Here is a 144,179-nt window from a genome sequence, read left to right as displayed (position 1 = left end):
TTGGGGGTTGTTGTTGTTGTTGTTAGATTCCACAGAATGTATAACTTCTACTATCTTCAAATAAGGATGCACTGCTTGAGTTGTATGACTGACTTGCTGTGATGTCTCTGTGTTTTTGCCAGTATAGGGAGTCATAAGAAACAGGGGAGCGACAGCAGGGAGAGAGGTTCCTTTGTGAACTGGAAAAGCAGGGGTTGCTTGTGGCTTGACTCTTGATTGAGCCCTTCCTAACACCTCCCTGCAGGACAAGTGCATGGTACATTTTGGTCTGCATAGTGTAGGTGGCACCTGAGAAGAGCCTGCTTTTCTGGCTGATAGGGGCGGTTGGTGTGCATTAGCCAAGCACTTAAAACAACACAGTACCGGAGATGGGAAGAGGACGCCTTTGCCCCGCGGCAGGCACGATGCGACTCGATTAAATGTTCTTTTTTTGTGCACATTCAAGAGCATCAGGGAAAATGTCATATTTACATAAAAATGATATAGCCTCATTGGGAGAACGTAGGCAATTACTGGCCCATTCCATCTCCGGCACTTGCAGACAGTGGGCAAACGTGCCTAACCATGCCACCAGACATTGGCCAGTGAAGCCTAGTAAATATGTGCCAACTTATTTCATTGGTGCTCACAAGTGTAAACAACCTGGGATAAACTCTGCTCTGTCATGGTATTCACTACTGTCCCTTCACATGCATCGCTATGTCCAGGTGTATAAGTGAACTGAGGTATTGTGATCTGTTCAGAATTACAACGTGACTTAAGTCTTTGAAGGTGCACCTTTATGGTAAACACACAATGAGATCATTCACACAATCAAAAATTGTGTTCTACCTGGGTTTGGGAGCTGTGTGTGCTCCCAGTTTTCGTTGTGCGGAAGCAAGGTAAGAGGAAAACATGGGAAGAAGTGTGGAAGCAAGAGGGAAAGCTACCCAGTTTTTGATTGTGTGAATGACCTCAGTGTGTAAACGGCAGACACATGCTCATGCCAGGGCATTTCTAATGTTAATGCTGTTTGTATTAGTAGGGCTGGTTCTCACAATCCTTTTGTCAGGTTCATGCACTCCTGACACTCCTTTTGAAGAGGTTCATGCACTCCTGATACTCGATTGTGTGGGTAGCCAAAAAGCTGGTCAGAGGATTGGGAAGTGATCTTGTGTGAGGTGCAGTCATCGTATGTCAGTAACAGAGTGGACCTCCTCTTTCTTAGATTAAATCTAAAGTTACCAGTGTCAGCTGCCTGTGCTGACAAACTACGATTGCGCCTCACACACAATCACTTTCTGGTCCTCCAATTGACTTTTCAGCCACCCACACAATTGAGTATCGGGAGCGTGCACATCTCCTCCTTCCATCTTTTGGTGGCAGCTGGATCGTGAGAACCGGCTTGTAAACTTCCTCAAAAGCCTAGTTCAGGGTGAAAAGTAGTCTAAAAAATTTAACATTATTATTAAATGGGGAACCTGCAACAAAGTACTCTTATTGACTGTGGCTCCTAGTACATATAAACTTTGTGTTTAGCAATACTCTGTGCATACTTTACATGTTCACCACAGCAAAAACTGCACCACAGCAAAAGCTCTGTGGTAAAGCACTTGTGCATGGAGAGTGTTAACGATTCAATCCCTGGCAACTCTAGGTAGGAATGGGAAAGATCCTTGGCTAAAACTCTGGAGAGCTGCTGCCTGTCAGTGTAGTTAGTTGAACCAAGGGCCCGACTCAGTAGAAGGCTGCTTCCTGTGTTCATAAAGCAATATAATTTCCACCCATCTCACCGTGTGAGCTGTTAGGCTCCAGGTCTTCAGAAGTCCAAGCACAGGCTTCTCAAGGCTTGCCAGCATTCTCTTACTTTGGGAGAACACTCAGCATATTCCTTTGGATAACTCTCTCAGTGTTGCACTCACTTCTTCCTCTGTTGGACCCCAGCTTTTCAAAATCATGGCAGCTAAAAGAAGCCGCTAAGGTTCAGTAGGAAGAGGCCTTCTTGTCTGCATATTTTGTGTTAAAAGAGCAGGAGTCATCCTGAAAAGTGATGAGATCGGGAACTGAAATGCTTCCATGCCCTGCTTTCCCAGCACGAGTCCCGTGTGAAGCTCTGGGACTCAGAGGCGGGAGGATGCCAGCTTGCCCGCTTGCTGTCTAATGACCCTTGCACATTCAGCAACGCATGTACCCAAGGGGAGTACTTGTCCTAACTCAGCTCCCTTCAGAAGCGGTAAGGGGTAACATTTGAGTTTCTCTGTTCAGAGAGCCCCTGAAGCCAAGCAGGCAGCCGGGGCAGACGAGGCCACAGCACATAGTTGCTGATGAGAGGGGAACAGCAAAGCCCTGTTGCAACGGCTGGATGACATCCAGCTGAGGCATCAAGCTGGGGGGAAACTTCTGTGTTTGGGGAACATTGTCTGGCATTCAGTGTCTGCTCAATGGATTGGGATTTTTTTCCAAAATAAAATTGCAGAAGTCAGATATTTTAGCAGGAGGATCTGGGGGATAATTGTATCCCTGCATGTGGGATTGGCATGATGACTCTAGGTGCTATACCACAAGTCTGGGACCACAATTGCATAGCAACATTCAAATGTGGCAGAACCTTTAGAGAGCGACAGGGAATAGCCTGGACTTGTAAGGATTAGAATGACTGAGAGAGCAAAGTGAATAATAAATTAAGAAGACACTAAAGGAACCAACATCTTCCTAGGCAGAGATTATGGCCCAGTTTATATTTCTAGCAAAATCATGAAGTAAAGCTTTTTTTGAACTGTGCCAGTTCAGCCTGAAGATGAGGGGGTTGTATGTTTGTTTTATCCCGTGTGAACAAAATGGCTTAGGGTGAATGGCAGGGGGATCTCTCCTACACGTTGTATGTGCAGAAATTTGTTTTTAGAATGGGAGAGCATCCAAACATGATTCTCCACCTGCAGCCTATAGAGGTACAGTCCAGGAAATGCTATACCACTTGATTCTGCTGAATGTATAAACTGGTCTTATTAGGTATCAGTGCACACTTTGGTTAAATAGCAGGAGGAGAGAAATTTGAAGCTGGGAGTTCATACTAGGCAGATTCCTCTGAGAAATCCCCATCCGAAACCAGACCTCTGAGCCAGTTCAGACCTCCAAAAAAATAATTTTAGTATCTCAGGATGTAGTGCAGCCAGCTGGTAAGAGGGTCTGGAAGAAGAACCCTGTGCTATGCAAGGAAACCAGAAATGTGGAATACAGTTTCTTAGTCAATAGCAGTTTGGTCAGTAATTCCACAGGTATTGTCTCCCCCCCACCCTTGTCACAAGAACTGTGGGATAGTTTGTGATATGAAAGGGAACAAATCTGGAGCAGACTCTCAGTTGTGGCTCTGTCACTTACTGCCACAGGACTGGGTGAAAGCCAAAAATCTTCCTGTCAGAGTTGAGATAGGTCTCTTAATGATAATGTAGAAGTTATTTAGAGAAGAACTTTAGAGAAGAAATATTCCCCTTAGCTGCTAAATACGGAAGTCCTACCTCTTCCCTTGGGATCTTGGATGCTGCCACATTTGGAAGCAGGCAGAGACCAGGGCCAGGTGGGTAGGCACAAAGAGGGCTCTGTAGCGCTTAGCTGTGGACATGTGGGCAGTCTGTTTTGTGGAGCGCTCCCTGACAGAGTTAGGAGATGGTTATTGCGTGGATCTAGGGAGAGAGAAGGGTGGTCTGTATTCTGTTTTGCAGATGTACATCTACCTGGACTTGCAACCCTCTGATTAGAGTCAGGGTGAGAATTCTTCTGTGAGGCTCTATGGACTTGAAAGGGTCTCTTTTTGGTGAAGTTTACACAGTTGCGGAGCTATCATTATGGATCTGTGAAAGTAGCTTTCTACTGAACTCTGTGGAGCAGCAAGGTTTATGATCTCAGGCCCTTTGATATTAAAATGTCCCAGAATAAGGGATGTTCTCTCAAAAGGGCTCCTTCTCTTTCCCCAGCTCCCCCCCCACACACTCACACATTTCTAGGCCAATGGTATGGAGAAGAGCAGGTTGTGGAGGGAGTCCCTCATCTCGCTCCTCTCCTGCTGCCCAGGATTTATCTCCTGCCCTGCAGCTCCTTCCCTGCAGCGTTTATGGTTACATTTCTATCCGTGCATCACCCGCGATTGATGTCCCCCTGTACGCAGGCAGCAGCCGTAACTCACACCCGTGACTCGGGCTCCCGGCTCGTTACTCACAGGTTGGTGTCAGCCCCATGAGTTACAGCCTCACTGTGCTGAGAAAGGCACATGGAGCAGGCCAGCGTCTGGCCAGGGCAACAATACAAACCAGGCCTGGACAGAGGAGAGGGGAATCCTTCCCACCTTTGCCCCCACCCTCATCTTTTTAGCTCATCATCTGGATATCAAGAGAGGCTGTAAAAAATTATGCACGTTTCTCTGCCCACCGGGGCCTTGTAGGTAGCTTTGTAGAGTTGTAAGTTATCCCTGTTTTAAATAAAGTCTTCTATTACTGATGATGAGTGGCTAAAGATAGGTTTTTCTCCCTCTTTCACAACATTAGAATCAGGGGTCATCCAATGAAACTGAATGGCAGGAGATTTAAGATGGACAAAAGAAGGCACTTCTGCACAACAAAGTGCACAATTAACCTACGGAATTCACTGCCACAAGATGTACTAGCTTAGATGGCTTTAAAAAGAGATTAGACAAGTTCATGGAGGACGAACCTGCTGGTCTTGATGGCTGTATGTTATTTCCAGTTTCAGAGGCAACGTGCCTTTGAATATTAGTTGCAGGGGAGCAGTGGTGGTCATCTCCTGCTGGTGGGCTGCCCAGAGGCATCTGGCTGGCCAGTGTGGAAAATAGGATGCTAGGCTAAATAGACTTTGGCCTGATCCAACAGGGCTAATATATGTTCTTGTGCTAATTTGTAGCTGTCTCTTTCTTTCAGAATACGATGTCTTTATAGAGTTCCATGAACCCCACAGCCACTTCTTTTTAGAATTTCAAAATCTCACAACCTTAGGGAGGTGCTGCAGCCAAAGAAGTTCCTTGTGAAGGGATTGCCCAGGTAAGCCAGCCCAGGTAAGCCAGCTACCTTAGCAGTTAGCAGCACTTAGTCTCAAGGCCAAGGGCTCCCCACTCTCCCAGGAGCTTGTTTCGTAGTAGACATAATAACCAAACCAAGGGTGTGGATTCTAATCAGGGCAGTGGAACCTGTGCATCAGGCTGCAGGTTGCCAGGTCAGGACCAGGGCTGGAGAAACTGGAGTGCAGTGCCAGAGTGGGGTAGGCTGAGCAGGATTGGTGCCAGGGCTCACGCCAGCTGACATCTGTACACCCCAAACGGTCAATTGAAACAGGTCCCCCTGCGACCGCCTTGTTTGTTTGTTTTTATTTAATGTTTTAAAACATTTTATAACAATTTATATTTTGCAACAACATGCCCAAAATTGCCCCCCACCCTGCCCCCATTCTGCCCCACCCAAGAAAGAAGAGGAAGGGGAAAGAAAGAAAGAAAGAAAGAAAGAAAGAAAGAAAGAAAGAAAGAAAGAAAGAAAGAAAGAAAGAAAGAAAGAAACAGAAGAGGAAAAAAGGAAGAGAAGAAGGGAGAGTCACCATTGCACTAGAAGATGTGTGACCACCTTGTTTTAAAATCCCTGCTCCTGTGTGATTCACCACTGTCTGACCATGCTGAAAATGAAACCAAGAACTTGAGGAGTTGTGAAGAAAGTAGATATTAGGTGTTATATTTATATTCAAAATCTCTCTATATATATTTCTCTTAAGCGTACCCGTCGCTAATCCCATGCGTGGCAGCTCTCACGAAAGTTCACGAGCAAGCTTCTGGCAGTGGGAGAGGAAAGTGGCACTGGCGGAGGCGAGGTGGGAAACAAAATGGCGGCGGGGGGGAGAAATGACGGGGAGAGAAAATGGTGGCAGGGCAGGCAGGGGAGAAAATGGCGGGGGTGGGATGGGTGGGGGGAGAAAGGGACGGGGTAGGCAGAGGAGAAAATGGCGGGGGTTGAGTGGGCGGGGGGAGAAAACAGTGGGGGCGGGTCAGGCAGGGGATAAAAGGGTGGGAGTGGGGTGGGCAGGGGAGAAAACGGCAGCAGCAGGCGGTGCAAAAAACCCGGCGGCCAGCAGGCAGGGAAAGAAATCAGTGGCGGTGGGCAGGCAGGGGAAACTAGAGGTGCAGATGCTCTGTGCCCAGCCCAGCTAGTACAAAATAATACTATTAAGACATTCTGTATTGGCCACTGAAGGCTGAGCAGTGGACTCAGTGTATTTTGTTCTTTCCAGCTTGTAGCTAATAATATTATTATTAAATAACTTACAGCTGATCACCTATAAATCTTGGTTATCATAATTTAACTTGCAAAGGAACTGAGCTCTTGTGAGGAGTTCTGCTTTGATTGTGCAGTTATTTATTGATTTGATTTGATTTGATTTGATTTGATTTGATTTATATACCGCCCTTCCAAAATGGCTCAGGGCGGTTTACAATGTGTGCTCAGTTCTGCTCTTGCAAAGCACATGTTGCTTACATTACTGGCAAATCCTGAAGTAAATGCTCAGAAACATGCTGGTAGAATATATTAGAGATAAATCAAGTGCAAGGTAAAATCTAAAAGTGGGTTGGGATGTAGATCAGCCCTTCTCATGGGAGTCTACCCTTCTCATGGGAGTCTACCCTGCACCCTACATGAATGTGTAGGTGGGTAGGTAGGTAAAATACTTACATTCTGCCATTTCATCCCATTGACAGGACTAACAAGGTGGCTAACAATATAGAATGAACACAGTGTTTATAATGGAACAGCAATTCAAGCAATTCAAAATGGAGGTGGGGTAGACAAAAACACAGAGCCCGAAGAGGAAAACATTGGTTTATTAGAGAGCCAAAATACGGCAAGAAGGCATAGGGGCCAGTGAACCAATAAAATCAGCAAATCTGTAAACTGGAGTGGGAGATAGAGAGAGAGGATAGGCTGCAGCTGTGCAGGAGGAACTGGGTGCTAGATGGGACTAGCTGATGGAGTTTTAGTACAAGACTGCAGGAAGGGCAAGAGAAGCCTCAGGTGATGGGAGAGGGACAAGGAGCAGCTTCAGCATTTGCCTTCTAGAGATCCACACTTTCCCCACTGAGTGTTCACTGTGAACTGGGCCAGGCTTTGCTCCTGACTTATCTGGTGACCACCCCCCCCCCCAATCACAGGACAAGCCGTCTGAGCAAGCAGCTGTGCTGTGTGGCTGGGATCCCCAGTGTATCTATCACCTGGAGGGGCTTGCTACTACCAGCACAGCGGAAGCCGGCGGGGGTGTGGGGGAGATGCTGGCAGGCTGTTAATTACAGGTGCTGCTTGGCTGGCGCGGCAGTGTCCCGTTGCTCTGCTGGCAGAGCTGTGTGGCGGGTGACAGACTCTGTGATAAATTGATATCCCGTTTAGCATCAATTTTCCCTCCTCTGGTGGCAGACAGCTGCACTAATGGGAAGGGACAAGCGCGAATGAAATAACGGGGGCTGCTGGAGCAGGTGCCCCTCTTGCGAGACGGACACGGGGTGTGTGTGTGTTGGGCTCAGAGTAACTAACAGGAGGTGTGGTGGGGGGAGAGGATGGGTTTGGCTTCCGCTGCCCCTACATTTCCCATATCATTGGCTTGTAGGGAGAATGCAGCTTCGTGAGATTTTGGAAGGAGAGCCAAAATTCAGTGGCCTGAATATAGAATTGCTAGGCCATACCCCTCACCCATGCTGGCCAGAGAGTGGTGGAGAGGGGCTTCCCTGTTCCCTATTTAACTTAGAGCTTCCCTGTTCTCTTTCCCCAGCCTTGGGCCCTCTCATTTTGAGAAAATCACATGCAGACTGAAAAGCTACTGCCAGCCTCTTAACCCCACCCGCACATCCACCCCCTTTTCAGTTATGGGTCTCAGTTTGCTAGTCCCTTTGGTTTATCCTTGCATCTTGATTCTGGGGGCTGAGTGACTACCCATTTCCCCCAACTGCTGATCACCGTATATACAGTGGCAGGGTATGTGTATTTAAGGCTGCCTCCTGTCCCATTTGAATAAACTACTGTGTTTTTTTTTAAAGCTAAGAAATGACCAGTTTTAAATGGGAACATATTTAAATTAATTTAGCATGTACAAATGAGCAGTGGGAGAGGTGAATCCAGAAGCAATCGAGCAGAGAAGGAAATTACTTTTGAGAAGGGGGCAGTTCAGAACCCATTAACACTCTCACCCGTCCTATGTGACAGTAGAGCAAAACAGCAGAGGATTATAAGATGGTGAAGAGACATTGTTGGAAACGCCAGTTGTTGAGCTAGTAAGGTCGTACAAGCCCGCTAAGGACCTTTGCCTATCTTGTCTTCCAGGATGAAACTGCCGCCAGTTGGATCCTAAACAAGAGGATGTCAGGTTTAGGTCCCTCACTGGGTGTGTGCTTAGGGGGTGCACCAAGTGAGCAGTCTCTTGCCTAACTTTGCAAGGGGATACCAGAGCGGTGGCTGAAGACTGATACCAAGTAGCTAAAGGAGGAATCGCTAGGCCGACCCACAGAGAGCATCTGCAGGAAGGAGGACTTATTGCCAAAGAGAACAAATGGAAGAGCCGTCCACACGACCATAAACTGAGTAGGAGACGAGTCCTATCCAGTTTCAGAAGCTGGGCATGCTCCTGTTTTGCAATAATGTGTTAGATAAAAACAAGGTCCAAAATGTATTCTCTCTAAAAATAATATAATAATAAGTGTTTCTGTGTGCGGAATGAACATTGTTCTGGGCACAGTATCAAGGCAGTGTGTGCACACATGCATCCAGAGTGGGGCCCTCCTGATTCAGCGTGAGTGGGATTTTAAATTAACTGAGTGGAAATCCAAAAACATGTGAGCGCACGCGCACGTACGTGCACAGCTTACAGGGAACCTTCAGTCTGAGGTGGGGAGCTTGCTTGTCTGTCAAGCCCCAGCTGGGTAGGATGATTTCCCTGCCTACCTTGTTCAGAAGTTGGGGACAGAATCTGGATAGATGCACTCATTCTACCCAGTTGAAGCTTGACAGACAATCAAGCTCCTTGCCTCCTACCTTGTTCTTATCTAACACACAATTGCAAAACGAGAGTATGCCCAGCTCCTGAAATTGGGTAGGACTCATCTCCTACCAGTTTGTGCTTGTGTGAACTGCCCTATAGTTTTCTGCAGTTGCCTGTTTCTTATATTACAAATGTATTGCCTATTTGTGAGTGACCCACGAGGAAGGATAGCAGTAGTAAGGCAGGCATATCTCTTCTAATGGTCGCAGAGAGTCGCTCAGGCACAAACCCCTAAATTCTGCTCTTGCCCAAGTTGGCTTCAACCTTTTTGAGGCTTAAACATTTAACTCATTAGTCATTTGGAAGAGAGGTGACCAGTTGTAAGCCCTGGTGCTGGCCTGTTGCGTAGTGGCAAACAGTGAGCTATTAGTCACAAAATCCTCTGCTCTAATCTCAGCTTGGCTGTGAATTCATTGGTTGGCCATCCGCAAGCCCTTGTCTCCAACTTCTCATAGTTCAGTAACTGGCATCACCAGCTGAAAGGATCTTGGGTATTAGGGCCAGGAGAGACCTCTGCCCAAAGCCTCAAAGAGCCACTGCCAGTTATGGCAGATGGTACTTGAGTTAGTTGGGTCGATGGTCTGACTCAGTATAAGGCAGCTCTGTATGTTCATATCTGTAAAAGAGGGATTATAATATCCGCCTACCTTATGGGTTGATCGTAAGGCTCATCGAGCGAATGCATGCAAAGTGCTCTGAGTGCACAGAGCAGTTGTTATATTATTATTGTTATTATTTTATTTTACATTTATATCCCGCTCTTCCTCCAAGAAGCCCAGAGTGGTATACTACATACTTACGTTTCTCTTCACAACAACCCTGTGAAGTAGGTTAGGCTGAGAGAGAAGTGACTGGCCCAGAGTCACCCAGCAAGTATCATGGCTGAATGGGGATTTGAACTCTGGTCTCCCAGGTCCTAGTCCAGCACTCTAACTGCTACACCAAGCTGGCTCTCTATGGAATTGGTGAACTTTGTTTTTTTCTTGTGATATTGAGGCAAGATATTGTAATATTGGCAAGACGCATGTGGTGAGAAGAGGATGCCAGTAGCAACCTTCCCTCCTCTTCTGCCACCTTTCTGCCACTTTTGAAGCTTGCACGGGTTGCTTTTGAAAGGGGGTTGGCCCCCACCAGGGGCATGAGATAAAGCAGCATTTTGCACCTTGCCTCAGGCACTGCAATCCCTTGGGCCACCCATGTGTTCACCCCTAAGCAATGCAACCTAGAAGTAGGTGAGGTGAATGTAGCTTGGATAGTGGGTTTCCCACACAGCAGTTACCCACTGTTGGTCTTTCTCTAAAGCCCAGCTTCTAATGGAGAAGGGTGCTAAAAAATAGCAGTAAAGCAGTAATAATAATAAAAATAATAAAATAATTATTTTATCATTACTAATAAATGGCACCCTCAAAAACAACATAGAGCCAAAAATGTCTATTTACCAGCCACAAACTTTTAAGAGGGAGGTTTTGTATACTTTCCAAAAATCAGAGCATCTTAGAGAGGGGAGCTGGTCTTGTGGTAGCAAGCATAACTTGCCCCCTTAGCCCTGGTTGCATCTGAATGGGAGACTTGATGTGTGAGCACTGCAAGATATTCCCCTGAGGGAATGGAGCTGCTCTGGGAAGAGCAGAAGGTTTCAAGTTCCCTCCCTGGCAGCTTCTCCAAGATAGGGCTGAGAGAGATTCCTGCCTGCAACCTTGAAGAAGCCGCTGCCAGTCTGGGTAGACAATACCGAGCTAGATGGACCAATGGTCTGACTCAGTATATGGCAGCATCCTATGTTCCTAACCTTGTCTCTCCAACAGCCCCAATATCAGCATTCTCAGCTCAACTGTTGGTTTGTTGTTGTTGTTTTTAAGCCTTACATTCAGTCTAGTTCTCTGTGTTTCCCCTGTAATATGCTCCACTCTGCCCCTTCCCTATATTCTCTCCCCTCTCCTCACACACATTGAGGTCGTTCTCACGCTGCCCCTGGGGAGGTTTGTGGGGGAAGGCAGGAGCTTGCCTGCCTTTCCCCACAGACAAACATCGTTGCCTTTGCCTTCACTGTGTTGCACGCCCACACAAGCAGCAGCGTAAGGAAGGCAAAAGCTGAGAGCGGAAGGATTCCCGTTCCCCCCTCCCAAATCCCAGAGTGCCACACGCTATGAGCATGGTGACTGCTAGGGATGTGTGTGCATGGAACTGGCTGGCCTGGTTTGGTTTGAGTGCAGACCAGACACGAACCCAACTGGGCCAGTTCGGTCTGGCTCCCTCTGGTCCAGGGGGCCGAGTGTTCGTGAGTGTTTTTGGTTTCATTTTTTAAATTATTTTTTTATTTTTACCTTACTCCCTTTGGGGGGATTGCCGGAGGCGGTGTGGTGTGTGTGTCCGTGGAGATTCCCCCTCCCCCTGCCAGCTTTCTTTATGCCCCTTCGGCCACTCTTTGGCCGGTTTTCGGCCTTCCCTGCTCGGCCCGCCAGCCATTTTGGAGGCCGCGTGTCTGTGTGATTGGCCTCTGCGTGCTGAGCAGGGAAGGCTGAAAACCGGCCGAAGAGGAGGGGGGCATAATGAAAGCCGGCAGGGGGAGGGGGGACCTCCACGGGGACACAAACCCCCACTGCCTCCATCAACTCTCCTGAAGGGAGTAAGGTTAAATTTAACAAACAAACAAACCCGAAAACGTTTGCGAATCCCCCAAACAGTTGGCAGGTGTTCGGTCTTGGGTTGGACCGAAAAGGGAATGGTTCGGTTTGACCCTGGACCATTGAACCGAACAAGTTTGACGTCGGACTTATCGAACGTCGAACCTATTCGCACATCCCTAGTGACTGCTCTCATTAGCAGCAAGTGGCAGCTGCTCTTCCCCTCTGGTCACTGCCAGAAATGATGGCAAGTCGGCTGAAAGCCTTTTTACCCAGGGGCGATGGTTCACCCAATCACCTACCGAGCGAACCACAGATTCGTTTTATGTTGGTAAAATGCCAGGCTAAAAAGTTGAGCTACCCTCTTCTGGAGCAGCCTGGAGTCCTTCACTCTCTGCGCTCCAGATGACATGAGCTGCCTGGGGTAACTCAGGCAGCTCATGTCATGAGAAGAGCATCATTGTGTGTTTCATTTTTTAAACATAAGAGTGGGAGAATTCCAGGATTGCATCATGTATTAGTTAGCCCCATCATATGATTTTGGCTTCTTAATTGCTGTGAATGGCTCTATCACCAAGCACCTAGGAGGTGGTCAGGGACTTTAACAAAAGCTCATTAATGTTCCTGGATAACTGGAAATCTGTCTTCCCTGCCTTTTGGAAGGCAACACCCTTCATATGGTGAGAGGCAGAGAAACAATGTTTCAGTTTTGAATTTGGGCACTGGGTGGAGGGTGGGGTGGAGAGAGAATTGTGAGTTGACGGAAGGTGAAGGACCTTGGAGTGCAATGACTCTCTGGGAATCTGATGCAGAGTCGTTAGTTATGGTTTCCCTTTTAGGAATCTGCTTACTTCCAGTATTTTCTGTTTATATATTTTGTAAACAAATGTATAAAAACACCAGAAGTCTCCAGTGCATTTTCATCCAAAGGAAATTATGCACTGTAATGCTATCCAGGGAGTTAGGATATAAGCTTGTCTACTCACAATCAGGCTAAACTAACATATAGTTTAAGAATGAATTTTTGCTTGGCACAGTTATTGCAATCCTCTTTCATAATTATGAGTAGTAGTTTGGAAGGGAGTAGTAATTATTTTGGATTATGTCAAAAGAAGGGTATGTTCACATATGACCACAAAATGCCTTTGAGTATCCCTTGCACTGTTAGGAAACACACATGTGAATGTTGTAAATGAGGGATAGAAAGTAGAAAAGGTCCATTTTTAAATGAAATGTGCATGCTAGACAGCATAGGTCTCGTATTTGCATTACAGATATGTGGAATGCAAAACTGTGTTGAATGTCATCTGTGAAAATGCCTGAAAATGATGCAATGATTTTATGTTTGCATCCTGTGTGTTCTTTTCTGCTGTAGGATTTCAGCCCTTCCTGAATGAGGCTGCACTCCCCTTTGACCAGGCAGCTTTGCAGTTTGGGAGTGCTTCTTGACCGACTTTGCTACTGGGTGCCCAAATGACAGCAGTGGCAAGAAATGCTTTTGCCCCGTTTAGACTGGTGTGCCAGCTGTGTCTGTTCCTCGAGAATGCTGTTCTGGCCACAGTAGCACATGCTCTTGTCACCTCAAGACTGAACTGTAATGTGCTTTACTCGGCTGCCCCGAAAAGCATGCAGTGGCCTGAAATGCTGTAGTGGAGCTGCTGAGTTGTGTGGCTGGTCTTTTTTGGCCATGTGATACCTTGGTGGACCCGGTTGCACCTGCTTCCCATCTATGCCCAAACTTCAGTGCTGTCCTGGAGTGGGGGAACCATTGAGGCAAGGAAGGCTCTGAGCGACACGCCCTCCCCAGATTCCTGCCCGGGATCTCCCTTTCGGCTGCCGGCCCCAGACTGTGCAACTCCTGCTCAGGCCAGCAGCTGCCTTCCAACCCCGCCCTGCCCCACAGCGCACTCTGCTTGGCTGCACACTGGGATCGCTCCAGCTGGGCTGGGTTGCTTTCCTCTCTGGGCAAACCAGCTGAAGCCGCCACTATGCACAGCCAAGCGGTGTGTGCCTCGGGCTCAGCAGGGTCAGAGAGCAGCGAATGGCCTGCTGCGGCAAGCAGGAGCTGTGCTCTGGGGCCAGTGGTGGTGGGGAAAAGGAGATCCCAGGTAGGATATGCCCGCTTTGCCAGGGCCCTGCACCATGGTCCTGAGCCTTGGAGCCTGCAGGGGGTGGCCCTGCCAGGCTCAATTCAAGGGGCTGGTTATCATCTTGAAAGCCCTAAACAGTTTAGAGCCAGAATACCTACAGGACTGCCTCCCCCTCCCATGAGCCTGTTCAGCCTCTGAGGTCACCCAGAGAGGCCCTCCTGCTCGTCCCACCTTTGTACGTTTGGTGGGAGCGTGGCAGAGGGCTTTCTGGGTGGCAGTGTCTACACTGTGGAACTCCCTGCTGCAGAAGATCTGATTGGCCCTCCCTGCTCTGTATTTATACCCCCCTTTGAAAGCATCTTTGCTGAGGCGGGCATTTAATCTCAACTAGCCCGTTGTGTGTGTGTTGTGGATTGTTTACTGCCACATTTTCGCTCTGTCCTTGATTAATTTTGATTTTGATTAATTTTAATGGAGTGTTTTTATTGAGAGAGTTTGACTTTAATTGCTTGTTAGCCACCTTGAATGCTTGAGCAGAAAGGCGGGATATAAATCTTGCTATTAATAGGCAAACGCTGAACACTCTGCCCTGCCAAGCATCCCTGCCACGCAACGGGAATTGGCAGACACTGGATAGCAGGGCGTGTGTCTGGGCTCACCGTGCACAGTCACTGATCGTTGCTGAGCTCCCCAGCAAGGAGGGAGCAGAGTGGTGTGGCGTGACGGCAGCCCCGGCCCCTCCAGCTTTGTTAACCCGAGCGCCTGAGATTACCGTGACAGGCACCAAACCTCTGTGGCTGCTGCAGAAGATTGAGGCTTTAATCATTGACACGCCAAGTGACTCAAAGCGATGGTTCCCGTGGCGATGCTAACTCTGCCCCGCGAGTGTCTGGGTGCCTCGATTGGGCTCCGCGTGCCACTGAGCGATGGCTGCTCTGGGAGCCATATCTTTGAATTTCCCAGCGTGGGCACGTTCAGAATCCTGGCTGTAAATGCTGCATTAATGGAGCTTTATAGCTTTGTTTTGTTTTGGGGACAGGAAGGAGTGAGTGGTGGTGCTGGTGTTGGTGGTGTTGGTGTGTGCATGCGTATGCAGCGTGGAGCAGCAAATATAAAATTGGCAGCGGGCACTGTTTGTGCCAGACGGAGCGTGTATCCTGAGCACAAGAGTCTCTGTGCCTCCTTCTTCCACCCAGGGAAGCCAAGGAGCTTCCCTGTGGTCAGCCTGACCTGCTGCTCACAGCTTCTGCCACGTAGTCCCCATGTGGAGGCTGATGCGCCGCCCGGAGCCCCCAGCTCCACGGAAGAGCAGCTGAGTCGTTCTCCCGCCACGTGCACTGCCTCAGACTCTCGCGCTCCGTTGACTCTGCTCCATCCCGTTCCGTTCTGTCTTTTCTCCCCCTGCCCTTTTGAAAGAAAGAAAGAAAGAAAGAAAGAAAGAAAGAAAGAAAGAAAGAAAGAAAGAAAGAAAGAACAGTCCCTGGGTGGGCCTGGAGGTGGCTACAGGGCAGCTTGATGACAGGGAAGGATGTCTGTTGCACACCAAGGCACGGCTGCCTGCACCTGCTGTTATGTTACAGCCAGTTAATCATGCAGCACAGGTGTTTGCGTGGGGTGGGGGGTGGGTTTGCAGGCGGGGACTCCAAGAGGACCAGGGAGACTCTGTCGATAACCTGAACAAGTTTATACTGAGCCCATCAGCTTGCTCTTCTGCTGAGTCAGCAACACGGACGCTGCAAAAGGAGAGAAGCACAGAAAGACTTGGACACCTGCGATATACCACTAGGAGATGGCTGACTCTCTTGGTCCAGGGGATCACTTCTATCTAAAGTGGAATCCAAATGTGAAAGCTCAGAGCATCCTCCCGCCTTGCTGATGTTGTCACTTTCTGGCACTGTGGTAGTAGGTGTGGGGAAGGGAGGGGAGGAACTGGAGGTAAATCAAGCCGGAAATGACTTCCTATCTGAACCTCTCCATGCTGACCCTATTCATTCCTCCCCCTGCCACTCACTGGTATTACGCAGAGAAGAGGGGAGAGCTCACCCTTTCCTCCTCCGCACACATTCACACTGCCATCTCCCTGATGGAGTGTCCTGCTCTCTTGCCAGCCCTCCCCTCCCTTGCTGGTGACTCAGCAGGTGCATAAAAGATTCATGTTCTACGTCGGTCGATTCCCTTCCTCCTCCGGGGTCTCCCTGGTCAGGCCCAACATCCTTTGCTTTATGAGTTCTGACAGGAGAGCAGCCGGAGGTGGCGGCTGCAGGCAGATGACCTTTGGAGGCTGAGGAGGGGACTGTTTTTGTTCAAGCGTCAAATCCCTCTACACCAGTACATTTTCGCTCCCCCTCTCAAAAAGAAAGAAAGAAAGAAAGAAAAGCCTCCAGGAACGAGGAGGGATGCAGGACTGACGGACTAGCATTGCAGGGGCAAACCAGGTCACTGCTCCGGCCTTCACTGCAGCCCCTTATCATGTATGCATCTTGGCCCGCTTCATGCCGCTGCAGTATCATTATGGGCGTTTATGGTGCTATTTGCTTTAAAGTTTTATAAAGCACTGCGCAGGTGACAAGTTGAAAAATAGACATCACAGAAGGAGGGTTCTCGCTGGGGGAGCGGGGAGTGTCCTGCAGAGAGGAGCAGGAGTGCTCCGGCATCAGGGAGTGACACATGAGTGGTCCCTGACTGACTTGGTGCAGAAGGATGTATAGGGCTACAGAAGGTGCTTTGTGCTGAGGCCCACTTTACACACTGGCTGACATGCAGCGCAGCCTTACAAGGGCAGGGCGAGAGCTCCGTCCTTGCAGGGAGCCAATAAACTAGCTGCACATGAGATTTGGCCAGCAGCCTATTGTGGGAAGAGGGGACGCAGCATTCACCTCTCTTCCCTCCCCACAAAAACCCTATTCTCTGCTAGGAATGTGACCGTGAGGGTTGCACAGCCTTCCGTTCTTTGTTCACTTGCTACTGTTTCAGACAATTGTTATAGCATTGTTGCCTGGGTTTAGTGGCATGCAATCTCACTGCAGATTTTAAGAAGTTGCACAATCTGCACATTTTAAAGGTCCATACATTCTGGAAAGTGAATTCTTTTTTGTTAGCGCTCCTTTCATTTTTCCAAGTGGCCAGTGGTGTGCATAGCATGACATGCAAGTATGATGAGAACCTGGATCTTATTGATATACAGGGTGAAGAGCGAGTTCAGAGTGAACCGAACCAAAAGCATAGTAACATTAATGTTTTGCAGAAAGTTAACAACCAAATGGCCCAGCAAGGTCGCAAGTGCACAGCGCTGGAGTGTCATACCAAATACAAGGCCCTGAAATACAGCTACAGAAACATCAAGAAGCATAATGAGAAATCCAGTAATGGTCAAATGGGCATCTTATAAGACCAGCATTGGCTTTGATTGCATTTTTGCAGCAGACACAACTCTAATTGCACTGTGGACCCTTGAGAATTTAGCACTAGAAGATCAAGCCTCCCTTGGAATACAAGGTTCCCAGGAACTTTTGGACTAAGACATTTTCGTTGGACATGTGCAGTTCCAGCTTCTTTCTGGAACTATGCCATTAACCCTTCCATCTTGGTGTCATAGAGAGACTCCACTTACTCTGTAGGTAAACAACTTTACCTACTTCTTAAACATGTGTGAATGGAGGTTTGTGGTCTATTTCTGCCTGTGTATCTATTTCCTCCCATCTCCCTTTCCTTCAGCATCATGGACTTTGCTGCTTTGTCTTAGGTATTCCATTCACCCCTTCACACCTCTTCTCAAAGAACTTGACAGTCACCAAATGTACCACAAACTACTGCTAAGCCCATCCCCAAAATATATACTGCACAACAAGACCAGTAAGAGTATACCATGCCAGCACTCTCTATTCCTTGCAAGTCAGTCTCTTGTTTCTTGATTCTTGCCTTGCCATAGAAGCAGAAGCACGTGAACAACATCTCAGTGCAGTGCTGGGCACACGATTTCCCCTCTCTGATCCAGCAGCAGCTCCAGTCCCAACAGCCAGATGTTCAGGAGGAAGAATGCGCGGCTGATTCAGTCTCCTTTCCCCGCCAAGCAACTGATCAGTAGCATTTTAGTTTTCAATAAGAAGCCTCCATGCATGCCACCCTCCATCCCTTTCTTTGGAGCAAGCTACTGCTATGAATGGCTTGCATAATACAGGGGGGGACAATACAGATTCTCCCCCACCACCATCCTGGCCGTGGCACTCACCCTCCTGTCTACTACAATCCCCCAAGCAATGGCAATTGTGCTTGTCCAGTCCCATGGAAAAGGCCGGAAAAGGTTTATACACAGCTTTGTATAAACACTCATGCTTGGGTAACTTCGAAGCTATGTCTTTAAAGCCATCCTATCCAGAAGTTGCTTTTCTGTGCTTTGCTGCAGCCTCTTCTTCAGTTAGGTTCCTACAGTAGGAAGCCTCACCTGGAGTAGTTCTGTGGCCAGTGATAAGCACAGAAAAGCTCATACTGAACGGGGCAGTTTTGAAACCTGAAGAACTAACTCTGTGGATGTGGTTGTTTGAGGACTGCCCAGTGTTCAGTGCACTGGCAACACTGAATGGACTGGTAACAGTGCAATTGGCTTCCTGCATACTGGGCAAGGCAGAGAACCTATCGGAAGGATTCACCTGGAGCTGGCAAAGGCAGCCTGAATCACAGGGCTGAAGCAGAGACACACCAAACGCTGTGGCTGTGACAATATGGCAGCTTGAACTGCAAAGAAGAACTGCAGGCTTGCAAAGCTTGCCTGTCACAACTAGCAGGAACGGGCCCAGGCTAGCAAGCAGGCCGATGCTCTCACAGTAGCAGATCTCCTCTGTAGCCACACTAACATGTGGAATGAAGGCTGGTACCCAACCCACACAGTTCCTAATAATTGTGCTTCCCAGGATACAAGCTCAGGAGGAGAAGGAGGGGAGAGGTCTGTTCAGCTAGCAAGGAAAACATTCCATCCCCATCCCCTAACACAGGGATTCTCAACGTTGGGTCCCCAGATGTTATTGGACTTCAACTCCCATAATCCCCAGCCCCAGTAATCTTTGGTTGGGGATTATGGGAGTTGAAGTCCAATAACATCTGGGGACCCAACGTTGAGAATCCCTGCCCTAACACTACCAGCTAAAATCCCCACCCAGGGCATCCACACCTTCAGCCCCAGCTCACAGAAGACATTCCCATCCCAAGAAGAGCGGGGGGGGGGGACAGCCCTTCAGTTCCTCTGTAGGCCTATGTTTATACAAATGAATATTCTTGCCTTTGTTACTGTCTCTGGCACCCTTTTCCTTTTGTCTGCCTTCTGGCGGGGAAGAATTAATTGTTGGGTTCTATTTATGTGCTTCTGTTTGTTTGTTTTTAACAATATGTTTTTGATGTGCAACATTTATGAAGAGATGGCTGCACAACGTTAATAAATAAATTCTAAGGGGAGAATAAAGAAAAGTATAAAACCTGTTTATTGAACAGTTGTTTTTTCAGTGCACACTGTAATAAACTGCACAGAGTCTGTTTGAGGTCCAATAATAAGCAGCGCATACATGATGCATTACAGTCACAGTGGCCATGTTCTAGCTTAGGTTTAGCACCTGAAGTTCCACTGATGACAGTGGGAGAAATGTCAAGATACTCATAACTCCTTCCATTGCAACCAATGAATGTTGGATTGTGCTCAATATTTTGTATTTCCTTTTAAAATTATTGCTAAAACCTACCTATACATGTGTTACATGTACATGAGTTAGCTTCGCTTGCTATTTTAAAAGTGCTGGGGGATTTTAAAAAAGGAAAAGTGTGTGTGTGTGTGTGTGTGTGTGTGTGTGTGTGTGTGTGTGTAAAAGTGCAGAAAATGCTATGGTGAGCAAATTTTCTCTATCCACTGTAAAAAACCTTTGTAAAAGTTTTTTTTTTAAAGGAAGTATTATTGCTTCCACAAAAAACAAATCAACATTCATTTCTCTGAATCTTCTGTCATTTGTGGGTTGATTCAGTCTTCACTGGCCATAAGACAGCAGTTCACTTTTTTTGTCCAGATCGTCTCAGAGGCCCATTCTGGAAGGGGATGGGCAGTAGAGGACAGGAATGAGCAATGTTACCAGTAGCAAAGTGCAGCTTATGAAATGCACTCCACACTTCTCCAAGGGACCTGTAAAGATGAGTTTTTCTGTTTCATGGTTGCTACTAATGCCCTCAGTTCCACAGAGCATGTGTTAAATGCTTTCCCCTTCCATCTAGGCATTTTTGTTTTAAAAAATTGCCCTCTCATCATGACCAGAATAGTGTCCTTTCAGTGGCTGTTGCTACTGTCTGCTTAGTACATGGGGAGAGGCTGCGTTTTGTTGTCGTTGTTTTAAGTATGTGGATTATGAACCCTTGCCGGTCTGGTGGGGGGGCAGAGAACCATTTTCCTGGAGAAGACTGCCTGGAGTGGTGCAATCTTCAGTCGGGGAAACACAAACCGCTCTGATGGGCAGTCTCCCAAGCATGCATGGGGAAGATATGCCTGGAAGCTTGCTCTTATTAGCATTTGGAGCCCATACATGCTGATCCTTTGGCTACAGTAGATATTGGGGCTATTAGCTGGGCATGAGAGGCCTGGCTTAGACTGAAACAGTGGGGATAACTGGATTATTTTGAGTTGCCCATAGCCAGCCAGCAAGCCACCCACCACACACACCAAAGTTTATTAACTAAATAAACTAAATTCCTTTCTGGTTCCTCTTTCACAGGTTCGGAGCCATCTTTTTTTATTCTGGAGACTTAGGAAAGGGAGACCAAACACTTTTGATATTGAAAGGCCAGCCAAAACTATTTTTTAAAATGTTGCCCAGAAGTGGACTGGCCCACTTAGCTCAACATTTGCGAGATTTATCTGTGTGTCTGTGGTTTCTTCAGCTGACTTTCCCTGTGGCACTCCATAGCTGACAGGTATCACGGTAATATTTTGGGGCATACTTTCCTTAGAAGTGTGAGTTGCTTCCTCCCTCCCTCCACATAGTTGAAGACATGAGCCATATTTTCAGTGTCAGCATTCACAGCCACAAGCGGGAAATTTCAATCCTTTTCAAGTGCCCTCTATTAATGCTGTGATTGCCCTGAATATAGACACCTCTGTCCACTGCAACATACAAAGCTGAGTCGTACATTATCAAAGCATCATGTGATATACGTGTCCCTCCAAGAACTGTCTTCATGAAATGATCAGTAGGCTCACATGCAGCTTGCACATGCATTCAGTGCAGTACATTTCAGGGAACCCTTTCCTACTGAAGTACTGTATTATGGGAACTCCATATTGGAAAATCCTGCCGAAAATGCAGTAAAAAAGAGTTATAATCATTAAACTCTGCAAAGCAAATAAAAGATGCATATTCGTTTAATTCTGTAATCAGTTAAACATGCACATTTATTTGTTCAAACATGGTTATTATCCATGCTCTCATACTGCTTGTGCACATTTGTACATTCTGGATAATATGAACAAGTGATCGCACACCATCCATCACCACCGCACAAGGGAAAACATTATAAAGATTACAAGGCAAGTATTGAAATGAAATTATTGGAATGAAAGTGTACATGGCCATTTTGAATATCCAAATTCCCCCAGAGTCGCAATGCACCTGAAAATCAACTTCTCTCTCGGTAGGCAAACATCAGTGAAGACCTCTTGAGCCATAGGGTGCCTCATCTCCAACTGATGGGCAACAGATTGGCTGGTCTCACTTTGTGTGAGCTTCCAAATAGCTGTCACTTCTCATTTCTCAACTGCAATAGCTTCTTGTATTATGGTGCTTTGCCAGGGATTCGCAAATTTGGGTCCCTGGATGTTGTTGAACTACAACTGCCATCATCCCCTGCCACATAATGAGGCTGTTCTCACACACAGCCTAACCTAGGCTAGGGAAACCCAGCCTGGGTTAGTTTCCACGTGAGAACTGCCATGATGTGGCCCAATCCTGGTGGAGCAGTGCCGCCTAGCCTGGCTTTTAGTCGGAGTTAAGGGTGCCAGCATGCCATTAAACCCTGCTCCTTGCTCGTGTATGAGCTTGCACTGCTTCCAGCCCAGCCGCACACAGAGATGGGTGCCTAGAGTGTCCATCTCCTGGGGGAATCCCCCAATGCACTGTGCTTAGTGTGAGGTGTATTGTGGGATACCTGGAGGCACTGACGTGTCATCCCAGCCTCCAGAGCTGCATACTGCTCATCTTGGAGCGCTGCCTGTGCTCTCAGCAACATATGTGTGATCATCTGGGGGGAAGGTAAGACTTGCATAGCCTTCCCTCTGTCCGCCCACTCCCCCACCCCCCAGTCGTGTAAATAGCCCCATTGCCATGCCTTTGGCTATTGTGGCAGGGGATTTGGGGAATTGTAGTCTGGGGACCCAAGGTTGAGAACCCCTGGCCTAACTGGTTCTTGTTGCAGAATGTTAGTGACGCAGAAAAGGACCCCTTGGTCATTGGTCAATTCTTGTCATTAACCAGAAAGATTCAGAATCTGTGGCCTGATTTATTTATTTTTTAAAGTGGTATAGCAGACTCAGCTCCTCCTTAGTCACAGTTCTGCATAAAGAAATATGTTCACTCTCAAAGGGAACATATTTGCATTTGCCGTCTGTGGCAAAGAGGGAGATGGCGTTTCCTCCTCCTACGGCAGCTAGAAAGAAGACGGTCCTGAATGTTCGTAATTAGACATACAATATTGTGGGATGAGCACATCAGCTGTAGCAGGAATCGAATAGTGGCCGTTGTCATAATCCAGAAGAGCAGCTCAGTTATTAACGACAAAGGATAACAGACGGTACATACAAAATATGGATGAATATGCAGATAAATGTACAATCCATAAGAATTCAGAAGAACTGCCTCCCTCCCTCTGAAAGATGGGACAAATACAGAAAGAGGCACTTCCTAGAGATAGTAAGAATTTCATTAATAATCAGCTTTTTGGGAAAGCACATCTCTATGAATGTAAAGCATGCTTCTTTGGGATGAGGGAAGCATGTGACTCTAATGTTTGACCTGGTACATGTGTTGTCCAGGCCGTGAAATGGAACATTTTTCCTAGGGTTGGAAAAACCAAAATGTACATCTGTTCTCATCTTTACACAGGTACATAACTAAGCAATGGGATGCGATACAGCTGCCTTCAGCATATGTTTGTAACTGCATAACATATAAAGCAAGACAATTATTTGTTTTAATCCTGTAGCCAAATAGTCTTTCTTGTGCTAGCAACACTTCAGGGTCTCAGAGAGGGCCGTTCCTGCTCCCGGGAATGAGACCAGGGCTTGTATCTGAGACCTTTGGTACCCAGAGCATGAGCTCTTCCACTGAGCTATGCTCTCTCTCTGTTCTGAATGAGAGATGGGAATGCCCTTGCTGTGGGAACTAAGAGGGTACAGTTTGGAACTGTGCAAAGTGATGAAGGTTATGCAAAAGTGCCGGATTTATCTAAATTCTTCTGATTGAAGAATGCAGGGCTGTGCAGAAACTGAGACACCTTTGGTATATGCCTGCACAATTGTGCCTGTTGAAGTTCTGGAACCACCTCCTGAGGGCATTTGTAAGAAAATATTTGAATAAACATCTAGTAGGATAATTAATAAACATCTAGTGGGGCAGTTTTCTATGGAGTCATATATTTGTACAGGATATGTTAATTATCTTTAAAGCTGTGTGTAAGTAAAGAGCTACTACTGAGAACTCATATGAACTTTAGCACTGGCACAATGTAACTGCTACTGCCATTTTCCTTTGCTGTAAGGGTGTAGAGACGGGATAGGCCGTAGTTGCTCAATGATGAGGAAAATGCTCTCTACATATGCTCAGAGGTATATATCTACAAATATTCCAGGAGTCAATCCTAGTACTGAAAACAAATTCTTGGGTTGTGTCATGCCACAAATGGAGCCCTGGGCAGGACACAGTTTTCTCTGGCGTGTGCTAAATTTGTGTTGGTTGTATGAAGTGGACAAGGTTAAAGAAGGGTAGGGCTACAAGACCAGCCCTGCAGCACCTTCAAGGTTTCTCCCCCGCCCCCTGCTTACACTAACGTTTTACAATCCCTTCCTGTCTTATGGTTCTATCTTCCTAGGGAGAGGCTATTAAGAACCAAAGCATTATTTAAACAGAGGAAAACAAAGCATTTCATAGCATTTATTGTTAACCGTCAGTTATGCTTCCACGTGAAATGAAAACAAGGAGGAATTAATCACGGGTTGAAGCTGCCCAGGAAGGTGTGCGTAGGGCTGCAACATTTGCAAATTCCTTATCAAGTTGGGAGACATTTTGCAAATATTTATTTGCTTATATGAGGCTTACAACGGAAAATTATCAGATACTTAGTGTGTGTATATATAGGACTTTTTGAATGTTCAGAGCACTTCAGATGTAGTACCTCAGTGACCCTTACAATAACTCTGTAAGGTAGGTCAAATGCTTTGACCAATATATTCTAGGGTTGGGAACTGGGCAGAGACCATTCCAGCCTTTTAATTTATATAGATCTATAAGCCTTCTGAATGTGAACTATCTCACTTAGAGTGCTGTATGAAAAGATGTTAAGTATTTGAAGTAGCTGGAAAGGAAAGGTTGTGCCGTCAAGTCGGTGTTGATTCCTGGCAATCACAGAGCCATGTGGTTTTCTTGGTAGAATACAGGAGGGGTTTACCATTGCCATCTCCCACACAGTATGAGATGATGCCTTTCAGCACCTTCCTATATCACTGCTGCCCGATACAGGAGTTTCCCATATTCTGGGAAACACACCAGCAGGGATTCAAACCAGAGTAACCTGCTCTCTAGGCAGGTTACTTCCCCGCTGTGCCATTAGGTGGTTTATTTGAAGTAGTAAAGTAAAGTTGTGCCGTCGAGTCAGTGTCGACTCCTGGTGCCCACAGAGCCCTGTGGTTTTCTTTGGTAGGATACAGGAGGGGGTTACCATTGCCTCCTCCTCCGCAGTATGAGATGATGCCTTTCAGCACCTTGCTGTATTGCTGCTGCCCAATATAGGTGTTTCCCATAGTAAAGAGTCCTGCACATAACCTTTCCTTTAGAATTTTGTCTGCCATTACATAGCACATCTCCAGCCTTGCCTTGCCCCTGATTAATCACTAGTTCCTTCTCTTGAGAATTTTATCCCCTTTCTGCTTGCCTTTCCCAAGTGACACAAAAAGCAAACAAACTGAAATGAAATCTGGACAAGACATAGATGCTGTTGGTCAGTAAGAAAGCTTATCCAGCTTTAAGTGAGCTGCTGGCTCTGGAAAAGGTAATATTCCCCCTGAAGAACCAGCTTGGGAGTGATCCTGGAGCGTAAGGTGGCAGCAGCCATGGCCAGGAGGTTTCCCACACCTGGCTTTTAGTTTGCATCTTCTCTGGAAAGGAGCAGGGTGCATTCACATATCAGCCAGATTTACCCCAAAGTCCCTGCGAGCTGTTGGGGAGCACTTCACACACGATTTGGGCTTTTCATTGCACATTAGACTGTAGCCCGATTTATATCTGGGCTTTTTGCGGCGGTCCTTTTGAGCAACTTTGAAAGCCATAAAGCCTCTCCGTAAACCCACAGTAGAGCCTGCTGTCTGGGAAAGCTCCAGGAGTGGCCCATGCACAGCTTCAGCTAGTGTGCCAGTTGCACCCTGACCTAGAAGCAGCAGATCTGGCCATTATCACCCATGGCTTGCTCACATTGAAGTTTGGCTGCTGTAACACACTGTAGGTGGGGCTGCCCCCGAAAAGTGTCTGGAAACTGCAGACACTGCAGCCCGTCCAAAAGGCAGTGCTGAGAGCTCAGTGGGGCGGGGATCAAGTGACTCCCTCGCTGTATCCTCTTCAGTGGCGCCCAGTCCGTTTCCAGGCACAATTCAAAATGCTGGTTATTAGGTCTAAAGTCCTAAACAGTTTGGAGCAAGGTACTAGAAGAAGCACCTGACCTTCCTGCCTGAGATCAGTGGAGCGATAGTCTCTGCTCCAGGTCCCACTGCCATTAGAAGTACGGTAGGCGATGATCTAGGACAGGGCCTTTTCAGAGGTATCCTCTAGGTTATGGATCCCCCTCCCCACTGATACCCAGCAGCAGGCCTCTTCCTTGGCGGCTTTTCCTCAAGCAGTGCAAACCTTTCTTTTTGGACAGATGTTTGCCCGTGGATGAGTAGCCCGCTGTAGTTTTATTTCTCTGTACTTGCTACTGGTCATTTCACTTTTTTTTAAAAAAATGAGCTTTTAAAAATTGTGTTTTTAATTGCTTCCATCTGTTCTATTTTGTCAGTGTATACTGCTTTGTGTACCTAAGATAAGCAAAGTGAAATAAAAACATTATTGATAGAATAAATAGTCAATCAAAGCACATGTCTCATATGAAAACGGACAGCTACTGCATGCTTATTTCCAGTGGTTTCCATGTCTGCCATTTTTTCAAATTGCAAATCTTGTTTCTTTCATTGTGATGCCTTTCAGGATTCCCATGCTGGCTTGGTCCTTTGCTGTGCCGGGGGTGGGGGCAGATTTGTTTCCCTGTACCAGCAGATGGACAGATATTCCCACTTAAAAGCAACGGAGCAGGAACATCGCCATGCGCAGCCACTTGCAACCACACAGACTGAACCAGAATAGATACAGCAATACAAAGTTGCCAGCCAGGGTATCACATCACCACTGCCTTGCCGTTCTGCCTTGCCCCGAAGCAACTCCCAAACTACAGTGACACAGAGCCATTGAAAGAGAGGGTCATACCCTTACTAGGGTTGCCAATCCTCTAGAAATGGCCTGAAGTCTCTCGGAGTTGGCATCAATCTCTAGATGACTGTTTAATGGCTTGATATTGTGAACCATATTGGGGGGAAATATTGAGGGGAAGAAGTATCCAGGAATAGCTTCAGTCACAGTTGGCAACCCAAACCACTGTTATCCCCACAACATTCCCACACACCACATCCAGATGCACCCCACCAGCATGGTGCTAGCTCTCAAAACACAGTGGCTCTGGTACAGAAACTACTCAAACAGCAGTGTCAAAGAGAGATGCACACAACACACATGAACACGCACACACACACACACACACCACAGTGAGGAAGTGCAAAGTCTCTTTGGCTCTTTGCTTTCTGGCAGCCCCATCCATCCATAAGTTTGAATATATTGCCAGAAGAATTGCCTATTGACTAGAATTGTCTCGTAATGTGGGTTTTTAAAAAATCCACTGCCTAGCTGGTGCTGTATGGGGCCTGAACGTATCTGGTGTTCTTTCTTCACTGCTCCCCCTTGAAATCCCATGCTCCGTCCTCTTAGCCTTCTCTGCACTAGGAGCTGGAATGCTTGCAGAAGAACCAGCCATGATGGCTGCACCAGCCCCTTTGGCGGCACATGTATAATTGGACTGGACATCTTGTCATCCCGGATCTCCCCAAAGCAGTGCTGCCTGCCGCCCTCGTCGAGAGCCTGACCTGCCTGCGATAACAAGCATTGCAGGAGGGGCGCCAGCCCTCTCTCTGCCGCAGGTTCAGGAGGCTCTGCTTGGCACAAGACAGAGAGAGAGAGAGAGAGATATGTTGCGACCAGCTGGGCTCTGCAGCCACGTTCCCTTCAATTAGATCAAAATTAATGATAGCCCCTGATTCAGTCCCCTTTAGGCATGGGGCTGGGCAGGCAGCTGGCAGGGTCTGGATCAGGGCAGAGGGACCTAGAAAGCAGAGGTGGTGCCAGATCCAGCCGGCACAGAGCCAGGAACCAGGGCTGAGCCAGCTCCCAGCTGGCTGTAATTCATGACAGCCACTAGCCAAGGCCTTGAAGGCAGGGGCAGGGATGCCGTCCAGGGGAGCAGTTTCTGCCTGAGTCAGCATAAGGAGTTGTTCAGAGCAGGAGGGGGAACAGGGTTGCTACCTGGCCGTGATTAAAGCCCTGTGACTGATACTTAAAATATAATTATTTATCTGCTACCTGCAGGCCTTTTCACCTTCTGCTGGCATACCTACTCCATCACTCTCGTAAACAAACTCACTCTGGGAAAAAGTAAGACACACTTGCTGTGGGAATTGTGGGGGTTTATTTGGGGAAACCTAAAGCACAATTAGTGATGCACACTGATGGTTTGCAGTTGTAGATACCACCTCCTATTACTGTGGGGTGCTCTGCCACCAGGGAGCATCTGATCCTTTTGCTGGTAAATCCAGGGCTGCTTAGCACATTATATCTTTAGGCATATCATCCAGGTACACTCCTTAGAGAGCTAGGATCAGCTGCAGCTCTTTCTCAGGTGCACATTTGGTGGTCAAACTTGTTTGCTATACAAAATGTGCAAAGTGGTCCTCAGTCCTTTTAGTTGCAGCAATTCAGACACCATGTGACTCCATTTCCTCAGCTGCCTGAGATCTGTGTCCGAAGTATGCTTCCACTTCACATTGTCGTCGTCCTCCTCCTCCTCCTCCAAACTTCCTGCATAGCCCTGATGTGCAATATTTTCTTCCGTAGCCGTCATAGCTCAAGGATCTGTAATGTATAGAAGAGACCTTGTTCTATGTCCCTCCACTGCTTTGGGTGTGTTGAGCAGGGTTTTTTGAGTTGTGGTGCTGAGACTTTGGAACATCTTCCCAAGGGAGATGATCTTCCATCTTAACAGCCTAAACATCTTCCATCTCTACTGCCTTTAAATGTGCAGTGAAAATGCTTTTATTTCAATGAGTTGTTATTGAAGTCTTTTAATTTTTTCCCTACACTTTTTCTGTTTTGTCTATAATGTTGTTTTCTGTTATGTTGTATTTTACATTTTGTAAGCTACTCTAATACCTCTTGAAAGGAAATTGGGGTAAAAATACTTAGAAATACAAATATAGATAAAAACCTAGCAGGATAACCTCTTCAGTAAATGCTGGGGACTATACTCTTAGAAAAAAGCATATGGATCAAATAAGGCTCTTGTGAGAGTTTCTCCTGCTCACTTAGCTCATGCAGATGTTCAGAAAACAGGGCATATGCATCGCTGATGGATCATAGTAAGAGATGTATGGGAGTGGCTTCATTTTGGAGGCAGCTCTGTGTACATGGCATAGTTGTTTTACTGTGGATGAAGTGCAAGGAAGCTTGCTCTTGGGTGGTAGCATGAGAATGGGCTTTAACTCTTCTGAATAGTATAATCGATTGTGGGTGTGGGTGCTCAAGTGATGTTCAATGGGCTATTATCTATTCTATTGTTGTTCATGCTAAAGTGGCTCTAAAATGGAGCTCTGGATTCCATTTGGACTGTGTGATTTGTGGCAGGTATGGCTCAGAAAAGGTCTGAGTGAGTGATTCTGTGGAAGTCGGAGATAGGTGAGACTCATCCAAGTTCACATTTGAAATTGGCTGCTGTTTTGCAAGGGCAGGTCATGGCTGTGCAAGGCATGTTAAAGGGCAAGTCTCTGGGATCTTCCCTGGAAGGGGTGTGGGCCACACCGTGTGGCTTTGTGTTGTCTCCTAATAATTAAGCTTGGGTCTTTTGCACAGCTAGGGGTATACTAGTAGGATTCGTGGCAGCCTGTGATACAAGAAAGAGAATAGAAACCATTTTAAAAAACAACAAAAACCTAGTATGAATGGGGCCTCATCTCTTTCCCAGCCACATCTTGGGATTCAAGTTTGGGAAGTGAAGAAAAACAGTATGTCACTAAAACCTAAGATAAGAATGTCTCTGGGGTCTGCATGCAACCTGGAGGAGCAGGTCATGGGTGTCATCAATCCAACCCAATCTTAGTTATGGTCAAAGGCCAGCAAACATATGTGAAATTGTAAGGGGAAGACATTTCAGGCATAGGGTAGGGACAGTTCTTGGATATATTCAAGTTTAATTTGCAAAAACAAACAAAACAGCACATTATAAGAAACTTGTTTATTTTAAACCTGCATAACAATCTGCAAGATATTGTGCTCTTGAGGAGAAGTTGCATGTGGTCTGAAACATGGAGGGATGGGCAGGTTTGGGGTAGGAAGGAGAAAGGGAGATGTGACAGCAGTTGATTAATAAGGTCTGGGACCACCAAATTTTCCAGGAGCACAACACAACTCATATTGGCATACATACAAATACTTGGTACAAATCTTTATTTGTTGCCCTTGCAAAGAATCAGAAATACTTCAGTGGTCTGCTAAAGAAATCTAGTAGCATGCACACTCTGTACATCATCATCATCATCATCATCATCCAGTGAACATGACAAAATGACCCAAAGAGGTTCTTGAGCGTATTGTTATATTTTCTTCATTGCTGAAATTTATCACCCCCTTGGAGACTTGCCAAAGTCCAAACCTTACCATTTTACAGAAGGGTTGTAAGACTTGCTAGTTTGGGCTGATTTGGGGGTGTCAGCAACCAATCTGCACTGGTGGATGTGAGATGGGGGTGGGGTCTTTAGGCTCCAGTAATAGCTAGGAAGGGAGGGAAGGAAAATGGAGAGGACCGTTGAGTGGCAACTGTGAAGAGAAGGTTTTAGGAAGGGAGAAGCAAACTGCCACTAAAAGGGCTGTATGTTGTGCAATGCATTGTCAAGTCAAGATTCTGGTTTGTGACCTGGACCCCTCTTGCTTCCAATGAGAGTCAGCACCCCTCACCCCCCACATTGTCTTCCAGCCAGAGCCAGCAGGTCATGTAGCTCTGCACCACTTTACCATCCTCTCCCTGGCATAAATGAGTGTGTTATATGTGCATTGACTGGGCACAATCAGTATAATTAACTCGAGCAAAGTTTGTGTGGTCTTCAGCAAGCATTTACAACCTAAGGGATGAGTGACATCTGGCAGTACTGTGGTGAGCGACATCTGGCAATGGTCATACTGAAATTGACAATAGTTTCTAGAATAATTGAAGATGGTTTGACATGTCTGTCTTCTCCCACTCTGTCTTCATACACACTGACCCCTCTGCTCAAACAGGTTTGGGGGGGGGGTTTAGCTGATACAAACCCTGCACAACCTGACTAGCATGTACAAACTATGAGCAGCAACCCCTTTATCAAAGTGTCTTCTGTTCTGGGCAGTGGGAATCATTTCTCTCCAGCACGCAAGGTGCATGGAACATATGTAAAAAGTTGCCTTTTCAGTAGGGTCAAACCCGTTTGGCCCATCTCCTTGTAGCAGTGGCAGCAGCTCTCCAGGGTTTTTGGGAGGGGTCTTTCCCATTCCAGCCCTACCTGGAAATGTCCGGGATTGAACCTGGGACTTGTGTTCAGCCCCTGAATGCTGACCTCCTTGGGCTGTCCATGAGTGTGTCCACACAGCTCTTCCTTGCATTCCAGTCTGGGAAGTGGATTAATGTTGCCATGGAATGATTGGAAGATCTGGAGATGGTGATGCGCAGTCACTGTGAAAATGTGGATGCTCAGAGGGGACCACCGAGGGAGAACTTTTTTGAAAGGGGGAAACTGCATCCTGCTAAGGAGGACAGGCAAGACTGCTTTGGGAGTTCTGAGGAGGGGGTGGGCAGCCAAGGCCCTCCGTGGCTCAACATCTCGAGAACCCTTGTTCTCTCTGGATTAGCCAGTCCAGGGCTAAGCATGGCGTCCTGCTGCTCCCCCCTATTTGCACTCTCTAGCTAGGATTTCTGCTTCCCCTACAAGCATGTGGTCGAAAGGACTGGCTAGAAGTAATACATTGTTTAACCACTCACTGCAAGACAAGTATGGCAGGGCGATTAAAGAGCTTTAAGGGTTAACTAGTTGGCATTAGGCGGTTTGAAGGCTGCCCAGACGCCTCTCGCTCCCTATGTTTGGACCAGCATCTTCTTCCCCAGTGTGTGACTGACTGTAGTAGTCCCGGAATGGCGCTTCCCGGAGTTGGCACCGAATATGTACATGGGGCTCCCGAGTCCCCGCGGCCGCCATGCGTTGGTGCAGGGCCACTCCCCTGCTATTTAAATGGGCCCCCCATTGCAGCCCCTCCCCTGCCCCAGTCGTTTCCTGCCCATTTAATGTCCATCTCTCTCCCCACTGGCACTGAGCCATCTTGGCCTTCCGCTCTCTGAGCATCGATCATTGCTCACCGCTCAGGAGGGACCTTTCCTTCGCTATTGACCCACAGGGATGTGTATCCCGTGCGAGTCGATGGCAGGCAGGGATCGAAGACCTGGGAGCGCGCCCCTCGGGCGGATTTGCCGCTGGCATCGGCAGCCCCGAGTGAAGGTCGCGCTGTGACTGCTGGCCGAGACTGCCGTCCTCCATCCCCACCATAGTGCAGCTTCTGGTGGCGATGGGGCACGGTGGCGGCGGGGTGAGAGGGGTGCCTCTTACCCTTTCTCTCCCAACCCCAACCCCCCCCAGCTTTTCAGTAGTCAGAAACTGCCATTGCCCCAGACGTGGAGAGGGGGCTGGCAATTCACCTCTCCCGAAAGGGGGCTTGCAATGCTCGGTGGTGGTAGCAGAGCATTAATGCTTGGCAGAGAGAGACCCAGGTTCGGTCCCTGGCAGCGCTAGTTAGAAGCAGCAGCAGCAGCATTGGGGGCAGTTGGGTCCTGAAGAAGGCCCCTCTGCCTGGAGAGCCCCGGCCAGTCGGAGTAGGCAGTCCTGGGCTAGCTGGGCCAAGGGACGCTCGGAGAAACATCCCAGGTTCAGGGCTGTGTGTTTTGGACCAGGACAGCAGCCGGAGCCTCCTCTGGGCTTGGCAGAACTAAATTGGGCGTCAGGCTGCCGCTCCCCTTGTGGCCCGGCACCTTCAGTTGCACGTCTGTATGGCAGACCCCGCCTCCTGCCCCCGCCTTCGCGCAGTGCCTGCTGCACCCCGCCAGTGGATGCCCTCCTCCAAGCATCCGGCCCCTTTCGCCGGGGCTGGGGCACTCCGAGCTCCTGCTTGGGCCGGCGCCAGCTGCCGTTGCCTGTGGGTTTCCCCGGCTGGCCCTCCTTCCCCTCGCCACCAGGCAGGCAATTAAACTGCCTCCTAAGCAACCGGAGCAAAGGGATCAATGGTGCAGGGAAGGAGGGAGGCTGTGCTGCAGGCCAGTGCCGCGGTCCCGGCTGTGCAGCGCTCACCCCCCTCCCGAAAAGCACACACATGCCTCCCCCCCCCCGCCCCGCACTCCTGCTCCTGCCCTAATCCCCGGCAGCTGCGCTCCTCCCTCCCGCCGATCAATAAGCCTTTCACTTTTTGCCTCTTGTTTGTTCCGTGGGGAGCGGGATCGATCGGAGGAGGGGGCGTCTCCTTCTCGTTTCCGCTCCCCCTCGCTGGCCGCTCCTTCTCCAATTAGTCAGTCCTGGAGCCTCCGGGCGGAGGAGGAGGAGGGAGGAGGAGTGGGGGGTGCAGGGTGGCTTCGCTGTCCATTGGACCCCAGCAGCACCAGCCGAGTCCAGGCTCTCTCGTCTTCCGTCCCAACTTTTCTCCCCCTCCCCGTCTCATCTGTGGCAAGGAGGCGCTTTCCAGAGGCGCGGAGACGGAAGGTAGGGTGGAAGGGGGAGCAGCTGCCTTGGGCATCGGGGAAGGGACTCCCGCGAAGGAAGTGGCTGGCCGAGCCCGGCCCGAGGAGCTTCCCCAGCCCGGAGCAGCAGTAGCAGCCGTGGCGGCGGCGGCGGCAGCAAGCAGAGTTGAGGCAGCAGGCTCTGCGCGTGGATCTCCTCGCCTTGGCACGGACTTTGCCAGCTTGTGAGCGATTCAAACAAGTGGCTCCAGCATCACTTTGGAGTGGTGGCGGCGGCGGCGGCTCCTGAGAGCGAAGCCCCGCTGCTGCCCAGCTCTTCCTCCTCGCCTCCTCTCGCTTCCCCCGACACACGCCCGCTCTCTCTCTCTCTCTTTTTTTTTTAATTTGAGGATGAAATAATGTTGACATGCCTTGAATTATTAAGTATCCCCTGGATTTTATTAGCACACGATGCCTAAATGCTGCCTGTATCTGGTGGGGTCTTAACCGGGCGTGCGGAGGAGCGGCACACACAGCGGCACAGGGAGCGGCGGGCAGCTCTGACAGCTGGGCTTGTGCAGATAAACGAAAGGAAGCACCCGCCGGAGGAGGAGATCCCGAGTGAGACAAGAGCCAAGCGGCGCTCGCAGCTCCTGAGCGACGGGGGCCAGGCTCCCCAGTCCTCCTCCTCCTCCTCCTCCTCCTCCTCCCCCCCTTCAGCTGGGCTGACTAATTTAGGGGCGTCCTGCAGCATCCCGGGGAGAGCGGCCGGTGCCGGGCACCCCAGGCCCCCGCTGCCTCCCCTCACTGGGGGGGTAGTGTGCTGCCTGGTGCCTCGGCACAGATGCCGATTGAGATTGTCTGCAAAATCAAATTTGCAGAGGAGGATGAGAAGCAGGCGGCGAAAGAGGAAGGGGACAAGGAGAGCTTGCTAGAGGAGCCCCGCCGGCCTCGCCACCGTGACCTGGCTGCCTTTGCTGGCACCAGCACCCTGCACGGCCTGGGCCACATTTGCCACTCGGGGCAGCTGGGTGTCCGGCAGGCCCTCTGGGCACTTGCGTTTGTGGCCTCTCTGGCCTTTTTCCTGTACCAGGCGGCCCGGTCGGCACTCTTCTACCTGGAGCACCCACATGTCACCACCCTAGATGAGGAGGCCACCCAAAAGATGATCTTCCCAGCTGTGACCATCTGCAACATCAATCGCTTCCGCCACTCGGCACTTACCGATGCCGACATCTTCCACTTGGCCAACATGACCGGACTTCCGCCCAAGGACCGGGATGGGCACAAGGCCTCTGACCTGCTCTACCCTGACCCAGACATGGCTGACATTGTCAATCGCACTGGACACCAGCTTGATGACATGCTCAAGAACTGCAGCTTCAGGGGTGAGAACTGCTCGGCAGAGAACTTCACTGTGGTAAGTACTTGCTATGCCCGCCCCATGTGCTTCCTGCCCTTCCATAAAACACTGGTTGGACCGAAGGCGTTGGGGCTACCCAAGGGCTGAGTGCCAGGGCTGAGTTTGCATCTCGGATTCCACTCTAAGAGAGAGTCGGGTTTGTGGTGAATGAGTTTCTCTGGAGTATAGGTGATAAGTAAGCTGCTGCAGGCAGTAGGTACCACAGCATGAAAGACACGAGAGAGAGGAGGGAAACATTGGTGTAAATGGACCGGGCACTAAAAGTACTGTCCACTTTGCAGTCTGGACAGCTCTTCTTATCTTGCTAGGGTGGACTGCCACAGATAGCATGAGGATCGAGGCGGCAGAGATGACCCTCTGAGTTATAGAGGGAGGCCACCCATACACGTTTCCAGGATACTTGCAGAAGATGGGAGGTGCCTGAGTGGGTCCTGAATACGCTTGGAGGTCCCAGCCTTTTGCCCTGTGTACCTTCAGTGAGCTGGAGATGAGGTGCTACTCCCAGCTCCAAGTAGGCTATGTGCTCTGCTTGGTGCCCACAGCAGCAGCACCGCTGCCTTGGGCAGAGTGGCATAGCAGCCACTCTGCCATCCTCTTGGCACTTTCTGGCATAGCTCTGCCTGCACTATCAGGGAGGTTTCCCACTGGGTGGAATGAGCCAGCCTTGCACTCACTCTAATACTGAGTCTGAAAATCACAAATCCCCGCTGTGGTTTGGGGAAATAAATGTGCTGAGCGGGCGGAATACCTGATGGGACCCTTTTCAGACCATAATGACTCTGGAAATGAGCTGCTTCTCTCCTGCGGACACTGGAGGCTGCTTCGCCTTCTGATCACTGTGTGTGGAAGGGCGGGTGGGAGGCGGGGCGGGGGGAGAGAAGGTGCAGGGCAGGAAGAAACCTAAAGGGTAAAGCTGAGGGGATAAGTTGTGCACACACATGTAAACACATGCACCAAGTGGGTTAGAGATCAGCTTCCTAGCCAGCGCTGCCACACATGCTCTCTCCTGTCCCCAAGACTCTGCTATATCTTATATACAGAGCCAGAGGAAGCACACAGCTGAGGATTCAGGAGCTCACATCTCCAGGCCCTATAAGAGCTGTGTCCCATAGTTGGCAAGGGTTGGTTGAAGTCCTCGGCTGTATGAATTCCTTGCAGGCTATGTCAGAATGCCAGGCTGGAGAGGGGAGGGAAAGGCAACACGGGGACATAATGTATCTGTGAATGCGTGCATGCAAACCCATAACCAAAATTCTACAATTCAACATTTCAACATAAAATTCAACATTTGGAAAGTTCTGCAATCTGCATTTGGTATGCAAATTGAGCCCTGCTCTCTGGCCATTCAAAATCCTGCTCAAAGCACCACCACTCCCTAAGCTTTTAAGGGCCAAATCTCGATCTCCTGATTTGTTGTTATTTAAATGTATGTAACTGTAGGGGGATGCCACTACATGGGGAGGAAGGGAGTGGGGTGTTTATCACTTCCCCCATGTTGCTTTTCCAATCAAAATTTGCCCCTCAGCAAAATGGGGGGGGGGCAGCAGCCAAGAGTAGCACAAATGTTATTGGTAAATGGCCAAAGGGAAAGGGTTAAGGCATCTCCCCCCCACCCCCACTGCTGCTCTGAATAAATTTTCAGCCTCTAAAAAAGCAAACAAATCATTGGTAGAGTCAATCATGTATATCCAGCTCTGAGACTTAATCAGGGACTGCCTGCACACACTCTCTGCCTCCTGAAGGGCTAGAAACTTGCTTGTGTTAATTAAATATATATATATATATAAGAGTTGATTTTCAGGATGCTGAATTCTGATCTGTTACCAAATTCTGTGCTTGTGGAACAGAGGAGTACAGGCAATCATGTCCGTAGTAAAAGGAAGCAGATGTTTTGGAGGATGACATGTCATGGGGAGAATTTATGGATGGGGATGCCCCTTTAGCAGAAGTCCCATGCCAAAGGCATTCATTTGATGTGTAGCTTTAGGGGAGTGTGCCCCAAGATAGCTCCTGGGGGCATCACAGCTTGAAGTAAGCAGGGGAGAGGATCTTACCTTCACCTTTGGGGCATTCCAATAGCAGTGTGGGATAGTATTTGGTCTGCTTTGACTATGTTAGGGAACTGCAACTCGAGATACTGCAGCATCACAGAAATGAAAGGAAATGGGCATGGGGGGGGCTCAGGGTAGTTTGGAGGACCCACTGCGGAGGTTTGAGGTTTGTAGGGCTCAGATTTCCCCTTGGAAAGCGCTGCCGCTGCTGTGACTGCTCTGGCTGTTTGCTTGCCGCTGAGCTGCCTGCCGCTTGCATCGTTGCATCGCATGATGAATCCCCTTTAAAGATCCTGTAAGTAAGAGCGGTGCTCGGTAAATGATCTCCCTCTATTTAGCGTCACAAATCCACATTCTTTATGGGACGGCAAATTAAGGGGCCGCCGGGAAAATTCCCCGGCGTAAGCATCTTGTGTGCACTAAAGCCCGGCCAGCGTAGTAAATCTTGATGGGCCATTGCTGAGCTGCGGCGAGCCTCTGGGTGCCAGCCTCACTGCTGTGTGTACCCCTTGCTCTGTTGGGGGAGCTGGGGTCCGGAGGGAGAAGGAACAAAGTGGGCTGCAGACAGGAGACCTCCTGCTCCGCCATGTCCTCTGTGACGGACACGGAATGCATCTGTGTGTGTAGACCCTGCCTGTGCCTTGGACTCCCAGATGGAGCAGATTCCCCCTTCTTCCACTGCTTGAATTGTGTGTAGGGGGGAAATCAATCATCTCTTTGTACTTCACTGGACAGGAGATTCCCTGGCAGCCATGCCCTCCCCCTCACCAGCTGGGGAAGTCACGACTAGAGGACTAGCATGTTCTGCTTCAGCCCCTCTATTTTCCCAGTGTCCTCTAGGGGCATGGAGGGGTCCTCTAGGCAGGGGGCCAAGATGGGTTGGAGTGTTTGGTACCTTCAGTCCTAGCCGGAGCAGCCTCTGGCCAGCTGCTTTGGCTCGATGTTCTCCTTTGTGGCTATATCAGGCAGCAGCGACATAGGAAGATGCTGAAAGGAATCATCTCCTCCTGCGCGGGAGATGGCAATGGTAAACCCCTCCTGTATTTTACCAAAGACAACCACAGGGCTCTGTGGTCCAACTGGACAGCACACTTTACCTTTACCTTTTTGCCTTCCTTTCATTGCTTTCTTTGAGATGTCCACATTAGGAGTGGACCTGTCTTCACAAGCAGCGGCTTCCCCCAGTGTAGCCCTCCTCCTTCTCCCCCCCACTCGACTCCTCCCACCATTAGCCAAGGTTTTCAGGCTGCCAGTGACAGTCCCGATCACAGGACAGGTGATCTGCTGTCCGTCATAGCTTGGCCTTTTCTCCTGCCTGGAGTGCTAGCATACAAAGAGCTTCTCTGGGAGGAGACAAGGTGCAGTAGATGGAGAAGCGACTAAGGCAGGACAGGAAGAAGATGGTAGAGGGGGCTGGGCCCCCTCTGTGGTGTTCTGTGGTGATGGTGGTGGGGCAACAGGCGTTTGTGCAGATTTCCAGGAGGGGACGGTGCTCCGGCATACCAACATGCACACTCAAAAGAAGAATGACCCAGCTGGCACCTGCTCTCCAGGGGTTCCACTTCCCACACTTGTGGTGGTGGGGAGGCGAATATGTTTCTAAAAATTGGAATCTATGTCAAAGGGTGTTTTTCTTCTTCTTTTTAACAATCCCTTGCTGCCAACGTCCTCTCCCTGTTACGGAGGCAATGTCAGAGAGGTTTCCAAGTATTGGCAGTTGCCATATTTCCCACCAGACCTAGGCCTAAGGAATTTGGGGGGGTCAGGTTAGGGGGCAGTAGACAGGCTACCCCACTGAGAAAAAACTGATATCTTGAGCTGTGCAAGCACACGGCAGGGGTAGTGGCGGTGGTGGAGGATACTGGGGTTCAGCCAATCCAAATGCTGCGTCAGCCTTGCAAGGACCTTTTTTGTTTGGGTTTCTCATGAGCAATGTCTAGGCTGGGACTTGCTGACAGAAGCATATAGAGGTGAGAATAGGTCAGGGTCAGAAAGCATAGGCAGATGTTGATCCTGAGGTATCCCAGGCGGTAAGCAGCAGGGATCCCTGCCTGGTGCATTGTGGGCTTGAAGCACAAAAGAGCACACATTTCCCCCCCTCACTCTCTCTCACCACCACCCTCCCCTAAATTGCTGTTGCTCGGTCTGGCTTTGCCGCCTCGTTCCCCAGCTGTATAATCAGCGGCACCCCATCTCGGTGCTGGGGCTGGCGATGACCTTTCCTCCACAATCGTACTTAATAAATGTCACATTTTCCAGCCTATTTTTACTCTGGGTAAATGAGTTTCCTGCGCTGCCTCCCCCTCCACTTGCCGCCTCCTGCCTGTCCATTGGTGCAGCTCCTTGGCCACCACTGTTTGGAGGCAGCAATGGCAGTCTGTTTCCCCAACCCGCACAATGAAGAGAAAGGGGTGGGGGGAGGAAGGAGACTGTCGGCATTCCTGTCGGTGGCTAGGGAGAGGAGTGGGGCGGGGGAGTGATTCCTTCATGTCAGGAGAAGTTGGCCCCAAGAGGGAGGAAAGAAGGAAATAATCCTAAAAGAATCTGGGATAAGCAGTGGCATGTTTGTTTTAAAAGCTACTTTCTGTGGCCCATGGCGTCATTTCAAAAGATGCTTAGGAGATGGGGCCGAAGCTCAGTGGTAGAGCATCTGCTGTGCATGCAGAAGGTCCCTGGTTCAATCCCTGACATCCCTCTCCACCTAGGGCTAGGAAAGACCCCTGCCTGAAACCTTGGAGAGCTATTCCCAGTCAGAGCAGACAATACTGAACTTGTTGGACTAAGGGTCTGACTCAGTATACGGCAGCATCCTATGTTCCTATGTACCTGTTGCCCACCTGTGCATTTTGATATCTTACAGAGGGAGAGTGTGGAGGTGGGAGCTGTCATCACACAAAGGGCCCCATCTCCCTTACTTGGATCCTCTCTCTTCCTTTCCCCATTATTGCCCTAAGTCTGGTAGCAGCAGGATGCCAACTCTGCCATCTCTCTCTTTTCTCCTAAGCACAGATTTCCTCCTCAGTAATGTATGGTCCTCTGATCATTTAAGGAGCGATCATTGCCATGCTGTGCTTTGTCATGCTGACTGCACTGTCTCTCCTTTCTAAATTTGGAATGAGTTCTTTCTAGCCCCAAACTGGCACAGAGTGGAGTTGATGCCTTGTGCTCCTAATTTCTGTGTCCCATCCCTGGGTGACAGTTCTCTGTCCTATGAAAATTCCAGAAAGCGGTTGTGTTGGCCCTGAAGCACATTAAAGACTAATGCATGTGTTGCAGCATGGAGTCCACTTCAGCTTCATGCATTCAGTAAAGTGGAGTTTAGGCAACCCACAGAAACTTATATTCTGCAATATACTAGTCTTTAGCAATGCCACAGGACTTTTTGTGGGTGCTTATCATGGGATCCTCATATGTTGTCCAGAGAGCCAACCGCTGACAAATCCAAGAATTTGTGAGTCACTCTAGAACAATAGAATCATAGGATTTTAGAGTTGGAAGGGACCTTGGAAGTCTTCTAGTCCAACCCGTTGCTCAGTGTAGGAAACTGCTACAGTATCCTTGACAGATGGTCATCCAACTTATGTCTGAAAACTTCAAATGAAGGAGAGACCACCACTGCATGAGGCAGACTGTTCCACTATTGAACAGCTCTTACAGGCAGGAAAGCCTTCCTAATATCTAGCCTAAATCTGCTTCCTTGTAATTTCAGTGCATTGGTTCTAGTCCTGCCCCCAGGAGCAACAGAGAACAAAGTCTGCATCTACCTGAGAGCCCTTCAGGTATTTGAAGATGGCTGTCATATCCCCTTTTAGCCTCCTCCAAGCTAAACATCCAGCTCCTTCAACCATTCCTTATAGGACTTGGTTTCCCGACTTCTCACCATCTATGTTGCCTTCCTTTGAACCCTTTTCATTTTATCAATGTCCTTCTTAAAATATGGGCCCTAGAATATAACATAGTATTCCCAGTGAGGTTTGACCAGTGCAGAATAGAGTACAATAACTATTTCTTATGATCTGGACATTTTGCCTCTGTTAATGCAACCTAAGATTGTATTAGGTTTTTTAGAAGCAGCATCACCCTGCTTGCTCATGTTCAAGTTATTGTCTGCTAAGGCACCTTGATCTCTTTCACATGTTCTGCTACCAAGCCAGGTCTATCCCATCCTATTCTTGTGCATTTTATTTTTCTTCCCCAAATGCAGGATTTTGCATTTGTCATTGCTGAATTTCATCTTGCTGGTATTTGGCCAATCTTTGAACCTATCCAAATCAGACTGAATCTTGATTCTGTATTCTAAGATGCCAGCCATCCTGCCCTACAACTTCATGTCATCTGCAAATCTGATAAGCATTCCCCTACTCCCTCCTCTTTTACAAAAATGATGAACAACACAGGGCCATGCACAGAGCCTTCTGGCAAGTAAGGACAGAAACATGCCCCCCTTTAAAATAGTATTCTCTTCAACACCTCTAAGCTCTGGTAGCTGTCTGACAGTGTTCTCTCTAATTTTTTTCATCTGTGTGTGTAATAAGTTTTGTTCTGGGTGGCAGTATCAAGGCAGTGTGCGCGCACATGCATTCAGAGTGGGACCTTCCTGATTCAACCAGAGCGGGATCTAAAATTATCTGAGTGGACATCAAAAAACGTGTGAGCGTGCGCACACGCGTACGCCTTAGAGGGAACACTGGTGTCTGATACATCTCTTCTTCACAGCACACCTATCTGGGCCAGTTCACAGGTACGTTTCCATAACTGGATTATTCAGTATTTGGTATTTCTCACTCTGAATATGTAAACTCTCTTCCTTGGAAATAATTGAATCGGCACTGGATGATATGAACATTCTCTCTGTGGTGATAAATCTGTGATGCTTCATTCACATAAGTAAATCATCCCTTGATCCTGCAGTCAATGAATGATGAACATGCCATGTGGAAACTGAGAATGACATAGAGGCAAGTGTACAAGTGGCTATGATTTCTGTGTGCTTTTCCCCCACAGCCTATACTCACTCTAATTTTACCTCCTACTTGGCCAGTTCCTTCTTCCAACTCTGAGGACTTTCCAAGGCCAGACCAGTTCTGTTAAGCTCACATGTTCTAACTTCCCAGCACACCAAAAGGAGGAGAAGCTGCCACCCATTTCTGGTGTCTGGAGACTATGCCTTTGTCTACTCCAAGCCCATTACTCTGGTATGGAGAAGAAAGGGGCAGCAGAAGGGATTGGAGAATCACTGTCACTGCAGAATTACAAATATGATGAATATTTATATATCACTTTTCAACAAAAGTTCCCATAGATAGAAATAAATACTAGTTGTTCTAGTAAGAATTAATCCTCCTTCTTTCCTTTCACTATCCCTACAATGGGACTAAATTTGGTCCACATCTCTTAGGCAGTCCACAGGTTAGCCCACTTGTACCTCAAATGTTCATGCATCTGCCATCTTGAACTGGGGTGGATGACATCATCACAAACTATGCCTTTAAGGTGTCCCTGTGTCTCCCTACAATTGTACCAAATTTGGTCCAAATCAGTTCCCAAATGTTCATGTGTCCGCCATCTTGAATCAGGGTGGATTATGTCATTACAAACTATGCCCTTGACCTATCCCTATGTGTCCCTACACCTGTAGCAAATTTGGTTCAAATCAGTTATTTAGCCCTCTTGCGCCTCAAACGTGCACACACCCGCCATCTTGGATTGGGGTGGATGACATCAACACATACTATACTGTTGAGGTGTCTCTATGTATCTCTACCTGTACCCAATTTGGTTCATATTGGCCCAGGCATTGCAAAGTTGATAGGGGGACACACAGACAGACAGACAGACGGACACACTCAGAATGCCAAGGATGATCTCATGTTACTGGAAAGTAGGCTAAAAATGGCTCCCTGTACCCAAAAGGCTCACAATCTAAAAAAGAAGTGTCAGATAGACACCACACCAGTAACAGCCACCAGAGGGATGCTGTGCTGGGGATGGTCAGGGCCAGTTGCTCTCTCCCTGCTAAATGAAGAGCATCCCCACTTTTAAAAGGTGCCTCTGCTCATTTAGCAGGGGACAGAGGGAATCTCGGCCTTGGTTCTGCAGTGAGAGAAGGCCAGTGCTGTGTTCCATCCTGCAGCTGCCTGCAGGCTGGATAACGCTAATAAGCAACCAGCAAGGAGAAGGAATCTGCATCCAAAGCATCAGAATATGTAACCAGTCCCAGGAGCTGATGCAGCCTCCAGTCTTCTTCACCCCTTCCTCCTGCTCAACCAATCAATTCTGGTTCTGTGCAAAAATACTTCCTTGGCAGAAGTATTTGCTCACTGCTCTGCACCCTGCATGGTATACCTCCCCTCCCTGTTGTGACTCCCCAAAGTTAAGAAGAAAGCACATATTCTGCAGATTCAGGGTCTCATAGGAAAATGTTGGCACGGTGACTTCTCCCCCCCCCCATTGCCCCACAAGATGTTTTGTTATATACCCCTAACGTAACAAATACGTGCAGGCACTTAGTGAAGGTTTTTTTGAGTTCCTGGTGCAGACCCAAAGGCCCAAACACTTTGTCTTGTAGCAAGACCAGTCATCACAATGTCCTCAAACCCCTGCCTGCCTTGTTCAGAAGTTGTACAAAATGAGAACACTGTACTCAAATACTCGCTGGCGACCCAGCACTCCACATCTTGTAGAGGATCTCTCCTCACATACACCATTTGTCTACTCAGACTTACATTGTTAGTGTGGAGAGCAGGGCGAGTACAGCATCGCCACTTCGTATAACGTCTACACAGGGCTCCCATCTATGGCTGTTGTGGCCCAGTTCAACATGTGGGGGGAAGAGCATGGACACACCGATCTCCCACCCCCTGCAGAGCAGCAGGGCTTATTTGCTACTTAATGTTAAAGCTGTGCATTGAGGAGTGGTTCAGATGAACCACTCCCACACACGTGTACAATTGGATGATGGCCCTTGGACAAGCAAGCTGTGCTGCACTCTAACTATGCCAGCATCATGTGGTAGTTATGGACTGGACAAGGACTGGAGAGATCCAGTCCAGTTATGTACTGGACAAGGACTGGAGAGATCCAGCTTCAAATCCTACTCAGACACAAAGTTGAAAAAGTAACTTGGGTCAGTGACTCTCTCTCTCAGCTTAGCCTATCTCATTTTATTTATGTTATTTTTAATTTATTGTTAAATTTTTATACCGCCTTTCATTAAAACAATCGCAAGGCAGTTTACAATGAGGCTGTTGTGAAGATAAAAGCCATCCTGAGCTTACTGAAGGAAGGGCGGGATAAGAATGTACTGAATAATACTTGTTTATGGTCCTTTGGTGGTGGTCCATGGGCAGGAATAGACAAACCCACCCTAACAAAGTAGAGCATAGCAACTCCTCTTTAGTTTGCTGACTAAGCCTCGGTCTGGCCACCATACTAGCAGCTTTCTGCATTATCTTTGGTTAGATAGATTTGAGGGAGGGGAGGCCACAGAGTGACTGAGTAGAATTTCCCACATGCTGGTTTACTTCATAGACTTCTCTAATATCTTCCCTCACAGTCTTCCCTCCCATCAACATATCATAAGACAAAAGGCAACCAAGCCATGGTTGGGTTTGCTGCTGCCATAGTTGGCCCAAGAGCCTGTGCTTCTTTCCGGGCTGCATGGGAACTGGTTGCCATGGGCAACAGGCAGAGTCTGGGTGTCACAACCTCTTCAAGTCTCTGCTGGGCATGCTCTGAGATATGCAGTATCCCTGGCCACTAGGGCTGTGACTGCGGCCACTTGCCCAATTCAGGCATGCCCTGTACAGGGCTGGGAGCTTTCTGGAGTCTGACCTTGGAGTTAAAAGGGACTGCTTGGGCTCTCCCTTTCCATCCCCCTTATCTCTGCTGAGCAAAAACTTGGCAGAGTGGCTGGCATGGGCCCTGCATCTTCTGACAGATATTAATTGTTCCCCAGGAGCAGTTAATTAACTGGGGCAAGAGCACAAGCAGCCTTGGGAGAGCGAAAGCCTCATTAACTCCTGGGGGGAGGGGGGAGGGGTAATTTTTCTTCAGGGTATGTGTATGCTGGGTCAGAGTATGCCCCGTTGGGCTGGTATCCAAGTCTTTACCCTCAGCAGAGAGAACAGAGAAGGCAGATAAAAGATACCATTTTAATTTGCTTTAAGTTACTGTAAACTGCCCAGATATGGATGTTTGGGGCAGTGTACAAATATAAGAAGTAAATAAATAAATAAATAAATAGTCTATCATCCCATTTCCCTCTCCAGATTTTATCCAAAGTTGAGCAGAAATGGAGGGAAATCATCTAGGCGTGGGCTAGCAACGGAGGAGTTTCAGGTGCACCGAGGGACATTAGCCAGAAGCTAGTGGATATTAAGGGATGCTGAGGGCAGCTTGGGCTCAGTGAGGAGGGCCAGTGGGTCAGGAGATGGTGTTCATGAGCCACAGTGTCAGCAACAGTGCTGGGAGCCGGTGAAGAGTGTTCCCCATGCCTGAGAGCAGTGGCACAGCTTTGGAACAAGCACAGTAGGGAGGCGCTGAGATGCTGTGGGGGCTGCAGGCTCAGCACTGTCGCTGTGATTGAGATCAGATTGCTGCCACGCATAAAAAAGCTATCTTCATAATTATATTTAATGAATTGACTTTAAAAGCTCTTACACTCTTATCTGGGTTAATTTAATATTACACACTTAATAAGCCTGTCTGTAATACTGTCAGGGAGCGTGTGAGTACTGGGCCCAAGGAGCCTCCTCCAGCCACTATTCCCACTCGGCGCATGAGGGCAGCAGGTGTATGCAGCTGTGTGCGCCTGTCTGTTGATGCCAAGGAGCAACCTAACCCGCCTGCCGGGTGCTTCAACTCCCATGTGTGTCTCTGACTCAGCCCTCCTTGCTCAACCTGGAGTATAGGTTTTTCTTGGAAGAGAGACACACACTCTCATGGGTGTGGGGCACAAAGGGTGAAAAGGCAGGATAGTTTTGTCAACAAGAACAGGTGACCAGAAAGATGCTGAGCCCAAGATCCCTTTAAGAAGTTCCCTTCTTTGATTCCCACTAATCTCTTAAAGGGATCATCTGATGAAAAATCTACTTTGGGACTTGCCCCTTGCAGGGGAGATAACTTGCTCAGAATCTTTTAGAGGTTTTTCTGTGTTGAAGTCTTCACTGTTCTTGCGTATGGATTTTCTGTTGCCTATATATCTACAGGGATGTCACCAGATTCCCTTCTCTAGCCCTATGATGTGCCCCAGAGAGTCTGATTGATTTTGGACTCCTGGGAAGGAAATCTGCTTCCTTGTGGTCAATTCTGAATGTTCTTCCACCTTCTTTGCCTCTCATCCTTTCCTGTACCTTAAGTCTCAGAGATAGTCAGCCACAAGTATCTTACTTCCCTGCTTTGACAACTCATTCCACATACTCTGCTATTTTCACAAGACAAGAATCCAGGCAAGTCCAAAGAATCTCTCCAGGGACCATCCTCCATATGCACCCCATGGGGTGTTTCTGATGTACCCTTTCATCTCAGAAAGAAACTTTGTGGAATGTGAGTGTCAAAAGTGACCATAGCATTATATAAATAGCCACATATCCTTTTCTGGATCACTTTCTAGCCTGGTCTTTTCTGCAGCTGAGCAGCTTGTTTGCCACTGACAGTAGTTTCTCACATAGACAAAGTCCCTTTCCAACTGCCAGAAGAGTGCATAGCTGCCCTGTTTTCATAAAGCTGGGTGTCTTCTGAGGTCAAAGCCACAGGCTCTAGTATACAGAGACTCTGTCCTTGCATGTCCTCTTGTGTCACTTAGCACATGGCAAATGCCAGAAAAGCTTTTTTGGATGGATAGTTGTTGCTGTTTTGGCCTCAGAGAATAAGAAATAAAAATTAATTGCCAGTACTACTACTACTACTACAGCTTTTGTTGATAAAGGAATAGGCAAGCTTTCAAGTTGCATAGAATTCTTCATCAGGTAAAATGATGGTGTGAAGGTTAAATGTTGAACTGGGATGCCTGTTCCAGGTAAAATGGAACATGGCAGCCTATTCACAAAACTTTAGGAATTAGAGAGTGAAGAAAATGCATTGATCAGAGGGATGGAGGGCAGTTGCAAAACATAGGAGGGGGAAGCCAGACTCCGCTAAACTAAATAAGATGGCTATAAAAGCTCTACAGCTTCTCTGTATACTTTCTTCTTCCTTCCTTCTGCTCTGCATGTCACAATGAAAGGTGCCCAGAGCATGCCCGAGGATCCTGGCTCTGCCATATGGGGATGAGTCGCTCTAGGGACTGCAGAGTTGATTGAAGGATGTTTTTTGTGCACAGTTGTTAGCCTGACCAGGCCTGGAAGGGATTGGAACAGAGACGAAGGCCCTAGCCATATAGCTCCTCTAGCTTCAAATCTCCCCATTTCACACATCATCAACTGATTTGCATGTGCTGGTACATGTGACTTGCAGCTGTATGTAAGCGCTATCTTCACTGAAGACGATTGTGTTTGAGGCAGTATATACGGAGGTTCTGTCTGTGATACTGGCTGCTTCAAACCTGCTAGATGTCACTTGATGTTGTAGTTACTGAGGGATTTGCATGGAGGGAAGTATTGAGGAGCATTCAGCATCCCTGTGGCTGTATTTTCCTGTAAGGCAGGGGTTCCCAATATTTCTTAACAGGTGTACCACTTCTGTTGCAAACCTGCAGCTCAGGTACTTCATAGGGATGTTTAGTGTGTTTCTTTCTGCGCATACAAATGTAAATGTTACAGCTATGGTGGGCTACTGGCTTACATATAGACTAAGTTACTAATGAGTGCTTCCATTGAAATTAATAGGTACTTGTCCCATGTCACTAACACTGCTTATGAGTAATGTGGGTGTGAGACAGTGGCTGGAGTAGCTAGTCACATAACTGTGATATATAATGTGTGTATGTGTATCTATGCATGGGTATACATAAAAACACAAATTTAGGTGTTACCATTAGGGATGCGGGTTACTACAGTCTGTGGCCCACATCCACACTAAGTTACTCATGAACAGTCTTTGTGAAATTGATAGGACAAGCTCACGTCCTATTTCAGGGGGAGTACTCAGTGCTATTGCTGGTTCGAATCCCTGCTGGTATAAACCTATATCGGGCAGTAGCTATATAGGAAGATACTGAAAGGCATAATCTCATACTGCGTGGGAGATGGCATTGGTAAACCCCTCTTGTATTCTACCAAAGAAAACCACATGGCTCTGTGGTTGCCAGCAGTCAACACCAACTCGATGGCACAACTTTACCTTTACTCAGTGCTAATTTTCTGAAGCCTGCCAGGCAGGCTGAGGGTAGTGGTATTCTGAGCTTCAGTCATACCTGCCAATATTTCAGAATGAGAAATAGGGACAAAGTGCCCCCTAACTGCTGGGTAGGCATTCTGTGCATAGCTAGTAGATGGCAACAAGCCCAAGCAACCATCTGATCTCAGAAGGTCTCAGAAAAGCAAAGTCCGTGTTCTGTCAAATAATCTGACCCTTTTCTGCAGGGTTATATTATATAAACTGAAGAAATTAATATTCTGAAAAGCAAAGAAGTCAGGGCTCTGTCAAATAATACTACCCTTTCTACAGGGATATGAATGAAGCAAGTGCTCTCTTAAATGAATCAGACCCTGCTTTTCTGCAAGGAAATCCATGTGCTCTGAGAGAGAGACCTTGTGCCCAGGCTCCCTTCAGAGAGACAACTTCTCTCCGCCAGTCTCTCCTCCCTCAAAGCTGTGTCTCAGATGCAGATGACTCGCTGAAGTGAGGGGGGAGGCAGTGGAAATTGGGGTTTTCCACTGTGTGGTTGTGAGCCTGGAAACATGATGGGAATTCATGGCTGTCCTGGGTAAATAGGGGCAGTTGGCAGGTATGGCTTCAGCATGTAGCTGGCTGCCGCATGGAGAGGCAAGAGGTCTCTGAGCACCCCCTGGGAGCCCTTCAAGAATCCCTAGGGGTACTAGTACCTCTTGTGGGGAATCCCTGCTGTATGGCATAAAGTAGAAGGGATCTGGGTTTCCAGCAGGGTGTAGCTATCATTGAGCAAATGGATTCAAAGAACCCAGGGCCCCCAGCTCTTGAGGGCCCCCCAGTTCCACCCCTCCCTATTTTCTTCACTCTGAGGGGGCCACTGGAGAGAGGGGTGAACACAGCCTCCCTCTCCCCTAGCTACACCCCTGGTTTCCAGAGGTGGTTTAGTTAGTAGATTTCTGCCAGTCGTGTAAAGTTCTAGGTTTCAATAGACTAAGATGAAGCTGTATCCCTGCACGTTGGAGTGTTATTTAGCCACCCTTTCCATATTACAGCAGTAGCAAGGGAGCTGGGTTTCACCCCATGATGCTCAACATCAGATGGGTTGGGCACATCACATGGGTCCTTTCTACCTGATTGTCACCTGGCCAGAATCAAAAGGCAAATACTATGTAAGAAGGACTGTGATTGGCCCCACACATGTGGTGCTGGGCCTTTAAAACATTACAGCAGGGTTGTGGAATAAAGCCTCCTACGTGCTTGCTGCCATATATAAAGAGTCCCTTATTATTGGCTGTAATTTCTTTTCTTTTCCGTGTCCTGATAAAAATCATTCTATAAAACAAAACAAAATAGGGTGGTTGTTTTTTTTTTAAATGAGGCCCCGTGCTATGCTGAGGTAAGTGCCCAGATTTGTGGGAGTGAGTTTTCAGGATGTGCACGAAGCTGTTTGGAGGCTCTTTTATGGGCCTCCGAACAGGTTTGAACACCGGGGGGGGGGGTGTTTCAAAGTTTGATGCTGGGGGTGGGGGTGCCGCTTTAAGGATGGGGGAGGGTGCACTTACCCTTCCCACCACTCCCCCCCCCGCCAGCGCTTGTTGCCGTTAAAAGCCTTCGAGGAGGCAGCGTACCTCCTTGCTGCCCCTTCCCCCTCCTCAGCTGGAAATGGCTGGTTGCCCGTGGTGTATCTGAAGTGGCACCCCTGCTGCCTTCGAACCATCCTGCTGACATTGGTTCCATGCACATTCCTAGTGAGTTTGCAACTCCAAGGTGATGTTAGCTTGAATATATATCATGTGAGGTGTTTTTGGAGAGCTGTTGACCTGGTGCTCACAAGTCTTACGTGCCAGAGAGTGATTTATTATTTTGTGTGGTGTCCTTAATATTGTTTCTAAATCTAAAACTGGAGAGCCCATCTTGGTTCAACAGCTAAGATATTAATGATTGGTGTCAATTAATTGAATTTGTCCCTGTTTTTGTTTTGTTTTGTTTTGTTTTGTTTTAAAGCAATTGATTGCATTAGGAGGCAGTGGTCACACCCTATTGGTGACTAGGAACCAGACAGAAAGCCAGCTCATAGATTACTTTGGTGGTGGAAAACTCACCACAAAGTTACCATTTCTCTCTCAAGTTTCCAACTGGAGAGAAGTGATTTTGTGAAAATACCCTGATGAGGTCCAAGTGCATATTATCACACTTCAAAGGTCAGATTGTAATGGCAATTCCACCTCAAAAACAGTTGTATGAATTGGCCCAGTCTGAACTATATAAACAGCCATCTTTCCTTTCACTAAGGCACACAGCTCTTTCATTCACCCCCAATTTCATCACAGCTCTTTTCAACTACACTGTGGCAATAAAATGTGTCAGTCTTTAGCAGACTCTTGACAATGAGATGAAATTGGGGGTGGGGGCACAAAGCTCTTTCCAGATTCAGAAAAGGAGTGAGGAGCCTCTGTGTCGTTTGGGAATGGGGAAGAGAGACATGGGCACCGAGAGACATTCTGTGCAAGTGTATCTGTATTATATTGAATTAGAGCCAGATGTTCCCAGTTGTAACTGCAGGCTAAAACTTTATGCTTGGGGGTTCCTGCCTGGGACTAGATTCAGGGTGTATTTTGGCACCAGGTGTCACCACTTGTAAATGTGGGGGAGGCAACCACCGTTCCGCACCGGGGGTTCCCGAGCTCACTGGCACAGACCGTGTGCCGGTGTCTCTGCCATTAGGCACTCCACACGGCATAGCGTGAGGAACAGAAGGTTTACAGAGCTGCGCTAAATGACGCAAATGGTTTGAGGGCCGTAAAGAGGGACGGTTTTATGTCAGACGACTCTATAAAGCACGGCTGTTCTGCCATTGATGAGATATTGGGCTTTATTTATAGAAGGCTGTGATTGCGCTAGAGGCCGGCATACTCTGAACGCCAGCCAGGGCCTGGGGATAGGAGGGCGACTCATTTCCATGCAGCTGCCGTCTCTGCTTTCACACATTAAAGGGGAAAAATTAACAAGTTTGCAGCCAGTCAGGTGGAAAAAACAATGATTGTTTAAACCCATGTGTGTCCCCCCCAGCCGCCTTTAAACCGCAGACCGTCTGAGACTCCTAACGTGTGCAGCACCAAGATAACACAAGGCCAAAAGGTCAAGCCAGATCTAGAAAATCAGAGAGTGGGTTGCCCTTTCTCCCCCTTTTCTCCTGTACAGTGAGTGTGTGTGTGGGGGGGGGGGATGCAAGTCTCTGCCTCTTTGGTAACCTGTGAGCAGTAATGAATGTGCAGAGTAGGGCAACCTGACTTCTTCTCCCTTCTCCCATCTGCTCTGTTTGTTTGTTTATTGCAGTTATATACTGCTCCATATAAACATTTCAGGGCGGTTTACATTCCAATCAAACAACCAAAACCTAAAAATTAGATTAAAATTACCATAAATAAAACTTGAAAACATAAACTAAAAGCCTGATAATATTTATTTATTGTGGCCAGGAGTCCCCAATGACAAGCAACAACATTAAGCCCTGTGATATAGCATCAGGAGAGCTTGGTTGTACAAGGGAAAGGAAGGTCTAGCAACAATCCCTTTAACACATTGTCCCTGTATTGCTGAGTAAAGAAACAATGCAGAGAGTTCCAAGAATAAGAGAAATGGCTTCTGTCTCCATGACATTGACAGTCAGCTAATGGAAGCCTTCTGTTGCTTCCCCCATGGAGCAGATATGAAGGAGAGGGCATGGAAGAAGCATTGCCATGATCAGAACTCTCCAGTTCTGGAATTCCTCTTGAAGTCCAAGTGGGATTTTGGCCTGTGGCATTTGATCTGGATATGTTAGTTTTTGACTGGAATAATTATGTATGAATTATCTTCCCTTCCCTCCGATGACAACTGTACCCTGGGCACCCAAGGAACAGGGAAGTTTATATAAATGCCAAGAGTTTATATGGCCTTACCAGCATTGTCCATGTTTGCTCATTGCTAGGGAATGCATATTGCAAATGCATCCTTGGTCTGGTTCATACATTCATTGACTGGGGGATCATGTGTGCTCTACCCCCATGACTATCAGTTAATATGAGAAAGTTTTGTGTCTTATTTACTTCATGTATATCCCCTCTTTCTTACATCATGGAATTCAAGGCTTACATAGGGTTTATTTGTTTGTTACATTCATAAACTGCCTACAATCTGAATCTGAAGACAGTGTACATAACTTCAAATCCTAAATATAACTTGATAAAAACAAAACAATTTTAAAATCGTAACTTTAAAAAATAGTTTTAACAAAGCATTAAAAAAATTAATTTAGCAAAAGGCCTGAGAAAACAAGTGTGTCTTAAGTGCTTTTTTGAAGCCAGCCAGAGATGGAGAAGTTCTTACATTGACAGGAAGCACATTCCAAAGCCCTGGGGCAGCCACTGAGAAGGCCCAGTCCTGCATCGCCACCAAATGAGCTGGTGGCAGCTGAACTGACACTCATGAAATTGCAGCAAGCAGCAGGGTTCATGACAAAGAAGGCACCAAAACCATTAGGGCAGGGGTGGGGAACCTTGGCCCTCCAGCTGTTTTTGAACTACAATAATTGTGGCTGGGGATGGTGGGAGTTGTAGTTCAAAAACAGCTGGAGGGCCAAGGTTCCCCACCCCTGCATTAGGGCTTTATAGGTAATAACCAGCATTTTGTATTTTGCTCATAAACATATTGGCAGCCAGTGCAGTTCTTTTAAAATTGGTGTTATATGGTCTCTTCGGGACACCCCAGAGACTAATCTGGCTGCTGCAGTCTACACCAACTGCAGTTTCCTAAGGCAGCCCCACGTACATTGCATTACAGAAGTCTAGCCTGGAAGCTACCAGCACACTGTTATGAGGTTATTTACTACCAGATATGTACCAGGTACTACCAGGTACTACCATTGTTATGAGGTTATTTACCTCCAGATATGGGTGTAGTTGGCATATCAGCTGAAGCTGGTAGAAAGCACTCCTGGCCACTCCTTCAGTCTGAGGAACCAGAGAGAGCTTTGGGTCCAGGAGTACTCCCAAACTACATATCTGTTCTTTCTAAGGGAATGTAACCCCATGAAGAACAGCAAATCTAAACCATCTCCTGAGTCCCAACCGCACGCCCCTCCCTCCCGCCCCACACACAGTCAGTACCTCCGTCTTTCAGTATCTCCAGGTTCCCAGGCAGTTTGTCATTCCAGGCATTGAGAAGACCCAGACCTGCTTAGTTTCAGCAAGGTGGATACATCATGTGCTTTTGGATCATATTTTGACAAAGGTAGTAGGTGCATACATTTTAAGCACATATGCCCAAATCATGTGATCCTTCCTGCTCAGAATGGGTGGGGGGATGCAGGTCAGATTTATGTTGATTTATTTATGTATTTGTGTGTACACTTGTTTCCACATTGGTATATCGCCTTTTGTCCAGGGACCAAAACCATGAAAACGGTGTTAAAAATATTGGCTGACATCCAGACTGACGTTGTGCTGATGCTACAGGAGAGGGGCATGGAGTTTGGGGGAGTTTTATCAACTCCGCTTCCCTCTGAAGTCCACTGTGCCTCAGGGACATATTTTCAGGAGGCACAGAGGACTTCAGAGGGAAGGAGAGGTTGGTGAATATCACCTCTTTCCTTCAGAGCCAGTGTAGAGTTAGTCTGGATGTCAGCCATTACATCCACAATAAAACAGAACACACTTAAACAGCAATTAAAGACAAGAATTGCAATGGACTGTAAAAAAAAAAATTTACCATCCCCCAAATAATTCAGGAAAATGGAAAGAGTTTCAAGTTTCCTAAGTCACCTGACCTAGTCACTCACCAAAAACCCAGGTAAACAAGACTGACGCTGCTGTCAAAAAGATAAAAAGGAAGGGGCCATTTGAATCTGTTGGGAAAGTTTTCCATAATTTGGGGCAGTAAGCAAGAGAGTCATGTTTTGCATGCATGACAATCATGCCTCAGAAGGCATCAGCACTTGGAGCAGAGTCCCTCCGGAAGATCTGGACATTTAGGCACATTTTGCCCATGTCCCACAGTACCTTCAGTGGGCAGTGAAGGATTCACATGTGTGCCTGCCCACCCCTACCCATGCTTGCAGAAGCCTCAGCTGGAGAGTGTGTAACCCAACCTGCTAAATCAAATAGGACCTTCACTAATATAGCTACTGTTGGCTCAGAGGAAACTGTGCAGGAGCACAAAGCATTTTATTTTGATTTCCTTTGCTTTTTATTTTAAGAAATCAGTTATATGGATTCAAGGGGATTTACTTTTCTCTGTTGCATAATGTTGGTTCTGGAATATAGTAAAAAGTTACAATTTTCATAAGAAATTTTAGTAGTGATCCATCTTCTATTGCTTGCCACCAGCTCCATCAATCTTTGATTTAATTTAAAAACACCCTGGATGTAAAGTTGCCTCTCCTACTCCTTCCAGCTCACGGCGCTTGGATTTCTTCTTGCTGTCCTGTGCTCCCTAGGGTGTCCCCAGTCCTCACTAGCATATCAAATCCATCAGTTTAGAGAGTCCACTTGCTCCCTCTCTTTGTCTGGGTACTGAAGCCAGAGAGTTAGCACATAATGGACTCCAAACGGGACAGACTCCTGATTACTCCTCTGGACACTTCAACCCAGCCTATTACTGTATTCAAGTCTCTCTTTCCTGTCCTTCAGTTTCATAGGTTGACTTCTGGTTCTAGTGTTGTAAGAGAAGGAGATTTGTATAAGGGAATTATAATATTAATTAATGATTTTATTTTCAATCCCCTTCCTATTGATCCCTAGTATGGGACTTTGCTTTTGCTTTCTATAGGACAGGAATGTATGCCTGTGTGGTAAGAAAAGCCATTCCCGTTGCTTTCTTGTTTTCTCCTCTGTTAGGAGTTTCCCCAGAACTTCAGGGAAGAACAGAGCCTCCCTGTGAAAGCAGTTAGAACCTCTATATTAAATGTTAAGTCTTTTGAGGAATGAATTGGGAGATTGGAAGGATGAGAGATCTCATAAAGATTTGGTGAAGGGGCAGGGAAGGTACTGTAGCCCCACATGGGTGCTGCCACTGGTATAGAATGTGTTTAATGTTTGAACTCTGGCATTGACAAGTGCAGTTTTACCTCTGCCGGCATCTGTTAAGGAAGGGAAGGAGGTTACTTGAGCACACCAGCTGTAGGCTGGGATTCCCCATCTGATGCTCAAATGCAACTCAGCAGCTCAGTGGCCCATCCAGCATATGAGTGGCTTGGCTTTCATCATGGCTGAAGAGGTACAAAACACTGATAGGCTTGGCGGGTGGGAGCATCAGCCCACCTTGCAGCCCCCACTCCTCAAAAATTCAGTAGCAGAAACATAGTTACTTTTAGACCAGAGTCTGCTCAAACCAGTGTCTCATCATCAACAGTGTTCAGGCTGGCCCCACAGATGCTAAGGAGGAAAGTGCAGGGAGAAGAATGTTGAATTTATGTGTTGTAATTTTTCTTTACCCACCTTGAGGCTATCATGAAAGTTGTGGTATATAAGTATAAATACATAAAAGATCCAGTCCTCCTATCAGGTGCTCCAGGCTCACTCGTCAAATCTTCCTGAGCAAATGACTGCACTCTCCCCACCACCCTCACAAGTGCAATCTAGGCAATTTATCAATGGGAGTCATTGCCTTCTATGAACGTGTGAACATTTAAAAACCATTCATATTACTGGCTTTTATTATTTCCTGTGGAAATGAATTTCATGGATTAATTGTTTGACATAATTTCTAGAAAACCATTCATGGAATGGTAGTGGGTTGTGGGTTTTTTGTTTGGTTTTTTTTTTTTTTTTTAAGTTAAATGTGTGACCAATTCCTGCCTTTGGTTTCCTTTAAGATTTACTGGCTGACATCCTGACTAATGTAGCGCTGATGCTCTAATGCCTGCAGAACTGGATATGGCAACCCAAGATAGGAAGAAATGAGGCCCTGCCAGTGTGGACATCACTCTCACTGCCATTTTCAACTCTGCTCAAAAAAACTGATTTATGTTGCTTCTGTGTATTTATCATTGTTTTAGATGTGCAACTGTGTTTGCTGCTCCGAGAAGTTTTCTCCATAAGCGTAGAAGTGTGACGAGAAGGAGAGGGAGAGAATGAACAACCTACACGTCTAAAACCAAAAAGTCCTGAAGGTTCCAAGTAACCATGCACAAAAAGATAATTATGGCTAAAAACAGCCTTTTTGCCCCTTATTGGGCTGACCAAACTCTCCTCCCTGCAGCCAAACTACTAATTTCTTGCTTAAGTTCCTTATTGGCGCTTTGGTAGCAGAGGATGGAATGCCTTGATTCTAAAAGAGAAGCCTGCCTGCTAAACTTCAGAACTTTGCTGGATTCTGAAAGAAAGGTCGAATTGCATGGAAACTTTGGCTTCAGGGGTCACTGGGACAAGTGATGCCATCATCAGCCTGTCTCTGTTGACTTATCTCTATTGTTGCCATTTGTTTGATGTGTTAAGGGCTTAGCTGCTCCTTCTTCATTGTGGCGGAAAGATCAAAGGCTTGCCAAAGTTGTTCCAATTCAAAGTATTGCTTCTCCTACTTTGTCTACTTCGTTAATTACCTTGTAGCAGTTTTATCCTCTGTCTTTGTCTCTTTTATAAATTGATTGCCTAATATTATTCTTACATCTTTCACAGTACGCAATCCTGCATCCCCTGATTGCCTGAGTATGGTTTCTTATCCAGTTCTGCTATATCTTTTTTTTTTTTTTAAAGGGAGGGTTACCAGAGTTGTGCACTGGTACTCCAGCTGTGGGCATGCCATTGGCTTATATAGAAGGATGCTGATGTTATTTTCTGTGTTTATTTATTTTTATCCCTTTCATAATTGCTTCTAACATCTTAGCTGCTTTTGACAGCTGCAGTCCATTGATCTGATGTTTTCAGGGAACTAGCCACAAGGACTCCCTTAAATCTCTTTCCTGAGTGGGAGCAGCCTTCTGTACAACCCATCATAACTCTTCACCCCAAAGAAGGATTGCTTTTCCCAGTGTGCTTCACTTTGCACTTACTGGCATTAAATTTAATCCGCCATTTCATTGTCCCCTTTCCGAATTTTATGGGATCCTTTGGGAAATCCTCCCAATAGTCTGTTTTAGACTTGAATGGTCTTGAGTAAATGTGTATCATCTGCAGATTTTCCCACCCCCTCCTATTTCTGTTCTTTACTGCCCATCTTCTTTTCTAGGTTATTATTGAGCACGCTAAGTTAAGCAGACCCTCAGAGCATCACATTGTTTACCTCTTGCCAAGATGAAAATGGGCCATAGATCCCTGCCCTTTGTATCTTATCTTGTAATCAGTTGCTCATCTATGAAAAGGAGCTCTGATCTTATCTCACAGCTGCTTAATTTTCTTGAGAGCCTTCCATTTCAGGACTTGTCAGGAGAATTTTTGAGCAAATTACTTTCCCCATGCCCACCCTGCTGTTTGTTTTTCTCTTTCCCCCTCCCTCCAGTCTGAAGCAGGTTCTTCCTTATTCCCCATTTCCCTCTTAACTTGTGTCACTTTTGCACATGCCAGGAGCAACAAATGCTGGTGCCACAATGCAGGGGAATTCCTTTCTTCCCTTGGGCTAGTTGCATTAACTGGCTAGCATGGGTGGCAGAAGCCTATGTTACTTGAGTAACATCCTTGCAATGTGTCACGATGCTCACTGAGTGCACCTAAATTCATCACCAGTTGACACTGAGGAAGAGCCAATATAAATGTCCTGTCTAGCCACACAGGGTGTGCAGAGAATTGTGGGCTCTGTAGGCTGCGTTGTTTCTCTAATATACACTGTATATTGTACTTGAAACTACACTTACAAGAAGAGGCTCTGGAATCCCCAAAATATTACCAAATTTTGCCGTGGTAATGAAACCCTCATTCTTAAAACTGGGATGAATTATGCAAGTTTGAAACATTGGCCCACATGTTTTTCCCCCCTCTTGTCTTTTGATTTGGCTTCTAGAGGTTTTCTTGCAAAATTTGGAAACTTCAGTTCAGCTTTTATTCTGAGGGAAGGAGAAATCAAGGAACATTAGGGATGGGTAGTGGAATGAGGGGAAGCAGAGGTGATCCACCCAGGGTTGCCAGAACCTAAGGGGTATACTCGTGGGTAAAATGGGACGTAAGCCAGAATTTGGCTTTTTAAAAGCCAAATCTGGCCACCTAGGATAGTTGTAGGAAGGAACTGAGAATATGTCATGCTAAATCTATCTTACCATTGGAATCTCCACCAAGATTATCTTAGCAAAAACTGTCAATGCATTACTGACAACCATGGGGACTAGAAACCTGGGTTCTTTGAAGAAAGATTCTTCGGATTCTGTTCATTCTGTAAAAGATGCATATTTGGCACCCTGGAATCCTATCCATGTGGGTTTCCTGAGTCCCACTTAAAATATAGCAGTCAGTTGCTCAAGTATATATTTAGCAGCTGTATCATTCCTACAGTCTGGTCACAAAATGACCTTGTAAAAATGGGTCTTCCGGACATGAACAAATACACAGTATGATAGTTACTTTGATGTTCTGTCCTCATTGTGCATTATTCTTCCTCCTGGCAGGGATGAGTGCATGTTGTCTCCTGCACATCTTGGGTTCCTGTGGTCTAGCTTTGCTGATTCCCACATCCAGGGCAGGGCATAGTTGTAGTAAAGGGAGATGTTACTGCCTGGCATTTCACAGTAAGTCCATTGTACTGTGGTCTGAGATGGGAGACCACAATGCATTGTACTATCATTTGTCAGGGTATTTCCACTAATCCTATTAACCTTTAAGGGTGGGGCCGTAGCTCAGTTGCAGAGCATCTGCTTTGCATGCAGAAAGTCAGGGGTTCAATTCTGGCATCTCCAGGTAGAGTTGGGAAAGAGTCCCAGCCTGAAACTTTGGAGATCCGCTGCTGGCCAGTGTAGACAATATTGAGCCAGGTGGACCAGTGGTCTGAGTCAGTATAAAGTCGCTTCCTGTGTTCCTAACAGAACTAGGTGTGAGAGAGAAGCTTTGGTTTATAATTCTTACCCGTTTCTTAGGCTAGGTCTGTGTCTTCTGGCAATGGCAGCTGGAGGGATCGGCACTGCCTTCCCATCCAGTTGGAAGTGGGTGATTTTCTGACACAGGGACTGGGAAGAGGCATATAGGAAGAGTATGTACAGGCCACCTACTGAGCGAGGCCGGTGACCCTGTGATCAGAGATAGGCCCATCTCAGCAGCTGCCACTGCCACTGGGATCAGCAGCAGGGAACAAGGGGTGGCAGCAGAATTGCAGCATGGTGATGCAAATGGGGGCCTGATTGATGCAACTACTAATTATCCCCTCTCCATCCCAGGCTCTCCAGGCTGCAGAGGCTGTCACAGTAGACCCTGCAGGAGAAGGGTCCCTGCTGTGACAGCAGCTTTGCTGTGGTTGTGCCCCATCATGGCCCCTGACTTCCTGATCTCCCTCCCTCTCTCCCCATTTGTCCACAGCCTGGGAGCTACTAATAGCCAGCTCTGTTGTGCAGGGAGCACAAAGGTGATAAATAATCTCCAAACAGAACAATTAAGGCTGCATGTGGCGGCCTCTTGCTCTCCCCTCCCCCACTCCCATCCCCACCCGCTCTTGTCCGGGACTCCTAAGGCTGCGAGAATCCCTCTTCATTAATCAAAGATCAGCTACAATTACACTCACTAATTATTTGCAAAGACTCTTTTGTATTTTCTGTCTCTCCAGCAAAATGCTGATTGGACCCTGCAGAGGTTCCACTGCCCTTGGAGATTGAGGCTGGAGGAATGAGGATGAGGGGTGGAGGAGCACTCCAAAAGAGCCCAATCCTTGGCCTTAGCTATCCACCCATCTGGGTAACGCGGCTAGGCAGGCAGGCCTGCCTGCAGTGCATGGGGAGATCATAGGGAGCTGCCATATACTGAGTCAGACCATTGGTCCATCTATCTCAGTATTATCTGCACAGACTGGCAGCAGCTTCTCCAAGGTTGCAGGCAGGAATCTCTCTCAGCCCTATCTTGGAGATGCCAGGGAGGGAACTTGGAACTTAGATGCTCTTCCTAAAGCGGCTCCTTCCCCTAAGGGGAATCTCTTACAGTGCTCACATGTAGTCTCCCATTCATATGCAACCAGGGTGGATCCTGCTTAGCTAAAGGGACAATTTATGCTTGTTACCACAAGACCAGCTCTCCTCATGAATGCACACACCATCAAAGCCTTGAAGGAGCATCAGGTCAGGGTGAGACCATGCCCCAGATGGGGTGGGGTTTGGGGCAGGGTTGCTTGTTTAAGAGTATCTGAATTCTGTGTCAAGAAACAATATTCTGCAGACTGCATTAATTATACACATTCAGGCAATCAATGTATACCTGTTCATTTTGCATAATTCTGTTTTCTGCTCGCTGTACAGAGGGGCAAGGAGTTTGACAGATCCCAACTCTTGAGGGACCCCCCCAGATCCTCCCCTCCCTATTTTCTTCATTATCTCCCTCACTCCAAGGGACTGCCGCACAGAGAGGCAAACATGGGCCCCCTCTCCCCTAGCTATGCCTCTCCTCTCTTTCCATTCCCACACACAGTGGGCTGGTTCTCACAATCCTAATTAGGGTAGGATGCTTGACCTACCCTAATTAGAATCATGAGAACCAGCCTACTGTGTGTGGGGGGGGAAGGTGTATGCAGAACCTTCTCTTTCCTCTTTCTCCATTCAGGTTCAGGAGCTGTGCGCGCTCTCGTCCTGTACTTGCGTGCTCATAAAAAGCAAGGTAGGAGGCAAGAGAAGTGATCGTCTGTGAGGCTACCACTGAGTAGGAGGGCTCTGTCCTACTCAGCAACTGTGCCCAGCTGTTGAATGTGGTAGGAGGGAAAACCCTCCTACCCAGTAGGAGCCTCACAACTGATCACTTCCCCTAACTCCTACTTTGCTTTTTACAAGCACATGATCAAAAAATGGGAGCATGTAAAGTTGCCGAACCCAGGTAGGGCACCTGTCCTACCCTACCCTAATTAGGATCATGAGAACCATCTCCTTAGTATGGGGTGACCTCAGTTTCACATGAGAGAGGCTCGGTTGCTCCTGGTAATGCTTAAAATAGGAACAAAATTGCATATGGAGCTGCATTTCTGTTTTCTAAGTCGAAAATTAGTCCTCCCCGGGGGGACAGGAGTAAACATCCTGGCTTCCAAGACCTTCTTCTCCCCCATTATAATTTGGTAGTTTCAGGCTAGTCCCTGTTCCTTCATGATGTACAATGTGCTCCACTATGATCCTGACAACAGCAAGGCCATGCACTTGCTACACTGTCTGGGAGACCCTCTATCACCCCGACTCTAATGGCGCCGATCGTATCAGCACGGAGCTTTGCCAAGATGCTTCCCTACGAGAGTTCATTTTGGCACTGCTGCCTCCTCCGCCCATACCCTGACATCCCCCTCTTCCCCCACTGCTCGCCTGGCTTCTGCTCCGACATCCTGTTCTCTTATCGCCTGACATGGCCTTAATTAACTCCGGCCTGATAACAGGCCCAGCTGCTTCTGCACAAGCACTGTCCTACCATATTCACGCACACACAAACACACACACACACTCTACTCGGGTCTGTCCTGTGCTTCTACTTGGAGAGGTGGGTGAGTACCCTCATCGTTGAGCGGAAGGGAGTGGTGTATAGATAGTGGAAATCTCCTCCTGGAGTCATCTGTGTGTAAATGCAGATAGCATACATTTGTGGGGAGACAGAGGGAGGGGGAGGGGGAAGGGGAGGGAGGGAGGAACCCACACCTCCACATTTCACAAATACAGTAATGTGTAAAATAGAAAATGGGTGTGAATAGACACCCTCATAGCTGCCGTTGTTTTTTAATTGGAGTCCTAAAGCTGGCGGATACAAAGGCAGTTCTACACTTGGGTGGACGCCTCAGCCACAGAAAGACACAGGGCAAATACTGGCTTTGGGTTGGGGGATTCTTCTTGGGAATGGGGGGAACCCTCCCCCGCAGTCCAATCCTCATGACTGCTATTTAAGAACAAAAGCATGCAACTACAATAGCATGCTTTTGTATGCTGTTACAAAAATAGCATACTGCCTGTGCTAACTATGTGTCGTGTTGTCTGACCCTCAAAACCGAAGGTTTACCCTGGAGACCAGGGCACCTGAAGTGCAGCACTTCCGCCTGCATTAGCCTTGCAATGGGCAAGAAAGAATTAAGCCACACCTGGCATCTCAAAGCCAAGGGTCCTAGGGTGGCTGCATGCTACGTGCTAAACACCATTGCTGCTGGTTGTTTTCCCTAAGTGGATCACTTAGATGTTTATACTCATGTCTGGGTACTGTGGCTCAGTCATGGTTTAAACTCTGGGCATGCACATGCATGTCATCCACACTGCTGAGAGAAACCTCATTGTAACACCAGATGTGTTTGTCACACAGTGAGGTGATTCTCACGATCGCCCAAAAGCAGGCTAAGGAAGCCTAGCCCACTTTTGGGCAATCGTGTGCTGCAACAGGACCTGCGTGGCTCCCGGCAGCTAACCCTCATAAATTCCCCTCCCCTAAGACGAGGTTAACGGAGTGAGTGCTCTGGCTCGGAGCACTCGTGATGGAGCCGGCAGTCGTGTGGGCGGCTTCCAATAGTCTGCGGGGAGAGTAGGCTAAGCCCGCTCTCCCTGCAAGCCCCCTACAGCTCTTCTCACTGATCGTGAGAATCGCCTCATTGTGTTTTGCTGCCCTAACTTCAGAGCGGTTCAAGGTCAGCGTCAGGGGCGTGCAAGGGTGAGGACCACCGTTTACAGTCCTTTCAATGTAGAAGCCTTCTGGGATGTTCTTCAAGCCTGGCCCTACCATGACATCAGTGACACTGTAGGACAGCACTTAATGGGAGAAACACCATTTCTTTATAACATCAAAGTTCCTTGCCCTATGTTGACTAGATCCCGTGGGTGACTAGAAGGCAAAGGGCCAGGCCATAGGCCAAGAGAAGGGTATAAAAGAGGAGCCCAGGGCATGAGCGGATAAATAATAGCTCATTAGAAGCAGTGTTACCAGATGTTGTTGCCTACAACTCCCATAATCCCCAGCCAGAGGCCATTGCAGCTGGAATGTTGGGAGTCATAGTTGGGAGCATCTGGGAATCCCTATTACAGGGAACATGGGTTGGGAGCCAGGGGCCAATATCATTCCGAGGGGATGGGTGAGCCAGGGCCCCTATAGGAAAGCAGCTATGAGAGTATGGGTGGGCATACTTAGGTAGTGTGGCTGATGCCTGCTTTCTGAGTTCAAGAACTTTAGCATCCAGAAGAGAGGGACACCATCTTAATATTCCAATCTGTCCTCATGCTCCAAATCATAAAGCAAGTGATGAGATGGGCTGGGACTGCCGTCTTGGTAATCCATTCTGGGCTTAATGTGAGGGAGCAGTGATAAAAGAAGAGGACCCTGGTGAGCTCTGCCCTCTCCCCCCCCCCCCCGCTCCCAAGTACTGTACATGGACAATCTCCACTGCAAGGAATTTCATCAGCAAACAGCTGAGTCCCAAGGGGAAATCCTGTCCCATGGTCCATGTCCAGAGACTCTGCACTCTGAGGGTAGAAATTTGATTTGCCTCTGAGTCTTGCCTCCACAGCGCTGGCAGCAGAAGCGTCCAGCTTCATTGTACACTTTACCAATTTGCAGGGCAAAAGGTGGTTGGGTACGGACATCTTGGGTGGACCTGGAGGGCGTCTGCAGCCCCAGAAGCTCTTAGACGGATCTCCCCAGCCTTCATTTTCTGCGCCTTTACCCCGCACAGTCAATTACTATGTCACTGGTAGCAATTGGATACATTTCTGGCACTCCGTCTGCGGCGTTTGGCAAATATTAGCCAAAGGGAGATTATTCCAGAGCAAAGTTTGCTGATGGGAATCTCTGTATGGTTGATCACCTCGGGCTTTGCTGGGGAACTCTGCCTGCTCTCCTTGCTTCCTCTGCTCAATACCAGCAGCTTTAGTGCAATTTATGGTTCCCTTCCCTTCATTATGGGGCACCTACAGACCAGTCCCCACCCCACCCCAGAATGCATAAATCTCCCCACTTGCTCCTCCTGGTTTCAAAACAGCAGCCTTTTCATCAGTGTATAAAGGCATGCCAGCCAGCTGGTGCATTCAAATGACCAATCAAGGGTATCATTCCCACTACAAGAGGTTGGGTATGGAGAGTGTTTCTTGTTAGTAATGTCAGGGGCCTGAGGGGCTTTTAAAGTGGAACAGGGAGGGAGATCTATGTTGGCATAACCATGGTGGATTTCTTTTATGAGAAGGTGTCTTTATATCAGGGTAACTATAGGGAGGGGGGGATCTCTGGGGCTAGATGGGCATTTCTGAAGAGAGAGCAGGGCCTGTGGTGTGGGTATCTGATTTTATTGCTGCTTTTTATTGCTAGGGAATGGCCTGTAGCATTGCTGGTGAATGGTCTGTAGCATTGGGCCTGATTTGTGCTTGCATGGGAGGCTGCTGGAAGCCCCATGCTGAGCTTTCTAAAGGAAGAGCAGGGTAAAAGTAGAATGAATGAATGAATAAGTAGAAAATAAGTAGGGAAAGTATTTTGGGCGGTGAGGGGGAGGGGAGGCCAAGGAAGCACAAAGTGAGGTCGTTCTCACAACCAGCCCTACCAGGTAGGACAGTGCTAGCCCAGGTAGGGCTGGTTGTGAGAACTGCCAGGTAGTCCGGGTTGTAAACCCAGGCTAAAATGAGGTAGGAGGATACATGCGCACCTCCTAACCCACTCCCTGGTTGTGTGGGCAAGCGGGCTGCTGGCAGCTCCTCCCAGGCTGCTGGGAGCCATCTTGCCCATAGAGGCTGGAGGAAGGAGTGGCCCGGCAGCTGGGAGATATCCCACTGCACTGCACACTGCACATAGTGCATTGTGGGATATCTGACGGCCCAGCTGTCTTTCTCCCACTCACCACACCTGTCACCACCATGCCGCTCATCTGGGCAAGCACATGAGCAAGAACGCTGACTTCACATGGAGCCCTCAGTGGACTCCTGACTCCCCACAGCCCTCCCCAGCCTCAGTGCAAGTGTTTGTGTGAAGGACCTTAGTAAGTTCCTGTGTGGGATGCTTCTGGCTTGTGTTCACAAGCTGTTAAGGTGGTGATGCTCTGCCGTGCAGTAGTAGGGTGGGCTCAGTAGTCTTTCAGGTGGCACTTGCCCTTTCTTGTCCCTCTAGAGTTGCCTGTCCTACCGTGTTTCCCCGAAAATAAGACATACCCATAAAATGAGCTGTAGCAGGATTTCTAAGCAGTTGTGCAATATAAGCCATACCCCGAAAATAAGACATAGTGGTGATCTCTCCTGGCTCAGTAGCAGGCTGCTTGCTGAAGCTTTTCCCCTATCCCCCTGGTGTTTGTGTGGGGTGAGAGAGACCCACAGACAGGGGCATAATGATACCGGTAGGGGTGGCAGGCTGCAAGCTGAGGCATACGGTAGAGGGAAGTACGGTAAAAAATCTCCTCAGAAAATCTCTTCCTCAATCTCCCCTCCTCCTGGTGGTGGCGGGCAGCGGCGAGAGTAAGCGCGGCGGTGGCGGGAGGCGGCGAGAGTACGCCGGGAAGCGACGCCGGGCCAGACGGCAGGCCTCGGCGTCGCTTCCCGGCGTACTCTCGCCGCCTCCCGCCACCGCTGCGCTTACTCTCGCCGCTGCCCGCCACCGCCAGGAGGAGGGGAGATTTTTGAGGAGGAGATTTTCTGAGGAGATTTTTTACCGTACTTCCCTCTACCGTATGCCTCAGCTTGCAGCCTGCCACCCCTACCGGTATCGTTACGCCCCTGTCTATGGGTCTCTCTCACCCCACACACACACCAGTAAAGCTGTTGCTCCCCAACACTGACCAGCAACAGTCTGTTGGTCTCATATGGATCATATGAGAGTTATGACGATGTTCCAGAAGAAGATGACTTAACTATAATTGAATAAATGTAGATTGTTGTACCACACTTAATAAAAATAAGACATCCCCTGAAAATAAGCCATAGTGTGTCTCCTTGAGGAAAAATAAATATAAGACAGTGTCTTATTTTCGGGGAAACACAGTATTTTAAAGAGAGGGCCACAACACTTCGGAATGGATTTTAAAAAGAGTAAAGCATACAAAGCTAAAGTAGTTCCTTCCATGTAATAGTTTCCAATATTTTAAACGTATTCCTGATTTGTGAGGATTGTTTCACTTTCAGAAAATGCTCAGGCGGGGACTTTGTAGAACTTTCAGCAAAAGGAAGTTCTGCAAGTGCGGATGAGCCACCAAGAATCTGGCAGGAACCTGGTGTCTAAAGTGTGGCCCTGCCTAGCTAGAGATGAGCAATGCCTATTGCAGTGACGTTTCATGCACTATGATCCATTCCAGCAGAAAACCTGTCCTTCCTCTAACAGGGCTGGTTTGGATAGGAGAGCTTGCTACAGTCATGGGAGTTGGACTAGATGACCCTCTAGGGGCCCCTCAAGCTCCACACTGGGTTGGCATATTGGTCTTCTTTTGGCACAGCAGCATAGCACCACCTTCGTATTGCGCACTCGTGGTTGACCTGCAAAGCTCTTTTGGCACGGTGAGGCGTGGGGGTGACAGGCTGTGTGGGGCGCCAAAGTGGCATTTTAATTGCTTCACTGCATGCCCAGACGGTTCACAACCCCACGTTAGAGCTTCCCAAGGTAGGTTGTTTGGTGTGGCCAGCCTCCATCTGGGCAAATGGCAGCAGCTGCCTGCCATAGATCTGACCCTGCAACTTGCATCACTAAGCTACGAGGGACTCTGGAATCCACACTCTCTTGGTGGTGGGGCAGATGCTGCATGGGGTGGCAGCTTCTCCAGAGCTTGCCCAAGCTCGACTGCAGGCGCTTCTGTGGGAGGCACAGTGGCCTTGGAATGCTCGGTCCTATCATGTCTGTTCCATTGATTTAAGCACTGCCGAAAGGGTTTTAATCAGCCTTTAGCTGCCTGCTTAGGCATCAAGAGCAAACCCATCAGCCAAGAGAGAACCACAAAGGGCCAGGCCCAGGGCTGGAGCGGTCCCAACTCTTTAAAGATGCAAATTGGCAATCAAAGATCAAAGCCGTGAAGTTGGCATAATCTCCCTTAAAAGGGTTCCATTATTAACGAGCTGGGCTTGTAGCTCACCCTACTTCACTTGCAGCTCCTGATGAGGCTGCCAGGCTGTGCCCTCCCTGCCTCCCCCCCTCCCTCTGCCACCCCTCCTTTCGGCTGCGGGTGGGGGGGAGTGGGGGGAGATGAGAGGCAAAGGAGTGGGAAGGGCTCACCCTGTTTGTTTTTCTCTCCTCTCTAATGTGTCGGTGTCAAATTCTCTTTGGCAGAAATGTCAAACCCCTGAATCGAATCACAGGCAGGATGGGTGCAGGGAGAGAAGAATGGGGAAGATTCCTGCACAGCTATGCACAATACCCTCAGTCCCAGGACCCTAGATACCCCTCCTCCCTTTAAACGTCCTTCTGCCCCCTGACAGCCCCCATCCCCAATTCAAGTTCTTCCTATGTCCCCAAGACCCCTTTCCGGCTTTAGCTGTGGAATGAAGGGAATTGTGTGTTCAGTCCTTGGATTCTAAAATAAGGCACTAGAGCCATCTAAGGCTGTGCGCTGAAGCTCATTTGGCAAGAACCATTGACCCCTTAGCACCGATTAACTCTCCCATTGTAGCCGCCATCCTCCACAGTGAGTCCTCACCTCTACCCCACCCTTTCAGTGCACGCATCTGGGTGAACCAGGGATTCTTATCTATGGCAATAATGTGTATGGAACCAAGAGGTGATAGATAATTCCATGTTAATTATTCTGGAATGCAACAGAGTGGTTTTGTTTCTGTGACACAAATGAGCCATAATTGGAGACAAAACACCTGAAATGAGGGGCACAATGAGAAGCACCTGACTGCCTGTAAACAAAAAACAGGGAAGGCTTTCATTTATGGAGAGCTGCGTGACTGACTGTGTGGTGTGGGCCTGGTCTTACTATTGGGGTCCAAGTACCGGGAGAAGATGGGGCTGATGGCTACATATGGATGTGAGGGGCCAGTCCCCAGCCTTGTCTGGGATTTGTGTACTGAGGCTGTCATTTTTTTTTGCTGCTGCTGCTGCTGCTGCTGCTTTCCCCCCTGTAGGTGAGATAAGCAGAATCCCCCATCACTGGTCATGACCATTGAGTTACACACCAGATTAGGGATGTGCACGGAATGCTCCATGCTTATCCCAGGGGGTGGAGAGGGCTACCTTAAAAAGGAGGCAGGCAGGTCGTACCTGCTCCGGTGACACACACACACACACACACACACACACACACACACACACACACACACACACCGCGTGCACTGCCCCATCGTGGCACTGGCATGCTTCAAATCTGTGCTGCTGTCCCCTTTAAACTGCCAGGCCAGGCCAAGGGGATGGGATGCTGCTCCCAACAGCCCTCCCGCGGCGCCAGCACTCAAATGGCATAGACGCATGCGCCGACGCCCGCTCATGTGGTCAGCATGCTGTTGCTGATGACACAAGTGCGCCGATGCCATGTGAGGGCTGCTGGGAGCAGCAACCCATCGGTGCAGCGTGATAGTTGGTTTTCACGTTAGATTTGAAACTCGACAGCACCGCAATGGGTGGCGGCTCACTGGAGGCGCAGGTATGACCGGCCGGCCTCCTTTGAAAGGTGTCCTTTGCCCAAATGTTTTGGCTGCAGGAGGCCATATCATTTTGGTGCCTCTCCAAAGAGGCGCCGAAATGATTCGAGCACATCCCTGCACCAGAGAAATGACTATCAGACACAGTGGGGCTGTTCACATGACCCTAAACAGGACCAGACAAGTGCCCAGATGTGGTAGGAGAGCCGTGCATGATCCCGATCGATGGCCATGTGAATGCAAAGATCAAGGGGGGAGTAGTTATCAAGTGGGAGCTGGATAGCACAAGTGCACCAACCCACATTCTGTCCCCAGCATTTTATTGTGGGTGGATGAAAAGCCATCCTCCCCAGCTCCTGGCCCTCACACAGGGGCGTAGCTAAACAGCGCCCCAATAGCCCCGCCCCCTACGCCTGACATCAGACGCGCAGGGGGCGTGGTCTGGCTCCCGAATGGAGCCTTGAGGCTCCGTTCAGGAGAAGCAGCTTAACTTCTGAAGGGGCCATGTGGCCCCTTCGGCAGTCAGATGGAGGCTGGTGCTGCGTTCTCAGCACAGCCCAGGAGCGGCTCTTCCCTGCAGGGAAGAGCCGCTTCTGGGCTGCATTGTGAATGCAGCACCAGTCTTAGATCCTGAAGGGGCTGCGCGGCCCCTTCAGGAGCTAGTTAGGCTGGTGCTGCGTTCACAGCGCCAGCCAGGAGCGACTCTTCCCTGCCTTTGCAGGGAAGAGCCGCTCCTGGCTGGTGCTGCAAACGCAGCACCAGCCTTTGTTTAGCTCCCGAAGGGGCCGCGCAGCCCCCGCTTGGGAGCTAAACTATCGCCCCCGCATCTGACGTCAGACGCGGGGGGCGTGTCAGGGCCGCGAATGGCGGCTCCTGTTTGGGCACGGCCCGGGTTCTTTGAACCCGTTCGCCCAATGATAGCTCTGCCCCTGCCCTCACACAGTCACTCTCCACTCCTCCTACCTTGGCCTTTGCAAACGCATGATCGCTGATCAGCAGTGTGCATGGCTCACTGACCCTGGCTGGGTGCTCCTGCTCCATCCCTGTTTAGGGTCACGTGAACAGCCCCAGTCACAAGCAAGCACAGAAGAACAGGACACATTGTGAGAACCAGGGACATCCGAAGGAAAGGCTGAAACTAGAAAGGCAGAAATCAGGGCTTTCCTAATGCTGAGGAGCAAACTGTGGGAGGCACTCAGTTAGGGGGCCCTGCTGCTCCTTATATGGCTTTCCCTTGCCCCTTTCCACCACCCATCACTCCCAAACATCCTTAGTGTCATTGACCTCCAACATGCTGCAGACTACATCTCCCCTGTGCTATCCCTGGTTAATTGCCTGTGTGCTGGTTGTGTAGCCACACTCTTGACAGTCGGACACATCCCCAGATACCCACTGGACAAGGGAGGGAAGCGGCTTGGCCAAATGGAGTTGTTCACAGTGCGTACAGGATGTTGCTGTCCCTGTTCCAGGTCTGCTGGTGCTTTTCTAGCTACAACTACAGCTTCTCTTGGCTGCTGTTCATCCCCACTGTGCCCCTCACCGCAAACATGCTGTATGTCACCTTTTAGTGTGTGATGGGATACATCATGGTCAAGGAACAAAAGGCAAGTGTGTGTGTGTGTGTGTGTGTGTGTGTTTGAAAGGAACAACAACAGAGTCTACCCAAGAGGGGAGGGGTTGTGAAATAAAAACTGGAGGCATAGGTAAACTCTTCGTCATTCACCTGGGATTTTGATGATCTCATCCCCAACCCAGAGGTTTACACTGGTCACAGTATGGAGGCCAAAGCCCTTCCGATTCTATTGGGAGAGAATGAATAGGCATCCTCCAGCACCTGCAGAGAAAATCCCTCTAGTGACAGGTAGGGTTGGCACAGTGATGCCTGCTGAGCTGCATGGGAAGTCACCAGGTGTTTTTTTTTGGGGGGGGGGGGTTAAAAAAAACTTCTGGGAGAAAGAAAGGTAGCAAGAAGGTGCTGGGGGCGGGATATGTCTGAGAAGGCAGAAAAGTAGCTAGCTGGAGATCATATGTCTCTTGTGTTTGGTTAATGTACCAATTTGCTCCCTCCTCCATGATGAGGGAGAATGACCCAGCGATGGAGAGCTGAGATCTTGCTTCAGCCATGAAATTTTTAGCCTGCCATCCTCAGTTTTCCATCTGTAAATTGGAGCTAACTGTGGCCTTGTGAGGACAAGCTAGTTAAAGCTTTCTCAGTACTGGGTATGGAAGCTGGGTAGGACAGCACTGTCTTGCCCAGCTCTGGCCTCACACACTGTCACCCCCGCTTCCTCCTGCCTAGTTGTTTGCTCACACACAAGCAAAAATCAGGTGCGCTCACTGCTCCCAAACCTGAGTAGGACACTTGTTGCCTGTTCTATTTTGATTGTGTGCCCAGCCTTGTTGTGTGTTACAGCTGCGAAGTCAATGATCTATTGAGGTTGTTCTCACGACCGGCCAAAGCTGGGTAGGAGCAGAAAAACCAGGGTACAGAGGCTCATGGGGAGCCACAGCACCCGCTCCGACCCAGCACCTGCCAAGCTGGGTAGCCCAGCTTTGGAGCTCAGGCTTTAACTGAGGCAGGACAGAAACCTCCCCTAGTCCTGCCTTGGCAGGCAATTGTGTGTGTGATCGTTCTGCGCTCCGGAGCTCCTGAATGGCTGGCTGCCATTTTGAGTGCAAGTTGACGGGGGAAAGAGGTTGGGCAGAGCTGAGTGGCAACAATGCTGAAAGCAGCCTCTCCGCTGCTCACACATTGCATTGTGGGCTGTGGGAGGACTTCCTCCTCCCAACCCCACTTCGGGAGTTGGCCACCACGCCGGTTGTGTGGTGCACAAGTCGCGGAGCCCTGAAGAGGCACTGATTGGGTGGGGGGAGGCACGTAGTCTTGTGCCTTTCCTCCAGCCCTCCTCAGCCCCAGCGATTTTTTGTCATGATTGAGAACGACCTCATTAGGTTATAAAATCTTGGCTTGGAAGCTTTGGGTGATGACAGATCAGTTCCCTGGGCAGGTTGTATGAAATGTTAATCCCCTTCCTTACCAGCCATTGCTCCTTAGATAAATTGTCCCGTGCAGTTCCCAGACACTGAGGCCTGCTCTCTGCTTCTCAACTGATCATAAGCTGGTCTTGTGGTAGCAGGCATGACTTGTCCCCATAGCTAAGCAGGGTCTGCCCTGGTTGCATCTGAATGGGAGACTTGATGTGTGAGTACTGCAAGATATTCCCCTCAGGGGATGAAGCCGCTCTGGGAAGAGCAGAAGGTTTCAAGTTCCCTCCCGGGCTTCTCCAAGATAGGGCTGAGAGAGATTCCTGCCTGCAACCTTGGAGAAGCCGCTGCCAGTCTGTGAAGACAATACTGAGCTAGATAGACCAATGGTCTGACTCAGTATATGGCAGTTTCCTATGACCTTCTGTTTATCAGATGCTGAACATGTGACATTGCTTTATGTTGAGTTGGATCATTGATGCACCTAGCACAGTACTATATTTGATGGGCTGCAGTGGCCTTTTCCAGCCCTGCTCTCTGTGACCCTTTGAGCAGAGATGCTGATGGTGGGACTAGGACTTCCTACATGTACAGAATATCCTCTACCACGGAACTGTGACACCATCCCCAAGGCACTTCTTGCTGTTCATTCTGAAATGCCTGAGGTCAGGTTTGTACATTACGGGAGACAGGCATGTATGCACAGCAGAGAACCCAGGCCAATTGCCAGCTCTCTAGGACACATACACATCTTGCAAAAGACATGTTGCCCTCTTGTGTTAACACCATGTTAAAGCCGTCATATGTGAAGCAGTCCTGCGAAGCTGACCTCCTCGTATGCAAGATTGCATCCATTTCTTAAACCCTTCCCATGGCTCTTCTATGCATCTGCCCTGCTCCAGGCTCCAAGCCCTGGGATCTAGGACAAACCCTTGGGTCCCTGGGGGAAGCCTGTATCTCTGATGTTGCCTGCCAAGCTGATTCCGAGGGCTGCCTCTGCTGTTAACCAGGCATGGAAATTCTGGCACCATCATCTGGGAGCTGGTGTGACAATAAATCTTATCAGCAGAAGCACATCCTCTCCTGGAGAGATAGGCCCTGCTCCACACGCCCTGGAACACAAGTCTTGCATCTGCACAATGTCACTGTGAAGGATTTTGCAGATAACACCATGGCTGGGTAGGAGATGGATTCTCTACCAGCGCCCAGAAGTGCGATAGGAGCGGAGGCCTTTTGTCTGGGTCTACCTTCTTCCTTAAATCTGAACATTTGCTGTGATACAGTCAGGCTATTAGCAGGGGGGATGGGATAGCAGAAAAATTAGTTTAGAAGAACCACAAAGACACACAAAAGGAGAAGCCAAGCCCCACCTCCACAGCAAGTCCCCAGAGAGCCCTAGCTCCAAATGCATAAGGAATGAGGCTGTTATAGGTTACTGCTTGGGATCTTACGATGATGCCTGACTCTCTAACAAAGGGTAGCAAGGGAACAGGCTTTTTTGTGATGGCAGCAGGCAGCTAGTGGGCAAACCCAGGGAGTGACTGGATTGCCAGCTTCTGTGTGGGGCAGCCAAGAGGAGAGGAGTGCAGGATTCCCCAAATACAGGAGAGTGATTTGTCATGCGGGGCAGAGAACAAGGCAGTTCTCAAGTCAGATCAGGCTTATGTCATAAAATACGCGTTGTGTGTTTGTTAGATGGGAGAGACTCAGAGAATATAAGAATACTAGCCGACCCTGCACAGAGCATCTGTGCGGTGCTTTGGGGCTGGCTGTTTCCCCCTCCCTCTTCCTCCTGCCCCGGTCTCTCTTCTCTTCCCCTTCCCTCCGGCCCCATGCTCTCCAGACCTCCTCCCCTCCCGTTCCTCCCCACACACACAGAGCCACAGCAGGCGGCCAAGAAGGGCCCCACTGCCGCCATTTTTTCTCCCTCCCATCCGCCTGCCGCCGCTGCTGCTTTTCTTTCCCCCCCCGCCCTCCCGCCACCGCCTCTTCCCCCCACCTGCTGCCCGCCGCTGCCTTTCTCTCTCCCCGCCTGCTGCCTGCCGCCGCTTTTCTCTTCCTCCTCCTCCACCCGCCAGCTCCTCCCCCTCTCCTCCTCAGTCCTCACTTTGGAACTCTCGCAGCGTGTCGCAAGAGTTCTGCCGCCAAATCCTGGGCACACATGTTCCAAGAGACTTAAATATATAGATGGTCTGAATGCTTTTGAATGTGTGATAGAACCATGTGCATTCCCTGCTTCCATAATTTTTCCCTGCTTCCATAATTTAAAAAAGTGCATAAAGACTTATCTTTTCACCCAAGCTTTTTCATTTGACTGTGGTTTTGAATTACTTAAAGGGCAGTTTACACAGAGAAATAACAAATAAATAAGATGGAACCCTGTCCCCAAAGGGCTCACAATTGTTGTAAGGTTTTTATTTTCTGTGTTTTAACTTGTTTTATATTGTTGTAAACTACCCAGAGATGGAAGTCTGGGGCAGTGGACAATTTTTATAAATAAACTAGCTGGGCCGGGCGGAGAGCATCTGCGCCTCTAGCTCTCCCCCTCCTTCCCCCTTCCCTCTCGGTTTTCCCTCTGTTCTCTATTCCCCACCGCTGCTGTTTTCATTCCCTGCCCGCCCGCTGGCAACGCTGCCATTTTCTTCCTCCTCCACCCGCCCACCACCGCTGTTTTCTCCCCCCCCCCCCTCGCCTGCCAGCCTGTCTGCCGGTGCTTTCCTCTCCCCCTGCTGGCAGCTCGCTTGCGAACTCTCATGAGAGCTGCCACACATGGGATTAGCGATGGGTATGCCTTAGAGCAATAGATAGATGGATAGATGTATGGGTAGATAATCACTTGGTGCAAGAGTGGAGGTTAGTATCAGATACAGAATAGCATTCTGAGAATCTTCATTTTTTAAAGCAAGTTTCTAGCCCTTAAGATTTTGAAAATAGGCTTGAAAGTACATGGACAATGCCTGGTGAAATTTCAGAAGCTGATTAAGAGGGGGGCTGAGCAGGACTTCTTGTTATCAAGTAAAGTAAAGTTGTACCTTCAAATCGTGTGGTTGTCTTTGGTAGAATACAGGAGGGGTTTACCATTGCCTCCTCCCATGTAGTATGAGATGATGCATCTTCCTATATTGCTGCTGTCCTATATAGTCCCAGTGGGGATTTGAACTGGCAGCCTCTTGCTCCCTAAGCAAGTTACTTCCCCACTGTGCCATTAGGTGGCATATTGTTATCAGGTAGCAAAACACAATATCTGAGAAAACCTATATGAAGCTGCCTTACACCAGATCAGATCACTGGGCCATCTAAGTCAGTATGATCTACACTGACTGGCAGCAGCTCTCCAGGATTGCAGATAGGTCTTTCCCAGACCTACCTGGGGATGCTGCCAGGGACTGATCCTGGGACAGCCCCTCCTGAAACAAATGGCCTCCTCTTCCCATGACTAGCAGAAGCAGAATGGATTGTCCAAAATATAGGTATAGAGGCCATTGAGCTTCGAATCCTGAATTTGGATGATTTTGGCAGAGTTGCCCTGCCTGCAAAAGTAGTGTGTGCCCAGCTCTGGTGATAGTGATATATTGAGTACCAGAAAATCAAGAAAGACAAGAGCATAAAGACCTAAGTATTAGCATTCATTGGGATGGAGGACTGTCTGTGTGTTTGCATCTGCCTCCCCTAGAACCTCTTCATGCAACCATTTTTAAGATGGTGAAATGAGAGTTATGTGGATGCCATTTGATTTCTCCTCCTGTGTGCATGGTTGATTTTTTGGTTCCAGTGCATGCCTGAATCCAGATGTTTCATCACAGAACCACATTGCTCCATGCAGTGCCCAACCCACTTTCCAAAACTCTGTTGTGGCATAATAAACTGTGGCTTGGGTTCCTGACTGTTGGAGTAATTGCTCAATGGGCCCTTCCTCACCATTAGGAACCTGGGCGGGAGGGTGTGTGGGGAGGAAGCCTACAGAAGCTTAGCTCCCACACAGAAGAGCGGGTCCCAGTTGTTTGGCATGTGGAGTGCGTGCTCAGATGATCTGCTGCTGCCCCAGGCAGCGTGGAGTTGTAGAGGCTGGGATGTGTTGTCCTGGCCCCTGAAAATCCCAATGCACAGTGCATTGTGGGTATATCCCCTCTCTGCCCTACGATGGGAGAGCCCTCTCAGTGTGGACTGAAAGCAGCCGGCGCTGACACATGGTCAGTTAAACAAAGTTAAGGGAGCACTCGCTCATTTAACCTTATTTAACAGCCAGGTTTTACAGCTGGGCCTGCCGCCAAGGAGCCAGCAGCTCCTGGCGGTTCTCATGGGCAGCCAAGCCCCCGGGGTGGGCAGCTTGTGAGAACAGCCTCAACCATTTGAGTATTTGAGGGTGTGATAGAGCAGCCACGTGCATTCCCTGACTCCATAGTCAGTGCAAAAGTAGGAAAGGATGTCCGATAGGAGTCAGCATTCTGACACTTAATTTAGAAAAGGGGGGGAAAGCAAGCTACTAGTCCTTAAGTGTGTGAAAGCAAGCCTGAAAGAGTATATTGCCTGTAGGAGAACTCCATCCCAACTGCATTCCCACACAATCCCGGCGGCTACCTGTGTGTTTCGGCTGCGCCACCAAGCAGCCCAAGGAGAGTGCCTTTGTGCTTTTCCTTCTGACAAAAGTGTCTGGCTCTCTCGGCTAGAGGGCAGCGCGTGAGAGTGCCTGCCCCTCCCCAGCAGGAAGCGGGAGGGGGGGAAGGAGTGAGTTCGGAGTGCCTGTGCCAGTGATAAGCGTGCCGAGGGCGCCGCTTTGGCCTGGCAGGCGTCCGCTGCCCCAGGCAGGTCTTAGCCGAGTTTAGTTTTATACACTTGCTCGCGCGCGCGGCCGGCACGGTCCTGGGAGCGGTAATGAGATGGAGGCAGCAGAAGGACGGTGCGATAAGGCAGCCAGCTCTGCCCCAGCAGATTAAATGCTGGGATTAAGCAGGCGGTGCCAGCGCGGCTGGCGTTTTATCTCCGCGGCGCTCTCCCCTCTCATTCTCCCGCTTGATAGCGAACATTTTCAGAGCTGTCAAGAGAAGAAATTGCTTGTTAACCCTTTGAGGGCCGATCTTCGCCCCGGCGCAGGAGAGATGGGATTCCTGCATTCACTCCCAGGGGAGGAGGCTGCTGGAGCCCTGAAGGCTGCGAGGGGGCGGGGCAGACCTCCCCGAGGCATTTAGGGAGCATCACTTGACTGGACCACACCCCCAACTCGAGTCCTCTCCTCTCCACCCACACCAGGGCCCCTGCAGCAGTACCAGTGGGTAGGGCGGGGAAGGCCCATGTTCCTACAGGTGACCATCTCCGGGAGCCCAAACACGGGTATCAACTAGGGATACTTCTCTCAGCATATTTCTTATGTTTTTACTCTCAGACCAGCCAGGCACTCATAATGTTGCCACAGTCTCCCTAGATTAGAAAGCCAGGAGGAGGCACAGTAAATCCTTTTGTGGATCAATGCATTCGATGCATGTTATCCTGGTTTGGCAGAGAGCTCTATATTTGTGGGTAAAGGTAAAGTGTGCTGTCAAGTTGATTTCGACTCCTGCCACTCACAGAGCCCTGTGGTGTTCTTTGGTAGAATACTGCAGGGGGTTACCATTGCCTCCTCCTGCGCAGTATGAGATGATGCCTTTCAGCATCTTCCTATATCACTGCTGCCTGATATAATACCGGTGGGGATTTGAACTGGCAACCTTCTGCTTGTTACTCAGGCATTTTCCTGCTGTGCCACTTAAGGTGGGCATATATGTGAGTAGTTAACATGTGGTTAGTGAACATTAAAAATGTGAGCAGTGGGGCCAAAAGGCCATAAAATACAAGAGGTGTCGTTTGTGGTGTTTGGATTATATTTGGACTCAAATATAAGCTAAAACTCAAAATCGAAAGACTTCTGGGTTTCAGCCCGTTCCATTGTCTGTATGACTAGGCACCTAGTCTTGATTTCAGTTTTGTGAAGGAAGGGAAATGTTGCCCCTTCTCTGAGTAGATAATCAAACAGCAAATCTCACATCTCTTCCCCCAGAAAGTGGTTCAGAGATGGCATCATTCAAAGCCCCTCATTTTTATCTATCAGTGTGTACAAAGCTGGCACTTCTTTAGGCACCAAGCAATCAAAGTATATCAGTGGGAGGAGAGCTGGTCTTGTGGTGGCAAACATGACTTGTCCCCTTTGCTAAGCAGGGTCTGCCCTGGTGTCATATGAATAGGAGACTATATGTGTGAGCAGTGGGCACTGTAAAATATTCCCTTCACGGGATGGAGCTGCTCTGGGAAGAGCAGGAGGTTCCAAGTTCCCGCCCTGACATCTCCAAGATAGGACTGAGAGAGATTCCTGCCTGCAACCTTGGAGAAGCTGCTGCCAGTCTGTGTAGGCAATACTGAGCTAGATGGACCAAGGGTCTCACTCAGCATAAGGCAGCTTCCTTTGTTCCTATGTTTCTAAGCTAGTTTCCAGTCTGTGGATCATTCTTATCACTTTTGCTTGCCTCTTGCTCTCTAATTGTTTCTCCTCTGCTGCCCTTTGATTTTTCATCTGCTGTTTCTCCTTCAGGGCAGGATCAGCTGCCTTGTCCACTGAGATGCCCAAAGCCCTTTTTCTGAGGGTTGGCCAACTAATCCAGTTCTTGCCACAGATATCTTTTCTTTCTGGGTCTCCTGAATTTCCTTGTTTGGTTTTCTCCTCCTCTTATCATTTGATCCCACATATAAACATACTCCCACCACCACCTTTCTTGCTGCGCTTTCTCCCTTTCAGCTAATGGAGCAGCCCCAGTTTAGCGTGGGCTCTGCTGGCATCCTTCTGCCAGGCTGAAAATGGACCATTTATCCCTCTGTTTATCCCTCCTCACTTTGCTTCCTCGGTGCCAGTTTGTGATCCATGACAAGACTTTGCTTCTCATCTCTAGATGGCTCCATTCTCTTCACAGCCTTTGCTGGGGAAAGACGTTTGTCAAAGGCTTTGTTGAAAGTCCCAATAAATTCCTGTCCCCTTCTGTGCAGAAATCATTCTCCTCAGCTAAGGAGGGCATTGCTCTTCTCTTATTGGGAACAGAAGACTCCTGCAATGTGCCAGCCTCAGATGCTGCTCCTGATCTTGGGGAGGAAAGTCTCTGTGCCTGGCATGTGCTGCTGCTGCTTCTTCTTCTTCTCTCCCTCCCTCCCTCCCTCCCTCCCTCCCTCTCCATCTGAACTTGCCTGGGGGAGTGGGATGGGGGAAGATGGCATCACTAAATAGGGAACTTCTCTGCAGGGGCAGAGCCCAATAGCAGCTGACTACAGCCCCAAGTATCAAAGTCCCATGTGGAATAAGTACTCTGGAACACTCTTTGGTCTCTACCTCCTTTGCAAATATACGTGCTCTGTGTACAAAACTGATTCAAGTCTGCTTTGCTTTATCAGTATCTAGCACCTTTTGGCCACCACTACATTGGTTGTTCCCCTTGCCTGTCTTCAAATGAGATCTCTTTAGCATTGGAATCCTGGATGTTTTCTACCTGACTCTCCACCATCAGTCTAAATTTCTGCAAATCCTGGCATGGGTGTACCACTCTCCATCACAGTGGGAGTCCTGCAGTATCCTTTTCAAGGGAGTTCCCTTTGCTGCTCCTGCTCCCCACGTGATGGTCACCACTTATGACTCCCTCATGCACTGGGATGCTCACTGCAAGAGATACACAGCCAATGCATTCTGGACACAGGCCGAATCACATCGCTACATCAATTATCTGGAGCTCTTGGCAGTGTACACAAACCTCAGGGCATTTTGTCTCCAGTCAAGGGCAGGGTAATGCAAATAGTCATGGGCAATGCAGCAACAAAATGTTGCAGCAACAAATAAGGTGTCTCGAGATTCTGCTTACTACTCCTCTTCTCCTCTAGGACTGGTGAGGAGTCTTGCTTACAATGTCCTCTCCTCAATTATACCCATCCAAGGCTGCCAGAAGGGTCTTGCAGATGCTCTCAGCAGGTGCATCTGAGAAGCACCTGTCTCACATGAGGTTGTACTGATGCTGGGTTCCATCCCATCTTTACCCTCTTGTTCCTCCTTTTTCTGAAGGATTTGGACCTCATGCCCCTCCTCTCTTAAGAGTCCATTTGGTGGCAACCTCCACTTTCCACTTTCTTTTGCCATCCAGATTACTCTTTAGGGACTCATTCATTAAACATTTCTTCAGAAGAACTGTCTCATCTATACACTCCAAGACAATAAGGCAGTTCACACATTCATTAATTAGGTAGGACAAGTGTCCTACCCAGCTTCAAGAGTGGTACACACTCCCAATTTTCAATTGTGTGATAGTAAAAAATCTAGGTAGGAGGAGCGGGGAGTGATCATCTGCAAGAGAGGAGCTCGAGAGAATGGCTTTCCCTTCTACCTTGTTAAAATGCTGGATACAAGTGCTGATAGAACAGCTCCATCCTGCTCAGCAAATCTCTTGTAGATGATCACTCCTTCCTAGGTTTTTGCTAACATAGCATTGAAAATTGGGGGCACACACAGCTCCCTAAGCTGAGTCGGACATTTGTCATACCCCAAACAATCACGTGAGCTGCCTTTATTAATGGTGCCAGTTAGGGACCTACTTGCAAAGCTTGTGACTAAACCCTTTGAACCTCTGACTTTGTATGACCTCTGTCCATTATTTTTCAAGGACTCCTTCTTGGTCTCCCTTGATCACTCCTTCTTGATGAGTTAGAGAGCTGGGAGCCTTCTGGGCCAACTCATGTGTTTTGACATTGTATTATAACAAAGCTGGGCTCTGGCCGAATGTCTTATTCCTGTTCAAGTTTGTTTCAGTGATTTAGGAAATACCACGATGTCCCGTGTCATAGGTCACAATGTCCTCACCGACCTCTGATGGAGAACATTTGCTAGATGTCTATTGGTCCCTTTCCTTTTATGTTCTTTGGACTCGTTCATTCTGAGGAGCTCTACACTTTTTGATATGCTACCCCAGCCTTTGCAAGGATGTGCAGGTATCTTCTCACTGCCTTTAGGACTGAATGACCTCCTCTATCAAATGAGTGTACCAACTGGGTTGTTGTCCTGTCCCTGAAAATGTCAGGGGTCATTCCACGAGGGTCATGGTGTGCCTGTAACTTTTGAGAGAGCTATCACAATTCCTGATCTCTGCTTGGCAGCCACATGAGCCCTATTCAAACATTATGCTGTATGTGCGTACATGTATCTGTACACACATACATGTTTTCGTTTGGATGACTATACACACATTCACTTTAAAAGTGAACCTGGCAACAATCAAATGCATCATACAGAGAGGAAGTGTACTACTGTACATGTGTTGAACATAATGTGTGAATAACTGTACATGTGTACAGGTCTATATGTATGTACATTGTACACAGGTTGTACATGCAGTCAGTATAACAAATGAATAGATCTGTGGTCTCAACCATCTACTTTCATGGAACACTACACTCTCTGTGTTCATTCCCACACTGATGTGGGACTAGTTCTATTGCCTTCATTCAACTGAGAATGCTATCTCCTCTTTCCAAGTAAGGTAGCTTGCAGGTCTCCCATAGGTGTGCCTGCACAGAGACCACAAAGAAGGAGAACAGCTTGCTTACCTGGCACTGATGTTCGTCAGGTGATCATTTGTGCAGTCACACAATCCTCCTTTTGAATTGTTTACCTTTGGTATTCTGCTGTGGCAGTCCAGAGAGAACTGAGAGAGGATATGTGAGCCATACCCATTTAGGTATGAGTAGCTGATGTAGATAGATGAGGTTCACAACAAAATTCTTGAGCATTCTGAATAAGGCTCTGCACAGGCACAGATCCCATAGGTGTGACCGCACAGGTGACCTCTCAAAGAAGATCAGTTATAGTAAGCAACCTGTTCTTCTTCATTGGATAACTACAGTACGGTAGGGATCCTTACTCTTTGTTCAGGACAACTCTGCCTCCTAAAGCCAGATATGCAAGTGAGCTAACTTGTAAGTTACTTAGGAATTTGGGGGAAGCATTCTACCCATGTTTCCAGATGCTCTTTTTGTTGTTATGTTGTGGAGTATACATACAACTCAGTGGCAACGGCAAAGGCATAATCTCATACTGCACGAGAGGAAAGCAATGGTAAACCACTCCTGTATTCTACCAAGAAAACCACATGGCTCTGTCATAGCTAGGAGTCTACGCCGACTCAAATGCACAATACATACTCCAGGGCTGCAGCATTCAAAACAATTAAACAAGTTGAGCCCTGGCTCAAATCACCTTGCTTCCTACATGTGTTGCTTCCCAAATTTTCCAATTGGTCAATTTGCCAATAAGATATAAAACTGAATTACTTGTGTGAAGCACAGCGGGGAGGGAGGATTAATTAACACCTCGAATTTCTTGGGAGTAAGTGACAATTGCCCCAGGCCTTCATTGAAGGCTAAGCAGTGGCCCTGTTGCTCAGAAGTAAAAGACAGTGAGAATTCTTAACAAACCCTCAAAGAAATGTCAAGCAAACATTCTGTAAAAGCATGTTGCTTGGGCTCTAGAGACACAGATCTAGGAAAATTTCTTGAAATAGTCCAACTGAAATTGGACAAAATTATGCACGTTGTCCTTTTAATTTCAGTGGGAGTACTCTGAGTAATTTTCCTCATCGTATAAACCATAATGTGTGTTAGATGTGTTTTAAACAAAACTTGGGAGACAAATTCTATATAAATGTCAAGCATCATCATTATTAGGCCTCACCAGCTTTGCTGTCCAAAAGTCCAGAATGACAGCTGATGGTGCTGTGTATGGAAGGACAGTAACTTCAGACATCTCTATAATTAAATTAGTGTTATAACCCCCTCTATTACTAAGTGTTAAGTGATGTTTGAAAGCAAAATAGAGGGCACCCAAAGATGTTTCTGCATATGCAGAGGACTCCTCAGGTACACAGAAGAAAAAGAAACATGCTTCTTCCACTTTACAAACTTGTTTACAAATTTATATACAAGTTTGTAAGTTGGAAGAAGACCTTAAAAAACACAACCCCCAAATGATCCTTTGAGCTTCCAGGACCTACAAAATACAGACGGGGAGCAAAATGGAGGAGGACAGAGAATGAGAGAGAGTGTGAACAGATCAGCTTGAGTCCCTAAGAGTTTATAGTATCCTGAGGCTAGCATTAGGATAAGGTGGTGGGTATGTGCTCTATGAGATTAAAGAACCTCCTCTGTTCCTGACCAGCTATATAACAAGGCAGTAGTTTAGGGCTGGCAGCCATTCCTCAGCCTTTTAGCATATAGCACAGTGGTGGTGGGACGTTTCAGGAGGGTAGAAAAGAAAAAAGATGTCCTTTCAAGCCCTAAACAGCACTACATGACTGCTGTTTCAGACTGGCTGGTGTTTTGAACAGGAACATTCTTCCTAGGAACTGGTGAGACCACATTTTGTTATAGGTCCCACTCTTTCACTCTGAGTTGTGCATGGTGGCAGGCTAGGGCCAAGAGAGAATGGCTTGCCTGAAGTCACCCACTCAATTAATGGCAGAGGTGAAATTTGAATCAAGAACTTCCCGGCTAAGGCCTAATTCTCTCAGTCACTACACTACTCTAGCTCTCAGCAATTGCTTCTGCAGAATCAACCCGCTTCCATTATCTCTCCCACTCCCAATTTTTCCATATGGTCTCAATCTATTTCATTCTACACTTCATGCACTAAGAGTTTTCCTAACTGCTAGCATTTCTGGTTCATAGATCTCAATGGGGTGTCTTCTAGTGGCAGGATGACAGATGTGGAGAAGGCTCCTGGCTCAGAGCGTTCCCAGGATGGGAGGGGGATTTACCAGGAAGCAATGGGAGCCTTACTGAAGGATTCTCTGGCTGCCAGCAACAGATACTGGGATAAAGCAATAGTGAGGTCTGTATCTGGGGGAAATTGGTGGGAACGGTGGGCATATGGAGAAGTCACTTTCTGTTTTTAAAAGGCACATTGGTGAGGCTTTTAGAAAAGATTTAGGAGCCACCGTCTTAAAGGCTAGCTGTGCTCCTGTGTGGTATAATGGTTAAGAGTGTTGGACCAAGATTGGGGAGATCACAGTTCAAATCCCAATTTAGCTATGTAACTCGGTGGATGACCTTAGGCAAATATCTCTCTCTCTCTCTCTCCCTCTCCCTCTCCCTCTCTCCCTCTCCCCAGCCTACCTCACAGGGTTGTTATAAGATGCCCTGAGATAATTGGAGGAAGGATGGGATAAATCTGTAACAGGAACAAGTGGAAACCATCTATCTATCTATCTATCTATCTATCTATCTATCTATCTATCTATCTATCTATCTATCTAATTTGCTAAGACGAAGGGAGGAACGTGTAACCAGCGAGCGGGGGGAGGAAAGAATGAGCGACTGGTGAGCGGGAGAAGGGAAGAATAGATGTCCAGTTAATGAGCAGGTGCGGGGGGCATGGGCATCTGGCGAACAGTGTGGGGGGCGGAAGAACAGGTGACGGAGGAAGAATGGGCTGAGTGCACTAGCACTCAGATGCTCTGTGTGGCTTCAGCTAGTTTGTTATATTGATGAGGAAGAGACAGAATAGAATGTTTAGAAGCAGCAAGGAGGAGTAATGTTGGGTTGGGAGGGTCTTGTCAGAACTGAATTGTGCTCTGTTGATTGACAGCAGGACAAGAACCTTCTTTTGGAACCTTCCTTTGAGCATTCTGTGGCTGCAAGGTGAATGTGCATTCTGCTTCTTTGGGGGTGGTTTTTGGTTCTGTGGGGAGGTCCAGGCTTCTCCCCCCCAAATGAACATATTTGGGCATGCCTTGTGGTCCCTCCCAACCACCCCAAACATGCCCCCTACCCTTAACTGAAGCTTGCAGAATCTCTATGTCTATCCACATCTTCTGTTGTTGTTGTTGTTGTTGTTGTGTTTGTTGTTTGTTTGTTGTTGTTAATTCGATTTCTATACCGCCTTTACAAAATGGCTCAGGGCGGTTAGCAGTCAACAATATATTAATAAGTGATCAGCAGTTCGGAATGGTTTTTATCCCTTCCCAAACAAGAGGGTAATGAGCCATTGGTGATGCTCTTGCCCCTAATCAGATTTGATGCATTAACAGTGCAGGGAGCCCAGGTTAGCCTTCAAGTTATGTACACCCTTGGGCTGTCAAAGCCAAGCAGTGCCAAGCAGCATGCCCTGTCTTAGGAGATGTGTGGGATCTGTCTAGCAGGGATTCACCCATGTGAAGTGCTCCACATTAAGCAGTGGGGAAGCACCCTGCCCTGCAATAGCCCTTCATGTCAGACACTCCTACTGCCTGATTGAAGCAATTTGCACAGCAGCAATCCCACTGGTGTGAGCTGTCTGGCAGCTGGGAACAGGCTGCTGGGGAGAATATCCTGTGTGCTGTAGACAGACAACTGGGGTGGCATTTGCAGGAAACCATCTAGGTAGGAGGGCAAATTGAGGGGAACAAGGATGGGGTAGTTCAGCTTGGCAGAGAGGATAGGAGACCTGGAGATTTCAGCAAGGACAGGAGCTGGGGAGATGCCCGCTGAGGGGTCTGAAGGAGGTTGTTTAGTCTGATGACTGATTGAAAGCAGCAGGAGCCCTGGAGATAAGAGGGTTTTGTGCCATGGATGTAAGATGCATGCAGGAAGCAGGGGCAAGATGAAATTTAAGGTATCTGGGAAGGGCCTGAGGAGAAGTGATGGAAAGGGGAAGGCAAGTGAGAGGGAGGGAGAAGAGACGAGAAGCAAAATCCTATCCCACTGGGTCAGAAAATTGCTGCAAAATCAGGCTTGAAATGAATTGAAATTGCTGAATCCAGACGGATCTAATATCCCAAGCAAGAGCAGTGGAATGCTGGTGTCTGAGCTGTGTTTCCCTCACAGAGCAAACAGGAGAAGAATGTCAGAATGCATGCTGGAGAAGAGGAGGGAAAGTGCCGGTGATATTGGAGGCATGCAGGCGAGGGGGAGCGGGTGGGATAGGAAGGCTTGGTGAAAGGGGCTTCAGCAACTGGGGAGCCACAGTACTGGGCTGTCGCTCGGAAACAAAGGGCATGGGAGGAGTCTGAGTTCAGTGACAGGGAGATGCATGCCTGTGGCTCTCAGGGAGGGCTTCTCAGTCAGGAGCCCCCTCTCTGCTGGACACTGTCTTTGCCGAGGGAACTGATGTCCAGCCCGTGCCCCTGCTCTGACTTTGCCACTTACAGAAGTTGCTGTTTCTGCTAGTGTCCCCGGCTCCCCAGGCCGTCTCCCTTGGCAACGGGCACTTGTGTGACTCCAACTCAGCACTCTCACTTAGCAGGCACTGCTTTTAATTTCCATGGCCTGCTTTCATGGCTGCTGCGTGCACTTCCTCTACAGCCCCCAATCTCAGTGCAGTGCCCACTGATAGGAAACCACATGTTCCTGGTGCCAGGAGAAGCTTTTGGGTACCAGAATAGCCAGGTGATCCCTGGCCTTCATGGTGGGCTCCATGGGAATAGGAGGCAACGAGGCCTTGAATGAGGCCTACCCAGCGACTGCAGGCTGCTCTTACTATGGCAGTGCCATTTGCCTGCTGTGAGTGGTAGAAGCAGATGTGAAGGAAGACCGGTGAAGATGACTTAGAGGGGAAACCCAGTGGTGAGGATCGGCAGTGTGGCAAGGAGAATATTGGCTCAGAGGTGGAAAGGTCCTTTTCTGAACAACTTGGAGATGGAGAAGCAAAAGCCCAGGAAAAAATATCAGTGAGCTCCACTCCTAAGAGCTGTCAGAGGAACCTGTGTCCACATGGGCCAATAGGTGCAAGCTACCAAGAACCAGAGACATAGGAACATAGGAAGCTGCCACATACTGAATCAGACCACTGGTCTATCTAGCTCAGTATTGTCTTCACAGACATCTGGGCCCCTCACACCTCTTCTCTCACCACTCTCCATTCCTCCCTGTAAGGTGCTGAATGTGTGACACCATCTCCCTCGCACACATACACGCAGACGTAAAACGCTTCCGTGCGAAACTGACACCAAATCTGCACATATCAGCCTTTCTGTCAATCTTGGGAACAACAGCCAATCTTGGAGCTGGTGCATAAATACTGGCGGATTAGTTACACTATTCAGTAACATGCTCCATGATGTGTCACAGGGGATTATTTTGATGTGTTTGGGGGAGTTCTGTGTCCTTGGCGCTGCCTATTCCCTAGCTGCTCCCCGCCCCCTCCGCCCCCAACAACAGCTTTTCTCATCCATGGCAAAACGGTTTTGTGTCCCACATACTCTCCACTTGGATGTCATTTGGGCACCCTTCCACCTCAGGGAGGGGTCCTTGTTCAGCGGTGGACCTCATATGCTTTGAGTATGGAAAGTCCCAGGTTTAATGGTTGTAACTGGCAGTTTTGAAAGCATCCCAAGAAGCAGGGCAGAGCAAGAGCCCGAGGCCCTGGAGAGCCATTGCCACTTGGTAGAGATTAGGGTGCCCAACCCGAGTGCTCAAGAAATTGCAGCTGGGCCTGATGGGAGTTGTAGTCCAACACCTGCTGGAGAGCCACAGGCTGGCCAACCCGGCCATAGACAGTCTTGGGTGAGGTGGATCAAAAGTTTGCCTCATGGGAAAAGATGACAGATGTAGTTCCTGTTCTAAGGGAGCCAAATGTTGGAGATTTGCGGAGGTGAATTCCCACTAGGATCTGTGCAACTAAATAAATGCCTACTTGACTTATATTAGGCTGAGCAGATGCCTCTGGGTTTTGCAGGGGCTGAGCTCTGGGAAAACAACCCCTGAGGCGAGGCTAGCTGGAGGTTGCAGGCAGCTGGGTAATGTATAGCAAAGGAACCTCACATGGATATATTTGCAGCTGTCCCAGAAGAAGAAAAATCTTAGCTGTTCCACACTGCCATACATTAGTTCGCTGAAGTGCATGCAAATTTTAAATTGCCCATTAATTATTATTTAGGCTGAGCTTTTTAAAAAGTGCCTTTTGACAGGCCAATAGCAATACTGTAGGAAGATGGGAGACAACAAGAAAGCCACTATATTCACACTATCATCAATGGGCCATGTCCAGTCTACGGGCTGGGATAGGGGAGCATCTGCCATGTTTCATCCAGAAAGCTTATTCACACAACCCGTAACAAGGTCAGAGGAGCCAGCAGCCAGAGGGAAGAACTGTGTGTGCTCCTGACTGGTGGTCATGTGAACTAAACCAAAAAAAGGAGGAGGAGGGTGGGAGAGAGTGATTGTGTGGGAGACACGAGCTCTGTAGGTTGAGCAGACCCTACTCACATTCCATCCCCAACATTTTGCCAAGGGTGGATCATCCTACGAAACCCCTGTCTCCCACACAATCATTCTCCCCTCCTACCTTGCTTTTTGAGTTCACACAACTGCAGATCAAGAGTATGCACAGCTCTCCTACCCTGGCTGCTGGCTCCTCCAACCCTGTTTCAGGTCGTGTGAATGAGCCGAGAGAGTTGGAGGACACAGAAATAGTTGTAGCTGGAGAGGGGAAGCATCTACTGATGCTGAGCACTCACAGGATAACTTGAATGGCCTTAAAAAAAGCCTTGGAGGCTGCAGAATTATCTAGGCTCGGTGCTTCTATGCTGTGCTTCCAAGATCCTAACAGGACATCCAAGGTTGATGCCACTTCCCATCTTTTCCCAAACCTGTGGACAGCATTTGGGGTTGGGGCTTCCAGTTGCCCAGCTGGGCTCCCACTGCAGCAATGAAAGATGCAAGATGAGCTGTTCCTCCACTCCCAGTACAAAGCAAGGCCCCATTTCTCCCATCAGACCCCCATTCCTTTCCATTTTCTGTGGGTACCGGCAGAGTGGGATTAGCAGCTCTGGAGGAAAGTGTTATGATGTCTGGTGATATAGAAGTGAAGCTATTTTCGTCAAGGTCAGAGCATAGAGGAGGTGGTGGCGGCGGCAGCGGCAGCAGCGGCAGCTTCGAAGAGCAAGGAAATGAGGAATCTTGTCAGGAAATTACCCTGCTAATGGGGTCTCCCTGGCGTATAGCAGGTGGGAATCCCAGGCACTCTAGAGCTCAGATGGAGACAAGGGAGGGAGACTCGCACAGGTTCACTGAAAGACAAAGGACTGGCCATGAACCGGAGAGGGAGCACCAACTAACGGAGGCAAAGGGGCAGAGAAAAAGGCCCCAGGAGTAATGTTAGATCTAGCTGGGGTTTGTTTTGGGGGGTGAGGGGGGGTGGGATCTGGTGGAGCAGAGCAGCGCAGCCTCTCCTACCAAGCTTTTCTGCCTTTTCCCTTCCTCTGCCATATCTTACCCTTACATTTTCAAAAACCGTCATTTCTATATATGTCCCTGCCTGTGTTGTTAAGTCTTATAAGGCATACAGAATACAGCGCTGCAGAGGGCACAGCAGCCCCTGTCTGGCCCACAGGGTCTCTAGGCATCCAATCCCACCAGTCAGATCCTAGCAGGCCCTTTATCACAAGGTGGATCGTTCCTCTGCACAGCCGTAGATTTTTCCTAAGTAACGCATCAGGATGGAGAAACTTCAGTTCGCTGATCTTGGCTGTAGCCCAGACAGGTAAATTAGGTGGGGAGGGGTGGATGAGAGAGGGCCTGCAGAGAGGCATGCCCTCTGGAAGATCAGGCATGAAGCCCCTCTCCAAGAGTTAGGGTGTCATTGCTGGTCTATGGCCAGTTCCCTTCTTCCCTGGCTTTGATCCTGGGTTGGGGCATGTCCTGGGTCTGCCTCGCCCCAGCACCCTTACATCACTTCTCGCTATGCCTTATTCAGGCATGGCTATTGTTAATTAAGGCCTTTGGATGGAGAGGGCAGTATAGAAATTTAATAAATACATAAAATAAATACATAAAATAGAAATTTAATAAATAGATAAAATAAATACATAAAATTGTGCCATGGACATGCCAGCTAGCCAAGCCCTGAGCAGTGTGGTCCTTTATGCTCCTCCTCTGCATGTTGGAGAGCCCTTCTTCACCACTGCCCTTTAGACTCTGTAATGGCAGAGAGGCCATAACAGATAGAAGGGAGTGAGTCAGATGCCTATGGACGTAGGGAGGTAGTTCTGGGTTTCTACAATGGCACTTCGGTCACCTCCCAAAGCCGTCTTACAAAGCTACAAGCTTGATAAGTTGGCTTAGGGAGGGTGCCTAATTACTGAGACTCCAAGAGTTTGTAAGAGGATGCCTCACAGAAGTGGACCAGGCCCTGCTGTTCTTCCATGCATTCAAGTCATCGTTTTTAAACTCTTCTCTCACACTCAGAGCCTTCAGGCCATTATTTCCATATATATCGGGCTTCCTTTGACCCAGTTTTCTGTCACATTCTTCTTCTCAGGCCCTGTCCTCTCTCACACTCAGCTGCCCTCATTTCTATTGTTGTCCCTCACATTTATCTTGGCTCCCCTGGGTCTCTCTCTAGTCCCAGGTGCCCACAGCCAGGCAGTTTTAAGCCCTCCCTGCCACCCACTCCTCCAGAGTCTAGCAAGGGAAGGCTTTCCCCTAATGTCTAGGCCGCTCATCTCCACCACCTACAGCAGTGCCCAGTTTCTTCCTCCACAGTCTTTCCCTTGCCTCCACTCCCCCCCCACCCGAGCCCCCTCCCCCTCATCTGCCAAGCTCCCTAGATCTATGGGCTGCCCTTGTCTGACATAAATCTCCCTTGGCCATTCCCGGTCCATAAATCTTGCTGCTGCAGCTCCCCGAGCACCACGCTTCCTGACACCTGCCCTGCCCTGGGCCATCCACGCCCCCTGATTTAATGCCAAGCAGATTTCATTACCACTGCTTGCTCTCCTCCCTGGGTCCTTAATGAAGATGTTAAACGAGAGAAGCCCTGCCCCCGACCCTGTGCCCCCTCTCCGTTCCTGCTCTCAAGTGCATCCACTGCAACCCATCAATCTCTGTCAGCACCCGAGCAGCTCACAATGGGTTTCACCACAAGATGGAGTGTCCTGCTCCCTCCCTCTCCTCCGCCAGGTTCAGGTCTCTCAGGCTGGGTTTTTCCCTCAGCTCCCCACTCCTGGGCTGCCTGGAGCCGATGGTCCTAACCCCACAGGTTCTGCCTCATGTGGCCAGCACCACACTCTGCTTTCTCTGGCTGGGTGGGTGCCATGGTTGCTGCTAGCTCCCAGCCAGCTTTTCAGCAGGACATGTTGACATGCTGTATTTGCCTCAGAGCAGGCTGCTCTTCACTTTAGAGCAAAGCCCATGCAAACATGGCGCCTGTTGGTGAGCTTGGAGTAGCCATCATGATAGCAATAGCACTAGCACTTACATTTATATACCGCTCTATAGCCGGAGCTCTCTAAGCAGTTTACAAATGATTTAGCATATTGCCCCCAACATTCTGGGTACTGATAGAGAGAGAGAGATTCAGGGACACCCAATTTATCTACAGGCTTAGTTCCTCAGACTCCTGGAACTGTTGGCAGTGGCCAACTGATCACTCTGCAGCTATCCAGTGGCTCCCTGCAGTACGTCCAAGTGGCCTCCAGTCCCATGTTTTGGGGAGTGACTCCCTGTCTCTGTTGTTCTGATCTCAGTTTGTTCTGCCTTGGTGATTGGCGTGACTGCATGCCATAAAGCCTGTGGCAGTCTCCATCCCCAACACACACACACACACACACACACACACACACACACACACACACCATGAAGACTGGTCCAGTCCCTGGGTGTTCAAGGAAGGATAAATCCACCATCTTCAGGAAAGAGCTTGTATCACTGTATTAATATTCACATTGCTACAACATTCAGCACCAGGGCGCTTTCCAGATTAGCCGCCAACAGCAGAAAAATGCTTCCATTCAGGCAAATTGCATTCAAAACGTAAACTGCAGGGGGAGCAGTCTCATGAAAACTAACAACCCGAAAAAACCAGCAACTTCTTTACACCAGATATACGACATCATAGCACTATATCACAGTGATTAAATTCGAAACCAGGCCTTGGAAATATGAACGGCACCCTGCTGTCCATGTAGGGACTGCAGTGTCACAACACAGGAAGTGTGGAAGCACACTTCAGAGGTACGTTCTGACCCCATTGCAGGGTCTAATCTGGAACGTGCCCAGCAGGCGAGAACAAAAAAGGTATACTTGAACCTCAGCATATACCATGTCAACATCAAGCCATCGCCTTGTAGGTGAGGGTGGGGTGGAGACAGTGCATCTTCTCCAGACAAGGGATGTTATCAAGAATTTTCAGGGTTCTCTGGCTCGTTCTAAGCATTGTGCAGGCACAGAGAAGTGGGTGGTGGTGGATTGCAGTGTGATTGTGTGTGCCTATGTGAAAGAGAGGTGCCAGGGACAAGGTATGTCGACTGTTTCGTTCCATACACACCTGATGCAACTGATCCCTCCTGCACTCCCCACTAGGCAACTGGCCCTGCTTCCACTCAGCTAAGAGGCCCTGTTGGGGTAGGTACGGCAGCCACAGACACCGCACAGAGGCAGGGTTAAATCAACCTATTAGGTAGAAGCTCCCAGCAAAATGACATTTCCTCTCGCCCAGCGGAGCCAGGAACCACCGTCTTCAGCTCTGAGAAAAACTAATATAAAGCTGCCCTTGTGTGAAGGGCCCGATGGTATCAGGATGGCGCAATAAATCTCAGGGAGGAGAACGTTCACTGAGACGGGCACACACCGCCTCAGCCACACGTGTGGCTACTCCTCACCCTCAGGGACCCACATGCGGCTATCTCCTTAGCAGATCGCTGAATCTTGTACACAAACACACCCCACCTCACACAGCTACTAACTACTGCTCCCAGAACAGACACATCGCTTGTTTCTCACTCAGTGCTGCTGCTTGTGACACACAAACATCCCTAACCTGCAAACCAGATAGGGACTTAATCCTATATGGCTGTCAACCGTTTTTATGGACAGAAGGTCTGTGTCTTCAGCAGATGTTTCTGGTGCACAACAGCCAGAAATTCAACTAGTTCCAGCACGATGATGCAGTGAAAGGGAAAGATCCACCTGTTGATTTCCTGGCTGCTCTGCAGCTGTTACAGAGTCTGCCCAGTCAAAAGACGATGGACCCTGCTTAACTCTCATGCCTGAGGCATACAATTAAGAGTGGACAGGTATGCCACTGTTGTCTTGCACCAGGTTTCCCTCTCTTGGGAGAACTCCATTTCACACTTCTGTCCAGAAACAAAGCAAACATGCATGTCCCACTAGCATGGACACAATACACATAACTGCTCAATGCCCCAGAGACACAAATGCACATACACAGAAAACCTTTTTCTCTGGGCACACACACAAACACACACACACTTCCAAGTTCCCTCCCTGGCATCATCTCCAAGATAGGGCTGAGAGAGACTCCTGCCTGCAACCTTGCAGAAGCTGCTGCCAGTCTGTGTAGACCAGGGCTGCTCAACTTTCGCCCTTCTTCAAATGTTGGCCTACAACTCCCATAATCCCTGGCTACTGGCCACTGTGGCTGGGGATTATGGGAGTTGTAGTCCAAAAACAGCTGGGGGGGGCAAAGTTGAGCAGGCCTGGTGTAGACAATACTGAGCTAGATGGACCAACGGTTTGACTCGGTCAGTATAGGGCAGCTTCCTATGTCCCAGAAACCCACAGACAGTGCTCCTGAAATGGACACACAGTGCCCTGCCAATGTAACTGTATTGGCCTCCCTTCTTACATACAGATGCTCACATACCCCTTGCAGAGCCCTCCCATGCAGGCACATGCTCACTCATTTCCCCTCCTGCATTGTGCTCTTGCCCCGTCCTCCTCGGACGTAGACATTCTCTCCCTGCACATACACAACCCACCCCCAGAAATGCATTAAAACATCCTCAAAAGCAAGGATCATCCTAGAGAGCTAAAGGATATGGGAAGACAAAGCTGCCTAAAATATCTCACATCAGGCAGCCCCAAAGAACACATCTCCATCCATGCCCTTTTCTTGAGGAAGCCAGAAGAAAGGGGCCAACAGACAACACTAGAAGTGACTGTGTCAAAAATCCTGCTCCCCACCCTGTGCCTTTCTTCCCTGTCCTGGGCCCCGAGGGCTTGACTATGTAGTGGCCGCTGTTAATTGAGGGATACGGTTCTTTTTTTAACTTAAACTTGTCTAACGCTGCCTGTAGGATTAGGAGGCTATGGATTTGAGGGTCATTCCCCATACTGCAGTTTAAGAATGAGCCACATGAATCCGTATGGTAATAGACACCATCATGTCTGAAGTGTGTGTGCTTATGGTAAGCAGCCAGGAGGGGAAGCAGCTTCCTGACATGAGTGTTTGTGTACACAGACTGAAATAAATGTGTGCAGTCACTGCAAATGTGACAGCGTACACTGCTCTTGCACACAGTGTGCAGTCTTAACCCCTAGGAGGTCCCAGTCTGTAGGGCCTGGAAAGCGGGTGGTGCTGTGGGATCTTTTATGATCTTCGCCCATATGCAAGTGGGACAGTTCCATCTCCTTGCAAGTGCTGCCACCTGCTGGCTGGCAAGTTGGGGTTGCGAGGAATTTTGCTGGATTTTGGAAGTTAGAAAGTAGAGAATGGCCTGAAAAACGGCTTCTGAGGCTGGATCCATCTAAAGATGCACCCATACCAACAGTTTGTTTGTTTTTACGTATCATGATTACACATGGCAGTAGCAGCCTGTTCTGCCTTCTGTGACCCATAAGCGTTTGGTTTTCTCTCATGAATGTTTGTAACTCTTTGTCACAAATCCAGATGTTCCTCTTGAGGAATTAAGTGTCTCCCCAGATTCAACAGAAAAAAAATATAGAGTGCACAGAAAGCATTTGCCCTGGGTGATTTGCAGTAGATGGGCAAGAGTTTCTGACTTCTAATAGTTTAACAATACAATGGTAGGTAACATTGCAAGAGGGGGGGTGGGGGGGACCCTGCTGTGTCTGGCCTTCTGCTAATCATTTATCTCTCAGCTTCAGTGCTCAACACCTGTAAAATTAACTGGCTGCCTTTAATCAGGTCTTTGTGTTGTTCTGCCAGTTTTAAATGTTTGTGATCTGTAGTGACTCGGATATAGATGTGTACTTGTATATGCAAGTTATCTCAGTGTGCCACTCATAGGACATACCCCCTGACCTACCATGTTGCACCGGGCTCCAGCTGGTGGACTTTGGGGTTCCCGTTTTAAAAAAAAAAAAAAGATGTAGAACCTGAGAGCTTGAAGTTTCCCTACCCCTGGCCTAGAAGATGCAGGGCATATTTAGAAAACTCAGGAAAACGAGCAACCATACTTTTAAGTAAACGATCTCGTTTAATGCAGAAACCTGAAATAAGCAGGCACAGGATTAAAGCAGTTTGAAGAATAAAAAGCCTAAGCTGGCTGGCTGGCTAGCAAATACTGGCAAGCATTGCCAAGGCAGTCAGTCTCCATTGCATTGGAGCAAGAGGTTACATTTTCAGAACTCCTGATCAAAAGCAGCTGCTTCCCACTTGTAGTTCCAAGTCACATCATGGGTACTTTCCAGATTACAGGTGACCACAACCGTAAAATGCTTTGGCTTGGCGGGATTGAATTGAAAATGTAATTAAAGGGTTTGCAGAAAGCCACCAGTAGGGGGAGCAGTCTTTTCTAGTTGCGCAAATCTCTACAACGGGAAAATACGGTTATTTATTTGTGTTGCATATGCAACATTATAGGACTGTAAAAGAGCAATAAAATCCAAAAGAAGGCATCAGAAGTATGAACGGCACCTTGGTGACAGTGCAGGGACTGTGATGTCAAAACACAGGTAGTTTGGAAGCACACTTAACAGACACGTAGTGACATTGTTGTCGCGTGTAATCTGGAAATTGCCATGGATGCAAACTGATGAATCTCTTCCAGCAGAAATCCAGAGAGCCACCTTTCTGAATAAAACAGTTTCCTCTCTCTTTCTGAAGTCCTCAAAACCAAGCATGAGAGATAATGAAGTTGTTCTCATGACCAGAGGTGCACCTTGGTAATTTTGGAGCCTGGACCTAAAGGCCTTTGGAGGGGCCCCCGCTGCAAGCTAAGCATCATCTCCCCCCCCGCCCCATGCGGTGACGCATGCAGTATTTTTAACACGTGGGTTTTTGAGGGCACAAACAGCAACTGAAAGTGAGAATATAAAACAGGTATATTTTCGCAAACATGCATTAGCAGAAACATTTCAACATGCAACTTAACATATTCCCACCCCACATAGTTCTTTTCCCACTCCCCGCACTGTCTCTAAAGCGGAGGTCACGCCCGGCTGCCTGGCACAGGCCACAGTCACGCTTGGCTGCCCAGTGTGGCGTGGCGACTACACCACCCGAGACAGACTAAAGAGGATTTGGGGGGCCCAAGGGGGTGTGGAGGCCCTGGACTTTGGGCCCAGAGTCCAGGGGTAAGAGCACCTCTGCTCATGACCAGCCCTACCTGGGTAGGACAGGGCTAGCCCAGGTAGGGCTGGTCGTGTGAAGCCTCCCAATCCCGCCACTCTTCCCCTGGGTAGCCCTGGTTGCAAACCCAGGCTTACAAGTGCATGCCTCCTACCTCACTCACTCACCCATCTTAATCATAAAGCCAGGGGGAAAGAGCGGCCAGGCAGCACTGTTCTTTCCCAGTTGTGGGATACCTGGCAACCTTCTCCCCTCCTCCCAATCACCACTTGTCTCACCACCATGCACTCATGTGGGCAGCGGGTTCCTGCCTTCTCTCAAGCTCCCCCTCCATTGGGTCATTTATATATTCATTTAAAATATTTCTACCCCACCCCTCCAGTGCACTACTGCTCGGGGCGGCTCACAACAATAAGATAGATACAAGATACAATAAAAGTAATAAAATTAACTAAATTAAATGAAAAAGTTGTCAGATTAAAAACCACAATCATCATTCGGTAACAAATTAAAGGTTATTTAAACAGCTAAAAACTGAAAATTATAAAAAGCTACAGGACCTACCTGATATAACAAAAAAGTGGAGCATTAAAAAGCCTCCTTAAAAAGGTGTGTTTTAAGATGTATTTTAAAACACTGAGGGAGGGAGCATGGCGAAGCTCTTCAGGAATGGCATTCCAAAGCTGAGGGGCCACAACCGAAAAGGCCCTGTCTCTAGTCCCCGCCAACCAGGTCTCTGTTAGTGGCAGGGCCATGAGCAGGGCCCGAGATGATGAGCAGCAGAGGACCCTGGCAGCTTCATATTGGCAAATGTGGTCCGAAAGGTACCCTGGCCCCAAGCCGTGTAGGGCTTTAAAGGTCAATACCAGCACCTTGAATCTAGCCCGGAAGTGGACCGGTAGCCAATGAAGCTGACGCAGGATGGGTGTAATACTCGTGAAGCAACTTGCACCCACGAGCATCCTTGCGCTGAAGCTTCCGGACAGTCTTCAAGGGCAGCCCTACGTAGCACTCATTGCAGTAGTCCAATCTGGATGTTACCAACACATGAGTGACTGAAGTCAGGTCCAACTTCTCCAAGTAGGGTCGCAGCTGGCATACCAGCCATAGTTGGTAAAAGGCGCTTCTGCACACCACCACCACCTGTGCCTCCAAGGACAGCGTTGGGTCATGTGAATCACCGTAATGTCTAGTGGATCACAGCCACTCATTCTCAAGGTAACCAATGTAAATTAGCTATTTCAGTGTTCAGAATGTAAAACATATCTTCATTCTCTACTGAAGCTCCTCGTCCAACAAGATTAGAATTTTGAACACAAAATATCCGGTTACCCATGTCAAAAGAGATTCCCAAATACTCTGGACAGTTAATGAAGCAAACGGGCATCCTCTGCCTAGAGCTATCAAGGAAACAATCTGAAGTTGATAGTGGAGCCATTAAGGTAAATAAGTGGATTGTGCAGCCAGTATATAGGCATTCACATTTGGCAAAGATAAGACATCAAAAAGGAAATTCTACATAAAAGAAAAGAGCTATCTATATTAATTAATTTCAGACTAGCATTTAGCACTGCTGGGCCTTTCCTTCTCACCTACAGAACTAGGTGACTTAAAACGTGGCTGTTCTATTGTGCTGAGCTGATAAGGCATAACTACTTCTAAAAAATAATAATAATAATTTAATAGGCATGAATTTGGGTTATATTACACTTCTGAAAGAAGCACAAATTTCCCCGTGATTGGTCAGGCCAGAAGTTGTGCTCCCTCCCTCTGCCTTTGTTGTTGTTTACCATGAATCTGTGCCACGGCATAAATGCAGGGCATCTAGGCTGTGCCTTGCTAATTTTTGTGATAATGTACCAAAGGCTACATCTAACTGATGAATCTGGAACCCAAAGCCACTTTATGATTCTGGCACCCATTTCACAATGCTGTCTTAAGGCCTCCACACCTTTTCAGCACAAATGGCATCATGGCATCAAATTTATTGTGTGTGTGTATGCGCATGAGTGCATGGTGCTTTGGTACAAATGCACAAATTCGTGGTTTATTAAGGAACAAATGGAAAACCCAAGTCTGCAATTCCAGGAGGAAGACACACAGGTGTAAATGGGACACACAGAAAGATTAGTACTTGGACAGCTAGAAACAATGAAATGGAAATGAAACTCGATGTGCCATAAAAATACTGCCATTTGGCACGAAGTGGACAACACACACCATAAGCTCAGAGGTACTCTCTTCTTACTCTCCATATAGCACTGCTGAGCCTTGGGAGGCTCATACTAGATGGGCTGCATCTCGGGGCCAGTTCCTACATTGCACAAAGGAAAACTGTATACAGGGAGTCAACTCCCTGTTGAATCCCTATATGCAGTCAATAGGGAGCTACATCCAGTAATGGCTTAATGGTGAGAATACCTGTACAATAGATGTATTTGTTGCACTCGTACTTTGCATTTGTTTAAGGTGTACACTGAACACATCTTAAATATACATCTGAACAATGTAATGTATGAAAGGGTCCCCATCTTTTAATAGTGCACCATCTCTCCAAAATTTCCTGTGCTCCCCATTTGTTGAGGTATCACAATCCCTTTTAAGATTCTGTCGGTTGAAAGTAGGACTGCTAACTTTTCTTTCTGGCAGGGCTCTTGTGCCTTTAATAGCTGCACAGGAAGTTTGGCAGGTGTAGAACTGAGGACACAAGAGCTCTGCTAGAGAGAAAAGTTGGCAACTCCAGCTGAATGGCTTGAATGGCTGGCACTTTGTCAGGCCGAGGTTAGTTTTTCCAAGCAGGCTCATGTTAGTTTTTCCAGGTTAGTTTTTCCAAGCTCAAATCATCTGCAGATTTCATGTACTCCTTGTTAGTGGATGAACGGATCACATAGTATGGTTTGTACCCCTAGCACCCCTAGCCCTCAGGACTTGGGGGAAGAGACTGCTGTCTCCCACAGCCTGAAGGGGAAAGGAAGGTCAGAAATGGAAGAGGCTGGTGCCTCCGCAATGCTTAATTACCAAGGGAGATCAGCTCCAATTGTTGGCTGTAATCAATATTTATTAATTACCACAATTAATTGTGATGCAGAATTAGGGCGGTAATGAGTGGAGTGTGTAATCAGGAAGGCCTCGTTAGGCAACCTGCAAGCTAGACAGGGGGCAAGCTGGCAGGCAGCCACTTCAGAGCCTCCGGGAGTGACAGGAACAACAGAAACAGACAGGAAGGGCTTGGAGAGGGGAGGGAAGAGGGCAGCACCGAGAGACAGGTGTGTAAAGAGACCGTGACAAGTGATGTTGTAGACTCTGACTCCATGGTGCTTTATGATAAGCAGGGATCCGCAAATTTCAGCTTAGCACACCAGCCAGCAATCACTGGTGGTCTCCACCAATCCTCTATCGCCCCTCAGATCCCTTTCTGGCAAACAGGCAGAGGGCTTAGGAGAGAAGAGGGTCTCCTGTCATTTGCACTGGGATCTGGAGATGGTAAGAAATAATAGAAGCCCTTGCCTCCTGCTCAGAAAGGATTCTTGCTGTTTCTTACCTTCTCAAAAATGGCTGTGGAAATCAGGTGAGGAGATCTGTGTGGTGCTGTCCTGCTTGCCGGAAGGCTGGGGTGATGTGCCACTGGCGAGTAGATTGGTAGATGCCTGAAGACAAGCCCAAATTTGCCGCCTCCTCTGGCATACCTCTTTGTTGCCCCTCCCTCCATAAACACCCTCTTTGTTGCCCCTCCTCAAGCCTGATTACATAAGAACTGCTCTGCTGGATCAGGTCCAAGGCCCATTCAGTCCAGCGTCCTGTTTCACACAGTGGCCCACCAGATGCTTCTGAGAAGCCCACAGGCAAGAGCTGAGGGCCTGCCCTCTCTCCTGATGTTGCTCCCCTGGAGGTAGCCCATAGCCACCAGATTAGTAGCCATTGATAGACCTGTCCTCCATGAATTTGTCTAAGCCCCTTTTAAAGCCATACAAGCTAGTGGCCATCACCACATCCCATGGTAGAGAATTCCATAGATTAATTATGTGCTGTGTGAAAAAGTACTTCATTTTGTTGCAGGGGGTCCTAAAATTCCTGGCCTTCAGTTTCATGGGATGACCCCTGGTTCTAGTGTGGTGAGAGGGAGAAAAATCTCTCTCTGTGCACTCTCTATACTCCATGCATAATTTTATACATCTCTATCATGTCTCCCCATAGTTGCCTCTTTTCCAAACTAAAAAGCATTGCCTCATAAGGAAGGTGCTCCAGGCCCCCAATCATCTCGGTCACCTGACAGCTCAGATCCCATCAGCATATATATGAAGTTGGGGGGAGGGGGTGGGTTGCCCCAATATGCATCATTTTATCCTTGCTTACATTGAACTGCATTTGCCATTTTGTCACCCACTCCCCCAGCTGGGAGAGATCCTTTGGGAGCTCCTCACAGTCTGTTTTAGATTTCACTACCCTAAATAGTTCTAAATACCCTAAATAGTAAATGGCCCAAATTTGGCCACTTCACTGCTTATCCCAATTTCTAGATCATTTATGAACAAGTTAAAGAGCACTGGTCCCAGTACAGATCCTTGGGGGACCCCAATTCTACTTCCCTCCATTGTGGTGAGAACCAGCCATGCTAGTTCTCCTCCAGCAAGGCCTGTTTCTTCTCTATGTTTAACAATTTTGTCCTTCAGAATGCTTTCCAGCAATTTACCCAGCACAGAGGTTAATCTAAACGGTCTGTAATTTTCCGGATCTCCCCTGGATCCCTTTTTGAAAATGGGGGTTACATTAGCTACTTTCCAGTCCGCTGGTCCCCTCACTCTGATAGCTTTCATCATTCCTGTGTCGCAGACAGGAGATACGAAATACTCATGTGAAGGACTTTAAACAAGCCAGGGGGAAGGCTGTCTCATTGCCATATTGCGCATAGACCTTCTCTCCCTCCTTCTTGGTGAGATTGTTGGGTAATCCTTGAGTCCTCAGAGCCATTGACCTTTCCCTGAGAGAGTGAGAAATGCCTCATTGGTGGAGAAGGGGAGGCTAGAAGGGTTAGAAGGGACAGTGTGGCCAAGCTTGACAGGAAGCAGCAGAGCAAGGCTTCCATTGCTTCACCCTCACCTCCACCCCAGGACCTTACAATGAACTGAGTTGCTGTGGAGTCATTCAAAAGTGTTAAGGGTGTCATGGGGCCTCACAGTATAAAAATGTCAAGCTGGGAACTAAGTATGGTGGCTTGAGATGGGGGAGAGAAGGACAATAAACCTCAACTCCCCGCCCCCACACTCTACAATGCTCTCATGCCTTTCCTCATTTCCTCTTCAGCTTCTCCCCCATCTTATCAGCCCATCAGCAAGCAAGGGAAGGGTACGGGCAGCAGAGGCGCTCTTACCCCTGGACCTCCAGGCCAGACACCAGGGCCTCCAAACCCCCTGGGGGCCTCCAAATCCTTTTTAGTCTGTCTTGGGTGGTGTGGTTGCCTTAATGTGTTAAAAATACGGTGGCCGGGGGGGGGGGGGGGGGGGCTTTAGGTCCAGGCTCCAAAATTACCTCGGTGCACCTCTGAGGAGAGTAAAGAGGACAGGCAGGAGGAGAGGAGCAGCTCTTTGTCGAGCAATGACTGTGCCACGACTCAATGAAGACCTGATTGTATGGTGAAAGGGTGGCAGGGGGCAATAATTTGCCACTTGAAACATTCACCTCACCTTGCCTCATGGGAGGACTGCTGTGGGGTGAATGGCAGGCTGCCCCTGCTGAATGGGCAACGAGGCCCTATTTAAGTGGCGGTTTCCTTATATTTTCAGTAGCAGGGGAAGAGCAGCGGTCCCTATTCTTCGCAGCATAGCATTTTTTCCCCAGTGGGCTGTTGCTGTGGGCCCTCCCCTCCCTAATGATTGTGACCCCCTTTGGGGCATTCTCCCCCACCACCACCACCCATTTCTCTGTTATGTGAACCAGTTTGTGAACTTTTTGTTGAAAGTTATTCAGCATATTATTCATATTATTATTTGTGTTACTGCCAGGTGGGTGATAGAGTAAACAATCTCTGCCCAAACTCATCCTATCTGAGTCCCCCCTGAAAGCAATTTCACCACACAGCTCCCACCCAGGGAGGAGAGGCGACTGGACCATGAATGACCTGAGAAGGGTTCAGCTTAATAGTTGGAGAGGTCTGAGGATTCTGTGCTTGGCCAGCTGAAGGGACAGCAAAACATGAGCGGATGGCTCCCAAACTCTACAGGGGCATGTGGCATGAGTGGAAGAAGAGAAGGAAAGAGAGCATGGGAGGGAAACTGCATTAAAGGGGTTCCGGATGCAAACTGTGCTGGGTTAATGTGGTAGGGTGGCGGAGAGCATAAGAGGCATGCAACCATGGCAGGATAGCCTCAGGCTGTGCCACTTGTATGTTGCTTAGCAGGGGTGGCCAAGGCAGTATACTGTGGAACTGGGTCATGCTTGGTGCGAGGTAACTTCAGCTGGCCCAGAAAGAAGAGATGGTAGTAGGGATTTATTGTGTGGATTAGATGGTTCACAAGATGCTCGGTGGCTGCTCTGTGAGATCAAAACAGTGGAGAGGGGAGGGGGTATGTGTGAAAATGTAGCTACTGTCATCCCTCAGTATGATGGTGCAGCCCATAAACCAACATTCAAATGCTTCACCCTGGACAATAGAGGCAGCAAGCCATGCAACACGCCGCTGTGGGCCAGGGGAGCGGGCTGGAAACATAGCCCAAAATAAATTTCAGAGTGCAAACATTGATCCTGGATATTAGAAACAGCAATCCCAATATTTAACACCACACTTAAGAACTCACAGTGAATAAATCCATTATGCAGCCATCCTCCTTGTCTGTGTGCTATGCAATCCCAACAAGTAATGCTCCACTCGGGACCACGGAGACGGTAGCACTATTCACACATTTCCTGATTGCACGGAAAGGGCCCTTTGTAGGTACAGGTGTGTGCAGATACGATCTCTGTACACATATTAAACTGAACATGTGCAGGCCAGAAGCAGAGGCAGTGCATACAGGCCCGCTCCCACCTCCCCACACATTCAACAATGTAATGTGAATAATACACTAATATGTATGCAAAACAATGGAGATGGCAGCTCCAGGATTCAGTGTTCTATTGCAGAACATAATAGCATAGAGAAGCTACAGAGAGAGAGCAGTCCCAGAATGCAACGTTCCATCCCAAACTATGCAGACAACCATCACGGAGTGTAGCACTCCATACCAATAAGTACAGGAGTTCTATATTCCTATAAACTGCATTGCACACAGCTTGGGCCGTTCAACTGAGTGGCTAGCCATAGTTTCAAACTCTTGATATTTCCAAGGGAGCTGAGAATTCAGCATTTTGCTGTGACTGATGCTGGGGAGGAGATCCGATAAGACTGCTGCCACTGCATAACACTAGCAAATGAAGCTTCAGTGCTGTCACAGTCTCTGCAGTGAACTGACAGTGGTTCCCTTTGAACACTGGAGACAGCAATGCCATCTGCAAGTTGGAGGCGGTATTGATTAAAGGGTCCTGTGTTGGCAGTTATGCTGGTGCGTAGGACCCAGGGAGGGAGGGAGACTCTCGAATTTGAGGGGTGGGTACTTTGGAGCCAGCAAGCAGTGGATCTGGTACTCACACCAAGCAATTTAGTCACAGCCTATAGGGCAGGGTACCCTAGTAATGCCTAGGGCACAGGTGTTCTCTTTGCTCTGCTTACGGAGATCCCAAGGAACAGATATTTGTGGAACCCAGACATGAGGTCAGTGTAACCAATTAAATGTGTAAAGAGAATGGGATGATGCAGGCACTCCCCTCCCCAGGGGGTAGGGCACCCTCGGTGAGTACCTTCAGCCCTCTCTCCGGTGGGACCGATAAGGCTGTTTTGAGGAATTAAGGGCAAAGAAGGGAAGGTGTTTGATGTTGGGATCTGCCCCTCCCCTCGCACATCAAAGAGCAGCTAGAGGCATCTCTGACACAATTGGCACACGGTGGAGGTGGGAAGGACTGTGGGCTCCCTGCAGAAAGCAAAACACTACCGAGGAGAATGTTGGCTGCCCTTGGTTAGAGCCCAGGGGAAGAGCTAGGATACTCTGCCCTGTGATATCTGTTGAGCTTGGAGGCTCCCAGCTGCTGAAGATGCCCCTGTCCTGCTGCCCAGATGGGCCCCCTTCTGTACCCAACTTGGATGGCTCCCTGGCTCGAATCACTGCCCGCTTCCTGCGTGTGACCCATCTGCATGGGCTGCACTACATGGGCTCACGGCAGCAGTCCTGGACCCAGCGGCTGTTCTGGAGTGGGGCCTTCTTGGCCTCACTGGGGCTGCTGTGCACGTGGTCAGCCAACCGAATGCAATACCTGCACTCCAAGCCAGTGCACACTCGGGCACACATGCGCTGGGCCCCATGGATGCACTTCCCTGCAGTGACCTTCTGCAACCACAACCCGACACGCTTCCTGCAGCTCACGAGGCCTGATCTATATTCAGTGGGGTACTGGCTGGGATTGACCTATAAGAACCACTCACTGCTGCCCACTGTCTTGGAGGAGCTGCCTGAAGAGCAACGCCCTTGGCTTAGCCACCTGGCCAACTACTCGCGATTCCTGCCACCACGCCTCTCGCCACACACAATGGAGAGCTTCTTCCATCGCTTGGGTCATCAGATTGAGGACATGCTCCTGGAGTGTCACTTCCGGGGCAAGCCTTGTGGGCCCCAAGACTTCACCCCTGTGAGTGGCTTCCGTGTTATACCCAGTCCCAGGGAGGAGGGGTAAAGAGCTGTAAGGATACAGAGGGTCATTTAAAACAACACAGCTCACCCTTAAAAGTCTTGAGTTCCCTGTTGTTGTTTGTTTGTTTGTTTGTTTGTTTGTTTGTTTGTTGAAGAAGAATAATGATGCAGCAGAGGAGGTAAAGAATTATACAAGGGAGGATTTCCATACTTTTTCAATGCATGCTAGAAACGTGGTGCTGGGATTCTCATTGCCATTAGCAGCTTGAACTGGATGGTTGTCATTATTCTAGTATGATTCATTAATCCTCGATAAAAGGGTGTGCTTTTGTTATATGCCCCCATGGGGGTGGGGGCAGGGGAACAGAACTTCAACCAGGGAGGCGAGTGGTCCATTTGTATCACTGGCTGGCATACAGAGCAAGAATGCCTCTGGTGCAGTGAGAGAGCAGTGTAGCAGAACTTAATGGAAAGAAATAAACAAACTTCCCAAGTAACTAACTGCACCAGGCGAGTGGTGGTTCCCCCCCCCCTTCCCCAGAAAGCCCTCTGTGCACCCAGAAATATGTCCCTGAGGGTCCCACAACCTTTGGGTACATATTTTTGGGTGGCACAGAGAGCTTTCTGGGGAAGGGGAGGGCATCAGAAATCACCCCTTCCCCATTGCACCGATGCAGTTATTCTGGAAGTCCTGTTGGGCTACTCTCTTGCTGCATTGGTGTGTCCTTGCTCTGTATGTCACCTACAGACTGCAGCTGTGACCCTACCAGAGGTCTTTGGGTCTAGTACTCGCCTGCCTTGTGGAAGGACAACATTCCTCAATGTGGCAGAGAAACTGCCTAACTTGGGATCCAGGCCATGGCTACCCCTTCTCAATCGTCCCACAAGAGTTGTATAGCTGAACTGCAGAACAATCATGGAGCTGCTGCAAGGACCTTTACTGCCCTAATCCACTTAGTCCCATGCAGCCTAGCAGCTGGTCCAAAGTGATTGTGTTTGTGACAGCTTCCAGCTGTTGAAATGTGGCTTCCCACAGTCCTCATCCTCCACCAAAACATGAATAAGCCAGGAAGCCATCTCTAGTTGTATAGGGTTAGACAAAGCTCATTTCCCCTATATCTGGAAGATTTCCCCTACCAGACATGTTGCACCAGAAGTCAGTTGCAATAGTACAACAGCCTAGTAACACTGCATGTACACAAGTTGCCCAAATGCAAAATGTGTGCAAATAACATTACTCAAGAGTAAGGCCATTGGAAATAATAGGCTTGCCCTTGAGTAACACCTGTGCAAATTTTGCATGCGTGCAGTTGGCAAAGCATATGCAATTGGCATGTATGCAGCATTACTAGGCTGACATACCATTGCACAGTATGTCAGCCAGTATAAGAAAAGTAGCGTAACCATTGTCCCTCTAAACCAGGAGTTTTCAGGCTGTATTTCAGGGAACCTTAGGGTTTTTCATTATGGGAGTAATTGGAGCTCCTCATTGTTGCATAGCAGAGATGGCAGGGAGAGTTGATGAAGCAACCTACAAGGGAGAGGGGGAATGACAAGGTTGAAGCTGCGGAAGCTAAATGCTTGCAGGAAAGAGAGGTTTTGTCACTCGGAAGAGATGAGCACCAGTGGATTGGGATTCTATGAAACCTGAACCCAAAACATGGATCTTAGTGTACTGGTAAAACGCTGGGGTTTGAGAAACATCATCAAATACTAGCTAAGCTTCAATTTAAGTTTTGCTTTCTTGGCGATCAATATTGCTTCTCTCTAGTGTCTCAGCAGCATTCTTATTGTACCTATTATCTGCCTTAATAAACTACTTGCTTGTTTTGTCATAAACTGCAAGTTCTGTGTGGTTGAAGGTGCTGAACTGGGATAGTCAAGAGGTATTGTGTGTATCTAGACTCTACAAAATCAACACATCCTACAAGGTTTTTGATGAACCCCAAAGGGCTAAGGGGTTCAATGTGTGTTCATTGCTTGAGCCAAGGACAATTAGGTCAGCTAATGGCCAAAGAAAGAGCTATTTGCTGTGTAGAATTAACAGAGTCGGAATCCTGAGACAAGACAACCTGATGACGGAAGGAGCACTTAGGATTGGGGCAGGGCGGGGGGAGGGCAGCTGGCTTCCTGAGGAGCCTGGATGTGGCTCCTGAGGGTCCTAGATCACACCTTGGGTGGCAGCAGAGCTTGGTTTTGGGGTTTGTTGCCCTCTAGTTATGGTTCATCCCAGTCTCTCCCTGCAGAATGATCCTGCAGAGTGATGTCTCTTTTGCACCTCTCTCTGTCTCCCAGCCCACCCCCAACCCCACACAGTGTCCAAGGACCTAGTGTGGTTTCTTAACATATTTCGTAGGTTGGGTTGCCAATCCTCTAGGTTTGGCCCGGAGTCTCCAGAAATCTGCATTAATCCCCAGGTAACAATTAATGGCTTGATATTGTGAACAATACTGGGGAGAAAAAGTCTCCAGAGATGGCTTCAGTTGGAACTGGCTGCCTATTCATGAGACACAGTGTATGTCAGGAGAGCACTGCTGGGTAGCATCCTGTTTCCCACAGTGATCAGACCGATGTGTCTGGGAAGCCCCCAAATGCAGCTGATTCACCTGATTCTCTTAAGAATGGGAACCTCTCTTAATTGTAACCCACCCAGAGATGCAAGTTTGAAGCAATATATAAATATGTTAAATAAATAATAAAATAAAAATAAACTCTTTCTCAGTCATGTATGTGTCCTTCATAAGAACATAAGAACAGCCCTGCTGGATCAGGCCCAAGGCCCATCTAGTCCAGCATCCTGTTTTACACAGTGGCCCACCAGATGCCACTGGAAGCCTACAGGCAGGAGTTGAGGGCATGCCCTCTCTCCTGCTGTTACTCCCCTGCAACTGGTACTCAGGCATCCTGCCTTTGAGCCTGGAGGTGGCCTATAGCCCTCCGACTAGTAGCCAGTGATAGACCTCTCCTCCATGAAGTTATCCAAGCTCCTCTTAAAGCCATCCAGGTTGTTGGCTGTCACCACATCCTGTGACAGAAAATTCCACAAGTTGATTATGCGTTGTGTGAAAAAGTACTTCCATTTGTTAGTCCTAGATTTCCTGGCAATCAATTTCATGGGATGACCCCTGGTACTAGTGTTATGTGAGAAGGAGAAGACTTTCTCTCTATCCACTTTCTCCACTCTATGCATGATTTTATAGACCTCTATCATGTCTCCCCGCAGTTGTCTTTTTTCTAAACTAAATAGCCCCAGGTGTTGTAGCCTTGCCTCATAAGAAAGGTGCTCTAGGCCCCTGATCATCTTGGTTGCCCTCTTCTGCACCTTTTCCAGTTCCACAATGTCCTTTTTTTAGATGTGGTGACTAGAATTGTACGCAGTACTCCAGGTGTGGCCGCACCATAGTTTTGTATAAGGGCATTATAGTATTAGCAGTTTTATTTTCAATCTCCTTCCTAATGATCCCTGGCATGGAATTGGCCTTTTCCACAGCTGCCGCGCATTGAGTCAACACGGAAGTTGATCACCACGACCACCAAGATCCCTCTCTTGGTTAGTCACCAACAGCTCAGATCCCATCAACGTATACTTGAAGTTGGGGTTTTTCGTCCCAATGTGCATCACTTTACACTTGCCAACATTGAACCACATTTGCTACTTTGTTGCCCACTCATCTAGTTCGGAGGGATCCTTTTGGAGCTCCTCACAATCCATTTTGGATTTCACTACCTGAAAGAGTTTGGTATCCTCTGCAAATTTGGCCACCTCACTGCTTACCCCTCCTTCTATCCTACTTCGCTCCTACAGTACATGCTCTTGATATGATCACAGTAGCCAGGTAGCTGAAGAAACCAGCTTTCAGGCAGATAGACCTATGCTAGATCTAGCATGAAACTGGGATACGACAGAGTGAAGAATGAGTCCAGACCAGGAATCACAAAGGGATAATTTCAGTAGTTTCCTGCACCTTCTGGCTGGACATGCTGAATTTGTTGAAGTTCTAGGCATAATGGTGCTCTCTCATCCCTTCCTCCACAGGTCTACACACGCTATGGGAAATGCTACACATTCAATGGTGACCGGAACAAACCATGGGTGACTCGCCAGAGTGGGATGGGCAACGGGTTGGAGATCATGTTGGACATCCAGCAGGAGGAGTACCTGCCCATTTGGAGAGAAACCAGTAAGAGTTGGGGCGCTGATGGGTGGAGGCCAAAGAGAGAAAAATAGTCATTATGCCAACAGCACTAACCCCATGCCCCCCTAGTATCTTTCTCTCTGCTTGCCCAGTACTTTGATATGTATCATGGCTGGCACTGACCAGCCCAAAGGCCAGTCAGGGCTCAGCCAGTAGAACAGGGCTGCTTAACTTCAGCACTTCTGCAGATGTTGACCTACAACTTCCATAACCCCTTGGCAAAGAGGCACCTTTTAACATGGTGATTCTCTTTGTTTAGCAGGGGGAGAGTAACTGGCCCTATCCACCCCCAGCACAGTATCTCCAGTGACTGTTGCTGGTGTCTATCATGTGTTTCTTTTAAAATTGTGAGCCCTTTGGGGACAGGGATCTATCTTATTTATTTGTTGCTTCTCTGTATAAACTGCCCTGAGCCATTTTTGGAAGGGTGGTATAGAAATTGAATTGTAATAATAATAACAACAACAACAATAACAGGCCTCGGATACCAAACATCTAAAACATCAAGTAAAATCAACCATCTGCTGTACATGGACGATCTGAAGTTGTATGGAAAGTCCCAGTCAGAAATCGAATCACTGCTAAACACTGTCCGTATATTCAGTAGCGATATAGCAATGGAGTTTGGACTAGACAAGTGTGCTGCATTAATAATGAACAGAGGGAAAATAACAAAAACAGAAGGAATAGAACTGCCCAATGGAAGCAACATCAAGAACCTGGAAGAGAAAAAACATTACAAATACTTGGGCATTCTCCAGGCTGATAACATAGCACACACTGAAGTTAAAAGAAAAATTGGAAGTGAATAAATCAGGAGAGTTAGAAAAATCCTAAAGTCCAAACTCAATGGCGGGAACACCATACAAGCCATAAACACCTGGGCTATACCTGTTATCGGATACACTGCAGGAATAATAGACTGGACCCAGGCAGAGCTAGAGACACTAGATCGTAAGACCAGGAAAATAATGACCATCAATCATGCTCTACACCGCCGCAGTGATGTAGATAGGCTATACCTCCCTCACAGCTCAGGTGGAAGAGGAATGCTGCAAGTCCATCAAACAGTAGAGGAGGAGAAACGAGGACTTGAGGAATATATAAAGGATAGTGAAGAAGATGCACTTCAGATGGTCAATAATGCGAAACTATTCAACACCAATGAAACAAAGCAGGCCTACAAGAAAGAACAAGTCAAGAATCAAGCAGAAAAATGGAGAAATAAGCCACTGCATGGTCAATATTTGTACAATATAAATGGAAAATCAGACATCACCAAGACCTGGCAATGGCTTAAGAATGGCAACTTGAAGAAAGAAACAGAGGGTTTAATACTGGCTGCACAAGAACAGGCACTAAGAACAAATGCAATACGAGCCAAAGTCGAAAAATCAACCACAAACAGCAAGTTCCGCCTTTGTAAAGAAGCAGATGAAACAGTGGACCACCTAATCAGCTGTTGTAAAAAGATCGCACAGACTGACTACAAACAAAGGCATGACAAGGTAGCAGGGATGATAACACTGGACCATCTGCAAAAAATACAAGCTACCTGTAGCCACAAATTGGTGGGACCATAAAATTGAAAAAGTTGAAGAAAATGAAGATGTAAAAATATTATGGGACTTCCGACTACAAACAGACAAACACCTGCCACACAATACACCAGATATAACTGTAGTCGAGAAGAAAGAAAAACAAGTCAAAATAATTGGCATAGCAATACCAGGGGATAGCAGAATAGAAGCAAAAGAAATAGAAAAAAAAATCACAAAATACAAAGATCTACAAATTGAAATTGAAAGGCGGTGGCAGAAGAAGACCCAAATAATCCCAGTGGTCATTGGCGCCCTGGGTGCAGTTCCAAAAGACCTTGAAGAGCACCTCAACACCATAGGGGTCACAGATATCACCATCAGCCAATTACAAAAAGCAACATTACTGGGGGGCTCCTGGCTGACCCAGCCTTAGTTTAGCTCCCAAAGGGGCTGCGCAGCCCCTTCAGGAGTTAAAAGGTTGCCGTTGCGTTCACAGCACAGCCAGGAGTGGCTCTTCCCGGCAGAGACTAGCACCCCCACAGTCGGTCGCGGGGGGCGTGTCGGGGCTGTGAAGCGCGGCCCCTGATTGGGCGCAGCCCGGGTTCTTTGAACCCGTTTGCCCAATGATAGCTCCGCCCCTGGAGTGGGTCTTCCTCTCCCCCATTTTATCCTCCCATCAACCCTGTGAGATAAGTGAGGTCAAGAGAGGATGATTGTCCCACGGTCACCCACTGAGGTTCGCAGCTGAGTAGGGATTGGAAGCTGGATGTCTCCAGTCCTAGTCGGTTACACGGACCACCACACCACACTTTAAAATAGCTGTCAGTTCTTTTCCAGCTGAAGTCTGCCAAATCATAACTGTGGCTCTGTTCCTTCCTCTTGCAGATGAGACATCATTTGAAGCTGGAATTCGGGTACAGATCCACAGCCAGGATGAGCCACCCTACATCCACCAGTTGGGATTTGGAGTCTCCCCTGGTTTCCAGACCTTTGTGTCCTGCCAGGAGCAGCGGGTAAGAGGCCTGAGACCTGGGCTCCAGCTGAAGGAGAAGTGGATCTGGAGATTGTGGTGTGTGGGGTGTGTGTCTAAGAATGGTAAGGGGCATAGGCAGCTGTGCCTGTGGCAATGGCAGGATAAGTAACAGGCAGTCCTTGCCACACTGAACAGAATGACAAAGATGAAGCATCTGCTAACTTAAACAAGGAATTTTTAATATAGAAACTCCCCTTGTGAGCTGTCAGAGATGCAACGTTAGTGGTTTCTTTGCTACTATGTTAGTCAAACATCCCACAAGGGATATGCACTGAATCCGGTCCTGAAATTCATTGCAATAGAAATCTGGTGTCTTGCAAATTCACAGGTTTCTTTCCTGGCCTGTTTTAACCAGCCAAGCCGCCAAGGGAGAGGAAGGTTTGCCACCAAAGAACATTGGCAGTGGGACTGAAGTAAGGCATCTCTCTCTCCCTCCTCCAGCCCACATACAGAAACAGGAAGTGTGCTACTGCAGTGGATTTTAGTTATAGCTGGCTGCACAACTTCGGCCCTCCTGCAGATGTTCTACTACAACTTCCATCGTCCTTGACTATTGGCCACTGTGGCTGGGAATGTTGGGAGCTGTAGTTCAAAAACTGCTGGAGGGCCAAAGTCGTGCAGCCCTAAGTTAGAGGATCATACTGTGGTGGGTCAGATAGAATTTTAATCAGGTCATTGCTTATGGAGGAATTAAACAAAGGAATAGTTTCATTTGCTGATCAATGAATAAATAGCAACATGACACATTTCAGTGCTATTCAATAAACTCTATAGCTTTTCAGTCAGCCCTAATGCAGTTTGAGTAAAGATCCTGAAATGTTTGCCAATGATTTGAGGCTTTTGCTTTTCCTTTCCAACCCCACCCCCTGTAATTGGCATGTCTGCACTACAGATCTAACCTTGTTTAACAGTTATTGCATCTTTCCAGGGATCCCTGGGAGTTGTAGTTTAGTGAGCATTCTGATCTCTAAAAGAGAAAGCTCATCACCTCAAAAAACTAGAATTCCCTGGATTCTGTGAGGGCACTCATGATGTTAAAGTGGTATTTTTAAAAACCCTTATTTTATTTTATTTTATTTTATTTTATTTTATTTTATTTTATTTTATTCATTCATTAAATTTTTTGCTACAGATGGCTCTAAATGAATACAGAAATAAAAACAGATAAAGACAAAGTAAATAATCAATTAAAACAATTAAAAGCCATTTAAATTGTATAATGTTGTATAGACAGGGCCACAGAAAGGCCAAATATAGTCATGGAGCCCTCCTTCTGCAGTCTCCCTCTGTCTGAAGAGAACAGTTATTGGGGGTCCTTTGCCCCCCACCTCTGTGGATACATATGCCCGAAAAAGAAAATGAAGGCATACTTTATCATGTTATTATTAATGGCCCTGGAGGAGGTACCTAAATTACAGCTCTTTTGTAAGCATTATAGTCAGAGGGAAAGCTTGAGATGCAAAAGTACAGTTCCTGTAATCAGATTTGAACTATGCAGAGCTGGTTCAAGATGAGAAAGATACAAAAATCCAAGAATCCTTTGAGAAGTGTTCCTTTATCAGGGATTCCGTTAACTGCAGTGAACTGTGTCAATGTAATGCCTCCTCTCCTTCCCTTACCACATTAAAATTAAACTCCATGGATGCCACCTTGCTTTGTTTTAATTTTAGCTCAGTTTTAGTGCTAGGCAGTGGGCAGTTTTATATTTTTTCATACATATCCATGAATTGGCATATACAGATGAACAACCATCTTTCCCTCCAGCCTAATGGCAACTCTGAGTATTCATCAAAAGGTTCATTTCTGGGCTCAGAGTGTTCCACAGCATCACAATGAAAGAAATGTTCGGAGTAAAAAGTGTTAAGTCAACATATTTGTCATATGAAGGTTCATTTCTTTGCCATCTGGCATTCTGTCAGCATCTGTTGGAAGGAGGTTGATTGGTCACATTAGGTATGCTTTCTCATTAGATATTGATCTTGGAGAAGACAAACACACACTCAGACCCTCTGCCTTTTAGTACTAATACTTAGGTCGCATACAGCTTCAGGTACTCAGAGTGCTTCACATATGTACATTATTTCAGTAAACCTTACACCAACCTTGTAAAGTAGGCCCGCATTATCCTGACAATGCACACTGGAAGGGAAGGGGCTTGGAAGCTGTGAAGACAGGGCCTTCCTTAAAGCAACCGAGTGTTCTCAGATGAGATTTGAACAGGGGACTTACTCAACTTACACTCTGAGGGCCGAAGTACACATTATGTTAAGCCCTTCGTTAGGACTGGAGGTGCTTCTTTTTTCAGAAGGAGAATCAGGGGGGATGCAGATCAGGTGCACAGGGAGGAGAGTTAATCCTGCCCCCTCTCTGCATCTTACACCGTCCTCTTGCTCCTAAAGTGGCTATTTGCTGCCAAAAGACAATGGCTCACATTCCGCACAAAGTTCTGTGCATGTTATAACACGACATGCACACACTGGTGTGCCAGCACGAAAATTATGCTGTGTTCTGCGATGGATATATAGGGTATACAATGGGCTCACTGTCATGCAACTCCATTTGCACAATTTTTGCTCTTGCACAACCGCACTCTTGCACAACGGCATGCAAGTTGCATTACAACATGCAACTTGGACAGAACTTTGCATAGTATGAGAGTCACCTTGGTGGGGAAACAGCAGAGGGGGAAAGAGTTAAATCTTCCCTCCCCATACACTGGAGTCCTACTCTACATCCCCTGCCCCCCACTTACTGCCAGCAGCTGTTTTTTGTGTAGGGGGAAATCAAGCACTTTTCATTTTAAGCCTGTCTCTTAATGACAGGCTTAACATAACACACAGCTTGGTCCTCAGTTGCTGCACAGTGCCAGCTCTTCATGAAGATCTACCCTCTTTCAGGGCTGGAACCACAATGGTGTGAGATTGATTCCACCACTCTGAAGTGAGGGTATGGAACATGGCATACTTGATTCTGAACTGTCAACTAGATCAGTAAAATCAGATTTAAGTGCAATGCCAGCCTAGGTTTAGAATTCACTGCCTCAGGCACGGAACTGAATTTTCATGCTAATGGGACAAGGAACACGAAGGTTGTTTACAGCAGAGCTTGTGGGATTCGGGGTGGGGTGGGGTGGCGTGGGTGCTGGGGAGCTTTGCTGGGAAATAGTTGTCAATGGGAGCTGCATTACACTAGCTGACCCCCCCCCCAAGCGGCTTTGGGAGAGGCTCCTTGGCTCCCACTTGGCAAGAGCATTGCTTGCTATCCGCACTGAGCCTTCGCCCCTTCTTCTCCTCCTGCAGCTGACCTACCTGCCCCAGCCCTGGGGGAGCTGCCGGGCCAGTGTGAAGGGGGAACAGATTCTGCCTGGCTATGAAAGCTACAGCATTGCTGCTTGCCGGCTGCAGTGCGAGAAGGAGGCCGTGGTGCGGAACTGCCAATGCCGCATGGTGCATATGCCAGGTAAGGCAGCCCGACCCTGCCTCTATGCCCCATGAACTCCCAGGATGCCCCAGGACCACAGGTGGCCATGAGGTGTATGTGTGTGGGGTGGGGGGGGGTGGCTCCAGGGGAGGCCCAAGGCGATTCCACATCCTTAGCCGCCCTCCCCCCCGCCTGACCTTTACAAATAAGTATAAGTGCTCGGGGCCTCCAGCTGCCTGTTCCCCTGCTGTCTTTTCTGGTGTCTCTCCCAAACCTTCAGACTGACAACAGGCCTGGGGCTCTCTGCCTCTGCTGCCTGGTGTACGTCCTGCACTGTACCAGGGCTTGCGTCTTCGGGTCATGTGTTCTTAGGGCTGCCACCATTCTCCCCACCCCACTGGCCCTGCTCCTGTTCCTTTAAGGGCAATCTGACCTACAGCAACTAAGCCATTGAAGCTTCTCACACCACCAGTTCAATGCCAGGAGAAACTTCACTTGATCAATGTCTGTGTGTAGGGCTGCTATGGAAGACACAGGAGCAGGGGCAGGCAAAAAGGTGGCAATCCTTTGAATGCTTCCCCCCCCCCCACCACCACCACCACCCTGTAATGTAAAATAATGGTCCCTCCATCATCTCAGATTCTGGGACTGGTAGGGTTAGTAACAGCCAGCCCCTCCTTACCCATCCCACTAGAACGACTGCTGCTGTGCCTTCTTCACTCGCCCATCCCTGCAGCTGCAACAGCCCTTTGCCCCCTACTTGGCTGGGTTCTCCACTACCCTCACTCTTTTTAACTTTTTATTTTGAATTCTTTTACAATATAAAAGAACAGTGTTATCGAACAAGAGCAGTCATCGTTGTCATCAGTGACATCATGTGATGTATGTTACCACAATGTTTTGTATATAATTATGTGACTACTCTCTCTGATTCGTACCTTTCAGCTCCCAAATCGACTGGGGAACTGCCACATTGACACTGCTGGACCCTATGGGGAGCTCCTTGACTGTCCTTTCCTGTTGTTACTTTGAATCTTGTGCCTTGCTGGTTACTTGGCTGTTTGTTATCAGCCCCCACTCCCTTTTTACTTTCCCCCATTATTGCTGGCCAGCAGAAGTATGTGCACCATTGTTGCACTGGAAGAGAAAGACCCTTCCCTCTGTAATCCTAGGCAATTGCCCAGAATTGTTTAATAAACTGACTGGCTTCCATTTCCCAACGATGATGTGAACCCTAGAATTTGGGCAGAGCAAGACACAACTAGGCCCCTCCAGTCTTCTCACTAACCGTTACCTTCTCTACCAGGAAATGAGACCATCTGCTCACCTAATGTCTACATTGAATGTGCTGACCACACACTTGGTAGGTATTTCCCCAGGTGTCGAACAGCCTGCTGAGGGGTGCACTGGGGAGGGAGTCTGAGCAGCCAGCAAAGTGGAGCACCTGATACTTTGCGGGGAGCAGCTAAATATTTGGTAATATAAGCTCCAAGGGGAAGGGTTACCAAATCATGGTATCATAAGCTATGAGGAAGAGTCAGAGAAGCTGGTGCCCACAAGCCCTGACCTTGGGTCTGGAGGGCTGGTAAAAGGAAAAATAGAGCTTGCCACCCTGGGGAAAGGAGGGGCATTATACCTTAACAGTCTCATGGAGCCCTACAGTGTTGCCTGTCCTGGGGCTAGACAAATCATCCAGACACTCTTATCTCAACAACACTTCTTCTGGAGAAGATTCTGTCCATGAGACTTGATGCAATTGTGACTTCTTTTGCTACTTCATGGATGGGTGGGTGATGTTACTCTTTGGGGTTATTCCAAAACATCCCCATTAGGCATGCCTCTCTGCTCACAGATACAGCGGTCGAAGATTCCCAGGAACGCTGTTCCTGCCCCACACCCTGCAACCTGACGCGTTATGGCAAGGAGATCTCTATGGTGCGCATCCCCAACAAAGGCTCAGCCCGGTACCTTGCTCGCAAGTACAAACGCAACGAGACCTACATCCGGTGAGTCTCATTGCTGATGAGTTCAGTCCATCGACTAGGGCAGCAGATAGATCATCTTGGCGTGGGGGACTCCAGGCCTTAACACATGGGGCTGTATTGAGGGGAATATGGGGCAGTTCAGTCTGTGAATCCTTTCTTCCCTTGCCACTCCTATTGTCTTCAGAGATAACTTCCTGGTGCTGGACATCTTCTTTGAGGCACTGAACTATGAGGCGATTGAGCAGAAGAAGGCATACAACCTGGCAGGGCTCCTGGGTGAGTGAATGTGCTCAGCTACCCTTCTTCCTGCCTCCATCTTTTTGTTAATGCTAGTGCACTGGAGGCAAAGCAGGCTATGAGAAAGCAGATGAATCTGCAGGCAGGTTTATGGGTATTCTGAGAGAACCTTGGCCCTGACTCTAGGAATTCATTGCTCAGGCTGAGGTGTCTTGCCAGGCCCAAGTTCAATGCTTTGTAGGGTCAGGGGGCATCTTGTTGGCCCCTTCTGTCACCTGACAGCCCTTGGACTCTAAGATGCAATACTGCTGGCCTCGGCTTTGGTGGTCCCTGCTCACAACAAGGAGCAGTCCAGCAGCTGTATCTTCTGACAGGCCACCACAGTGATGCCGAGAATCAGGCATCTGGATCTGTTTTCTAGAGTCTTCCACAGATACACCCTGACTCAAAACCCCTGCTTGCAGACCTGCTTCACCACCTCCTTGAGCTCCAATTCGAAGCCTCCTTTTCCAGCCTGAGACCCTGGAAGCACTCCAATTCCCAGAACTATATATTTTTTAAAATAAAATAAAATAAGGCCTCAAGGAAAGGGGAATGATGTCAGCTCAGACACCCACATCCTTGTCTTCCCCAATCCAGTCACCACCTCCCCCAATCCGTTCCCTTCCCTGATACCAAATAAAAGAGCAATGGGCCTGCCCTGGGCCCTGTCACCACCACCACCACCACCACCACAAAACCCTCTCCCACTATCGGGCTCCAGCAGCTGGTCTGCCCTCAACATACACTTCCCAGCCCTTACGGTCTCCTTTTTTTGCTAGGGGACATTGGAGGCCAGATGGGCCTGTTCATCGGGGCCAGTGTCCTGACTGTCTTGGAAATCCTGGATTACATCTATGAGGTGAGGGCCCACCCAGTGGAATGTGAGTTGCACTTGTGGTCAGAGGATTGAGCCTACATCTAACTGGCATTGTGGGGAGGTACAGCCAGCTCCTCCCCGCCCTGCACTGAGATTATGTTCTTCCTTTACAACAAGGGTACCCAGCCTAGAGTCCCCAGATGTTGTTGGACTACAGCTCCCATCATCCCCAGCCACATTGTGGTTGGGAATGATGGGAGTTGTAGTCCAACAATATCTGGGAACCCAAGGTTTCGTGTCCTTCATGGAACCCCTCCTTTGACACCTCCCCACATGTAACTGGCAATCTCACACCACAGGGTCCTAAACTCACAGAGTTGGTAACCTTCCCTCAACATAGGTAACATCTTCCCCCATAGCTAGTAGCACCACTTCCTGCAGAACCAGCACTCTGCGCACTGCTAGAAGTTGAGCCAGTAATGCCCGGTCCGGCTGAATGGCTTCAGGCAACCCCAGCCACGAGCTGTGTGGCAGGCACTTGCTACTGTCCATGGAGAACAGGATTGCTCCTGACTGCTTGCTACAAGGCATCAGGCCTCTGGGGGAAAGTTGTGGTTCTGAAGGGCACAGGTGGGATCTAGCCCCCAATAGCCTAGGGCAAAGTGAAACAGGGCCAAATGGGAATTCTCAGGAATTGGGGGCCGGTTGTGTCTATGAGACATACACACATGCACACACACAGTTGTGTAAGACACACACACACACGCAGCTGCTGCCCTTTCTGTCTCTTGCTGCCCCCCAGGTGATCCGTGACAAAGTGGCCCACGGCTTACGGCGCCCCAAGCCTCCTCTGAAGAAGCCTTCAGGCAGCATTGCCACCTTGGGACTGGAGGAGATCAAGGACCAGGTATGTGTGTCTCCCTCTGCCCACCAAGGGCAAGCCCCTGCGGGCGGCTGCCACAAAATGGGGATTAGGAGGAGTGCTGAGAGAGGAGTGAGGACTGAAGTCAAGGTTTCCCAGCTCTGAACCTTGTAACTTGGGGGGGGTGGGGGTGGAAGAGAAACAGAACGGGGGTGGGGGGAGAGCAGACTCCTATTTTTTTCATGTAAAGATGCATGCCATTTTGGTGGACCCCCACAATGCCCATTGATATTTTTAAAAAAGAGTTGTGTGCAGCTTTTGTGGGATTTAGGACTGAAAGTGTTACGCTTGTTTGTGGCACTGTGTGCTGTGGGCCTGTATCTCCCATGCAGTTGTGTGCGGTGCATAGTGATGTATTATTACTTTAATATCCTGTCTTTCTTCCATACTGGAACTCAAGGCAGCATACATGGCTAGACACACACCCAGACCTGCTTAACTTCAGCAAGGTTCCTGCCTCACGTGCCTTCAGCTTAGAGTCTGTGCACAGAAACAGTCTCTTTGTCTCTTTGTTATAATGGGGCTGGCAGGAGAGCTGAGGATTGGGGCCCTGACCACCACCCCTTACTCTCTCCTCAACATGCTCCTCTAGCAAAGCTCATTGCTAAGCAGGGATTTACAGATATGTCCTTTAGAGAATGACATTACACACACACACACACACATATCTCCGGAAGGGCAGAGAGAGTACATTCCCAACCATGACAAAGAGTCCAAAGAAACAAAGATATGAACAGTTACTTATCAGAAATAATTTCTTGCCTAGGAATTTGCCCAGCGGTGAACTCTTAATGGAACAAATTCGTATGGAAAGGAAAAAATGGCAGGATATGCCTGAGCAAATACATCTAACCTATAATAATAACTAACCTAGAAACTTGGGTAGCTGTCAAAAAATGTGACTTATTCTCTTCTACAATAGATCCATTATTTAGTGTTAACTCAGGAAGCCAACATTTACACCCAGGATGCTAAAAGGTAGGAAAGCTCTGATATTGGAGAGCTGTAAATAGTGCTGCGGGCTCTTTGCTCTCCTATGTAAAGGAGCTGCTTAGAGATAATATATCTAACAAGATGCTGATAAATCTCAGACTTCAAGCAAAGATGACGCTGATAAGGCCATTTAGCAGCAAAAAGAGTGGTCTGGGAACTCAGAGGATCTGAACAGGAGCTAAAGTTGCTCCCCTATTAATGCCAAATAAGGAACCAGAATCATATTTTAAAATCCCCAAGCAGGCATAGTCTTCCACCCACAGAAACAGGTTTTGGCTGTATGCACGCTCAATAGGCTGCTGCTTGGGGGAAGAGAAGACTATCCAGTGATGTGATAACTGAAAGCAGAACTGAATGGATTACCCCATTCATATCCCTCGCAGCAGCCTTCTCTGAGTTGCTGCAGGCACAACAGCGTGCCGCTTTTGGCTGAGCTCCTGGTTCCCTGAATCAGGGTGAGGGAGTCTAAGGAAACTGTCCTCAAGAATCTGAGTTTTGCAAGCTGAAAACCTGATATGTGTGATTGATTAATTGTGTGAATTTGCATATACATTTCTTTGCCTCTGTTATTCTATTGCATAAACTATATCCGAGGAGTTTGAGGCTCATAGGAACATAGGAAGCTGCCATATACCAAGTCAGACCATCTACTGTAGCTCAGTATTGTCTACCCAGACTGGCAGCAGCCTCTCCAAGGCTGCAGGCAGGAATGTCTCTCAGCCCTAACTTGGAGATGCCAAGCTGGTCTTGTGGTAGCAAGCATGACTTGTCCCCATAGCTAAGCAGGGTCTGCCCTGGTTGCATCTGAATGGGAGACTTGATGTGTGAGCACTGCGAGATATTTACCTCAGGGGATGAAGCCGCTCTGGGAAGAGCATAAGGTTTCAAGTTCCCTCCCTGGCTTCTCCAAGATAAGGCTGAGAGAGATTCTTGCCTGCAACCTTGGAGAAGCCGCTGCCAGTCTGTGAAGACAATAGTGAGCTAGATAGACCAATGGTCTGACTCAGTATATGGCAGCTTCCTATGTTCCTATGGGAGCTTGGAACCTGTAGATGCTTTTCCCAGAGCGGATCCATCCCCTATGGGGAAGATCTTACAGTGCTCACACATGTAGTCTCCCATTCATATGCAACCAGGGTGGACCCTGCTTAGAAAGGGGACAAGTCATGCTTGCTACCACAGGACCAGCTCCCCACCCTTACTAAATTTAGAAATAAATATACATTTTTTTCCTCTCAGGGACTGGGACACTAACTTAGGGAAGAAAGTTGGGACTCCAGGAAAAAATTAGGGGAGAGGGAGCAGGTCTGTATGTTGAAGTAAATTGGTTTGGGAGGCACTAACAGCTATCTTGAACCAATATCCTTACTAGTTTGTCTTCATAACAGCAAGGGCTAGGCTCCTGATTTTATTTTTAAATGAGTGTTGTGATTCTCAGAATTTATAAGCTTTTAGATACTGTATTATTTCACACTTCATGGTATAATCGTGGCCATACACATTACTAGGTCCAGTGACCAATTTTTATTTAAAATGTGCGCACACACACACCACCACCAAATATTTATATACCACTTTTCAACAAAAGTTTCCAAAGCACTTTACATAGAGAAATAATAATTGAATAAGTAAGTAAGCAAGTAAGATGGATCCCAGTCCCCAAAGGGCTCACAATCGAAAAAGAAAAATAAGATAGACACCAGCAACAGTCACTGGAGGGGTACTGTGCTGGGGGTGGATAAGGCCAGTTGCTCCCCTCCTGCTAATTAAAGAGAATCGCCATGATAAAGAGGTGTCTCTTTGCCCAGTTAGCACACACACTCTCTTACTCCTGACGTGGAGCTCCCCAGCTATACAGAGAGAGCACTGCCCACTGATCAAAGGGAGATCATGCCTAGCTGTTTTTGCTTCACTTTTGCCAATATATTGTAGGTGGATTTCAGAGAGGTGTGCAAACTGGTGTGGTTTTTGTAGACTGGGCAGAGGTTCATGCTACTGTGAACCACAGCAGACACCTATTGAGAGGAGCAAAAATACCTAAGATCCACCAGATTGTTTGGCTAATGGCCTCATTACGGGATATCGGCACTTTTTCATTGAGATGAATGGGAAGAGAAATAGAAGGCAGAGGCAGAGAGAAACAGGGTCTGTCCACTGATTTAGGCACCAACGCTTTTTAAAAAATAGCTTCTTTCCCTGCCTCCACAGAAGTATCTGTTCTGAAAACCTCTCTGTACTGTTGGTCAAGAAAACAAACGTTTCAGTTTTTTGGGTTTTTTTTGTTTTAAGTAGGATTGGGTGTTCTTCAGGAGCTGGTTGGGTATAATAAGGGTTCTTTTATTGCCACAAGTTACAAGGTCTCCCGTTTGTGACGTTCCCCCTGCATGATGATGATAGCTGCTGGAAAGTAAATCGCTTGTACATGAAAAGCTGGAGACGACTTGGTCTGTTTGGAAATCTCCCTAGGCTGCTCTTTTGCGGTTATTCCAAAACCAAGGGGCAAAACCAGCAGCATGGTATTGTGCTTCAGCAGCTCACTCAGCTGGAATGGTACACAGATGCACAAACACTTGGAGCTTCCCAGTCCTGGCTCTCCTGAATGTTGTCTTCCTGCCTGATACTGTCCAGCCCATGCAAAGAAGATCAATGGGGAACTAAATTGTGTCTGCTGTATCATTAGTGGAACCCTGAGACCAGCACAGATGCACATTTCTTTGTACCAACTTGGAAGCGTCGCCCCAACATCAATCCACTGCAAAGTAGCATGTCATCAAGGACGGTGGAAACAGATGGAGGATCCAGGTCAGCCTTTGTTTAGACATGAATGGATGGCTTGGAGGCTGAGATGCAGGTGCAGATTCAAGGACACAGAACCTGCAGAAGAGAACATTAAGGCAGGCAAAGACTGAGAGTGTGGAGGAAATGGAACAGCCCTCTCCAGGAGCAGGCTACCCACATGGCAGAGAGGGCTGCTTTTTGCTAGGAATGCTGATGAATAATTAGCAGCTGCTGAAGAAAGCTAGCAGTGACTGGCATTCTCTGCTGCAGCCCTCCAGGGACAGAAGGGTTTGCAAGGAGCCTTCAACGTCCCTGTGCTTCTTGTGTAGTGGAGAAGGAGTGGGGGGAGCCATTTTGGGCACAGAGGGAGGGGAGAGCAATTTTGGGGTCTCTCCCCTCCTTCCAAAAGCCCTCTCCAGATGCATAAATAGTTTTCTGAGGGTCATGCTACGTTCAGGAATATATGTATACAAGTGTCGCGGGCTTTTGGAGGGAGGCGAGAGACATAAATATTGCTCCCCCATCCCCACCACGCCTGGTCTGCTGCACAAGAAGGGGTGCTGCAGGCTTTTTGCAAGCCTGTAGCCCTCCTTCCTTCACCACCAGAGGGCTGCAGAGAATGTCAGCTGCTGCTTAGGGGTTGCCCGTGCAGAGCTCTGCCGTCTGTAGGATGAAAAGTGTCAGGATTGACTGGGATTCAAGAAGAATGGGGCCATAGTTCTCTGACAAGCCCCATCTCCCAAAGAGCATCCCATTGGCTCCTGATGACTCAGCTTGGCTATGAATTCTTCCGGGTCTTTTCATGAGCAGCGGTCCACTGTGCCTTGAGCCCAAGCTCCTATTCTGTGCCTCCCAACCGATGATCCCTCCTTTCCCATTTCCTATACTTGCTCTTTAGACACAATCACTTGCCATCTGTCTTCATCTCTCCTGGACCATGGTCCTTCCCGTGCTTCTGTTTATTGCCCGAGTAACACTGCTGCCGTTCCAGCCCCTGGCTTACAAAGGCCTCTTCTTCCTTATTGACCCTCCTGCTCATCTGCCCCATTGCCAGGAAGCGCCTCACATGCGGCTTTTGAAGCCCTTGAAACATGAGCTAGACACCAGCAACAGTCACTGGAGCTACTGTGCTGGGGGTGGATAGGGCCAGTTACTCTCCCCCTGCTAAATGAAGAGAATCATCACGTTAAAAGGTGCCTCTTTCACAGTAAAGAGTCTGCAGTAAAGCCTCCCCGTAAACTCACAGCAAAACCTGCTGTGCATAAAAGTCCCAGGGGTGCCTCTAGCATGAGACAAACTGAGGCAACAGCCACAGGTGATGAGTGTAGGCACCTGGCCCCACTCTTCCACCAGGCGTCCCCCCCCCACCTGCCTGCTGCTGCCCCCCTTCCCCACCTGCAGAGGCTCCCCTTCCTGGGCATGCTGTTCTGGCTTCACCAGCTCCACTCCCTAGACCAGAGCCTACTGTCACCACCTTTCTAGCTTCCTGTGCTGGAGACACCCTGCCTGTCCACCTGTCCCCGCCACCGCTCTTCCAGCTTTGAAGCAGGCTCCTTCCAGCTTTGCCCACTCAGGGTCCCCCCATTTCATCCGTCAGTGAGTCTGCTACTGCTGCTTGAGCAGTAGCAGCCTGCTCACTAGCTTGTACAGCCAGCCCCAATGCTCTCCAGCACTGTTCCTTGCAGAGATCACCAGCAGCGGTGGTGACGGATGGGTGAGCACACAAGTGGGTTGCCACTGGTCATGCAGCAGTGATGGTGGTGCCAATGGATGGAGTGGGCAAACCCTGGGTGGGCAAAGCTGGACACTGCCTTGTCTGGAACAACAGCAGCAAATGGGCAGACAGGCAGAGCACTCCCTAGGAAGGAAGGGGGCAGCAGCAGCAAGCTCTGGCCTAGAGGTGGGATGGATGGGGCCATTGAGACCTGGCAAGGTGGCAAATTGCCTCAGGCATTAGCTTTCAAGGGCCCCCAGTGTCTTATTGCTCCATCCAACTCCAGTCCTTGTCCTGAAAGGGCTCACTTTTCAGTCACAGTGGCCTACAGGCCAATTCCGACAGGATGCCAGTGACTAGTGACTTAGGGCTGACTGAAGAATTCTTAATTCTGGTAGTGAAGACCTTGTCTAAGGACTGCACCATCTCAATTCCCTCAGGACAGTGCAAGGAAAATAGAGTAGCCTTCAAGTCTCACTCTCTGATGAAGTATGTTTTTTACACAGCGGGGTGTTGATTTTGACATAGTAGCTTCTTTCAGAGAAATGACTTGCACTTGCGTGGAAAATATGGTGTGTGGGGACCTTATGGTTGTATATTTGGATTGTCCCTTAACACAGTTTGACAGGGAAACATATGCACCATCCAGGAAAGATGAGTTCCTATTTGTCCACCATGTATCTCTATAGTGACCATTATCGTGTGTGAGGAGGAGACATAAACAGACAGTAGAGAAATGCAGAAGAGCCTCTGTTGGCCAAGGGTATAGCTTTATCTTGAGTTTTCAGACACACACCTCTCCTATGTTTGCGTTGAAGAGACTCACAGCAGACAAACAGGAATGCATCTTTCCCATGTGTAGCAGCTGTCAGAGGATTCATACTGACGTTGCTCTTATAGACTTATTATACAGACTTATTAGACTTATTATATATCTTATTATACAGTCCATTAAACTGGAAGAAGGCAATGATAATATGCATCTTGGCATATATGTTGCTGAATTATGTATAGGTGTGAGAGATGCTTCTTACAAGATATTTTGTACTCGGGTGTGGAGATACCCAAAATAGAAAATGCATGCATACCCCACCCATTATGAAGTGGGCACACATGTTTTAAGATAGCTTTTCCATTTAAAGGACATGGAGCTGGCAAGCAGAAAAGACCTGGAGGCCTCATTCACTTGAAATCAAAAGGACTGAATGGGCTTTCTGTGCCTGTCACAGTCAAAATGGCCCTTGGGCCTTTTGTACCATGTACAAACTGATCATGTAAGAAGCAGCCCCGTCTTGTGTGGGCTGCATCCATATTCAGGTATCTACTGTGTATCCGCAGATTAATGAGTGTCTATACGTGTGTTAGTGTGTCATCTCTCTGTGTGAGTGCATATGGTTTCTGTCTTCTCATATTGTGCTGTTGACATGACCATGCGCATGTGCACGGGCTGGGGTGGTGGGGAGGCAGGGTTCAACCTACCTTTCCCCCAGATGACCCTTTGCAGCCCAAGCAGCGTGCAAGCCACACACCCACATGATCAGCACTCCCGGGAGCAGCGCTGGTGACTTTCTGCACTGCTCCCAGCTGCGCTGGTAAACAGAGGCTGGGACTCATTGTCCCAGCTTCCATGAATCCCACAGTACACTGGGGATTCCCGCAGCAGAGGGGCACTCTTGGCACCCATCTCTGTGTCAGCGTGAGGTGCAAGCAGCTCGTGCTGACACACATTCCCGGAGCCGAGGTTAAGGGCATGTTTGCGCCCTTAACCCTGGCTAAGAGCTGGGCTTTGGCACTGGGTTTAGTGCCACAGCACTGCTGGGATCCTCCCAGGTCCCAGTGTGTCATCTGCTAAAGTCTGGGCTTGGCCGTTCGTGAGAATCTTCTATCTTCGTGTAATCTTCTATCAGTAAATATATTTACTGATTAGTAAACTAGTAAAACAACATATATGATGTTTTAAAGTTTCATGTATGGAGATTTTGATCTGTTTATATGGTTTTTAGGTTTTGGTTCTTTAAATTGGATTGTAAACTGCCTTGAAATTTTATATAGGGTGGTATATAAATGCAGCAGATAGAGAGATAGAAAGTCACAGCCAAATCCAGGGGGCAGTGAGGTTGCTGAAGCCCCACAACTGGCAAAGGGCCCATCACCCCATCAGTGCCACCATGGTCACTTAACAAATAGGGCTGAAGGTCAAAATCGGCAAGAGAGAATTCTGTTAGCCTCCCCCAGCCCTTCCAAGTTAAGGGTGGTGAACTAACGTTGCTGAGAGCCCCCCAAACTCTGGAGCTGGCACTGAATTGTATGTGTGTGTATGAGCTGTATCGCTTGCCTCTAATCTCCTGCGTGTTTGTGAATGAGTGACATCTACCATATGCCTGTATTATGGCATGGGCATGAGCCGTTCTGCTGGTGCATTCAATAGCCCAGGGGCTTTGATGTTACATAAAGATAAAATACAGGAGGCAAAGCAGTGAATGCCCATCATACATGCCGATTTTTGGCTGCCTCTGGAGCCGTCGGACAAGGAATAACTAATTAGCAGCTGAGTTTACTTTAATTTCCTCCTGCTGCCAACATTTAAGTCAATAAAAGCTAGAAATCCTTGGAATGCAACCTCACTACAGCAAGGGCTGTAAATAAAGCTGCAGCCAGAGAACTCCCTAGCCAGGCCTTAGTGCAGTGAAGGCTCCATTTCTGTCCCTATTGAGTTGGCTGATTGGATGCCATGAGGGCAAGAGTCCCATGCAGCTGAGCGGAAGCAGGGCCTGTGGGCAGAACGGAACCCTGAACCCACAGAAGAGGGCTTATTCCTAGCGTAGTGGCCAGGATGAGGGAGTAACACTTTGTATTCCAGTGGAGCAGCTGTGGATTTACAGGCTTAAAGGAAATCCTTTCTTCTCATTTTGATTTTCGACATAAAAACTGCAATCCTAATCCATTAAAATTAATGGGAGTCTTGCTACTGATTTCTGCAAGAGTAGGATTGCAGCTGAACGCCACAGGCTAACTGCTAGTATATATCTGCACTGCAGGTAAGCTCATCACTGTTTGGTACAGCTTGGGCTTACTCCATGTGGCTTAGTGCTGAGGGTGGCAACAGGGACGTGGTTATAGGACCCTTAACAGGACACATATCCTTTGTCTACATCCAATTAGGTTATTCTTAGGGATGTGCATGGATTGGTTTTTTAAAATTCAATTTGTGCCCGAATCGAATCACCCCTGATTTGTTTTGTGTCTGAATCTGTCCCCCCACCGAATCACCCCAGATTTGGATTCTATTTGATTCATATTTGAATCAATTCAGACCACTTATAAAGGTCCTAGGGGCACCAGATTTGGATGGTTGGTAGGTCCCCCTGGGTGCCACCTACCACCCAAATTTCAAGGCAGAAGGGCACTGGGTTGATTTTTAATAATTTCTTTTAGTTTTTACTGATTTTATATATTTCTGCCATTGGAAATAATGGGGATTCAAAGTCGCCCTATCTTAACCCTGTGGATCCTCAGCTTTCATTTTTTAAAAAAAGCTGCGCTCTAGCCCTTGTAGAAGTGGAGTTATGGAGCAAAATGTGTGGTTACTATTTTTCAAGTGTTTGAATTCTTTGCCATGTGCCAACTACACCTCCCCCCACCTACAAGGCAGTGGGGTACTACTCAGTTTATGTTCTAGGATTTTTTCCCCAAGTGTTTAGACTCTTTGATGTCTAATAACCTTTCCACATAATGAATCCCTATGAGGATTCATTACACACCAAGGAGTCTATACACCTCAAAAATTCCTCAAATATATACTGAGTACCCAGTGGCTTGCAGGTTGGGGGGTAGTTGGCACATGGTATGCCACTAATTCCCCACCCCCACCTGCAAAGCTGTGGGGTCAAAATGAACAGAATAAATGAAGGTATGTAATGAAGACACCAAAGAATCTGAACGCTTCAAAAATCCCTAAAAAAATAAACTGAGTACCCCAGTGTGTGGGGGATGAGGGTGTAGTTGACACATGGCAGTTGACAGTTGGCACTGTCCAATGACAGTCAAAATGAACAGAAGAAATGAAGGTGTGCAATGAATCCTCATAGGGATTCATTATGAGGGAAAGTTACTATACAACAAAGAATCCAAACACTTGAAAAATAGTGACCACACATTTTGCTCCATAACTCCACTTCTAGAAGGACTTTCTAGAAGGGCTTTCTTTTCTTTTCTTTTCTTTTCTTTTCTTTTCTTTTCTTTTCTTTAATGAAAGCTGGGAATCTGGGGAAAATAATAGGAGGAATCCATATCTCAAAGCGATTCTAATCAAATTTGGCGTGATTTGATTTGGACCCGAATCTTGCCAGTGGACCACAGGAGTGATTTGTTCTGTCTCTGAATCAGCTAGATTTGGGTACCAAGAGATTTGTACCCAAATCGATTCACACATCCCTAGTTATTCTATGCAAATGGACTGTCCCATAGGAAAACCTGGCTGTGATATTTTGTTTCCATCATTCTCTCTCCATCATGTTGGCAGTGGGTGGGCAGGAGAGAGAAAGAGAGAGGGGAGGGAGTTTTTAAAGCTCTAGAGCAGGGGGTAAGCAACCTTTGGCACTCCAGGGCACTTTCCAGACTAGACCCTACAACAGGGTCAAGACGTATCAGGGAAATGTGCCTCCACACTTCCTGCGTCGTGACACCACAGTCCCTACACGGACAGCAGGGTGCCGTTCACATTTCCAATGGCTTGTTGTGAAAATCACTGCGACATAGAGCAAGGACGTCGTATATCCAGCATGAAAATGTTGCTGGTTTTTTGGGTTGTTAGTTGCTGCGAGACTGCTCACCCTGCTGTTTTTGTTTCAAATACGACTTTCCCGAACAGAGGCATTTTGCTGTTGTTCCAGCAGCTAGTCTGGAAAACGCCCAGGACCCCTCAGCAGCAGCAAAATGCCTCTGTTCAGGCAAGTCACATTCAAAACATAAACAGCAGGGGGAGCAGTCTCACAGCAATTAACAACCCAAAAAACCAGCAACTTTTTCACATCGGATATTTTATTTATTTTATTTATTTATTTGTCATATTTTTATATCGCCTGATATGTATATCTCTAGGTGGTGTACAAAATATAAAATATTTAAAGTCACAATTTAAAATACATAACAATAAAAATATAATAAAAGTATTAAAACAAGTTTTTTAAAAAAATTATTAAATTAATTCTGATTAAAAGCCTGAGAGAACAGGAGGGTCTTGAGGTTCTTCCTGAAAACAGACAGAGAAGGAGATGCGCTTATTTCAGCAGGAAGCTTATTCCAAAGCCCTGGGGCAGCCACAGAGAAAGCCCAATCCTGGGTCACCACCAGATGAGCTGTTGGCAACTGTAACCAGACCTCTCCAGAAGATTTTAACAGGCAGCAGGGATTATGACAAAGGAGGGGCTCTCTCAGAGAGCCTGGACCCAAGCCATTAAGAGCCTTATAGATAATAACCAGCATTTTGTATTTCACCCAGAAACATATTGACAGCAGGTGCAGTTCTTTTAGAACCTGTGTTATGTGGTCCCTTTGTGTTGTCCCAGAGACCAATCTGGCTGCTGCATTCTGAACCAACTGCAGTTTCTGGACTGCATACAAAGGAAAGCCCCACATAGAGCACATTACAGTAGTCAAGCCTGGAGGTTGCCAGCATATGTACCACTGTTTTAAGATCATTCATCTCTAGAAATGGACATCGCTGACCAAAGCAGATAAAAAGCGCTGCTCAGGGGCGTAGCAAGGTTGGCGTGGGCCCAGAGACAAGATTTTAAAATGCTCCCCCCACTGAAGCTCAGCTCATGAAGTAAAGAAATCTTAAATGAGGCTAAAAAGCATAAGGTTTTGTAAATTGTGGACGATGCAAGTCATTTAATGGTACTAGAGAAAGACATGCTGTTCTGGTAGCTCCAGGTCTTCACACTCACATCCATTTCGGAGGATGAATACAACTGAAGCAAGCCTGGGCGGGTGCGTGGCGGGGGGAGTCAGTCATGTGACTTGCCTCTGGGGGCCCCCCCAAGGCAGTGGGCCCCCAGACAACTGTTTCCCCTTGCCCTATTATAGTTACGCCCCTGGCGCTGCTGGCCACCACCTCAACCTGAGAAACCAGGGAGAGCTTTGGGTCCAGGAGCACTCCCAAGCTACGTACCTGATCTTTCAGGGGGAGTGTAACCCCATCCAGAACAGGCAGATCTAAACCATCTCTTGGGTCCTGGCCCCCTGACAGTCAGTACCTCCGTTTTATTTGGATTCAAATTCAGTTTGTTATCCCTCATCTAGCCCCTTACTGCCTCCAGGCAGGCATTTAGGGAAGATGTGCCATTTCCTGATGAGGTCGGCATGGAGAAGTAAATCTGGGTGTCATCAGCATATTGGTAACACCCTGCACCAAACCTCCTGATGATCTCTCCCTGCGGTTTCATGTAGATGTTAAAAAGCATTGGAGACAGTATGGAGCCTTGTGGGACTTCACACTTCAGTTCTTGCTTGGTGGAACAACAGTCTCCAAGCAACACCATCTGGAATCTGCCAGAGAGGTAGGAGCAGAGCCACTGTAGAACAGTGCCACCCAATCCCACCTCAGGCGGTCCAGAAGGATACCATGGTCAATGGTATCGAAAGCCGCAGAGAGATCCAAAAGGATCAGCAGAGTCACACTCCCTCTGTCGATAGCCAGTTGGAGATCATCCATCAGACCGACCAAGGCAGTCTCAACCCCATAGCCCACACAAAATCCAATCTGAAATGCGTCTAGATAATCTGCATCATCCACAACTGCCTGGAGCTGAGAGGCCATCACCCACTCAGCCACCTTGCCCAACTATAGATTAGAAATAGGTCTGTAATTAGCTAACTCTGAGGGATCCAGTGTAGCTTTCTTCAAAAGTGGTCTAATAATAGCCTCCTTAATACAAGGAGGCATTCTGCCCCCCTCGGAGAAGCATTTATACAATTAATCAGATCCTCTCTGATAATATGATTATCAGAAGAGATAAGCTAAGTTGGGCAAGGGTCAAAAGAACAGGTTGTAGGATGCACAGTCCGAAGCAGTTTGTCCACTTCCTCAGGAGTCAAAAACTGAAAATGATCCAATCTAATCCCGACGTCCTAGCTCTTTACGACATCCTAGCTCTATATCATGATTAAATTTGAAATAGGGCATTGGAAATGTGAACGGTACCCTGCTGTCCATGTAGGGACTGTGATGTCATGATGCAGGAAGTGTGGAAGCACACTTCCGAGATACATCCTGACCCCGTTGTAGAGTCTAGTCTGGAAGGCACCCAGCTGCCGTTGAACTACAAGTCCCCCAGCCACAATGTATTGATGATGGTACTATAGTTGCAGTTCAATCTTTGGAGTGCCAAAAGTTGCCTACCCCTCTTCTGCAGCAGGAATGGTGCCTACTCTGGTCTATGACCATAATAAAGATTGGATGGATGGATGGATGGATGGATGGATGGATGGATGGATGGATGGAATGGTGCCATTGTGCGTTGCTTTTCTCTATTTCATTCCTCATCAGGAATGTGCAGAATTGCACAGATCAAGATGCTGGGCCATAGGTGAATTGTATAGCACAGGGATTCTCAGTGTTGGGTCTCCAGATGGTATTGGACTTCAACTCCCATAATCCCCAGCGCCAGTGGTCTTTGGTTGGGGATTATGGGAGTTGAAGTCCAATAACATCTGGAGACCCAACGTTGAGCATCCCTGGTATAGCACATACTCTTTAAAGAGAAGTTCCAACTCCAATCCCCAGTGTTGATGCTTCAAATGTCAGGAGAGGTAGCAGTGCTGGGACCCTGCTTTGGCTGAGACCCTGGAGAACTGCTACCATCTGGCTCAGCACTACCAGACAGTACTGAGCAAGATAGCCCTAAGCTTTGACTCACCTGCTCACCTTAAGTGGCATAGTGGGGAAATGCTTGACTAACAAGCAGAAGGTTGATGGTTCAAATCCCCGCTGGTATGTTTCCCAGACTATGGAAAACACCTGGGCTGCAGTGATATAGGAAGATGCTGAAAGGCATCATCTCATACTGCGCGGGAGGAGGCAATGGTAAACCCCTCCTGTATTCTACCAAAGACAACCATGGGGCTCTGTGGTCACCAGGAGTCAAAATCGACTTGACAGCACACTTGGACTCATCATAAGGCAATCTGTTATATCCTAAACCAACCACATATCTTGCTTTTTCAAAGAATGGTCCAAAGCAGCTAACAGTTTCTCATAATAGAAATGGTTATGGCTGAAACGTGGGTGTGGTTTTTTTCCTGAAAGGGGGAGAACACACCCTACAAATCTCTTCTTTTGATCTAGGGTGGATTTCTGCCAAGCACATTATTTTGCAACAGGGAAAGAAGCATTGGAGCAGTGTATACCTTCATAATGTCATGCTACACCACATTAATCACTGTAGATTATACCAGGCAGATGCAGGACAGATTTATGTTACTCCGTGGTCCCTCCAGGTTAGTTGCATGCAACAGATGCTTCAAATCATCACTTATCTGCTGTAAACAGCCAGTGCCAGATAAGCTCCAGCATGGCTGATAAAACTGTTGTCACAGCTCCGCCTTGTGGACAGATCATGGCCGCTGTGCAAGCCAGAAACAGCTCATTCTTTGTAGTAAAGCACCAGAGGCATTTGCCTGCAGGCAAGGTGGTGGGGGCAACCCTGCATGATGATTGTCGTGCAGCCAAGTGGTAGAGAAGGCCTTTTCTCCAGGGTCTTCTGACTCTTTTGTCAGGCACATAACACGGACAGACTCAAGATTCTATTATTTGGAAAGCTGGTTTGGTCAGTCACAAAATAGTGCTTGCCTTGTTTGCTGAAACCCCATCACACCCCTTAAGTCAAGCACTACTTTGTAACTGACCAAACCATCCTTCATTAAGGCAGATGCGGTCAAGACTCTGCAGGTGACCCCACCTGGCTCAGTGTGTCCCTCAGCTAGCCTCAGAGTCTGGCTCCAAGGAGCTGCTTCAACCCTGGCAGTGGAAACAGAGCTTTCTGCTGCTGCTGCTGCTGCTGCTGCTGCAGTTAGCAGAACATCCTACACTAAACACGTGGGACAGAGCCATCCAGGTCTGTTCTGCTTACCATTAATATTACCTAAATGTTCACTGTGCAGAGAAGAACTGATGGCTCTGTGTACTCCTGCTAATCGAGCAAAGAGGCACCTTTTTAAATTGGTGATTTTCTTATATTTAGCAGGGGGAAAGCAACTGGCCCTATCTAACCCCTGCACAGCATCCCTCCAGTGGCTGTTGATGGTGTCTACCTTAAATTCCTATGTAGATTGTGAGCCCTTTGGAGACAGGGGGCCATCTTATTTAATTTAAGTATTATTTATTTTTCTATGTAAACCGCTTTGAGAACTTTGGTTGAAGAGCGGGATATACATATTTGTTGTAGTAGTAGTGCCATGATAACAGTGCCAAATGGCATCTACCTCCCTTCCCTTCCCCTTTCTCTTTTTGTCTAAAATCACACTCCCATTTCCTTCCTTCCTTCCTTCCTTCCTTCCTTCCCTCCTTCCTTCCTTCCTTCCTTCCAGTTTTCTCCACTGTCCTTTTTCTGTTAGGAAGGGGAGATCAGAGGCAGCATTGTATCATTTTTCTCTACTTCCTCTGCAGGCCATACATGGGCGGGGGGCATGCAGGGTGGGGTGCAATGCAAGAACAAGCCCACAATTCATTGCCCCCCAAGAACAGGCTCATCTTCCCCCCAAGAACAGGCCCACAATTCATTGCCCCAAATGGCCCATCTTTCATGGGAGGGATAGCCCTGCTTCCCCATCTGCCCTCCTCAGCCCTATTCGGAAAATGCCTTTTGCATAGAAGAGATGTGCTAGAGGAGGGGGGCAAAAGTATATTGCATAGTATTTGGCCAATAAGAACGATAGTTCCGGCTTCCCCAGACCCATTCTCATAACTGGAATGTTGCAAGTGAGGAAGGTTAAGAGCAGCCATCAATATGTCCATAGTAACTCCACTGACAAGAGACTTAAGCCAATGGACGTGCAAGCATTCCACCTCTTCAGACCCCCTGCAAGGACCCCTATGAACTGCACTTACTTTGAAATGCTGCTTCAGTCACCCCTCTTGGATTGCAAGTGGATGTTGGGAGCCTTTGAAATATTAACTCTGGTGTCTTTCTTGCCTGTAAAATGGTTCATGGGCTATCATTTCTGCAGAGCCATGGGTGCAACTTCCCTTTAACACTATCATGTCACTAACCTTGATCAGCGGCAGCAGCCCGATCTGTGCAAAAAGGTAAAGGAAAAATGCAGAATTACAAGTACACCAGAGAGATGGGAATCTTTTCCCCCTCTTTCATAATCACAGGCACTACCTCCACTAGTCCCATCCAAGAGAAGAGAGCTGGTCTTGTCGTAGCAAGCATGACTTGTCCCCTTAGCTAAGCAGGGTCCACCCTGGTTGCATATGAAAGGGAGACTAGAAGTGTGAGCATTGTAAGATATTCCCCTTAGGGGATGGAGCCACTCTGGGAAGAGCATCTAGGTTTCAAGTTCCTTCCCTGGCATCTCCAAGATAAGGCTGAGAGAGATTCCTGCCTGCAACCTTGGAGAAGCTGCTGCCAGCCTGTGTAGACCAGGGATTCTCATCATTGGGTCCCCAGATGTTATTGGACTTCAACTCCCATAATCCCCAACCAAAGGCCACTGGGGCAGGGGATTATGGGAGTTGAAGTCCACTTACATCTGGAGACCCAACGTTGAAAACCCCTGGTGTAGACAATACTGAGCGAGATGGACCTATGGTCTGACTCAGTATATGGCAACTTCCTATGTTCCTAAGAGATGTAACTGACTAGACCAGATTGCAAGTCTGATTTAATAAATTTGATTCCTTTTTTAAAAACATGCGTTAAAAGGGAGAGCACCTTCCATTAACTGAAACATTGAGTATAAACATACCAAAAAATGGTGGGGCATGGTTGGTTGTATGGGAGCAGGCAATCTTGGACTATATAATTTTTTTAAGGGCTACATGACAAACTGGATATATGCACATAAATTTAAGTGATATGTGTACATCCTGTACTGAAACAAATTAAGATAAAATTCAAAACTTCCTGTCAAGTGGTGGTGGTGGGTGTCGTCTAAAGCAGGACTGCTCAATTTTGGCCCTCCTGCAGAGTTTGGCCTACAATTCCCAATTCCCATTATCCCTGGCTATTGGCCACTGTGGCTGGGGATTATGGGAGTTGTCCAAAAAGCTGGGGGGAGGGGAGCTAAGTTGAGCAGGCCTGGTCTAAAGGAAAGTGAAGAAGTGTAGTGTGAGATGTGGTATTTCACATACCAATTTCAAGACTCTGAAGCATTATCCTCTGTACCCACCTGGAAGCTTTTCACACGGGGCTTTTGAAGCCTTTAACTTGCATCTCCTCCAGAATGGAGGGGGCGCATTCACATATCGACTAGATTTACCCCAAAGCCCCTGCGATTTATCGGGGAGCAATTCATACACAATTCAGGTTTTTCACTGTGCATTAAAGTGTAATCCGATTTATATCCGGGTTTTTAAAAATCCACTATTTGTGTCGGGTTTTTTGGGACAGCTTCAAGTTCACAGTAAAGCTTCTCCATAAACACATGGTAAAACCTGCTGTGTGTAAAAGCCAAGCTGGAGAACTCTATCTCCATGTGGAAAATATCTAGACTCCTGGTGTTTAAAATCTACTTTAGCTCTTTAGATAGGACATTTTAGTTGCCTGTCCGGAAACCACCTTTTCTGATAGAAAAACATAATCTTGTGTAATCTTTCTGGATGAAGGAATGTAGTTTCTAGGACTGTGCATTGGGTTGGATCCGACAGGCATGTCAGACCTTTTTCAGAAGGAGTTTGACAAAGACAAGAGGGACCTCTGACAGTTGGCACTGACTAAAGATTCCCTCCTGTTGTTGCAGAACTCTGTAGGAGTTCCAACATTTGGACCTCCCCTTGCCCACTACCCTCTTCCCATCCCCTCTCCCTTGCCTGGGACCTGGGTGGCTTCAAGAGACTGCAGGCAAGGTGTCCTCTTTGCTCTTCCCAGAGCACTGGAGCCAGCCAACTTGCCTTTCTCAATGGCTTATACTTTAAAGATACCTTCCCCCCACTTTAAGCTCCAAAACTGGCACAAGGGATTGTGGGAATTGTAGTTCTTTTAAGAGATACAACTGTTTGTTTGTTTGTCAAGTTTGTGCACCATCCCAAATTTTCATCTCTCGGTGGTTAACAGCAACATAAAATTAGTTAAAACATACACAAAAATCTTAAAACAATTTAGGCAATCTAAAAATTTTAGATTAAAACTTAAAAAGTTAAAAAGCTGAAAAAGCTTGGGTGAAGAGGTGGGTTTTCAAGTGCTTTTAAAAAATGGTCAGAGATGGAGAGGATTGTATTTCAGTAGGGAGCGCATTCCACAGTCCCTGGGCAGCAACCGAGAAGGCCCGTCCCTGCATGGCCGCCAGCCGAGGTGGGGGCAACTGGAGACAGACCTTTCCAGACGACCTCAATGAGTGGTAGGGCTCATAATGAAGCAGACGTTCTCTTAAATACCCAGGGCCTAAGCCATTTAGGGCTTTATCGGTTATAACCAGCACTTCTTATTTTGCCCGGGAACCTATTGGCAGCCAGTGTAGCTCCATCAGCAAAGGAGTAATGTGGTCTCTCCGAGATGACCCAGAGACCAACCTGGCTGCCGCATTCTGTACAAACTGAAGCTTCCAGACTACGTACAAAGGCAGCCCCATATAGAACGCATTGCAGAAGTCAAGTCTGGAAGTTACCAACATATGTACCATTGTTTTGAGGTCGTTCATCTCAAGTTGCAGGCACAGCTGGCATATCAGAATAGATAGTATAGGCAGGGGCGTAGCAAGGTTGGAGTGGGCCCAGAGACAAGATTTTAAAATGCCCCCCCCCACCAAAGTCCAGGGCCTCCGCACACTCCAGGCTCCCAAGGATTTAAGTCTGAGATTCCAAAATAAGTATGCTGCCTGCAAATACATTTCACTGAATACACACACACACGTCACAATATATAGTGATATACATTGAGTACTATACATTTGTATTACTTTTAATGCCTAGAACACACTAGAAAGATGAATTATTAAAATGGGCCCCTCGCTGCAGATTAGCAAAGGAGACTTTCAACCATGCAGGGTGAACCTATGTCTGTTTTCTCAGAATTCTGAACAAATTCAGTCAAGTTTGATTGCAGGAGGTTTTTCACAGGAGGCTTTTAAAGCCCTTTAAGACACATCTCCTCTGGAATGGAGGTGCTGCATTCACATGTTGGCCAGATTTACCCTGAAGTCCCTGCAAGTTATTGGGGAGCAGTTCACACGCAAGAAAAATAAAATAAAAGCACCACACATGCTTCACAGTCCTCACTCAGACCTTCTGGGTTGCAAAACAACTTGAACATAAGTGCATTTATAAATGAATGAATGAATAAATAACATTAATAAAATACTGTTCCAGAAGTTTTTGCAATTTTCTGCCATGAAACAAGCCACTTATAGGACTTTTTAGATAGTTTTTTTTAAGTCAGCAAATTTTCCAAGCTGTTTCAAAATAAATATTCAGAGACTTCTCGGTCCCTCCCCCCACCCCATATCCAAGCCCTATGGCAAGCAGATCCCTATATATGGGGGGGGGGGCGGGAAAGGTAACCACAAAAAGGAGTTCACACTCTACCTGGCAAATGCTGGTCTGGGTTAGGCAGGGGTCTTCTGCTGCAGAGATCACTCTGGCTGCCTCCTCCTTCCTGGCTTGCTTGGGCCCTACTAGAGTTCAGGCTTCACTGCGGCCTACACGGAGGCCTCCGGGGAAGCCCCGCCCACCCGCCGATCAGCTGAGAGGCGGGAGAAAAGGAGCTCTTGGCCGCTTGCCTGCTGCTTCGATTGCGGCCAGCAGAACAAGCAGGAGAGATGGCGAAGAGGGCAAGTGGCTGAGAGGCTATGGGGCTGGGCAGGGGGCAATGGAGAGTCACATGAGGTGCTTCTGGGGTGCCCCTCCAGGCAGTGGGGCCCCCAGACAACTGTCTCCCCTTGCCCTATCATTGTTACGCGCCTGAGTATAGGCTTCTTTTATTAACACTGAAATTACCACTTAAAATGAATTGTTCCCACTAACCTTATTTATACATTACTTATACTATCCCTCTAGTCCATTATGAATATGATCAATTTTTCTTTTCTCCCTCATAATTTGGCTTTTGAATGATATTCAATGCATGATTTCCAAAATCACAGGGCCTCTCTGAATTAAATGATATAAAAGATGCCATGTTGTTGTGACTTGGCAGTGCAGAGCTATCTTCACAGCATTTTCTTTATTCATCTCATGTGTTAAATCACACAGAGCACTGCATGTTCCTAACCATTTTCTATCTACACCAACAATTATATTCAGAATCTTGATCTCATTTTATGTGGCTGACTGTGGTATCCCTTCCTGCAGGAAAGCATATGAGATCTCTCTCTCTCTCTCTCTCTCTCTCTCTCTCTCTCTCTCTCGTTTCAGATCTTTAAGAAATTAACAGATTTAACTGGAACTCGGGGGAGAGGGTGCAGGGAAGTTAAGAACAGGCAGATGCAGGATAAGGAGCCAACCTGGGAAATAAATGGCTGAGCCACATATTACTGGCAGCCTAGGGGATATAAAGGGCAAGGAGGGTGAGGGGAGAGCAAGGTGATAGGCAAAGAAGGGTTGCCTGAAATCAACTCTGTGTATGGCCTATCTGGGCTCACTGCATGGAGATCAAGCTGGTGGTAGTGGAGGGTGGTGGCAGTGCTTTTTATTCACCCATTTAATAGGAGAGTTGAAGAAAGGTTTGCCAAGCAAATCTGAATATTTATTTATTATTTATGTATTACATTTATAACCTGCTTTTCCTCCGAGGAGCTCAGAGCTCATACATGCTTATTTTTATCCTCACAACAACCCTGTGAGGTAGGTTAGGCTGAGAGATACATGACTGGCCCAGAGTCACCCAGTGAATTTCATGGTTGAATGGGGATTCAAACCCGGGTCTTGTTCTGTGGAACAGGGATTCTTAGATGTTGCTGACTACAACTCCCACCATCCACAGCTACAGTGCTCTTTGGCTAGGGATTTTGGGAATTGCCATCAACAACATAAGCTACTCTGGGCACATTTATTTATTATTTATTTTACTATGTAAACTGCTTTGGAAGCCTTTTTGAAAAGTTGTTTATATAAATAGTAGTAATAAATAAATAGTAGTAGTAGTATATAAAGTGGTGTATATATAATTAGTAGTAGTAGTAGTAGTAACCGCAGCAGCAGCTCTCCATACTCCTTCTGCAACTGTGGAGGAAAAAACACTTTTAGGACCGTGTCTCACAATCCGTGAGACTCAGTTTTGGGCTCTCCTAGCCCGATTTTTGCTAATTGTGTGAATGGCCCCTTAGAAGTCTAACTAGATGTTAGGAGAGACACAGAGTGGTTACCGTTCCCTGGCTCTTCCCTCCCACCTCTTCCTCATAATATCCAATTCTAATTGAACATCATAAGATCTTTCACACAGTCAAAAACTGGGTTCTACCTGGGTTTGGGAGCTGTGTGTGCTTCCAATTTTTGGTTGTGTGGAAGCAAGGTAGAAGGAAAACCTGGGTAGAAGTGATTGTGTAGAAAGCAAGGTAGGAGGGAAGCCTGGGTAGCAGAGGTGTACCTAGGTAATTTTGAAGCCTGGACCTAAAGGCCTTTGGAGCCCCAGCACCGCTACCTGTTGCAAGTTAAGCATCATCCCCCTACACACACACACACACACACACACACACACCGTGATACACGCAGCATTTTTACCACATGGGTTCTTGAGGGCACAAACAGCAACTCGACTCACAAGAATGTAAGAATATAAAACAGCTCTATTTATGCAAATATGCCTTAGCAGAAACATTCCAATACACAACATATTCCCATCCCACATATGTCTTTCCCCACTCCCCCATCTCTAAAGCAGAGTTCACACTCAGCCGCCCAGTACTGGCCACAGTCACACTCGGCTGCCCAGCACAGCACAGCTACCACAACACCTGGGGCAGACTAAAGAGGATTGTTGGGGGGGGGGAGGTGTGGAGGCCCTAGACCTCCGCCCAGAAGTCCAAGGGTAAGAGCACCTCTGCTGGGTAGAAGTGATTGTGTGGAAGCAAGGCAATAGGAAAAGCTACCCAGGTTTTCCTCCTACCTTGCTTCCACACAATCACTTCTACCCAGGTTTGGGAGCTGTGTGTGCTGCCAGGTTTTGGTTGTGTGGAGGCAAAGGTAGAGGAAAACCTGGGTAGAAGTGATTGTGTGGAAGCAAGGTAGGAGGAAAAGCTAGGTAGCTTTTTCTCCTACCTTGCTTCCATACAATTACTTCTACCCATGTTTTCCCTCTTACCTTGCTTCCACACACCTGAAAATTGGGAGTGCACACAGCTCCCAAACCCAGGTAGAACACAGTTTTTGATTGTAAACCTGACCTCAGTGTCTGTTGTGATGTCATCCCACTCAGGGGCGTAACTATAATAGGGCAAGGGGAGACTTGTCTGGGGGCCCACTGCCTGGGGGACCCCCCCAGAGGCAAGTCACATGACTGACTCCCCCAGCCACACACCCGCCTGGGCTTCCTTCAGTTGTATTAATCCTCCGAAATTGATGTGAGTGTTAAGACCTGGAGCTACCAGAACAGCATGTCTTTCTCTAGTACCATTAAATGACTTGCATCATCCACAATTTACAAAACCATTTAAAAATAATTTAGGATGGTGTTCTATTGTGGCACATAGGAGACAGACAGACAGACAGACAGATATAAAAATTAATTTCACTATGCTTTTTGTTACCACTATTCAGCCTCATTTAAGATTTCTTTACTTTATGAGCTGAGCTTCAGTTGGGCAGTGGGGGGGGGGCGCTCCCATTTTAAAATCTTGTCTCTGGGCCCACTCCAACCTTGATCCCACTGCATTGCCCTGCCTCACATCACTGGCTGGTGCGGATGGAGCAAGGTGGAGCATGATGATAGGACCATAGGAAGCTGCCTTCTACCAAGTCAGACAGTTAGTCCATCTAGCTCAGTGTTGTCCACACTGACTGCCAGTGGCTCTCCAAGGTTTCTGGCAGGCGTCTTTCCCAGCCCTACCTGGAGATGTCAGAGACTCAACATGGGACCTTCTTCACGCAAAATAGATGCTCTCAGGTTCCACATGACATATGAAGCAGTGGGAGCTCCATGTCTCTTATGATGCCTTACTGCTTGCAGGTTTCCTAGAGTGACGCCATCTTGTTTCTCTAGGAAGCTTGAGCACATGGCCCTGGAGGCACATCAGCTACTGCCAGAGCAGGAAGGCACCTGCCTGGGGAGAGAGACCCATCCCAGTGGGGGCCGTGCAGCCATTTCACAACAGATTGTGGCAAGACCCTGAGCTGGATGGGCAGGAAGATGGCAACGGCTGCTGTTCTAACTGTGTCTTCTCTTGCAGAGCCCCTGTGAGACCCTGGGCCGCCACTCGGAGGGGACATACCCCACAGGCCTCCTGCCTAATCATCACCATCGCCACCACTACTCGCCCCAGGGGGTCTTCGAGGACTTCGCTTGCTAGGCCGGCTCGTGCAGTGCTCCCCCAAATGGCGGTCGTGCTCTTGGCACAGCTTCATGCACTGTGGGGTCCACCCAGTGCAAAAAGGCCTTCCAAGTTCCAAGGCCAGGCCGAGCTACCTTCTCCCACCTCCCAAGGCTTCCAAAAAGCATTTGGTGCTTTTAGCCCCCTTCTTCCTGTCAACCCCTGCCCTGTCCGCCACCCTGTCTAGCTGGCCCTCAACCCTACGGCCCAGCGCCCCCATCTTGAAGCACACAGCAAGCGCCAGCTGACCAAATCAGGACGTCTAAATGACCTCCAGAACGCTCCCCAAAGAGGCTTAGCTGGGGCAGACTGTCCTGAACTTCAAAGCGGGAGGAAGGGCAGTGGGGAACGTGGAGCACACTAGGGGGGGTCTAATACAGCTCCAGGAGGGACGAGCAAAAATCTAAAATAGATCCAGCCTAACCTGATACGGTAGCACCCCTCAACCTGCTGCTCACAACCCAAAATGGCAGGGGCTGCCAGTGCCCCAAGTTCCACATGGTGGTGGTGATGCTCCCTCCAGCACTTCTCACTTTGTCCTGTCCTACCCAGCATTCTTCTTCCTACCTGCACCCATCCCCTAATCTTTACAAACACCCATCTGAATACTGCCTCCCCCCCCACACACACACAGTGCTTCAGGGCACAAAGCAGGTTCTGTGTCCCGCTAGCTGGTGCTGGGCAGTGCCCTCTTGCCCACTTGCGTCTCCCACACTGGCATTGTGCTCATAATAGGGTTCAAGTCCCTAAATCCTGCCCTTAGAAGAGAGGCTGTGCCCCTTTACTACAGGAGCACTGGGCCTTCTCCTCCCCACAAAGCTGGCCACCTGTCACTCCTCCCTTTCTCCCTTGCAATTGTATATTTGTACATACCTAATTGGCACCTGTGGTTTCTAGCCAGATGTCCGGGCCTTCATTGTTACAACTGCCCCCTACTGGTGTCCCTGAGAACTGCTGAAAGGGCTGGGCACTGATATAGGCATCAAAATCTCAGGTTTCCTCCAAGCCCAAGTGCAGAGATAGACGCAGTAGGGGGTTGCGAGCAGCAACCAAGCCCAAGTTTCCCTGGGTCAACACCTTCCCAGATGTACAGCCTTTGCCCATCCCCATATCATCACCCATCCCCACCTCCAGCAGCATTCAGGGTCTGAGCCGCAACCACTCCATCCCCCGGAGATAAGAGCAGGGGACTTCAAAGGGTGCCACACAATGTCAAGGGGAAGATAGGAGCTCCACACAGTCTCCAAGACCCTAGGAGTAGACCCCACTGAAGCAGTCAGTAGCAGAACTATCCAATGCATATATTATCCCAGTTAGTGGACATCATACCTACATAGGTATCTATGTGTGATGAATTCTCAAGTGTATGAGGTGGGTGGTATTGTCAGCCTCTAGGTTTCTGCCAGGCCCCTGAGGAACGTTACAACAGGGAAAAGCCAATCAAACCACCTTGTGCACCTTTGTGGGGCAAGGGAGCATCCCAAAACCCGCTGTGGCCCTCAGCATTCCTGTAGCAAACCAGCATGCACTGTCAAGACACATAAGAACCCTCATGGGCCTACTGAGATCCTGCCCCACACTTAGGGAAGTGTGTCTGCCCCTCTGGGGTACATGTTCAAGAAGGAAGGTGGCTCCAACAGGGACATGCTGCAAATGCCCTCCCCACACACCCTGACCCCTCCCCCCCCGACCTCGTTACAACTCCAGACTCTTATCTATACCAACTCTTAAAGCCAAGAGCCTAGAAGCCTTTGGCTGTTGTAGAGGGATTAGGATGTTGATGGTACACTTCATCCTGCCTGCTGGAAATGCTTTGGACTCTAGTGGGTACAGCCCTGCAGGCTTCATGGGGCTCTGATGGGGGACCCAGCCAGGGATCTTCCTAGGAGGAGCCTATCATCCCTACAAATTTATGGAGCGCGAGTCGCTGTTTTACAAGTGTACAAGTTTCTCCCAATAAAGAGGCACAAGTAGAACTCCACCCCATGCCTGTTGTGTCATTTGTGATTCTATCCAGCATGTCCTTCCTCAGATGCCAGTATCTTCTCCTCTCCCTAAAGGTCTCCTCACCACTAAAGTGGACACCCCCACCTTTAGGAGTCTTTGGTCCCTCCCGCTCCACGACAGAACTGTTTGGGATTGGCTAAGTACTTAGATACTCAAACCAACTGCTACCGTTTAGCATACTTAGTACAAATACCTTGCTGGTTCAAGAAACCAAACCACCACCTGGGTTTGACATCTCACCACCATGAAGCCCCAGAATCTTGTTTCAGTGGCAACATTTAGGCCTGGAACAACCATAACACTAGAGA

The 144,179-nt window shown here is 48.1% G+C and overlaps 1 protein-coding gene and 1 long non-coding RNA gene across 4 annotated transcripts; both read left to right on the top strand.

Annotated features, from left to right (window-relative positions):
- Positions 1 to 32,867: 32,867 nt before the first annotated feature.
- ASIC4 (acid sensing ion channel subunit family member 4) lies at positions 32,868 to 143,845 on the top strand. Of its 2 annotated transcripts, none has more exons than XM_053285735.1 (10): positions 32,868 to 34,544; positions 108,541 to 108,685; positions 111,127 to 111,254; positions 114,574 to 114,733; positions 116,001 to 116,057; positions 116,547 to 116,700; positions 116,864 to 116,955; positions 117,738 to 117,817; positions 118,578 to 118,682; positions 141,724 to 143,845. In XM_053285735.1, exons 1-10 carry the CDS (start codon positions 33,969 to 33,971, stop codon positions 141,841 to 141,843), a joined length of 1,617 nt encoding a protein of 538 aa, XP_053141710.1. In that variant the 5' UTR covers positions 32,868 to 33,968; the 3' UTR covers positions 141,844 to 143,845. The 2 variants fall into 2 exon arrangements, with proteins under 2 accessions (XP_053141710.1, XP_053141701.1); XM_053285726.1 differs by lacking the exon at positions 32,868 to 34,544 and adding an exon at positions 103,814 to 104,502.
- On the top strand, positions 49,110 to 56,525 carry LOC128340554 (uncharacterized). 2 transcript variants are annotated; one of them, XR_008313793.1, is made up of 2 exons: positions 49,110 to 49,265; positions 55,722 to 56,525. It is a non-coding gene; the product is annotated as an uncharacterized LOC128340554 (long non-coding RNA). The 2 variants fall into 2 exon arrangements; XR_008313794.1 differs by lacking the exon at positions 49,110 to 49,265 and adding an exon at positions 49,509 to 49,617.
- Positions 143,846 to 144,179: the final 334 nt, after the last annotated feature.

The sequence above is a fragment of the Hemicordylus capensis genome, chromosome 1 (genome assembly GCF_027244095.1).
Source record: "Hemicordylus capensis ecotype Gifberg chromosome 1, rHemCap1.1.pri, whole genome shotgun sequence".
NCBI classification, from domain to species: Eukaryota; Metazoa; Chordata; class Lepidosauria; order Squamata; family Cordylidae; genus Hemicordylus; species Hemicordylus capensis.
This window is presented reverse-complemented; position numbering and strand designations above follow the sequence as displayed.

What these genes read in the sequence shown, in the direction of transcription:
- ASIC4 (XM_053285726.1), top strand. Translation starts at nt 103,912, where the DNA reads ATGCCCCTGTCCTGCTGCCCAGATGGGCCCCCTTCTGTACCCAACTTG. An exon ending in GCCCATTTGGAGAGAAACCA is followed by an intron (nt 108,686 to 111,126) that starts GTAAGAGTTGGG and finishes TTCCTCTTGCAG; the next exon opens with ATGAGACATCATTTGAAGCT. An exon ending in CCGCATGGTGCATATGCCAG is followed by an intron (nt 114,734 to 116,000) that starts GTAAGGCAGCCC and finishes CTTCTCTACCAG; the next exon opens with GAAATGAGACCATCTGCTCA.